The 131,614-nt window shown below is 40.7% G+C and overlaps 1 protein-coding gene across 1 annotated transcript; it reads right to left on the bottom strand.

Annotated features, from left to right (window-relative positions):
- Nucleotides 1-2,451: 2,451 nt before the first annotated feature.
- cachd1 (cache domain containing 1) lies at nucleotides 2,452-104,293 on the bottom strand. Its single transcript, XM_085436323.1, has 27 exons — nucleotides 103,754-104,293; nucleotides 67,566-67,628; nucleotides 58,104-58,252; nucleotides 48,009-48,115; nucleotides 36,692-36,818; nucleotides 34,086-34,230; nucleotides 33,779-33,992; nucleotides 33,541-33,690; nucleotides 30,531-30,800; nucleotides 29,499-29,648; nucleotides 26,399-26,522; nucleotides 26,190-26,307; nucleotides 24,077-24,245; nucleotides 23,842-23,984; nucleotides 22,894-23,075; nucleotides 22,002-22,112; nucleotides 20,903-21,025; nucleotides 20,191-20,290; nucleotides 19,968-20,084; nucleotides 19,355-19,515; nucleotides 18,983-19,069; nucleotides 16,632-16,748; nucleotides 13,323-13,474; nucleotides 12,635-12,796; nucleotides 11,876-11,953; nucleotides 10,607-10,708; nucleotides 2,452-5,790 (listed from the first exon to the last, which is right to left on the bottom strand). The coding sequence occupies exons 1-27, from the start codon at nucleotides 104,000-104,002 to the stop codon at nucleotides 5,540-5,542; spliced, it is 3,921 nt and encodes a 1,306-aa protein (XP_085292449.1). The 5' UTR covers nucleotides 104,003-104,293; the 3' UTR covers nucleotides 2,452-5,539.
- Nucleotides 104,294-131,614: the final 27,321 nt, after the last annotated feature.

Consider the following 131,614-nt stretch of genomic DNA (forward strand, 5'->3'; position numbering starts at 1 on the left):
CAGTAATCTCACTCATTTCTTTGTACTGACTAGGTTCTGTATTTAAATATCAAGTGTCTCGTGTTCAATGCACTGTAATTGTTCAATGACAAAGTAAGACCTGACATCTTTGCTTCATACATTGTTTTCCAGCACCTCTACTCTATGACCACATACACTTCAGCTCAGCATGACTAGCTCTAATCAGTAAGTCAGGGAGAAATTAGCTTCCTCTCCTCATGGCAACATGCAATGTTAGCCATGCAGGAATGGCTTCATCAGTTTAGAGTCAGGGTAAAATGGCTAAACGGTTAGTTTTATGACCAGACCCTTTAAAATCTAAAAGCACAGGTTTACTTAGAAATGACAATAACGACACTTTCATTACAGTTTCCTAAACGATGTCAGCAATTTGTCCCAAAAACTAGGCCACCGAAATCAAATAGAGCCCGTGCTTTTTAATGGTGTCATACACGTCAGAATACCTGCTAAGACAACACTTCTGCACAGCTTTCTGGCTTCACTTCATGACTTCACCAAACAGTGATGACACAGCAGGTGTTTAAGCAGCTGCTAAATCACTTTCCTTCAGGACTTCAAAAGACTGCACTGTTCTCCCATTCACCATTAGCAACAAAAAAAAAAGAAAAAGCACTAACCCAAGAACAATGATGAGGCAAGTTAAAAGGAGTAAGTATCCGAGCGCTGATTGAAACTGCACCTCCAAGTGAATCCACCATCTTTCTTCCTGTGAATGCCAGCCAGTTGTTTCCTAATAACTTTTATTTGATAGTGCAGTATTGAAGGGTGGATAGGAGGGAGTGGAGAGAGACTTGGAGAGGACATGCCGCTAAGGAACACAGGTTGTTAATGTATATGGTCACCTTCTCAGGGAGTTTCGCAGTGAGGTAAACTGGCGCCCCACTGACTCCTTTTTTGTGTATGTAGGAAATGTTTTTTTGTGTACTTTGTTTATTGTATGTGAGATCTACAGCAATGACCGCTTCTATAATATTTTCCCAGGGGTAGGGAAGATTTCTTAAAGTTGACGTTTGGACTTATTTACTCTGCTTTGTTTCCTCTGTCAATGAGCATTGTAAATAATTTGTCTTTAATTGGAAATATGTGTTGTGATACTGAGGCATGAAGTGCAGGCAGAGTGCCTTTTCCAGGGAACTCCATCAGTTTATTTTCCACTCATCAAAGTCTGTCCCGAGTGGAGAGCTCCTGAGTGAAAGTGCTAAAGGCTACAGTACAAACTCCATCCTCCCATGCCCAGCTTTACAGCAGCAGTGCAACATCTACAACATACAGTACAGCACTTTGTTAACCAGGCTTGCCAGAAATAGGTGATAACTTAATTAGCACTCCACTATATCGTACACTACCTCATGTTATCAAATGCACTTGATTAATTGACCATAAGTGTGAGCAGAAGTTTGCAGTTTTATCTATTATCAACTGTTGAGCACGGTAGTGGTGTTGATTTTGGCTCATTGGCAATCACAGAACGTGCAAATTTGAGACATTTAAGCAAACTATTTACTCATATAAAGAATTCTAGACTGAAATGTGAGCTAACCTGACATCTAAAGCTCGTCTGAAACTGGGTCATGCAACAGGACAATGATACAAAACACAGCAGCAAATCTACAGCGACACGGTTAGAAAAGAAAAGAATCAAGATGTTGCAATGGCCCCGTCAAAGCCTGGACCTCAGTCTGATATAAAGGCGATGGCAGGAGCTGTGTGTAAACTCATTTCAAACTGGGCCATGTGAGAGACTCATAAAATGATTTACTTTCAAGCTGCTGCTGCTAAATGTTGCTGTACAAGCTATTGAATTATGCTTAGTTTTTCACAGCACTGCATGCTAGTAGTTTTTTTGTAGCTGTACAAAGAGCTGCATGAAATCTAATAAAACGACACAAGTTTGACTGAATGTGGATCTGTGTGCGACAGATGTGCCGCCATTCTCTTTTTTCTGACGAGAAATATCAATCTCATCTTTTCCCCCTTTCTTTTGAACCTCCAGCGAGCAGTGCAGCAGCAGCAGATGCAGTTTCACTCTATTCACCCATTGAAGAGCATCATAAACACTGAGCAGGAATCAGAATGCCACAAAGTGTAGGTGTAAAATGGACTTTATCACATTCACATTGCAATAAATCTCAATTTGATAACTTTATATGATACATGAGGTGAAGGGGGGGGGGGGGGGGGGGGGGGGGGGTGACATACACATGTTCCTTCAGTACATTATTTGCATTTTAGAGTGTTCTGTATATATACTTGTTTACAACAGCTGCTAAATACTGATTAAAACTCTCCTGGAAAATAAGCTTTTAATGGTGCACTCACTTTTCAGGAAAAAAAAAAAAAACCCCCGTTTAAAAGAAAATACTGTTGAGACTGCATTTGTTCTAATAACTGAATTAACGTACCGTAGAGTGGTTTATTTATTTTGGGGGGTGGGGGGGGGGGGGGGAGGACAATTTGGAATATCAGTCAGTGTTTGTGATCTGAATTCCTTGCAGGTGGGTAAATCCGGCGTCATTACGAGCTGGCAAACGTCTCCTGTGATGCCGGTCATGAGCGGGAACCCTAAACACGAACACGCACCGAGACAAAACGGGCACACGGTAATGTGTCAACTCTGTCAGAGCCGTCGAATTATTTAGCACTTGTGCAGATGAAAGTGTAATGGGCTCACACTGAATGTGCAAATGTAAATATTCTCCTCAAGTGTCAAATGCGCCAAAACGACTGTAAATGAATACAGGCGAAAGTCTTAAGTAGCGCGGCGTAAACTCTAACCCACTACAAGGCAGCTGGATCGGTCATTAGTGAGTGACAAGCTGTGTAGTACTGCTGTGACGAACCTACACGAGCGCACGAGAGAGAAGTTTTCTTTAGCATTTCCAAGACACAAAACACGATAAAACTTTTAAAAACTAGAAGTCTTTTAAACATAAAAAGTGTGTATTAATATCACCAAGTACTGACTTCCATCCAATATGGACCTAAAGAAAAATAAATCTCCCAAAAGAACCCAAACAAAACACATCCGAGGCATCCAAAAAAAATAAAAATGAGACACCATAAACAGAACATATCAACCCAAATATCTGAGCATCATTTGAAGCATACATCATGTCTTAACAACATAAAACGATGGAGTGTACAGGTTATTAATAGCTATTTGTGACTCCGTATTTACACTTCATAGTGAATCTCTGAAGAACAATAAACATTTCGGCACCTGAAAAGGCGGAAGGGAAAAAAACAAGACACGGATGCCGCACTGACGTGATTCGATCAGCTGAACAAACCCACAAAAGCACAGATCGGGTCATGTGACTCTTCATCTCAATAAAAATAAGTGGATTTCTTGATCAATCATTTTCACCTATAATTCTCTAATACTATGTTGAAAAATAATGCATTCAATGAAAATGCTCCTGGTGGATAGTCATCCTTTCATCACACACACACACACACACACACACACACACACACACACACACACACACTCTGTAAAAAATACATTTTTGAGTGGTTAACCACAGAGGAGCCAACTGATGGGGTGTAACCTCTGTAAAACAGCAGCAGCATCTCCTTTTCCCTCTTTGACGAGGAGACTTCCATCTTGGTTATCTTGGGTGGAAATTTAATTCCGTTTTGTATAAAAATCCGCACAACCCTAACAGACACACACCCAGAGCATTAGCTTAGCCTCAAAAGTGAAAGGTTGTGATAAAACAAGAAGCACTCTGTACTGGTTTTTCTTATTCAGGCAGACAGAGTGGACAGCACTCATTCTCTGTGAGGGTCTCTGCTAATCCTCACACACCAAATTCCCAGCAGTGATGAAAGCCAGGGATTGTCTATTCTTCTGTTTTTCTTTTGGTTATGGTTTCTTTTTTATGCGCTGGTGTCGTCCTCGCCCAGTCCCCAGGAGGCTCAAAAAAAGGGCAGCGAATACAGAAGTTCTACCTCTCGAAAACATGACGAGATCACAAAGAGGATGTTTTCCAGCAAGTCTGAACAGGAGCAGATCTCCCTACTGGGAGGCCGCTTTAAGGTACGCCAGAACAAGATGGTGCAATTCAACACAACAGCCCTGCTTTAACACTGATCTTTAAAAAGCTGTAAATATTGGTGATGCTTTCATAAAGAAAATACTTTCATCATAAAAGGTAAGGCTCTAGAGTAAGAAGTGTTTTCCTACTTGTGTACATGAGGGGGGAAATGTCACCTTTGACCTCAGCATGGAGAAACAGAATCAAATGAACAGTGAAATGAAGTGTCATAAAAGTCGAATTTACAGCAGGACTGTTGTGCCTGGACCAGTGTACCTCATGGACTGACCGCTGAGTGCACTTAGAAATGGGGATCCAAAGGAGATTATTCAATTATGCTCCTGCTGAAAGAAAGTAAACAGAACATTTAAAAGAAAATGCAAACGAGCTGCACTGGAATCCCTCGGTCTGGTAAAAAAAGAAATGAGAATAATCCCTGTTATAGTACTGATATTCTTAAAATTCAAAAATAAATTCACAGATATTTTAAGAAAGGAAAAAAAAAAAAAAAAAAAAACAGAAAAATAATGAGTCCCAAAAATTAATGCACTGGTTGCAGGAAGTGGGCCGGTGTGTCTGATGCACCCCGACTGCTGTCATATTTGCGCTGCTTTCCTCTCTTGAAAATCTACCTTTAATAAATAGTAGAAAAATAATATTTTCCTCTTTAAAGTGTTTCTTCTTGCGTTTCTGTGAATATTGAAGCCTTTTCTTCCTACTTTGAAGTTCACAAACATTCATGGAAAAGTCCAGATATCGTGCCACACTGCTGTGTGTCAGACCAGCAGCCACTGCTTTGGATAAAGGCAGCTGCTTTTCAGAGAAAACAAAGAAAAAAAGAATAAAACAAACTCCAGAGCTTCTTCATGGAGAGTAAAGTTGAAATAGAGGCTGTTTTAGAATCTCACTAGATCCAGTTCACTTTTCAAAAATGCAGTATTTTCACTCCCCTTCAGAGATGTCCCACAGTTTCCATAAATGTTCCAACCTGTGTGGAGTTCGGGATTTAGCCCTGTTTTAAAAAGGGGTCCGACATGAGTGCTTGTACTGTAAAAATCCACTGGTCCTGGAGAATAATAACAATCTTTGACCTCCCCCAAGAAGGCTTTTAGCTTCCAGTTGTGTCCCGTCCTCAGTGAAAGCCAAAAAATGGGCTCATGCAGCTTTTCTGTTTGCGTCTGAAGGCTGTTACGTGCTCTTAATCTCGAGTCCTTCAGAAAAATAACAGGAAGTCCCACTTGGTTACATCCACTGGCCCAAGTGCGGCCGCGTACACGTGTCCGCTTTTAAATGTGGTTAAATGAAAGAGGGCTCAAGACTGAGATGATGGCACAATGAGATCTTGAAGCGTCACTAAGTCTACCTGTGGCGTCTCCCTCCAACTGTGTGTGCTCTCTACTTACACACCACTGTCTTTTTTTATGTTTAATAAAAAACAAAAACAAAACAAAAGAACAGTTCCGGTCCTTTCAGGAGGATCAGCACTCTGCGTCCACGCTGTGCACCGTCACCGCTGCTTGCAGGTGATGCGTATGGGTGTGCAGCGGGTGGTGGTGCGCGTGCGAGTGCCGGTAGGGGTGGAACTTGTGGCTGAGCAATGCCGCCGTCTGCGGGGGAGTGTCCAGGTCCAGGTCGTCATCGTGGTTGCCAACGTCAACGCCGGCCGAAAGCGGGTCGTTGTTTCCAGGCGGATTCTCGCTGTCCTCCTGCGGGCTCATGGTGCTGTAGCCTGGACACAAAAAGAAGTGCAGAGGATGGAGTTATTTCACAATTCTTTCCCTCAAAACTACTGGGCAATTTTAAAATCTTAAGCAAAAAATTCTTAAATATATGTTTCAAAGTTTGAAACTAAATGAAGAAGGCAGCGTGGCAAAGCAAAACTAAACAGTCCCTGCACATGTGGACCTGTCGGTAATGACGCCTGCGCTCCGCTTTAATAGAAATGGGAAGGCACCATAAAATGTAACAACTCAGCTAACTAATGACGCTCTCCGATCGTGAATATTCAGCACAGAAACGTTCCCGTGAGCACACGGCAGCTCATAATGTTTCTGAGTGCAGTACAAGCTATTTGACGGCACTATTTGGTGGCATTTGATGGCACATTAACAAGTAAACATTCCCCAGGGGCTTTTTTTTTTTACTCCTTATGTTTTCAGCTCAGTTTGAAATAATAACAATTTAAAAAAAAAACATGCATATTTATGATCTCATTCTTACACATCTCGCACACACGTTTAGCCCGAGGAGGCAGAAAAATGGGCCGACATGGCTCCTGGTGCACAATGCTAACTGAACTTAGTAACAGGGAAGTGCAGTCACTGAGAAACCATATGAGAAGTACATGACAGGCCGAAATGCACCGACTCCAGAGGTCACTTGTTGACTGCTTTAAGCTACCATATACTGTAGCTTTGGGTTTATTCATAAAGGGTCGTCACAGCAGGCAGCTCTTCATGTTTGATTGGGCAGATTGTTTAGACCAGTTGCCCCAAAGATGATTTGCGTCTCCTCCCTGGGATCAAACCGGGGACCTTTTGGTTGTTAGGTCAATGTGTAATGATTCTCACAGATTGTGGACTGCAATTATTTGCATCCTGCCCAGCAAAGCTTCTACTTTGGGCAATTTCTATAAAATAAATTCTCTTTAGTAATTATTTCTGATTTTTCACCTAAATGGAAACGTTAGATTATAAATGGGATCTGCACCACCACCCTGAAGCCCATAAAAAAGCATCTAAAAACACAGTGTGTGACTAAAAATGCTTTTTTAGAGTCTATGTGAAAATAAATCCACATTCCTTAGTCCTTTATCTCCATCTTTTTCAGCTTCTGAAAAGACACCAGCCGTGCTGCTCTGTGGAACACCAATCTGTTATTACTGTTTGAGTAAATAACCCTGTAAGCCTGAGAGCCTCTATGATTATATTTATAGAAAAATCACTGTCATTTTGGATGATGAAACATTAAACCTCCAGAGACACGCGAACGCATCTGTGGCACGCGGGCTGCAGGCAGTGGGGTTAGAAGTATGTGTGTTTACGGGTCTGGCCCTGCGTTAAATTTATGTCAGAATAACCATTTTCTATCTGAAAAACATCTGACACTTGAACATCTAAACCATCAGAGAGCGATCAGTTTTGCAGGGCTGCTGGGTTCATATTTTCCAGCAGCAATCCAGCTTAATATTTGCTATACCAAAGCCCAGGTCCAAGCCTACAATTACTGCTGCTCACAACAGTAATGGTAACCTACTGATGCTAAAAAGCCCTTCACTCAAAACAATAAACCAGTCATGTTAGAACTCTACTAATGCAGTTTTAAAAAGTTTTTTTCATAATTTAATGTAAACGTTCATATCTTCTTATCATTACATCATTATCATTACAAATAAAGTGAAATATTTCAAGCTGTCTTTTGTTTAATGATTTTGGATTATAGCTCATGAAAACCAGATATCCTGAAATAACACCTGTTATCATTACTATTATAATTATTATATCTTCTTTAAAACAAATTTCAGCATCAATCCAGTGTGGCATTAAGGTGATGTTTCTCATCTTCCTCTTAACAATAACCAACAACTGGTTCAGGTAAGGGAATGACTTGTATGTAAGTTTATTTATACTGTTCTTTTCCTGATCCTCCAAAGATTAGCTGGCCTAAGACAACAGACAAAGAAGTTCCAGACATGGAAGGTGCCAACTTTGTCACAATTTTTCCCAGTTTTCCCAAAAGCAATAACCCAGTGCTTCAGGTAAATCTACCACCAACTGTGCACTGCTGACCATTTACAGCTGCACCAGGTAGAGGATATCAAATCCTACTTAATGTCATGAGATGAAGGGAGGCCGAGCTAAACTACCATGTTATTATGCCTTGAAGATAGAACTGCAATTTTTCCTCTAACAACTTTAAACAGGTGAAAAACTTGGCAAACCTGTTTGCTTTCTTGGTGAGAATTAGACAAACACATTGATACCACTCTCATATGGATGTTAAGAATAAAGCTCTAATAACCAATTAGCTTAGCGTCAATATAGAGTAAAGCAACTAGCCTTCGTGTCGTCCAAAGTTTATAAAAAATAAAAATAAAAAATCCATTATGGCTGTCCTTTTTTGGTCACTGCTTCTTATAAAGCTAGTTGCAAAAATAAAATCAGATTTGTCTTATGGGGAGTTTGGTGCCAGACTTCTGTATGCAGTGATTAGCTAACTTAAGCTAAGCTACTAGCTGCTAGCTATATAATCAAAAGTTAAATTTTAGATCTTAGCTAGAAAGCAAATTCAAAATTTCAAACTATTACAAAACAATACTTTTTAATAGTTTAATCCTTACTTAAAATGCTCTATTATTATTATTAATAGTAATGTTAAGTGAAGTGTCTGACCTGTACCAACATTTTAAAACTCATGCCCTTCCCTCTTTCAGTGACCAGGTAAACATGTACTTTTAAACACTGTTCAAAATCATATTTAGTCGTAATTCATTAGTAATTACGCTTTTTTGTCTTATAATTTATAGGTAGATTATACATAAATATCAATGTAAACAGCCGACAATTATATACGCGATACCTACTACAGGATGGGGCCACTGCCATTCTGTCTTTTCTTAAAGGTTAAACATTCCTATTCTAGTTCTAAAGGTTTGTTGGGTTACATAGCATTCAAATGTTTGAAGTACAAACAGACTGAAAATTGCCAGGTGTGTGGATTAAACTTGGAGATTATATGGCTATATGCAGCACACGTTCCTTAATGGCTGGTTTGAACTGTTGCCTGGAAGCTTATCCTTAAAGCGGACCACACAGCAAACAGAGTTTGTGCGTCATTCAGCAGATTTAATGGTCTGTTTTTGGTGATCTGTATATAGGCTTGTGTGCAAGTCTGAGTGACTGAATAATGGTGGGAAGGAACCTTTGACTGATGAGAGACAAGCAGCAACTTTGAAGCTAATAATGCTTGTGTATGTGTAAAGTTATATTCGCTAATGGACTAACACCCACTCTTTCCATTATTTCTTACTCATCTTCCTCTCTCTTCCTGTCCTCTTGCCCTTGCTTTTTACTTATTTCATCATTTTTGCATCTCCCCATTTGTTCTCCATGTTTCATTTTACAAACCCTCCCCATCTTCAGCTGCACAAAATATTAAGACTGCTTGTGGTATTAGCCAGTTTACATCATTGCATTACACTCTAATCTTTACGGCAAGAGTATGATAATCAAATGTTGTATCAAATAAATACATCTAATCCTTGAAAAACTGCACGAAAGAGAGGTGGAAGTAGAGAAAAAGAACCACATTCCACTGTTCCTACAATCAATACTGTATGCAGCACACAGCAGACAAGCTCGTTCTGTTACATTTTAGCCCACTCTCCTCTCTTCATATTCATCCCTCTTCTCTCTGGCATCATCAGTTATGCAACATCTAACCGAGACACTCACTGCCAGGAAGTGGAGTGATGCTACATGTAGGTGGTAAGTGCCCATGTGGGTGAAACTGTCCATCCACATTGAGCGTCAGACTTGCGAGTTCTACAAACGTTAACAGTGAACATGAGCAGCTCTTCCAGAGCTAAAGATAAGAGAAAACACGGTTCAGAACTGTGATATAACAAAAAGAACAAGCCAGGAGATGCTCCAAAGCGCAGGAACTGAGAGCTAACTGCAGATCTGTTATGACACCATGTAGTTAAATGAATCATTTTAAGGTTTTATATTCAATAAAGTACAAACTTGATTTCATGTTGCGTCGCTGCTTTTAGCCCAGGCCACTGTGACAGACTTTTAATGGGCAATATTTATCCAACATCTTCAAACTCTTGAGCTTTTTCCAAGTCAGCAGAGATACTGTGATCCTCTGTGACCCTGGGGGTCTTTCTCCTAGACGATTATGTTCAGCAAACCTCCTGATCGTTCCCTTAAACTCTAACCTCCTCCTTTAAGCACAAAGGAGAAGCAGCTTTAGTGGCAGATTACTCTGAAGCAGAGCTTGCATGCAGTCTGCCCTTCACTTCCTGGACAATTCATGCAAATGAATATTTATATGTTATAGCAATATTCAAAATGTACATCTATAGCAATATAAATATAATCTTTGCTGGAGGCAAACTCATGTGAGTAACACTTTATAAAGTACAGTATGGTCCACTTTTGTAACCAGTGGATGATTCATTTTCCGTAAACAACATTCATTTAGGCTGAGCTGTTATACAAGACTTACACAGAATTAAGGCAACTATTACTTAAATTATCAACACCCACTCATTACAGGCTTCCTCAGCCACCATAATGACTTGACTGGGATCGATTTAGGCTTTTTTGCGCCAACCTTCTTGAAACTGCAACTATCAATAAGAATCAGGAACTCTCGAAATAGTTAAATCAGTGGTTTTGTTTTGACACAGCATTGCTGACATTTCAGGTATGACTGACTCAGTTCCGCTTTCCATCAGCACTGACATACAGCGCTGTCACAGCTGCACACAGCTTCATCGTAAATATCCAGGTTTCTGCGTGCCCAAATGGTTCTCTTACCATGGTCACTCTCTGTCCCGGACCGCCCCCAGTACCTCCGTCTCCGCTCGGGAGTGTGAGTGTGTCTCTCGATCACTGCAGCTATGAATCGAGTATTGCTGACTGAAAATAAAAGAGAGCAAATGGGTCAAGAAGATGTGCACCTGTGCTGTCAAAAAGTAAGGTTCTACATAAATGTACAAAATGTTCATGATACAATACACTAAGTAGCAAAAAGTATTTGCTCATCTGCTTTCACATGCATGTGAACCTCCCATCCCTAATTCATTGGGTTTAATATGATGATGGCCCACCCTTAACAGCTTCAACTCTTCTGGGAAGGCTTTTTACAAGGTTTAGGAATCTTTCTGAGAATTTTGACTATTCTTCCAGAAGCCCATTTGTGAGGTCAAAAAGACAGACGAGAAGGCCTGGCTCAGAGTCTCCCTTTAAATTCAACCCAAAGGTGTTCTGTTGGGTTAAGATCAGGACTCTGTGCAGGCCAGTCAAGTTCTTCCACACCAAACCCGCTCATCCATGTCTTTATGGACCTTGCTTTGTGCACTGGTGCACAGTCATGTGGGCCATCTCCATATTGGGAGCAGAGTTGGGAGCATGAAATTATCCAAAATGTGTTGGCATGTTGAAGCATTAAGAGTTCTTTTCACTAGATAATAATCCCACACCAGACGAAGAAGAGTGATTTGTCACTCCAGAGAACAAATCCTCTGGCAGTCCTGTGGTGGCGTGCTTTATACCATTTCATCTGACACTTTGCATTACGCTTGGTGATGTGAAGCTTGGATGCAGCTCCATCATGGAAGTCCATTCAATGAAGCTCTCTATGAACTAACCTTGAGCTAATCACATGAAGTTTGGAGGTCTGTAGTACCAGACTTTGCAGAAGGTTGGTGACCTCTGTGCACTATGCACCTTAGCATCTGAGGCTCTGTGATTCCACCATTTTGTGGCTGACTGTGGCTGTTGTTCCCAGCTGCTTCCGCTGTGTTATAATACCACTAACAGCTGACTGTGGAATATTTACTAGTGAGGACTGGATTTATCAAACATGTGGCATCCTATCAGTGGCACACTGGAATTCACTGAACTGCTGAGAGCAACCCATTCTTTCACTAATGTTTGTAGAAGCAGTCTGTGTGCCTAGGTGCTTAATTTTATACACCTGTGGCCATGGAAGTGACTGGAACACCTCTATTAGATGATTTGGATGGATGAGTGAATACTTTTGGCAATATAGCGTAGATCAGTACGACATCAGACAACACTCACTGATTCCTCTGTCCTCGTGACTGTCTTCATCCCTCTCATCTCTTTCATTATCAAGGTTGGACATTCTCACCGACATTTCTGAAGCGACGTGGAGAAAAAGAAGAAGAGTAAGAATGATGAAAACAAACACATGAATGTGTGTGCATGTGGGAACTGTAGATATTCAGTAGGCATTAGGCTGCACCCCCAAAAGCTGCAGCTTAAATTGCCATGTATATGTGGTTTGGTGAAAGCACTGACACCTAAGTACACAAAGCTGAGTAACTCTGAATCTATGAGCCAAATGCTCAGACTAATACCCCGTGATAACGTAGCCACACTCTCCACTATTCCAGGTTGTTTACCAAACTTCCAGACTGAAAGTGACTTGGACTGAGGAGCTTTAATGAGGTTGTAATCTTGTTTGATGTTTTTGTCAATATTTCTGTGTAATTACACAAATCATACAGAAGCAGCAGCTGCTGCTGTGCTGATGCTAATGTCAGCTGTTTAGCTCCAGCGGCACTCGCCAGTTGCTGTAGCGCTTGTTAATCACATTCCTTTAAGGCTGTGTTTTTGTCTGTTCTTTTTTTTTTTTTTTAAAGAAATGACATCATTTAAACTAAAATAAACATAACAAACATTGTAGTTCTTGTAACTTTTTTTTCCAGTGTTACAAATACAGGCCAACCAGATGCACTTTCACAGCTCTGAGATTCTCCACAGCTTCACAAAAGGTGTGTGACAAAACAAATATGGGAATTTATGCATTAGTCCTACCCTGCGCAGCTAGCGGAGACATGTGCTGGTGCGAGCGCCTGTGAATCTGGTGTCTGTATGCATACACAGCCAGCACCAGCACCATGATGCATCCCATAATGCCCCCAGCCACTGGACCCACAGGGGCGCTCTTGATCATGTTCAAAGAGGCTACCTCCTCATCTGCAGAAGAGAGAACAGACAGAAGGTTTTCTTTTAAAGAAGTCACAAAGGATTTCAGATGGCTCAAGTAGAGACAATACAACAAGCCAGTATCAAACAGCTCGGGCTCAGATCCTCACTCCTGCTGAGATGCTGGTACATTTTCTCCCTCGCTTCTATTCTCTCGTCAGTGTGAAGTACCACTGAAAAAGCCTTCAACTGCAGGAAGACGGCCAATTCTCTTTCCAAAGAAAATTACCAGGCAACGGAAAAGTTTCAGGGAAAAATATAAATCTAAATAAAACTGTTGTCTTAAGGACCTGAAAGAAATGATTTAACTTTGACTTCTTGTGCTGTTGCTTTTTTCATCACTATGAAGGTGCCCTACAGAGTATTCAATAAAAAGGCCTCATAATGGTTCATAATGGTGGGCTCAATCTACAACTCTAAAACATTTAATAAATATGTTGATGAAGCCAAGGGTCCAAAGAGGACATATATAATAAATTGGAAAAAAAATCTCAATTTCTTTGGGTAAAGAACTCACCCATAAGCCCCAAGCCATCTGCATAGGGACTTTTGGCACCAACAATGCCGCCAAAACACTCCTTCTGCAGGGCACAGTAAGGCTTGTCGAGGTGAGTCTTCCCATCACTGTCCACCATGCACCACTCGCAGTCCAGCACACCGAAACAGTCACTGAGGACGCAGAACGTAGATATCAAGCAGTTGATACATTATATTACAGTTTGGCAATAACATGGAAATAACAGGGACTGACAATAATGAGGTAATAAAGTAATATACACATTAGGCTACCTGATTCTGCAAGCCCTTGTGAATAAGGGAGCAGCTGAAAGTACAGTCGGTACTTGTCTGACTGCGATTCATAAAAAGCATTAATCAGATTCATGAATCTAATATAAGGCTGAAATTTTTTTGCAATAGTGTAGTGCGAGATAAAAAGAAAAAGTAATACTGACGAAAGATACTTAAGTAGCAATGAAGCAAAACTGTTCAGCAATAGTAGAGTAATCGATATGGTAAAACTCAGTGCTTCAGTTGTAATAAGGTTATTTTGGTGCAATAATGTATTTATTTTATATATATATAACTATTATTACCTAATAACCTGATAGTAGGTTGATTAGACCGTATTATACAACGCAAAAAAACAAAAGAATCAAACTGGTTACTACCTTCAAAATAAGATTTCTCGAAAGGCAAAATAAACAATTACTATATGACAGCCCTCAAAAGCATTCTTCCGGTTGTTTCCAAGTGAAATAAAAACAAAAGTTACAATTTATTAATTTCATCTGTTATCTGGAAAGTCATTTAATCATGTAAAAACCAGGTGCAATACCCGTTACTACTGCAGTTTTTCCATAATGCTCCAAAACAGATGACGACATAAAGTGTCATTACAAATAATTACACATAAACTGCTCACAATTTAAGGAACACTTAAAAACAAAAACAAAAACAAAAAAACCCAAAAAAAACACATCAGATCTTACTGGGGGGAAGAAAATTATGCAGCAAGCTGGGCCATTTTGCTAAAATGATACCGCAGCAACTCAAAATGATACTCTGTGGTTCGCCTGACCCTTATGTGCTGGTATTCATGCCTGACAATGTAACCAATTACACCGGTGCAGGGTCTGACAATCTAGGGTTTCATTCTGATACCTAATGGCAGTCAGGGTGTCATTGTCTAGCCTGTAGAGGTCTGTGCGTCCCTCCATGGATATGCCTCCTCAGACCATCACTGACCCACCACCAAACTAGTCATGCTGAACGATGTTACAAGCATCACAACGTTCGCTGCAGTTTTTCTTCTTCACAAGTTGCCAGTGGTGGACCTGCCAATTCATGTTTTCTATGACAAACACCAATCTGGCTCCACAGTGCTGGGCAGTGAGCACAGGGCCTTCCACAGGGTTAAAGGTCTTCCACCTCCCTGTCCAGCTCTCCTGGAGTAACTCCCTGTCCAAGTCAGGAGGTTTCCACCTGTAAAACCATTCCTTCTTTTGGGGGTTGTCTCTTGTTGCCACTCTAGTGAATCTTTTGTCTATTGTATCAACACCAAAACAACTGGAACTTATTAACCCCTCTGCTACTTAAAAGTTTAACTGACTTTACGCTGAACTCTTATTAAAAGTGTTCCTTTAATTTTTTGAGCACTATAAATTGCAACCTAATGTCCACTATTACCATGGTTTTTATTTTCCTTTCAGTTGTTCTGATAGCTCCCCAATTAGACTCCTGCTTGATTGCCTTAGCGATGTTAAGTCATGAATGGCTCTAAACTTTTACAATTTTAATGAACGTAAAACGGAAGCTATTCTGTTTGGCCCGAATCGTTCCTCTGATATCCCTGATGTTGGCCTTGCTGCTCTGACCCCTCACCTGAAGAGCTCGATTACCAATCTTGGGTTAAAAATCGACTGCACTTATTTTTGAGGGCCACGTGAATGGGGTGGTGAAATCATCATTTGATCAACTCAGGCGTCTGTCGAAGGTTAAGCCGTTTCTTTCAAGGCGTGATTTGGAGACTGTTATCCACGCTTTTATAACCTCACGCTTGGATTATTGCAACTACCTTTTAATAGGGGTTGGACTGGGCACTCTGACACGCCTGCAACTAGTACAGAATGCTGCAGCACGGTTTTTATCTGGTAGAAGGAAATTTGAGCACACTACTCCGGTCCTGGCCTCCCTGCACTGGCTTCCAATTGAATTTAGGATTCATTTTAAAGTTCTTTTATTGGTTTTTAAATCCTTAAATGGTCTGGCACCTGCATATTTGTCTGATTTGCTGAAGCCCTATGTCCCCACTCGTTCACTCCGGTCAGCGCCGGTCTTCACATTAGGCAATCGACATCAGTGCTGGTTTTTGTCAGGTTTTGTATTGTTTATTGTCATTTATGCTTAGAAATATTTAACCATATATGCTTAGAGGTGTATAATCGATTGTGTAGCGATAGGATGTGTGATCCTTAATAGTCTGCAGAGACGTTGTGTGCATTCCACAGTGCTCTGGCATTAAGACCCACACTCTGGGAGCATGGGAGAGGTCGTACCTTCTCTTATTGTTTTATGGTAGGATAAACGTATCTATATCTGTTTTAGTCTAAGTGCCTTTTGTTTAGATGAACTGCTGGACTTCCAGACCAGCAGGTTTAGGGAAGACACACACACACACACACACACACACACACACACACACACACACAGGCAAGGTACTCTTTGTTTGTATGTAGACGTCATATGTTAATGAACCTATGTATATTCATGTAACCTCAATAAAAGAGCAGTGTTATGGGGGAGCGGACGAGAGCGACTGGGGTCAAGCGAAGGAACGGCGTTTGTCCGGTTCTCTCCCGTGCACGAGAAACATGAAGAACTTTGCCTACTCGTGTCTTGTTTTGCTGTGTAGCAAATTGTCCTTAACGTTTCAGCGAATAGGTTTACACTACAAACCTATCAGTTTTTAAATCCAGATTGAAAATGCATTTTTATTCGCTGGCTTTGGATTCAGTGGTTAACTGACTTGTATTTACTTATATTTTATTGTTTTTGCTATGTTTATTATTTTTATCGTATTTATTATTCTTATTGTGTCTCTTATATTTCTATTGTTCAGCACTTTGGTCACCCTTGTGTGTGTTTTTCTATGTTGTCTATGTTTGGTTTATTCATTTTAGTAACATTTGACCACAATTAATAAGCATATTAGTGATATTATAAAAGCATGTCATTTTAAAATGCTCTTTATTTATTCATCAGCTCTCTATCACTGTGCTGTTACACCTGTCAAAGTGTACCAAATGTGCAAAGTTGGTGTACGTACCTGCTGGTGTATCTCTGGCTACAGCGGGTGTTGATACACTGGGGCAGTGTGTCGTGCAGGCTGGGATCAATCACATTCAGACTGACAGGCTCTTGATGCACCTCACAGCTGGGATTCCTAAGAAAAATACACCAAAAAAAAGACACATTTTCTTGGTCAAAACACAAATCAATTACATTAACTAGACAACCCGAATCCTACCATTAAATATGATTAAACTGGGGAAAAAAAGATCATAAAAAAATAAAAATCAAAGCACGAGCACACAAAGAAATGTCTTCAACATGTCAATCAGCTCTAAAGAGACACGTCGATGCTGCCAGACAAATACAGAGGGAAAAAAAACTGACAGTGAAAAAAATTTAATTGCACGTCTTCCTGAAATAAAGGAGAAATTGGCATTTTAAACATTGACATGCTGTCAAAGACTGCTGATGGCTGATGAAAGGAGGTCAGTGTAATAAGGGAGAGAAATGTGAGAGGCACTGTGAATGATGGATTGGATGCAGAATGGCTCAAACAGTAAAGGAAAAGACCTGGAACAGACAGAGTGATGCAGCAGGAAAGCAAGAGATATAAAAGTGAGAAACACCCACAAACATTTGCACGGGAAGCTTTCAAAAAGTTTGAAGCGTCACGCGCGCACGTCTGCAAAACACGTTGAGGGAAATATGACAGGAACTCTTAACTTAGAAATGAAGAAAGCAGGTTGCCTTTAAAACACCACATGCAAGCAGGAAGGCTGGAGAAATGAATTTTACAGTCAAGAACCCTTTTGTCCCATTCCTTTAAATCTAAGATCAAAGCAGTGTGATTTTCATCTGGGCTTTTAAAGACCGTTTTGAAGCACTTCTGGCATAAAGGGAACTGAGGGCTATGTCTTACACCAAGCTGCATCACTATTTGACCAAGAAGAAGAACAAAAGAGGCATCATCTGAAAGTTAAGAACCAATAAAAAAAAAAACAAGTTCGGCCTCAAGAGTGACTGAACTTAATCCTGATAAGATGTGGGAGGATTTTCTCAACTACCTTGCAAATAGTGTGGCATAGCTCCCTCTAGAATGACTAATGCGCTCTCTGGTGGGTATCTCACTGCTCTGCAGTCACTGGGTAGTTCAGTATGCAAGCCAAGCATGTTTTCCTAATACGGTCATATAAAGGCATCTTTTGTAAACCATTGACTGTTTTCTATGACATTATTTTCAGATTCTGTAAGCGCTGAGGTCAGCTGTAATTTCTTTCTGCTGTCATTTGTAGCTCATCTTCGGTGATTATAACTTGGGACAGTATTATCGCAGATGTATGATATACCTGCAGTAATGCAAACTCGCCGGCTGCTTCATTACGTAGATCCATTGAACTGCAGTATAACACAACTATCTAATCTGCCAGTCATGTGACAGCAATTCAGTGGATTTAGCCATGTAGTCATGGTCACGATGATGGTCAAACTGAGCATCAGGATGGAGAAGAAAGGTGGTTTAAATGACTTTGAATGCAACATGGTTGTTGGTCCCAGACAGGCTAATCTACCATCTCTCTGTTTACAGAGATGATCCGAAATAAAGAGAATATCCAGCGAGTGGCAGTTCTCTGGGAGAAAAAGTCTTGTTGAGGTCAGAGGAGAATGGCCAGAAGACTTCTTCAAGCTTGTAGGAATGGAACAGTTTACTCAAATAAGGACTTGTTACAACCGAGGTATGCAGAAGAGCATCTCTGAGTTGGGCTACAGCTGCAAAAGACCACACTGAGTGCAGCTCCTGTCAGCTAGGAACAGGAAGCTGGGGATGCAATTCACACATGATCACCAAGATTGGGCAACAGAAGGTTGGAAAAATCTTTGGTGGTCTGAGGAGTCTCCATTTCTGCTGCGACATTTATGCTTGATCCATCCTCCACACCCTATCTGAATATTGTTGCTGACCAAATCGCTTTATGACTACAGTCTAAGGATCTTGGAAAACTTGGAAACTACGATAACCTGGATGACTGAGAAGCTTCACAGACATATTTATGACTACAGTGTACCAGTCGTCTAATGGCTACTTCTAGCAGGTCAACACAACATGTCACAAAGCTCAAATCATGTTGAACATGACAGTGAGTTTATTGTACACAAATGGCTTCCCAGTCACAAGATTTCAATCTTTCCAAACCCTTTCAGATATGGCCGCACGAGGGATTCACGATTCTGCATCAACCATGTGATACCATCATGTCCAAATGGACCAAAATGTCTGAAAAATATTTCCAGATTTCCAGAATATTTCCAGAACCTTGTTGTGTAGTGGCATGAGCAGTTCTGAAGGCAGAAGGGGTAAAGTGTATGTGCTTTAGACAATGTACCCACCTGTTCTCAGCATTGGTGAGGTTGCCTGTACACTCATTGACCTCCAGAGGGCACTCACAGGGACACTCGCACTCATTCTGCTCCATTCTGAACAGCAAACAGTTAAACAGCAGATCAGTGAGAAACTTGTATTCACAGTTTGATTCAGACTTAATGTTTGCTTAATCTTTAAGCAAATTCCTTGACTGAAAAAGTCACTGTGTGACTCCTGAACCTGTGCAAGCTGCAGCATCACTGCTGCATCAAACTATCAAACTCTGGGTGTTGGATTCGTGCAAAATCAGACCCATTCTTATTTTTCAACCATTACTTTATGTTAACAAAGCATTAATGTGTCAGAGAGCTAAACGGTAAAGAGAATTCGGTACTGACCTGTGGCAGTTGAGACACAGCCGGTCTACCGTGCTGCAGGCACAGAACGCCAAGGAGTCGCACGTCTCGTTCACAATGCCGGCAAAGGCGTTGGTGCCGGGGATTCTGGTAAGGCGGTATTTAGAACAATGGCTACCATGGACCAGGTTGGTGAGGTCCCCCTAAAGGAGAAAGAGTTGGAGAGGTCACTCTAACCTCTACATCGCTACACAAATCCATGGAAAATCAATATGCTTTTTAATCTTCTTTAAAAAAAAAAAAAAGGTGAGAGAAACTTCAAAACTGCACACACTAAACAGAAACTTTGAAACAGAAAGAGCTGCAGAAGTTTCTAACACCAGCCTCAAAGTGCTTTTTACCCATGTAAGGATGGGCAAGATGAAGACAGAGACTGTTTCATTTCCAACCACACACAGACTCAACAGAGTCACAAATAGCAAACAGAAGTTTGCAACAGCACGTATGACCACGAGATGGCAGTGTTACACTACAAGATTTTTCCATATTGCTATGCGGGGCCCAGAGGAGTGTGTCTGTTTTTGCTACTACAGTATGAATGCTATGAAAGTACACATTCATACCTCTAGTTATGCTACATTTTTATGCGACTCACCACAATGCTGGTGTTGAATTTGTAGAAGCGCTGGACTGTGCGGTCACTGAAGCTGTTGCAGAGGTTTTTCTTGACAAAGTTGGGGTGGTTTAGGATGTCATTGGCCACCAGTGGCTCCTACCAAAGGAAAGAAAATAGATTTCATTAGAATTATGACAATATCATACTCCTAAAGGTTTCTATCCATTCCTATTTCCATGTTAACTTGTGTTTGTGCATTTACCTTGTGTGTGATGTGCTGTTGCTCTGCTGGGGCATGACCTTTGGGGTCAATGAGAGTCGGGTGAGCAACCAGGTACCCTCTGTCCTCCATTATGAAGCACCTAAAATAAAAATGAATAAAACTGGCAGTCAGGATCAACTTAATGAATTCATCAATTTAGTCGGTACTTCGTCAGAACATTGCCATTACTGAGGTTTTCATTCAGAACATTTAATTGCTATTTCTATATTGTATTCCTAGTCTATATAACACAGCTCTGTTCTTCTCCCCACTGTCCCTTGTGTGTTTTTCCAAATCATGCCCTCTTGGTTCCAGGGGCTGATCCTGTTTTTTATGACCCATAAACACCAACAGAGTGAGCATGACAGAAGAAGCAAGAGAAAGTGGAGAAAGACAGAACGAAGAAGTGAGGGTTGGTGGGGGAGGCAGGTGTGGAAGAAGATAGATGAAGAAAAGAACAGACATAAAAGCTGGGGAAAGTATGTAGAACAGAGGCAGGAGCAACACTACAACTCCAGCAGGAATGTTGTGATAATCAGCTTATGTCTTCCTCTGGCTTTCTTTATTCTTCACGCACAGCCGGCGAGTTTAATTCTTGCTCAGCCGAACAGAAATTTAGCTCCCTCACACAGAAACTGACACTGAAAAGAGAAAGGAAAACTTGCATAGAGAAGAGAAAAGAAGGGAGCCGCACAATCCATCCTCTTTTTACCTGATCTTATTGCCTTTGTCCTGGTTGCAGATGGGCACCAGGTCCAGGAGGACCTTGTAGAAGTAGCGAAGGGTGAAGTCTATACCCATCACTGCAACAGCGTAGCCAGGTGCCATTTGAGAGCTACGAATAGACAAAAATACACAGAGAAAAAAGGCATTTAGTGGGGTTTGAAATTCTGTGGAAAGGGAAAACAAAATCTGGAAAAAGTCCGTCTTCAGGATACTTGGCTTCCTACTAAGGATCCCTACTTTTCTATAGACCTTTTAAACACACAAAACAAGAAAAAAACATAACGCACTGCTTGATCTCCTGAAATCAGTGTTTACTGTAGACTGTATATTATGCTTACTGAGGCGAGAGTACAACAGCACTAATCCGGCCTTATCTCGCACACACTGACGAGGAATGTTTGTGTATGCACGGACTGTGGTAAACAGCTCTTTTACTGCTGCAAGCGGCACTGTGGCTATCGCGGTGATTTGCATTTGAAGCTCACTGAACTCGAAACAAATACTTTGAGTTCAACCACCGCTGCAGCCCTTTGAAGTCTCTAAGCCTAGGCCTGATTCTACAAAATATTCTGCAGTCAGTTCTGTGATAACTGGCCAAAGGAAATGGTGGAACACTCGATATATTATTTGGCTTTTCCTTTTTTTGTACCACCGGAAGTTGGTTGCACTATGCTGACTTGGCTGAGGGCACTCTGAAAGAAAAGACACTTGAAGACAATTGTGACTAAGCCCAGACCATTTGGTTACAGGATGTCATCTCGCTTGGAAAACAACCCTATAGCACAGAATGGTCAATGGGCTCCTTAAGTTTCCCTCAGATTACTTCCTGCCTTCAGAGATAGTGCAGTCTGGCTAAGCTGACTTCTGGGCCGAGAGCCTAGCTGCCCACAATGATTGTTCTGACTCATACCAACAGTGAGTCTGCTCTCCAATATCTAATAAAAAGAGCTGGCAATTTTTACTTGACTTTTGCTCTGGTGCAGTAAAATATAACACATTCTGCGTTTAACCCCCCACCCAACCACACCCCTGAAAAAAAACAAACAAACAAACAAAAAAACCCCAAACATAACCAGTGCTCCCACCTGGAGGCATGGATGGTGTGGCTGATTGTGACAACGTATCCGGCCCCGCCCACATCCAGGTACGGCCCCGTGAAGGTGATGAGGCCAGGGTTAGCCACAGCATGCTGGTACCTACGCAAAACAGCACACAGTCATTGGGATAAAACATGAAGTGATTCTTTTGCAGTTACCAACGATAACTCAACTCAACTGTGGCCATTGAAGGAAATGCTACAGGAAACACTGTTCTTATGGGTTCTAAGGGGAAAAGTCATCAACACAAGATCTGCTGCAGTGATTGTGAGATTCAAATAGCTTCAGAATCCCTAAACTTACATCATCTGGGAGCTGGGAGAGACATTTGCAGTCTCTTTGGTCTCTCAGTCAGATGCAAGCAAGTACATTTTGTTTTAGGCCTGTTTTTCACTAATGGAGAACCAATTAACATCACTGTTGACAGGAAATGCACCTTTCTAATAGCAAAACCTAATCTTTCAATGTCCAAACTAACTGAATAAAAAACAAAAAAGGTTAAGACACGAAAAGACAATACTCAAGACTTCAAAAAGAAAATCCAAACAAAAAAAACAAAAAACAAGGACATCAACACAGGGAATGTCCATCTTTTATGTACAGTCTGATACATAAATGGCCTGATTTGGGGAAAAGAAAACACTTGACCTTTTTTTTCATAGATCTTACTTTAATGTTTCAATAATGAAAAAAAACCCTAAAATTCTACATTTTGTAAACGTACTAGGCTTATTAATATTGGAAAACATTATCTGACACACACACACACACACACACAAACTTCTATCTCATACTTCCTTTCTGCTCCCTAAAAACACATGCACACACATGCCTTAAGCTCTTTTCTCCTCCTCTTCACACCCTCCAAAGTAACCCTCACCATTGTCTGCGGGTTGGGTCGAAGGCTTTGTCCATCAGAGATCCTGGGTAAATCCGGAGCACCCCACTGGGCGTTGCTATGTAACGGCGCACAATGTAGCAGTTGAGGCTACTCATTTCCATTAGTGTCATCCACTCATCCGTAACATGACTAGTTGCCATAACCTCGTTCCTGACAGAGGACTATAGAGAGGAAAGTATAAAGGAAGAGAGAGATGGACAGTGAGGGGCAGGCAAGGAGAGGAGGAAAAAGTGCTGGACTGGTGAAAATTTCATTTGGATTCGTCTTGAATGCAAAGTGAATAAAAACTCTTGGCAATTTGGATTTCAGTCAGCCCATAAGGAAAACAGAACTACAGCTAATTTTAAAGGCACCCTCCTATGATGTGCCTAAACCTGAAAATATTCATCCCATCTCTGCTCAGGAGTGTTAGAATAGTGGTCACAAGGCCAGAACAAAGCTTAGAAAACCACCATTTAGTGATTAATGCAACTTGATTAGGCCTGAAGCCCTGAAAAATCACATCCCACTTTCAGACAAGCTTCTAAGTTTGAAAGGGGTGATGAGGTCACTGGAGGGGGTCTTTAAGACTAGCCTGGGAATCAGCGTTGGGACTGGGGCCTGGGAGTTCAAACTCCCCCCAGGACAGGAATGCACACAGAATGCCAAAATCCATGCGGGAGTTTTGTCCCCTGTTTTAAAGATGCAGCACATCGATTTACATGTTTTAGTTATAGTCCCAGTGTAAGAAGCCTGACAATATGTTTAAGAGTGTGCGTACTGGCAGGTATGGCACTTTGTGAATGCGTGTCACTCGACTGCAAGGCTGGCTGTTTGTAACAGTAAATGACCGACTGAGAACCTTCACAGACACAGCGGTAAATGACATTCAGTCCGTCCTTCAGTATGAACTGTCTGTGTGTTCTCAGGCTTTTTGTCCTCAGGTACCTTGAGGCCTGGGTTGGCTATGAGCCTGGTGTTATCACTCAGGTAGGCAGTGTAGTGCTCCACCATACGTTTTGTTTCTGGCTGACTGAGATGCTCATAGGGTGAAGAAAAACTACCAGCTGCCAACATCACAGTTGGGGACTCTGAGAAAGAAACAGAAAGAGGGACAATCAGAGATGATAATCAGTGTTTTTACTTGAATTATCACATTAGTCCAGCTCTGTGCTCTTCCTACCAACGGTGGCAAGCTGTTTAAAGTGCAGACAGGAGCTGGGCTGACCCAACAGGTCCAAACGATGATAGAGCAGCTTGGAGCTGGGAGCTGTGTTCAGGTTTTTCAGCTGCTTCACTGGAATCTCGGGCTGAATGTACACAATGCACAGGATGAACGACGTGTCCTGAACCTAGAGAACAAGCCAAGGAGAGAAGGGAGCTTAACTTTAAATTAAAAAAAAAAAAACAGATTAAGGCAACAGTATTCCAAATAATTCTTTTAAAATCATATTTTCAAACTTCCCTAAGCTTTCTCTGGCTTTCAGTCCTAAGCTTCTTCATCCCGCCCAAGAATTAAATTGTCATTGTTCCCAAATATGAAGTTTAAAGCAATGCAGTTTTAATAAGTACTAAATAAATAGGAGTAAATAGGAAATGTGTCTGCTACTACTGTCAGCCTTTAATTAAAATTAATACTAACTGGAAGTGCTTATTTTTGTTAAACTGTGCAACAAGTGCTCGCTAATGTGTTGGTAAGAGTGGGCAAAAAAATGAATGCCTGATTGCACTTAAGATGGTCCATTCACTGTTGTTTTTCATGGGGCTGAAAGGAAAATCCGGAGTATTTGATGCTCCAAGCTCCAAACAATGCCACAGACTGCAGAGAGAAGGATGTACTCACTGCACTTTCTCGAATCGGACATAATATCCGACGCTCGTCTTTTGCGGCCTCGTGAGCTGACCAAAGGGAATATGGTGTCACATCTTTAATAGACTGAAGTCTAGCAGTGGTTGAGATTCTGACAGCACCCATATATACCAGCTCTGTTTTCTGTGTTTCCCATCAGTTGCCACTGCCAGAGATTTATGGGCAGCACACAAACAAATGCGCCCGCTTTAGCAACCGGCTCTAAAGGAATCCCACACAAGGCTAAGCCTGCTCTCATGATCCCCTCCCCTCCCTCCCAAATAAATGATGCAGCACACTCAAATGTACAGTAGACAGTTTTCAGAACCACCCAGGAGATTTATGATTCAAATTAGAGCAAACATGAATAATGATACAATCCAAAAAGGGGCCCTCGTGGACATATTATTTGCACAGCAAAAAACAGATTGTTTGGAGGGAAGAGACAAAAATAAATATATTAAAAAAATATTTTCTGTTTTCCTTTTTTCTGCCTCTGGAAAGCTCGTTTAGAAGAAAATGGAGACTGCTGCCAAACTCATGGCAAAGGTGACGTGTTGGAGCTCTAATGCCTGAAGAAAAATAAATAAATGTCAAAACCTTTTTAAAAAGCCTAAAGTGAAATGTCTAAAATTAAGTGTGATATTTCTGCTCCTGCCAAAAAAATAATAATAAACAAATTGACATGTCAAAAAGCAAAAAGACTCGCGTGAGGCATGATATTATTGCTGTGCAGTTCCCCATCTGTTCTTTTAACATGACACTTAAGGGCCTTGTGGGAAACGTGGATCCGAGGGGACAAACGAATTTCCCAGAGGAACCCACCCGAGGGATTAATAAAGTTCTATCTAATCTAATCTAATCTAATCTAAACAGTTTCTGAGAGCTCTTGGTTTCATTCAGACGAGCTCGTTTAAGGTGGGGCCGGTGGAGGTTTGGTGAAGACATAAAGGCTGGGAGCATAATTTCTATGCTGCTTTAACACAATGAGAATGATAAAGAGCTTTGGACCGCAACGGGAGAGACGGGGAGAAAGTAAATGAAATCTTCAGTGCACCAACCATAATAATGGCTCATTGGCCCAGAGCACTGACTGACTGTGTAAGCTTCCCTTTTGGGAGGCACAATCATTTTGCCTACACTCACTCTGTCCTACTGCCATTGCTCTGAAAGTACTATCCTCTTGTTCAATGTTGCATTTACATATTTCTTTCCCCTCTGGCAAGGTTCGAATATACACAGAGAGTAAAATGAAAGGGTCTGAAAAATAACAAGACTTCTTCTATATTTGGATGAAATAGCATTTAAACATAAACACGTCTTTTTTTGGGTGTGTGGTTGCAGATGTAAAAGAGTGAGCTGAAGTTTATTGTGGAAACTAAATGTCACCAGTGACCAGGGGGCATTTGTTTAGCGTTTTTTTTACCTTATCCTTTGGGGAACCTACCAGTTTCCAGGCATAGCTGACATTGTACGCATCCTTGCTGTTATCCCTGAGACGGTTGGTGTGCCAGGACAGAGAGGAGTTAAGGGGCACTTCAATGATCTGACTGCCCAAAGGGAGACTGCAAAAACAAAAAGCCACATAGTATAGTGCATATCTATCCACCCATGGCTTTGTTTTGTTTTTAAATTCATGCAATTGTCCTTTCTTACCTGAGGATGTTCTGCCGGACGGCAGGGAACCCTGGGATGTTCTCATAATGGATAATATCTGTGTGCAGAGGAGGCTCTGTCATCAGGTAGGGCCGTGTCAGAGAGGGGTGCATGAGGGTGTAGCCTGAGAAATTAAACAACCAGTTTGCAGTTACATTACACAAAAGCACAGACCAACACAGTAAAGCAGGATCTGAATATATAATTAGAAATAAATACTGCAGCGTTAGTAACGATACTGTTATTACTCAGCGTTAAGTCATACTTTTTGCCAAATTAATGTGCAAATCATAGCCTAGATTTTCTTTCCATTTCACAAAACAATGGATGCTTAGACTTTACAGCAGGGATCAAACCAGGGTTGATTCTAAAGATGCGGCCTTCCTGGAAGTAGCTATGTTAATTTCCTTGACTAATAATTTTTATCACAGATGTCGTCAACAACCAATTTTCTCCTGATGAAAACAAGACGACAGCTAAATAAAAACTCATGCACGAGCACAAAAACGATGACGCAATGGACTGACACGGTCTTCAAGGAATAAAATCTAGATGAAAATGTTCTGGAGCGACGAGATCCAATCAGAATTAATTAAGCTGTGTAAAGAGGCAGGACAGGTTTGGATGCGATCCAATCAGAAGTTATCTCTTTCTGCAGCAAGGTCAGACGCACATAATTTAATCAGATGCTGACAAACGGACTGGGTGAAGGGGACACTCCCATGCTCCCAGTTTCTCATGAAAATGTGACAAAATGTGAACGCTTGAGAGAAAGAGAAAAGTCCACATATGGACACATTTTGCATTTGATGTCAAGGAAAATAAGATGCTTTGCAAACCGTGTGGTACAACTTTCACAGGTAAAAACACGTCAAACCTCAACTAGAATTAAAAGAATTTTGATGTCTAAATTATGACTAAACTAAATGACATTTTAGTCAAAAGTTTGCTGTCAACATTAACACTGGTAGTTAGCTGTCAATGCATGAGGGAAACATGATTTATAAAAGGCTATTAAATGCCAGGAAGACTGAAGTCCTCGCCTGTGCCCCTGATATTTATAAACCAGTAAAAATGCTACAGTTTGGGATTCCAGGTGAATCTGGAAACTTGTTTCCATTTATAAAGTAAACACACTCTGAATAAATAAATTATGATATCAAGTAAACTATAGTAAGGCCACCTCCTCCGAGGCTTAATAGAGGAACAATCCAAGACTTTAAAGTTAGGAAAGGATCATTTCTGCTGGTTAGGAGAAGGAGACGTCTTTAGTTACTTGTCACACTTTAAAACTTGAAGCACAGCCTTTACCAACATCTTAAATTTCCCTTGTGCAAAATTACAGCATCTAGCCTTGAAAATTGCCCTAGTGGCAAACAGTACTTTGTGGTACTGTGATAAACGGCTCTTAAGAAGCAGTAATCATTCTGGGAGAGACAATAAGCCGTTTTATATGTGCTGGTGCGAAAGGCCTAAAAAAACAAAATCTTGGAGTTTTGTGTTTGTGAGTATTGTATATTTACTGAAAGAGAGTGCAGTGCGTAATTTTAAGATTCACAATTGTGCACTGCGACAACTACAGTGCATACAGTATATACGCACTTCTATTAAATCCATTTTAGAAGCAGACTTGTATACTGGTAAACACATTCTCCCATATGAGAACGTGTAGCAATATTTTAAATGTACTAATCTGTTTTCAGCTCTGTACTCCTGGAGCTTTTTGTCAGCTGCATGTTTACTTTAAACATATTTACCTAAACTCTAATTGGCAGCAGATGATTTGAATGCCAGCTAATAACTTTAATGGGACTCATTTGTCAGCGTTTACAGAGTTGGAGCACTAATAACCACGGCACAGTAATAACTTGTAATTTGATGGCATATTTATTACAATAACAGACATTTTAGATGAGGGGGGCAAAAAAGAGACTCACTGAAAAGCACTCAATTCCCAGAACTGCCAAAAAGCTAATTATTGCTAGCTAATTAATAGTAATAGTAAGAAATATGCTGAACATGTTCACATGCTTTCCCTCAGCTCTCTCGAATTATTACTCTGCCTACGACTCACTCTTTTTAAGCTCCTGAAGCAAAAAAACAAACAAAAAAACCACACAAAAAACAACACTTAAGCTATTGTTATTTCTAATAAAAGTGCCTCCACACCCACTTCTATAGGTTAAGAGTTTAGGTTAAATTCAGTTGTACTTGGGCATATTCATGTTATTTATTTATTGCCACCAACATATTTAAAACATATTAAAAACAAATTTTTCTAAAGCCTGATTTTTATTCTTCATGTTTTCAGCTTGTCAGGAAGACAAACTCTTCATCAAATATTCCTTGGTGTAAGTAAAAGGTATCACTTCTAATGCCATTTTGCCATCTAGCAAAACGGTGACTGTTAAATGTCATTTCTGTCCAGGCCCACAGAGCACAACCTAGCCATTTCACAGCACCAGTAATTGAGTCAGAACCCCCTCAGCCAAGGCCAAGACAAACCAAGACCGGACATGAGCGCTATTTGTAATGTGGCGTGGCAATCCACTGAGGCATGGTTCGACAAAGTGAAATGCCAAAGGAATGCCAGTGCTACCTACAAGACGCCAGCTAGCCTAATAAAGCGTAATGCCTGTGGAGGAAGCTGAGACACAAAATGAAGTGTAATTCCATTTAGAAGCAAATAAACAACAAAGTGTGCTTATTTAAAAAACTGACTAGTTTCCTGATTGATATTTGCTGTGCAGGCGAGGCCAAGCAAAAGTGGCAATGTGACACTTGGATTTGCTCCGCTGCGTTTAGCACTACCTGGGAAAACTGTTATTACTGCACACGAAGAGAAAACGAGTCGAGAAGAGATTTGAGGCGGACCACAACAAAAAAGTCTGGCTGTAGGTAATCCTGCCGATTCTTCTGCGATCATGAAAAGACGTGTGTGTGTGTGTGTGTGTGTGTGTGTGTGTGTGTGTGTGTGTGTGAGTGAGTGAGTGAGTGAGTGAGTGAGTGAGTGAGTGAGTGAGAGAGTGAGTGACAGAAAGAGACTGGTTTCTGATGAAAAGGTTTGCACTAAGCTGATTACCACCTCTGTGTGACTCACCTTTGTTGTCAATAAGGAAGGTGTATGACGCGAGCGAGTCTTGATAGTATGTAACATCCTCCAAGATGTACGCCAAGTTCACATCCACCCCAACCACTCCCAGGAGCTGGTTACCAAAATAACACGGCCGGCTCACAGTCATAATAAACCCTGTGGAAAGTACAGGCAACTATGTAAGGTTCACTTCAGGTTTAAGCTTGCCACACTAAGCGCTTTTATGAATGGGTGTAAATAGGTGAATGAGGCGTGTTGTATAAAGCACCTATAAAGTCCTCCAGGAGAGCAGAAAAGCTCTGTATAAGAACCAGTCCACTTATCATTTATATAGTGTGTCAAATCACAGCTGCCTCAAGGCGCTTTATATTGTACTTTATATAGTAAATAACATTAAATAATACAGAGCGTACAATAATACAAGATGATCAACGTCTGTAGAGTTTAGCTAGCTGCTCGGCACTGTATTGGCACACGGCACTGAATTGGATAACAACTTAAACTTAGTTATAGCACTTACAGAAAGACATCTACTGCATTTGCATTTTTTACCCACTGCTTTTTAATCCATTATTGCACATTTAAATATGCCATATGACAGAACAAAATCTAGAGTGTGATTAAAGTGGTGGCTGGACTGTTTTACATTTTGAGAAGTTGAGGCTAATAAAAGATTAAATGTGGTGTTGATGCCGTCAAAAAGGTCTCAACTGACCTAAATGTGAGGATTTCAAAGCTAATCAGGAATTAGAGTAACTCAACATGATATTACTTCCTCGTGATAAGTATGGTATCACAATGCAGGGATTTTGTAATAATCCGCACAATGCATTTATCTTTTAATTATATTTACTCACTGCACTGTCATATTAATTTTGTTGCAATAGTGTGTGCCCATATAATGACGTGTTCCTTTTTTTGCCTTATTTACTTATTTACCACTACCATGAGGGTTGACAAAGCAATGGCTGCCAGTTGTGGTTCAGCATCAGTTCAGTATGAAGTTTCCTTTGGTGCAGTTCGGGCCACACTACTCACCATCTCCCATCGGGTCGGTGTAGGGTAGGCTGAAGCGAGCCAGGTCAATCATGCGATTGGGCAGATTGATGTAAAAACGCCCCACTGTCGTTTCCAGGTTGCTCAGTTGGTTCAGCACCATCATGCTGCCCTTCACCACCGGCATTACTGAAGCTCCTGCTGACCCAGACGAGCGGTCTCGGTCAGATGTTCGGTCAACGCCGTACTTCAATGAGTTCTGCTCGGCGAGGTCCCTCAGGAAGGCCAGCTCCTTCAGGCCTGTAATTCCCTCTGCAAGAGGAGGGAGCGGTGTAGAATATGAGCGTAAAAAAAAAGAAAGAGTAGACTCGATGAAGGAATTTGTTTGATTTAATCAAGCAGGGATATTAGGAACAAATCCATAGCAGATGGTTTGGCTACAGGACTGTTGGACAGGGTAATTGTGCAAATCAAAAGAGCAGGGAGTGGTTGAAGCGGAGCTAAAAAGAGTAAATAGTTCTTCACTAAAGAGTGCATGACTCAAATTCCTATTATAAAAAGGCAACCCACTCTTCTTCATGTCCCTACGAGCAACAAGACAATTCCTTGAAGGAGTAGGAGAAGAAGTCACATCCTTTCCACCAAACGGTCAGTTAATTCAAAACAATTTCAAGTTCAATTTTTAGCGCAATGAATCTTCTGGTCATCAGCAATGAGCTTGCGTCATCTGGATCATAACTAACACTGCCATCAAAATTTCAAACTGATTTGCCATCACCAGCGAGCCCCAACTTGTGATCCTGCATCATGATCTCTATAAGCTTTTACCTGTACAGTCCCATGCATCTGCCAAGCCCAGCTGTCATCTGTCAAGCTCAGAGATTGTGACATAAACGAATCCCTCATCGCTTTAAAGAAAATATACAATTGAGACCTTAATGCACACTTCAGACCATCTTTCCAAGCCTCATAAGGTCATTTAGACGAGGACGAATAACTGTGGCTGGCCCTGACAGCTGTGACATGGAACATTTGGCATCTGACAACCTATTGGGAAGGATAGAGCAAGTATCCAATCGCTGAATGGATTACAGCAGAATTCCTTTTTAATGCCAGGGCTCTGCTCCTGTGATCATTACACTGGGCCTGATAAGGGAGCCAATGCAGCCACGGGTGGCAGTTTCAACCAGAGTGGATTTTTTATCCACTTGTATCTGTTCACTTTAACCTGTGAGGGAAAAATGTTTGCAATCCATCATTCTTTTCACCTCCTTTGTTTGGTGTGACTGCTATGACCTGACATTAACAAGCTTTTTCATTCAATCTGACACAGGCCTGCACGAGAAAAAAAAAATGAAATGGTAGATGTGCACCATATACCAACTTGCAAAATCAATGCTCCTTTATGTTTCTACCACTACCAAGAGTACCTTTAAACAGCCTAATATTAGAAGAAATTGAGTTTACTGCAAGATAATTCTGTGAAATCAACACTAATGTGCAACAGTAATGTCCCCCTCAGTTCCCATTTCTTTATAGCTTGGTTTCTTGTAATAATCCTTTGAAAGTTATCTTGACCAATAGTTCCAGTAGGTTTCCAGGCCAGATTCCCTTGTTTTGTTTTTTTTAAATGCCAAAGATACCACATTTTGACAAGCATAAAATAATACTTTTGAAGAGCAAAGTGACTCCTGACTACAACTCAAGAACTGTCATATCATATGGAAAGCATCTGAATGGGAATGGCTTCATTTTTTTAGTATGACAATGATCCATAACAGCAATAAAAGCATACTGGGATAGAAAAAAAAAGAAAAAAAAAAGAATGGAACCAGTAATAGTAATATCAGTAATCAGTCATGGGTTGGCCTCTCCAGACTCCAAAGAGCAATAAATGTCCTTCAAAAAGCCTGGAGAACTTCTCCTGAAGAGTACTTCTCAGGAATAGAACAATAATAAATGATTATATGATGTATTTTCATGTATGTTTGCACGTGTCAATGAACTGGTTTTCACAGCAAAACAAACAAATGAGGGGTGACTCAAGACTTGCATGGTACTGTACTGTGAACTCACTTGTGGGTCTAAAATCAGGTAATGGCTAAAAATATCTCATATATCAGTGTATTAGTTGGTTAGTAAAGAAGAAAAAGAAGTGTATTCTCTGTTTTGCATGACTAAGGTTTACTTCCCCCCCCCCGATCAGAAAATATGGCGAGCGGTTTATTTTTAAATAGTGCAACTGTTAGATAGCATCAACATGTCCAGTGGAGATTCGAAACCATATTCTAGCTGACAAGACAGTGTTTTGGACAGAGTATCAGACATTGTTTTGGTAACAGAGGTGGACAACAGAGACAAACACAGGAGACTGCTGATCTCCTTGAACAATCAGCACTTCACATTTGGCAGGGGATGCAGGGAATCAGACTCCCACAGCAGGCCTTTCAGCTGTGTGCAGCAGCATCAGCAACAATACAAATGTTTTTTCTGAATATGCAATGCTAATAAACTCAGAGGAGGATAGATTTCTGCATCCTTTTCATCATCTCCCTTTAAAGAGCCAAGGTCCTCTGTCAGTCACACAGAGGGTGAGCAGCACGCTCTTTGAAGTCTCACTCTCTCTGCTCTTAGATGTACCTCATTTCCATTTCTCGATGCAAAAATAATTTGTATTAATGGTGGACTAAAGCAAGCGCAGCAGACACGGGTGTACGTGTGATGCAGAGGGAGACGGGAATTAGGAGGCAGATGGAAGGACAAGGACAAATTTAGAGGAAAAGGAAGCGTACTTACTGCACAGGCAGGCACAAACACAGAAAACAAAAAGCCTTTGAGGTTTTAAAAGCACCTCTCTAACCTTCAGTCCCAGCAGAGCCAAAAGGAATGAAGCACCAGATCAAGAAGTGTAGAGAAAAAAAATACACGTCCAGAGGTACGGTAAATAGAAAAACTGAATTTCATTAACTGTGTCGAATAGTTCCTTATAACAGAAAACCTGACTAAATTAAATGTAAACATTCAGGTGAAAAATAATAAAGTTTTCACCCACCATTCATGAGAGCGTACGTGAGGATCATGACAGAGTTGTTGAGGTGCCGGTTCTCCTGCCGGACCACACTGAGCGTGGCTCTCTTCACCAGCTCCGATGATTCTCGAGACGTGACGCCAGATGACAGGTAAATGATCACCATGTCTGTGGCTGATACACAAACGCACGTTTGCTACTATCAAACTCAGTGATGAAAACATGCTAAATCTACATTAGTGTCTTCTTATCTGAGACTTACTGCTCTGTTTGTTGTGACTGGTGGTGTTTCGAAGCAGCTGGAAGGCCTTCTCGAAGCCAGCTGCATGCTGCGTGGCTCCATCAGACGCCTTGACGTTCGACACAAAGGTGCTCATCTTCCTTTTCGTCTCGCTGGTGGCTGGAGACAGCAGACTTTTGTAACACTGGTCTAGAGAGCAGGAGCGAACGGTCTCTGCCACCGAAAGTACGGAGATCTGGGAAGGAGCAAAAGGGCCATCAAACCAAGAATGATAAGAGATGTAAATACAGATGCCTGATAATGAAGAAAAGCGTCCCCTTTCACAAACCTTGTCATGCTCATCTATGGCATTCAGGATAACAAGCGCTGAGTCCTTGGCGATCTGAAGCTGGGTGTCAGTTATGGAGGCTCCGTGGTCGATCATAACCACAATGTGTTTAGACTGTGGACGCACTGCAGAAACGTACACAGGCCTGCGCAGGTACACACACAGATACACAAACGGGATATGGACAGATATATGTTTTAAATTATAAACATACTCTGTTGCCTAGCAGTTTCATAGTTTTAGAGGAAGTCTGGCACCTTCTTCACTATGCTGTCATTACAGAGTTGGTAACACTTTATAATACAGTCTGCAACTGTGACATAACTCCCCTGTAATTAAATGAAATTTCAATGAATTTTATTCAAAATTACAATTTAATGATATTCACCTACAAATAGTTAAAGGTAGATACACAGAAATAATAATACTGTAAGTAAATTTAGGCAGTACATAATTAATTGTAAGTAATGTGTAAGTAATTTTACATAGTGCATAACCTCTGGGTGCTTTACAGGAAAAGATACTGCAAGTAATTTTAAGTACTACGTTACTTTTGGGTAATTTTGCAGAAATGCAATAAGACATCCATCATACACATCACAGAATGAATAGTTTATGAAGATGTTAAAAAAATTAATGCCATAATACAGCCTGCAAGCCAAAATGCACATTGTATTAACATGTGAAATGGGATAATATTTATTTTCCTTCAAAATTAGGATGAAATTGCACAGTACTTGTATCATTTCTGTGTCCTTGCCTGTAAAATACCTAAACTTAGGCAACATTCTATATTACTCATGTACTATATGAAATTACTTATACATTACATACAAATTATGAAAACTAATTATAGTATAATTATTTTTTGTTTCTTGCACACACCTGATTCGTTACCCTCTTACTCTAGTGTACATATTTTTAAGTATTTGTAAGTAAATATAATTAATTTGCAATTTAAAATAAAATGCATCGAAAGTCTATTTAAATATAGGTGACTCACACTGTTAGTTGTGGACCATATTATTCAATTTTCAATTTTGTTATTTATATAGCACCAAATCACAACAACAGTTGCCTCAAAGCACTCTATAAGACCCTTCGATAATACAAAGCAAACAGAGAAAAGCCCAACAATCATGACCCCCTATGAGCAAGCCCTTTGGCAACAGTGGGAAAGAAAAACTCCCTTTTAACAGGAAGAAACCTCCAGCTGAACCAGGCTCAGGGAGGGGCGGCCATCCTCTGCGAGCGGTTGGAGATGAGGGGATTACACAGTGTTACCCAACCTGCAGCTATATAAAAAAGAATCATCCAAAAGTAAGGATGTTTGGTTAATAATGCTTGATTGTGGTTGGGGTTTGAAGAAATATGACAATATTTTGAAATCCAGCAATATGACCTGTCATCAACCTTCTCAAAACAAAAACACTTCATGTTTTTAAACTCAGTGAATAAGGACTAAGAGTCTAAGTCTCAACAAAACAAAACAGGATTTATTGTTTACATCTTACTTCCCCCCCTCTCCACACACCAACTGAATTTGTTTTGGAAAAGTGAGGCTACAGTTGTCTGACGACCTGCAGCATTTGCTATGGAAAATTGCACCTCTAAAGAACAACTACCACCGTGTGTGGCTGTTGTCGAGTAATGACATGTTTCTTTCAGAAGCAACTCAAGCAACATAGCGTGAAAGCATTGGTTTGGTCTTAAAATACTGCTTACTGCAGCTAAGTTTCCTAAAAAGTTGGGATACTGTGTCAAGTAAAGAAAAGAAAAGAAAAAGAAAGAAAAAAAGAACTAAATGTTTAATTAAAAATAGTACAAACACAGTATATCAAATGTTGAAGATTCGGCTGCATACCGCTCATTGATTTGGTGAGACTTGTCATTTGAGGTATCACTGTATGTATTATGCTTGTATTATAAGCAGGTGGAGCTGCAGAACGGTGCAGACTGTAGGGGGTCAGTGGCTCTTTGTGTGTGGTCTGCTGGACAAAGCGACACTAACACGAGTGATGTACTCACAAAGCCTCATTCATACTTGAAGCAAGCCAAGCAACGTCATTTCTCCCATGGCTGCACGCCAAACTCACTGACTTGAACAGCAATGGGAGAAATAAACAACAACAACTCAAAAGGAATATTAAAAAGAAAACAGAGGCCAATGCGAAATGCACAAGGGAGCATGAGAGAGATGGCTTTCAGCAATGGGGTGGGGTGGGGGGCGGGGAGAAGGAGAAAAAAACCCCATAACATTGGAGGTGTGAAATTCCAGTAGGCTTTAGTGGTAAAGAGCCACATTCCTACCAATGGCATGTGTGGTCGGGGTGTATGAGGGCAGGATGCCATCAACATGCCCTCTAGGCCACCCCACAGCAACTGGCAGAGGAGGAGGGACGGAAGGCGGGGAGGGGGGTGGAAGAGGGTGAGGAAGATGAAGGCAGGAATGAGCTGCCGAAGCATCACACTTGAACAATCTTTTCCATTATTATGTGTGACATTTGCTGACAAAGTGCAAGTTGTACCTATAATCTTATTTATTTACATTGAAAACAGCTGAAGTACAACAACACGTGTTATAAGCGACAGTGGCTGTTCTATACCTGCTGCGGTGCTCGTAGTTTCCTTTACAGTGGAACTTGTGGGCGGGGAAGACTGTGAAAATGCCCTCCTCCGAGCTGAAGTACTGCCACTTTATACCCGGGTTGGACTTCAGGTTGTCTGCCAACACTGCAATAGGGAGAGAGCGAGTGAGAACAAGGAAAAAGAAAAATACATTACTAAAGCTGAATGGGGCAAATGGGAAAATATGTAGTCAGAAAGTTCAGCATACTTGGAAGCTTTTCTTGTTTGGATTTGGCGTGCAAGTTGTGAGAAACACTACATATTTCAGGAGTGAGACTGCAAGTGAGTGACAAAGCATCTACATGAGAGATCAGCCCTAAAGAAATATGCTACATGATATGTTCATGCATCATTGCAGTGATGTTTTACATTTCAATAACACCTCAACGCCTGATGGCGATGATCATAAAGTGTTGCTGGTCATATTGTCCTGTCCATAGAGTTAAGACTGTATAGCTCTTCCAGGCACTACATTAAAAACTGAGCATTAAAAATACATCTGACCTGATTTGACCTATAGTATCTCGCATGTTTAACACAATGAGACAGACATGTGCAGCTGCTACAACACAGGACAACATATCTAACAATGCCAGCGCTGTACAGGAGGGAGAGTAGACAGGAAATACTCTCCAGAGAACAACCCTGGATAATCTAAACCGCTGTTGCACGCCACTACCTCTCTCTCTCTCTCTCTATTACAGGCCTCATTAGATATATACATAACAGACAGAGAAATTCATAACAGATCAATAGGCAGGCTTGCTTACATCTTAACATATGACAAGGACAAATACATCTGTTTAGGCCTGGCTATACCATACACAACTGTGCCAGCATAAATTAATGAAGAACAATTTCAAATTGTTAAACTACTGGTTAAATTTCTTGTATTTGAACTCTGGCTTTTGTCTGAAATTAGAACTCTACTTATGTGATACAGTCTGCTAAACATAACCAAGAATCCTGGGACCGGTCACGTCAGATGGCTCCGCCCCTCCCTGAGCCTGGTTCTGCCGGAGGTTTCTTCCTGTTAAAAGGGAGTTTTTCCTTGTCACTGTCGCCAAAGTGCTTGCTCATAGGGGGTCATATGATTGTCGGGTTTTTCTCTGTATGTATTATTGTAGGGTGTACATTACAATATAAAGCACCTTGAGGCGACTGTTGTTGTGATTTGGCGCTGTATAAATAAAACTGATTTGAATTGAATAGAAAAACAGCTAAATTTGCCCCCTTTAGTCACGATTATACTCAATTATACTTACAGGGACAGCTGGAGTCATAATGTTCAAGGAGTCAATCCTGTTATGCTTCTTTTATACTTCTTGGGCACATGTGTACTCGATTCATTGTAATGTAAATTCTCAAAGGACGAGCCCGCGTTGTCAGGCAGACATGTGGACGCCTACAATTCCAATCGCACTCACTGTCGAACAGCAAACATTTATGCCACCCTGACCCAAGCGGAGCCTCACAGGCCTGTAAAGCATAGCTAAGGCTTCAGAGGCACTACTGACCTATTCACCAGCCTACTGTGATAACACTGTGTGAACTGTGATTATATTTTTAATCAGAAGAAATTAATACAAAATACTTTTTTTTTTTAAGAACATGCTAAAATTGGCTATTTGCATCATTACTAACCCACAATAATTATAAGGTTTTGGGGGGTGGGGGTGGGGGAAGTAAAAAGATACACATACTATTTTATATATTTTATGTGAGCATATAAATAATATTAGCTGTTATTATACGTTAGCGGATATATTGTTAGCAAAATATTTTACTTCCTTAATGTCCTCACCAACCCTGAGAACTCCAGTATTGGACAGACTCTAGAAATAACAGCCAAATACAACCTCTGCAGAGGCCTGAAGCCTATTTGCTTAAAACTAACAGAGTGATTTTTTTTAAACTGGGTCACAAAGTCAACAGTATCTTCACAGAGACCCCATCACAAAGCCAACAACTTCCTTTCCACTGACTGCAACACAAAACGGCCTTTCACAATGAGGCGTGGGGTGGGGGGTGGGATGAAGCTAGTGAGACACAAATAGAAACTTTGGGTCCTTCGCAAGGCAAAAAACAGAGACAGAGAAGAAATAGACCGTAACCATCAAAGTAGGCTTCATTAAAATAATACAATGCAGCTGTTAAAACAGCCTTTGATTGATTAAAATACAGGAATGCAGACCAGCCGTGGTGAATCCAATCAGCCTCAGTGTGCCAAAGGAACTAACAATACTATTATAAATGAACAGTCCTCCTAGTGTACATCTACATTTGGCAGCAGACTGAAGGAAGTAAGTAACACAAATGGCCATTTTGAACAACTACTTTGGTTTTATTAGCCACGCAAGACTACAATCCTTTTTTTCTTTGTAAAGACTTTAGTCTTACTGGAGTGTTTACTTTTTTAGCAAGAAATAAAAAAAAATGATTGTGGTTTTGTTAGCAGCTCTACTTTCTCACCAGCCATTTTGCCATTTCGCTGACTAATTCTTGTTATTTGTAAGATTTTTTCCATTACCTCAAATTGGATTTAAAATTACTTGTTAATTATAGCTACAGTCTTTCCCAGACATGCTAACTACCAGCCATTGCATGTCAGCTGGGTTTCTATGATCCCCAAAATGTGGTTCTTGGCTTGTGATCACATTAAATTAATCACCTGCTAAAGAGAACCTGTTTTGACCTTCTCCAACCTTCCAGATACATTACAAACCACAGTTGTTTTCCCTCCTCTAAGGGTGGGACGGAAAAAAAACCCCAAGCCAAATGTTCAACTAACGCTTAAACAAGTTACAGAAAACAGATAAATCAGAGAGCTGCTGTGAAACTGTCCAAGGGTCAAACATTATAAACTTCAACGCAAGGCTACATTTACTTTGCGAGGAACGTCTTTTTGGAGACATAGCAGGTTTGCCAATCATACATCATCCCTGCCCAGCCACTCCATCCGTCTCTCCGGGCTTCACATAAACAGGAACCACTCAGTTGTGTTGACAGTGGAAGAAGGGTTCTGTATACATCTGTCAGGCTACAGTACTCCATTCTGCCACAAATGTTTAGATCTTCCTATTGAGACAAGCTAAGAAACTGGAACTAAATGAAAGCCATTTCCTCCAATCTTAAGATAAGATAAGATAAGATAACCTTTATTAGTCCCACACGTGGGAAATTTGTTTTGTCACAGCAGGAAGTGGACAGTGCAAAAGTTATGACGCTTACTACTCTTGACTATCAGCAAATGACCACACTTACTATGATCCAGATATTACACTTCCAGTGGCACTCTCCAAAGTGTATCCTCATTCTAGCCCCACTTTAATATATTTCTTTTTGAGGAGATTGTAGGAGAACTTTTTAAAATGCTTTCACAGCAGCATTTATTTCCTGTGAATTTCTGTTTTCTTTACTTACTTTTCTACCAAATAACTTTTGTATGTAAGAATGCAAATGTTTGCCTATAGCACACATTAAATGGTCTGTAGCCTGCCAGTTTGAGTCAATGAGGTCTGAGTGCAAAATCAGCTCCAGCTAATCCAGAAGTCAAGTGATTTCACAACTAGTGACTGCTCCTGCTCAGCTTCCTGTGCTTTTCTCAGGCAGCACACTCCCCTTAACCACACAGACACTTTCTCATTATTGTATATACTAGAACGCAAACCATGCAAACTATGGAAAATGTTTAGATTTCTCCTGTTTAGTAAATATTATATGTACTATGTGTTTTGTGTGAGAATTAAAGTATTTCCTAAAGGTGGGAACAATGACATACAACTGCTGCAAGCAGAGGTGGGTAGTAACGAGTTACATTTACTTACGTTTTAGAAGAACATATTGTTTTACCTTCATTGCACCATACTTTTTACTTTTACTTGAGTACATTTGTGAAGAACAAACACTACTTTTACTAAGTTATATTTGACAATATTTGACTTACTACTTTTTAAAAATAATTAATTTCACACATTGGATAATACTACTAATAATGGATCATGCCGCCTGGAGGCTACCTGTAACTCTTTCACCAATCAGACGTAGCCATGTAGTCTCATGACCAGATATAAAAGGCAGGCCGAGCAGCCCAAGCCTTTCAAACTAGTGGACACAGACTGAAGAAACACATCAAGAAATGGCAGAGGCAACTGTCTGCACCAAAACTGAAGAGGATAAACACCCTTGGCCACATATACAAAGCATGTTTCGCTTTAAAGGAGTACAAAAGAACAGCTATATAATGCGATGTCTTCTGTGTGAGCCAAAACAAACAGACATTTCAGTGTACAAAAACTCAACATCTAACCTGAGGAAACATGTCGCGGTAAGTTTGGTCTAAATGTCTTTTTAGCTATGCTTAAGTGGTTAACACATGAATTAAATGGCTAAATTTAATGACCTAATAATTTCATTCTGGTGTGTTGCGGTGAGGACACTGGTCCCCGAGGACTGGAGCTTTGCACCCATGGGTTATAGGATCACAGTCTTAGGCCTTGTCCACATTAAAAATTAAATTTTAAAAATTGTGCATATCCAGAATCACTCCCTTTCTCTCCTAGAAAAACATTAGAATAGTAATTAAGCTGGTTTAATATTTTTCTTTTCTCCACAAGTGACTTTTGTCTTGACTCTTTCTTCAAAGAACTACAGTTATTAAGGTGTAGAAGTTTATAAAGATTATAAAGGTTCTAAACATTTTTTGAAGCAGAATCTATTGACTTGCACTGCTTAGCCTTGCATATGTTCTTATTTTTAACTTAAACTGGAATTATTTGTGTGTGTGTGTGTGTGTGTGTGTGTGTGTGTGTGTGTGTGTGTGTGTGTGTGTGTGTGTGTGTGTGTGGAAACTCACTTAATGTAGGCACGACTTTGGTTTCTCTTCCCTTTCTGTCGTGTTTGGATCAAATCTGACTGATTTACAACTTAAAACACACAAATATTGTGTTTTACATCTGATTGCCTCATGATACCTTCCACACTATGCACTTGAACATATAAAAGTGATGATCACCTCTTTGAATTTTGAGTGTTTTAATGAACATCTGTTAGGACTTCTATTAGCACACGTAGTGTTCCCGTTCAAAAGTGACCAACATAGAAAATGAATGGGAATCCACCCACTGAACTGAATTTGGTGGTGAAAAATGGTTTTTATGCTAGTTGAACTCTCCAGTTTCATTCATCCCCCACCCCTTACTGTAGCACTCCCAGACAAAATTGAGTGGTCTGTTTTAACAGCTCTTAAATTAGCATAACAAACATTTTTCACCACCAAATTCAGTTCAGTGGGTCGTTAGTGGGCCATTCAGTAGGTCGTTCAGTGTGTCTTTCATTTGGTCATTCAGTGGGCCGTTCAGTCAATGGCGGTGGGGAGGTGAACACGACAGGAGGGTTAAAAATATGGGAACATTGTTTTTTAAAAAGTGTATAGAAATTGCTTAGTCACATGTAGTTTCATGGTCTATTTTTTCTGCCAACAGAGGGTTCACGCCACCAAAATGAAGATGTATACAGAATTAATGGACCACCACAGAAAACGAAAGTCGTCCTCTTCCACCGAGCCACCTATGAAGAATGCAAAACTTACAGATTCTTTCACTGGCTCTAGGCGGGTAACACAAGCAACGTTTGACAAGCTTCTGCTTACGTTTGTATGTGAAGCCAACCAACCATTTTCTATAGTTGAGACATCGTCCTTCAAGACTATGATGGAAACCTTGCAAACTCAGTGTACAGTAATGACAAGGAAAACATTGTGCTCAAAAATACAAGAAGCTGCGAAGAACATGAAAAGCATAATCATCAAAAAACTGAGCACTGTGAACTATGTTGCTACCGCAACAGACTGCTGGTCTGCCAGACAGCATAGCTACTTGGGAGTGACTTGTCACTGGATAGATGACATCTCTTTTGAAAGGCATTCTGCTGCACTAGCTTGTAGACCTCTTAAAGGTTTGCATACATTTGATGTTCTTGCTGCAGCATTAGAAGAAATCCATTCAGAGTATCACATCAGAGAAAAAGTGACCAGGACGACAGTGGTTCAAATTTCTTGAAGGCCTTTCAATTATATGGTGAGGAGAAAGAGGAAGAAACAACCAAATGGCAGGAGGATGGTGGGTCTATCCTTGATGATGCAGAAGACAGTGAGTTAGAGGTGGAGTGTCAAGATGTCTTTGCTGTTTTGAATGACAACACAGGTCTGGAGTACCAGCTTCCAAGGCACCAAAAGTGTGCGTGTCATCTACTCAATCTTATATCAACAGTTGATGCCACTGCTGCAGAAGCTACCAATAATACATACAAGAGGCTGTCTCAGAAGAAGCTGAGGAGGCTGGAGTCATCTTGCAAAATGTGTAGACCTCTTGTTGATGCGCTGCGGGACGGGATCCAGAAACGTTTTGGAGAAATAATGAAAGACCCTGAGATGACTGCAGCTGCAATACTTCTACCAAGATTCAGAACATCCTGGTCCACAGAGGGAAGCATCTTAAAAGCTGGTATATTTATCCATTAAATTGTGAGCCACTAGATATTGACTTATAATGACTTTCCTTGTTACTGTAACTTGGGATTATAGTGTTAGTTAGAAACAAACATCTCCGGTGTGATAAAAATCTTTCACCAGTAGCTCGGCAGTCTATACAGCACAGTAATGCACAGACCTAACCATACATCTTTCCACAGGTCTGAACTTTATCAGAAATCAACTAGACACAGAGCTGGATGAGGCCAGCACAAACAGCAGCCTATCTGACGAAGATGTCTTCTTTGGATCCATGGGGTCAGGAAAGCCAGAAGCAGGGGAGCTGGAGAGGTACCTTTCATGTCCATTCACTGGAGTGGATCTATTGCAGAGCTTTCCTCACATCAAGAAGCTGTCAATCAAAGTCAATACAGCTCTTCCTGCATCTGCAGCCTGTGAGAGACTTTTTAGTCAGGCAGGACTCCTGTTCACTGCCAAACAGTCACAGCTTCACAGCAAGAACCTTGAGAGCCAACTGCTGCTGAAGCTTAACCATCATTTCACTGAGTGAAGAAACTATTTATGGGAAAGTGAGCCCTCTTTTATGTACATCACATCGTGGAAGTTTGTATTTGTCTTTTATAATTGGTTTTAATCTGATTTTAGTGTAGTTTTTATTTGCATAATTTTATTCTGTTTGTATTGCATGTTTTTAGTGTTGTTATATGACATTGTGTTAATCCACTGTGTATATTGAGGTATTTTAGTATACAAAGAACATTTTATAGTTTTGTTAGAATTGCGTTTATCTATTCCTGGTGAATTTTACTGCAGATGTTTGTTTTGTTTCTTGTTTTTAGAATTATTGTTTTATTCCTGCTGTCCACATTGGGGAATAAACTTTTCCTGATTATACCTGTCGCATCTCTGTGCTCTGTGTTTCTGATTCGCTTGCTCCCTCTTTGTATTTAAAAGAACCACCCCTAGTCTGACATTCTTTAGCTTTAGTGTCTACACACATATGTTGAAGTTGCCTCGTTCTAATGTTTTCTGTAGGTACTGGTTAAAAAAGCTTTGTTGTTAAAAACTAATCTGGAAATTAGAATTGTTGTGCCTTATTTTGTTAATGGTTTTACATATATTCTATTTGAAAATACTAAAAATTTGTGCATTTCTTTAAACAAACTAAAAAAAAACAGACATTACAACCAGTTACTCAGTACTTGAGTAGTCTTTTCCGATCCAATCAGCTTTAGATGGCGACTTTTCACTTTTACTTGAGTATCATACTACATGCCGTAATTAGTGTCATAATTAGTTTAGCTAAAGTCATATGAATGCTGTGTAAGTAGAAGAAAACTGTTATTTGCCAGCTTGTCAAAGATGGCAGATTGCCTCTGGCATGCTAAATATGAGTCAGTATATACAGTGGCACTTAAGTTTAAAGAGAGTTAAAGGTGCTGAAAGAATATCGGTATGTACAAGTGTGCATATACTTCAGATTGATGGATGAATTGTTGTCACATAGCATCTTTAACCTAGACAGTGGCTATAACTTCTTAAAAGACAGCCTACAAAAAAACAATTCAGACAAAGGGCCGAAAATGGATTACTCCAACTTGTTGGTACTGATATCTCCAAATCCATCCACCATCTTTCCCTTCAATTCAACAGAAAATGGAAGGTAGGAGGAGAGAGAATGGACAAAATACAATAAACTCTCCAATCAGCCCTCACTCCTCCTTCCTCTAACTTCATTTATCATTCTCTCCCTCTCAATTATCCCTTGCTCTCACCCACACGGGCCCTCCCTCCCCTCTGTGGCTGCTTGTTTAGACTGGGCCGAGACAAATGGAAGGGAATGAATACACTGAGAGTGTGGGGGTCAATGAGGGCTGAATGTGGTGGTGGTGGGGGGGAGGGGTAACATGAACTTGTCGTGACTGACTCGTAAGGAAAATAAAACCCTGACGATGGTGACGTGTTATGAATGGCAGTCATTATGAATGGTTTACAGAAAAAGTACCAGGGTGGGATATTTGGGGAGGGAAAAAGCAATTGGGTGAAGGCAGCAATGAGATGACGGAGATGGGTTATATCCATGGTTTGACTCAGATATGTGGCTAAGTAAGTTAAGAAGTCCTCAGAAAATTTTTGGGATTTTGCAGCAAACATTAGATTAGAAAATATCAATTTGTAGAGCCAAATCTAGGAAGCTTTGAGTAGTAATAATTATTACTCTCAATTCCGCACGATACTGGCTCCACAGAGTTGTTGCTAACACAGTCGCCTAACAAATAAAAGATCTCTGCTTCAGTTAGGGGAGGAGACCCAAAGCCTTTTGGGGTTGTGTCAGGAAGGACTAGCTACTAGGGCAACCCGTGACTAAGGGGCATTATGTGGACATAATAAATGAATGCATTTTTAATTGTTTTTTTTTTTTAAATTGGAAGTTAAATTGATCATTACAACTGGTCAACACAACGTTGGATGGCAATATTTTTAAAATACTTGTAAAAATGTCTCTCACTGATCAGTGAGATTTACCTCTAAGGCCAGCAAAAAATGAAAGTGCAGCTCACTGAATAGCTGGAAGTGATTTTAACAAGTGACTGAGTAAAACTGTAAAGTTAATAGACATCAGGAAACAGGTTCAATATTCTGGAGTCTGTGCATATACTTCTTTTCTGGAAATAGAGAGCGCATGCTAGGGAGCAGAACTGGGGAAAACAAAGCAGCAGGAGGAAAGTTGCCTTTGCCTGCCTTTCGTCAATTTTGTCCATTTTATTCTTAATCAAATACAGAAAGACATGCAGTGCAGACACATATGGGAGTTTTATGTGGTAGTATTCTGCAATGTGCTTATGCAATTTGGAACAAGGCAGGGAGAACGCCATAAAACTACTTTCCATCACTTCTAATAGCTACAAGGGGAGTTTCGAGGTTGCGTACAGCATGTGTGCAATTGCATACGATTGCACCCGATTTATGTGAGCTGATGAAAACAAAACTGAGAAGCCTTTTTTCAACAGGATGATAACACATAAAGTGCGAGTACAACTGCAGATGAGAGATCAAAGTCGAACAGAGTACTTTGGACACAGACAGCTTATTATTTTAATCTGACATCAATTATATATTTTTTAAAAACACTGCAGAGGCAAAGAACACACATTCTTAATTTAAAAACTGGGTGCCATGGCAACTGCTGGCAAATGATTGCCTGCTTCAAATAAAGTCAAAAAATGGCTTTTAAAAGTTTGAATGCTTTAAAAGTTGTGTGTGTCTGTGTGTAATTTGTAGAGATGGCACGATACCACTTTTTTATGTCCGATACCGATACCGATATCATAAATTTGGATATCTGCCGATACCGATATGAATCCGATATAGTGTTTTTTAATCAACAAAACTGGTTTTTTTTTTAAATATCTTGCTGCATTTTGTATAAGTTCATACTCAAGTTTAAAACAACAACTACACTAAAGCTATTCTGTTATACCTATATGCAAAAAAAAAAAAATTTCATAGTTCAGCAATACTGATCAATCTAATAAACTTAAACCTACACCATCCTCCCTATTCTGGTATTTTAAAGAGTACTTAGCGTAAATATTAAGCAACCTAACTAATAGGGTTCCAACTCCCAGCAACAACAAAAATAAATAAATAAAAAATAGGGAACCACCCCTCACGCTCCACCTCATGATGCTTAATTGACGTAATCAACCTTAATTTGATGCAGTGTGAAAAAAAATGCACAGAAATCAATTATTTTTCAAGAAATATTAAATAGATTCAACATCTTTCTTCAACAAAATTGCAGACTGCACAGATGGTACCTTCCCAAAGGAAAAAGTACTATAGCTTACTAGGGTATATATATTAGACTTAATAGTTACTATATACAGTAATTGACTTCTATTCATTTTACATCAAATTAAAACTTTGGGTGTAAGATTCGGATAATTATTTATTAAAAGCTCGACATTTTAAATGAGAATAAGAAAGAAAAGTATGTCTTTGTGCCCCCTTTTCCCTGTTAATGCCCTATCAGCCCCCCTGGCTAAACTTTGCTAGATCCGCCCCTGCACAGTTACCAGCCGTCAGCTACGTAGAAAAAGATCCTCGAGTAGAAAGTAATAATAAATAAATTCTAACAACAGCTGATCAAGCTTAAACGTGCTTCTGTTGTTCAGCCGCTGGTTTCCTCTTTCTGGTGCAAAGTGGGCCAAAAACAAACCAGAGACACGGACTCGCGACAGAAAAGCCGATCAGCTGATCATTAAGCAGTTTCATGATTGAAGTAGCAGCCAGAAGAGGCAGTCGCTCCATATATCGTTTGGTAAGCTTAACGCAGGAATGCTTTACAAACATTCAGAGATGGACTTACACACTTGCTTTACTTCTCTCGGGGATAACTTTGTCGGAGATGAAATGCCGGGTTGCCATCGAAGCTCCACATGCTATCCAGACCACCGACAGGTCCCGCATGCCACAGCCGCTCTATCACGTGATGCATACGGCTCCGACGTGCTAACGTTCTGAGGCGAGTTACGGCGTGTTGCAAGTTTTGTGAGGTGCTTTCGTGATATTTAATGGATCGGATTACATTTTTTATTTTTCTCCGATATCCGATCCAGTAATTTAGGTCAGTATCGGACCGATACCGATACGTAATATCGGATCGGTCCATCTCTAGTAATTTGTTAAAGCAGGCCAGCTCATGGACTACCAAATGATAGTTCCCTCATTGGATCTGTATGTACCGTGTGTGTGTGTGTGTGTGTGTGTGTGTGTGTGTGTGTGTGTGTGTGTCAACAGACCTGAGTTGAGGTCCCGTCCGGGGTTGAAAGCTCGGTTGTTGACGGTGGGGGAAAGTCTGTCACAGCAGATGGTCTTGGAGACATTGATATTGAAGTTTCCATCAAACCTAAATGCACACAAACAGGCAACATTTGAGAATTTATAGAGCGTGTGTCCAACTCATTTGTTGTTGGAGCTGCTCTGGCTTTTCTCTCAGCACAGATTTACAACTGCTCCACCACTTTACTTCCTATAAAACGAAAACCTGCAGATGTGCACACAGAGCTCATCAGACTTTAGAGAATTGCTTGTCGGCCTGCTAAATATTGATATTTACCAAGATCTACATAAATTGCACAATTAATAAAAGATATATGGCATGTGGAGACATAAGATCAATGAACATGAAACGTCAGCTGAAACTAATAGATTATGCTTTCTTATATTTGAGCTACACTACATCACTAACTGAATCATTTGTTGCTCAGACCTCTAAAGCTGAAGTTTCAGCTAGTGAACAATACTTTCCATGGAAAACTGCTTGATTCCCGCTTTTTCCTCTAACAAAGCTAATGCCCAGTTCCCTGAATACATATGAATGTGATTCTAAGAAGGGCCGCTTTTGGATGATTCAAAGCATCTGTTAAAGCGCCCCAACGTCTGCTGTTTGTCTCCATGTCAGACGTTTCATTTTTCCCCTCATTCCCCCCCCAGTGTCATTTTGAACAAAACACTACAGTGACCACAGTGAAAATGCAGCTTTTCTGTGGTTGTGGAATACACACTTACCAGCCACTTTGTTAGTTACACCTGTTCAACTGCTTGTTACTGCAAACATCTAATTAGCCAATCACACAGCAGCAACTCAACATGTTTAGGCAAGTAGACATGGTCAAGGCGACTTAATGAAGTCCAAATCAACCATCAGAATGGAGAAGAAAGGTGATTTAAGTAACTACAAAAAAAGACATGGTTGTTGGTGCCAGACCCACTGTCCTGGGTATTTTAGAAACTGCTGATCCACTGGGATTTTCCCCACACTGCCACCCTACGGTTTACAGAGAATAATCTGAATAAGAGAAAAAAATCCAGAGTGTGCCAGTTTGCTGAGCGAAAATGCCATGGTGACATCAGAGTAGAATGGTCAGACTACTTTGAGCTGATAGGAAGCCAAAAGCAAGCTACAACTTAAGCTGCACGCTGAACCTTGAAGCAGATGAGCTACGGCTGCAGAAGACCACACAGATTGCTACTCCTGTCAGCTAAGAACAGGAAACTGACGCTGCAGCTTGCATAAGCTCACAAAAATTGGACAGAAAAGTGTGAAAACATTGCCTGTTCGGATGAGTCTCGCTTTCTACTGTGACATTCAGATGGCAGGGTCAGAATTTGACATAAACCACACAAAAACACGAATCTATGCTGCCAGGCTAATGATAGTGGTCGTGTAATTGTGTGGGGGATATTTTCTTGGCACACTTTGAAGCACTGAGCACCAACTGAGCATCATTTAAACACCACATTCTACCTACATATTGTTCCTGACCGTCAAACCCCTTATGAGCACAGTGTACCCATCATCTGATGGTTACTGCACTTAAACATGCCAAGTCACAGAGCTCAAAGCATCTCAGTCTGGTTTCTTGAACACATGAGCGCCGTTGGGATGTGGCATAAAGGGAGATTCACAATATGGATGTGCAGCCAACAACTCCGCAGCAACTGTGTGATTCTATCGACTCAATATGGATCAAAATCCATGAGGAATGTTTCCAGCATTGTGTGGCATCTGTGTGAAGAAGAAAGGAAGGCAGTTCTGAAAGCAAAAAATGTGTGAATGGGGGGGGGGGGGGGGGGGGGGGGTGTCTAACAGTACTAGCCAGGGGTATCTAATAAAATGTCTATGGGAGCACAGTTGGTAAATTTATGTGCATGTACAATGATAAGGTTGGAGCAAAGTAGAGTTTTTACAGCCTGACAGGGTACAACGTTGACTGCTCAAGCAACATGTTTGTTTAAGTCAAATACTACCTAAGATGAAGTAACACTATGCAGAAATTGAGAAATGAACAGGAATCACTTCTTTTCTTTTTTTTGGCAGAGTTAGTTATCGCTATGCATCAGTGCAGTTTAACAAAAACACAAATATGACACAAATGTGAAAATTCAAATGTAAATAGGCTTTAAACATATATATACACAATTACAATGGGTGCACGCTAACAAAACAGTAACGACAGTCGAGCCAATTAATACCAGTGTCTGACATTCCGAGTTCAGCTTAAGGTTATGCTCAACATGTGAAGAGATTAAAGTGGAAAAGAATGGTGGGTGGGCTCAGAGAAGAAATGCTGACAATAACCGCCTCCATCATTTACATCAACAAAGCAAACTTCCAAACAAACAGAACCGCAGAAATGTTTGGTCACCGTATTGTTCTCAAGCCCTTGTGACACTTTGTGATACATGTCAACATTTAATGAGGCCACAGATTTGAACTTTCTCCGCCCAAACCAGACCAAGTAGCCGATAAAGAAGGATGCAATTAACCAGGAAATGTAAGCAGATATGTGGGCCAGACCATCTTCAGTATTTATAGTGTCTGCTCCTTATCTTTTTTGAGGGCCTTAAAAAAAAGAAAGCGCTCTAGATGGTGGTGGTGGTGAAAACGGAGCAAGGCTTCGGGGTCTGACTGATCTAACACAGTGGAAAAATGAGTGGGAAAAGGGGAAATTTTGGCAAAATTGTGATAAGAGTGCACTAGTGTTCCCAAAATGCAGATTCTTGACTGTTAGCAATTAGGGATAAGACTGATGTCATCAGTCCAAAAAAGGATAAGCAGCATTCTTTTATCTCAAATCACAATGAGCTTTTAAAAAGCCAATTAAAAATAAAAACTCTTGGAATTCATCATTTCCTACACAGCTGCTTGCTTTTTCTTCCTCATTAGGCCTAGCTCTTTAACAAGTCCCCACTGGAACCTGGTGTGATGCGGCTCTACGACGGCACTGTCCTTGAGCGCACAAAAGCCCAAAAGTATTAAAGATGTCAAAAAATGAAACGTCGCACATGACCTATCAGTTCTTTCTCACCTGTTTCAGCGCCCAGCGACAGCCTAAAATGAGCTACATGTACTGTTCACTCTAAATGCTGGTTTCTGCCATACCCACAAAACGGGGGGTGGGGGGTATGCAGAGTAGCAGGCTGTTCTGCACCGCACCAAGCTTTGGTGCTTTGATCCATGCCTCCAAGTGGACCTTGCCAACCCCCCCACCCTCATCTGGGTTAGCAACATACAACCACACGTGTGCACACTTTTTGGCTCCCTCTGCTTGCAGACCTGGCACTGGCCGTTGCTGATTGACGGGTCCTGTGATGTACAGGCTGCATTTGAACTCCGCTCATTTAGAGTCCCACAAGGCCAAAGTCATTACTATTCTCCTTCAACGCACTCTGCATAGAAGGGGTGGGCAGAGACGCTCGGCGAAATGTGTGCCAGATAAAAAATACATTTGCAGCTGCTTTGAATTCCACATCAAAAAACATGCGAAAAAGAGAGAGGGAGAGCTGGGAGGAGAGCTCCGAGTCTGATCAGACATCTTAATGAGGGCAGAGAAATCCGTTTTCCAAAAAGGTCGGACACGCACACACATTTTTTATATTTCATATATATTTTAATATGCATGTATACATATACACACACAAAAACCGACAGTGATAATCTATCAAACTATCACCCAATATTGTTACAAGGCCTCTGCACAATCCTTTACATTATTCTTACATTTAATAAGCTTATTAACAAATGCAGAGGTGTGTTCTACAGTTACAAAATCATCAGTAACAATCACCTTTTTTCTTACTGGGGCTGAGTTTGTACCAAAACCAACCCTCCCATTTCCCTCCTTCACAGACTAAAATGGGCAGACTCTTCTAAATAAGGCAGCACCTGCCGTTTTCCAGCCATTTTTAAAACCTATTATATTAAGTTGCCCCCTGCTGCAAGAGCCACGTATATCCGCAAAGCAGGCAGTCCCAAGCCATTCAAAACGCCCAGTGAGAATAATTACCTTGAAGGGGCTTGCTGTTGCGCGAGCCCCAACGTCAAGAGTAATACCACTCCTAATGTGTTTGCAGTCCCTCGGCGGTAGCAGCGGTAAAGCTGGCAACATGCTAGCAGGAGAATTGAGAGCGCTTGAAGACACGTTCGTGTATCTGGCTCTCAATGGCAGCTCTACCGAAACGGATTCAAATGAAATATCAATAGACAGAATTGATTTTGGAGGAAAGTGTGGTGTATAGAAACTACTCTACAACAGGGGACACAGCCTGAAGTGAATTTTTGATGCTATGCATTTGCATTGCATAGACTGCACTAAAGCAAGATGTGTCTCTGGTGTCCCCCGTGTATGAAAATGAGTGTGGACAAGTATTACCAACACCTCAAAACACACGTGCCTTTACCAAGAACTTCAAAAATAAAAAAATCCCTAAAGCAATGACAAGAAAAACATGAATCTTTTACTACAAAAACTTTGATTTACTGTAGGGTACTACACTGAACTGTATTAGTCTATACAGCTGTATATGATCAATTCATAATTCGGTACAAAAAACTATGAATGTGGGAGAAATGTTGCTTGCAATAATGCCAAAATAGCAGGTTGCTACTAAGTGTAGGCTTATAAAAAGCAGAGATCACTTTTTCAGTCCAGGGAAATTCTGTGTCCAAATGTGGCCTGTTCAGTAAGTAATAGGGTATGACTCGATGAATCCGTTGCCAGTTTGTAATGATTGTCATGCTCCTCTGCTATGCTGCTCACAAGAGCAACTGCTGAGAAATGTAAGCGCAGGGTTATTGTCAATCAGAGCTACATCAGAATTCACATGTTTACAGTTTGCAGCCACCAAGTGAGTCACATCACATACAGGAAGAACCAAAGAGTGGCAGGGGTAAAAAAAGAAATAAAATAAAGTTTCATTTTGCTCATGAATAAGTTAAATACACTCACCAGCTTACAAGCTTATTTTCCAGCGTGTACTGCGGAACAAGTCAGGACAACTGCCAGACTTAGATGTACTAATATTTATCATGTATACAGGGGTGTGTCCCACAGACTACATACGATCAAAATAGGGATGGGCCGAATAACTGGGATACTGGGGTGTTGATTTAGACACACAGAATTGGATAACTGAATTTGTTGTCAAAGACTTTTCCTTACACTTCACAAGTGCTTCTAGTAAAATCCTCAAAGCCCAAACGCTCTATTCAACATTTAACGGGAGTGTTTTTTAGGCTGACTGCATAGCTGTGCACCTTCACGCATAGTAACTGTTTTTTGTTTGTTTGGTGAAGAGAAAAAAATCTAACCACCACGCCTCTAGTTATTATATGCAGTGATAACAAGGGAAACAGGGTTGTGTCTTTTAGTCATATTAGTTGCCAATTTTCAGTCAACTTGCACGCTAATTGGCTTCAAGGTGGACATGGAAAGCTTTACTAGGCTGTTTGATTTGCTATTGTAAATGAGCTGCTGGCTACAGCTTGGCGCACTACTCCAAAAATGATGTCACATGTGGTCTTTAATAAGCACCAACGTTTAGGAGATTTCACTGCACTACTTTTCAAGTGCTCGGGAATAGCAACACTGACTAAAAACACATTCATATTAGGGATCTAATGGAAAAAGTACTTTAATGATGAAAATATGCACACACACAACACACACAAATTGGGGGGTTCTATTCTAGTTCTTGGATTATTCTTTTGGTTGGGAGACTTGACGAGAAATGTGAGATCTTGGAGAAAAAGAAGAAAACGATTGCATCTAAGTAGTTTGTCCATAACACCTTTTAATGGTTTAAATCAGGTTTGTCAAACATGGGGTCCAGGGGACAGAAATCAGCCAGGCAAAGACTCAAATATGGGCCACTGGACATCTTTGGAAAATGTGAAGGAGTACATAGATTTTAAATTTTAACTGTAGTTTCATGGGTTTTACAGTTTTTATTATCAATAAAGACACAAAACACACACGCATCAGGTTTTCATATCTTATGGGGACATCTAATTGACATGCTTTCCCTAGCCACTTACCCTAACCATCAAAAATGTATGCCTAACCTTAACCCTTAGCATAAGCCTAACCATAACCAATTGTAACCCTGACACTAAAAATACATTTTGAGTCTCAAAAATGTCTTCAAACTCGTGGGGACCGGGATTTTGGTCCCCACAAATATAGTAAACCCCCCACAAAGATATGAAACCCCCCCATTAACCGGGCGGGGTGGTGGAGATAGAAGAAAGTTATGACAGCGGCCCAGCATTTACACCTGTTAGGGTCACTTAAACAACCCCCTCCTCCTAACCTGCCTGGTGTTTAGCCCTCTCCTTCTCTAACGTGCAAAGAGATATTATGATCTCAGTGAAACCACGAGACTACAAGATAAGCTTGATGTCATGTCCCAGTAGCTGATCACCGGCGCAATGTATCCTCTTGAACTGAACTGTAAATCTGCCGACAGCTCGGATAGTGAGAATTCTCCTTCAGAAAGAGGAGCTCGGTATTAACACCATGCTACCATTGATCCGTATGTTTAATTTATGAGTGCAGGTATTAGAAATTCTGCAGGATCCCCACCCAGCCCCACATGATACGACTACACAGTGTAAAGCTATCCTGCGGAGTGGCCTTAAGAAAGACTTTTGGCATCGTTTTCAGCAATTCTGCAACACAAGAAAAATAAATAGTAAATAAATATTAAATAGTAGTGATTCTGCCCTCCAATTTAGACACAATCAGTTGCATATGCCAGTAGAATTAAATATTAAGTCATCATTAATGAAAATGGAGCACCCTCAGCGTTGAAGGTAACAATAGCCTTCATAAAACAGCACCATGAGGGTTACGGAGAAAACTGTCTCCTCTAGAAATTAAATTTGTTACAATCTTTGTTTCCATCAAGTGTCATCATCACCTCAGAGTTTTACTTCTCCGAATACTTTGGTGTATACCAAAAAGTGACAGCTTTGTGTTGTTATACTACAGGCGCTGCTTAAGCTCTGCTCACTGATGTTTGACACACTGCTGTGATGTGGGCATGCCTGAAGGCAGCAGCAGTCTTTAGGGACACACTGCCAATTTTTTTATTTATTTATTTTTCATTGTTTTACCTCATAAAAGTACGTTTGAGGATCACATCCGTGGCATTTTCTTTGAACGGCTCACTTGCAGCTCATCTTTTCAAGGACTACTGGTGAAATGACACCATTAAGTGCCATGCATGAGATGCTCCCGTGCACACTTCTCACTTTTACATCTGCATAGCAGTGAAACTGTTGAAATGAGCACCTGGAGATTGGATGTTAAAAATACAAACATACAGGGGCTCATGCGCACCATTCCAAACAAGCAACATACATTTGCTATTTTCAGGCCGGGCTCGTCGCTGAGACCCAGCGGTGATTAAAGCATACCACTGGCTGCTAAGCGCTGCCCTTGGTGGCCTCCCTCCGCAAAACGATAGCCTGCCTGCCTGATGACTAGCAGACACCCTGTGAACCACCTGATCCCCCACTACTAAACTGGCTGACCTGACTGGAACCCCGAGAAGCAGCTGATGCCCAAGACTAGTGAAGGACACACTGAACTGGACCAATTCTGGGCTAACTCCTCTCCGCACATATTCCACAATGTATTTTTGGCAGCAATACGTGTTTTTTGTGTGTTTTGTTTTGTTTGTTCTTTTACATTCAAGATAAACAAGTTTGAGAGTTTGGGAAGTACATTTATCTGTGGCAACGTAACGCAAACAGGACGGTCAGGAATAACAGGAAACTCCTAGCCTGGATTTCTCAACATAAAGGAATCACACGAAGGGTACCTTTAAGGAGTAAAAACGGCTTCACTCTGCTCATCCAAGAGGCTTCATCAGTTCTAAAAACAAAAGCTGGAGAGCTCCAGGTATTTAACCCCTATTCGGTATCGTTCCCTTTGGAGGTGGTCGTTGACCCACTTGTAGGTCATGTGTGTCATCACATGAGCCAAGGTGTGAAAAAAGGTGTGGGTCATTATCATGTTATCAACTCAGGTCACCCTAGGCAAGTTGTGACAGGGGTTTGACGTGCCTGGGAAAGGATATAAAACTGCACTGTAGGCGGCTGAAATACCCAGGTTTAGAGGAAGTAGATGTTTTTGTCAAGAAACGGTTACACCAAAAACTTTGAAGTGAAACTGCACAGTGTTGCTTTTTCCTCCCAGTTTGCGCTTGTATCAGATACGACATGTTATGCTGCATAAAAAGAGCCAGTCTAGGCCGTGGCCATTTCCAGCGTTGAGCTATTTGCCTGCAGGCTTTTGCCGTAACGCTCAATATATCAGGAAATGCACAACATTGTATCGCAGAGACTTCAGTGAGAAGATTGTTAGATCCACGAGCGAGCACCCAGTTAGGTTAGATAAGCATAAAGTCTGTAAACAGACATAAGCAGCTATCTGCTACTGGTATGACTGAAGCCTATTAAAGTACACATACGCTGTTTGTTGAGCAAGTACACAAAGGGAATTGTAGACGAGCCGCAGTTTCGCTGGAGGTCATAAGCCAAGACGCTTTTCCTCGCAACCAAGCAGAGAAACCAGATTTCCCCAAACCTCTTAATTCTTTCTAGAAGTTTTTAAAGAAAACTTTCATCAGCGAATAATTATTTTCCCCGCATTCAACAAACAGAGCACCCGCTATCTTTTAGAAGATAAGGCATAAGCCGTTTTAGATATTTTATTAAACTGCGAGCGCTCAAATATATGAAAGCAAAACAGCTCTCTGCTTCCCCCCCCCTCCCCCGAGGAAGAGGCTTTGAAGTTAGGGATCCATCAGATTCGGCTTCAGTTTGGTATGTCCACAACCAACACCACAACCCCCCCTTGCGAACTCCCGCTGCATCATTCTATTATTCTCGTCCAGGTCTTGCATAATAATTTTTCCTCAGCATTTTTTTCTTTCCTGTGTCCACAGTTTTAGAGCTGCATTTTAAGCACGCATAATGGGCTGATAATGCAGCACATTTGCGTGAACGACGGTTACATGTAAGTACAACATGTTACACACATGTTTCATCCTGAATTCAGCTACAGGTGGCAAATGGCCCTGAGCCAGGTACAACCCGCCTCCCCTCCCTCTGCATCACAGGTGGACAGACAGGTGACCTTGCAGTCTGTGGAGTCTGCGGTGCAAAGACTTCAGAGAGCAGTAACCTGTAGCGTCGGCTGATAAAGGGGAGGGAGGCGGACAAAAATGGAGAAAGGAGGGCGGACGGGAAGAGACAGCTGCTGCTCTGTAGATTAGAACTGAAAGCGGCACTTTCTCCCTTTTTCTCCGAGCTCGGCTTTGAACAGTGTTTTCCCCCTGCTCGAGCCGATGATTGGCCAAAAATCTGATTCTACTGTACGCTGGGCCAATTTGAACCCGTCTCAGTATAGGACTTAACTCTGACAGATTTAATCCAAAGCTCAGCTTTAAATATATATGTAGGCATTTTCCCCCAAAAACTTCTCTTATTTGTGCTATATATATTATATTAACCCAGTAGAGCCCGACTGGATTTTTTTGGTCATTACTGCTGTTATCATCAAAGCGATTTAAAAAAACAAAAAAAAAAACAAGCAAAAATTGAAATTGCCATTCAACCTCCACGTTTTTTTCTATAGATAACTCCATGCCGTCCTTGGCTCCAGGTCCCATAAAACTTGTAGTTGGGGTGCAGTGCAGAAGAGGTAAAACCAACCTTTTAATTTGTTCCATCTTATGGTTAGAGTTTTAAAAAGCTCCCATGTAATCAGAGCATGACGCTAGCTCAAGGCAGCAAATGATGCGATTTAAATACGGCTATAACTAATCCAAGGATGATCAAAACAAGGGAGAAATGGGGATTTGTGTGTAGCTGGCCCATAAAACAATGCATAGAGAGCTTGAGTGCAGGTGCTAACAGTGGGAGGTGAGTTTACAGGCACAGAGTGAACCCTCCTGCAGAGACTTTGGTGTGCGTGTTACGAGAGACACACAAAGGAAACGAGGAAAAGTGGTAAAGTGATTGTAAAGAGAAAGCTACTCACTCCATCATTGATGCTGGTATGGCGCAGCAGTCCTGTATGGCAGTAAGCGGAGAGGTGAGGTGGGCGGTGTACGAGGCTTCCACCACCTGCTTGTTCCTGTTCACCACATCCAGGTATCTGTTAAACTTCTCCCGAATCTTCTTGGCCAGCTGCACAAAGGAAAAATGAAAACTGTGTCAATAAGACAAAAACTAATGGTGACACATAAATAACCCCCGCCCCATTCCCACATGCCTAATCCAACAGACAACTTTGCATTTAAAACTACCAGCTACTTGGTCTGCGTGATTCCAAGTGGCAGTGCAAGGAGAGGCGAATTCATATTAACAGCATGTTTGTGTGGCTCAAGTTTCCCACTTAGATCTAAATCAGGGGCCAAATATGGCGCCAAAGACGGGAATGTAGTTCAGGAGTATGGTGGGATCCCATTTGCTAAAAATTCAGTCACACATTTCCTCCCCCTGGGATTACAACCCACAGATGTGAGACAATGACATAAGTTTTGATAGCACTCTTTTTGCTGATAGTTGAAAGAATTCCTTATTTAAAAAGAGCTGCTCCACAAGGTAGAACCACATGTTTGATTAGGGAGACTTTTTACACCAGGCGCCCTTCCTGATCCCCAAAGGGGATCTTTGGCTTGTGTAAACCACTACATTTTTGTTGATAGTACGAAACATGATTAATGGTGCTAGTTCTCGGATCGCACACATTTGTTTCTTATAACCACTTCACTTTGCAACAACAGAGTGAAAATTGATTGGTCAGAAAAGCTATTCATCAGCCTGATAACAACAATTCACCATTGCAGCAAATGTGTGGTTTCATACTGCAATGCAAAAGTGTACTTCAAACAGTTTGTACACCTGTGAACGTTTACCTGAAATTGTTCACATTCTCAAGTGAAACAGTCAAACAGAACTTTGCAGTCAATAACACAGATTGCGGAGCTTTTACAAAGACACAAATACAAGCATACACGCAATGCCTTTTAATATTTTAAATAGTTTATCCGTGTTTAACAGTTTGTGGGAGGTCCAAACAGTTTACTTCCATGTGTGTTTACTTCCATGACTGATTGACTATTTCCTTTTCCCCCTGCAGTGGCATATGCAAGTAAATGCTGCTAATCAAAAGGAGCCATGAGTTTTTGTGGCTTCTTTCTCACTGAATCTTGTTATCTTTTCTCTCTCTTTGTCTTTTTGCTGCTTTGTCCTTAAAGAAGTTTGTTTGACAATCACCTCAGCTTTCCTCTCAGCCTTCTTTTAATATAAATGGATAACGTCTATGTTTGGCGCTCCTACAATTTATATATTATAAAAATAAAAGAAACATCAGAAAAAGGACTGTTCTAAGGCACAAGAAAAGTACTACAAACAATGTCACCCATGTCCTCAGCTTGACACAGCTCATTTGCTTCATTCAGCCCTATTTTTACGAAACTCCAAATATGTCGGTTGGGGGTGTGGCTGTACGCTGTTGTATAAACGTGTAAACAGGGAATGACACCTCCAAGAATCCTGACATAAAGTGAGCCCCTAAATACACATGCGCGCAGACGTACACAACTTAATATTCATAAAAGGAAGCTGAGTGATATCAAAGCAGCACAGATCTGGAGCTGCTTAAACCATAGCAGAATGATGGGGATTTAAGAACTCAAACGCACTCCACTTCCACTAATCACATCTTGCATAATTTAAGAAAATCCACCTAAAAATACAACAGGTGTGCAACTAGAGTGAAACGTAGGAGCTTGTGGCAGCTGCATGCAAGTATTTGTGGTAAAGAACAACTGCAACATGCATGCATTTTATTGCAACACATTTTACGTAGCACGTTTTTTTTCTCTCTCTCATCTCCTTATGCTGACAACTTTGCACAATCAAAATCAAATGTTTTACCATATTAAATGTTTTTGAAATATGCATATAAAGATCCCCACAAATTTCCAGTCAGTTGGAATTCTGTTTTAGGGTATAATTTACTTTTAAACCAATGCACAGAAACTGAGAAGCAGAGGAGAAACATGGGGTTTCCAGACAAAGGCAGCAACAACAGCTAATTCAGCTGTGTTTACTGGAGCCCTTCATGCTGCCCCCCTGAACAAGCATACATTATACTTTTTCTTTGAAGGACTAGGCTCTGGTTGAGCACACAAATCACAGTGCTCTTTCAAAACAGGGATCCAGCTCTTTGGGGAAACTAATAACCAGCTCTGTAGCAGCCTCCTGGGGGACATTAATAACCAGCACACCAGCAGCTCTTCACCAGTCACTCCTATTCTTGCTTTTGTTTGCCCCAAAAAAAAAAAAAAAAAAAAAACCTTGAAAAGATGGGGAATTGTTTGGAACTTCCATCTAACTAATGTGAGGCAAGACATGTATGTAATCTGTTATAAATTGCCCTGTTAACAAGCCTTTTTCTTTTCCTCACTCCCCCTTCAGATCGTCCATAAACCTTTTTCCCTATTCTGATTGGCTGAATTTGAATGATTGTACATTTATAAACAGTAACTGCGGCTTTTAGTCCCAGGCCAAGGTGAACTGATAGTCTTATGATGCTGGTGGTCATAATTTGGCATAGGATAATTTGGAATCATGTTATTAAAGAGGAACTATTGTGCTTTGTTATTGTTTTTACAGCATTTCTAGTGCACTGGTAGGTGTGGATGTTGAACCTGGTGAAACTTTCCAAAAAATAATGTCAGAGTATGTGCAAGCAATTTCTGTGAGCCAAAAGCTCAGGTTTAAGACCAATCTAATTCCTCATTTTCAGTTTCTTGGGTCCATATGATGCTGAAGGAAGGGGATATCCTGAATGTTTCATCTAAGACACAGAGCCTTGGCTAAGAGAGCACAAACCTGACATTCAAACCTTTCGTTAATCAGGAGCAGCCAATCAGAAGAAAGCTGTCTTGTGGCTCAGTCACAGTAAAGTAAAAGTAGGATGGCAATCCCCTTGTGACTAGGAGAGAAAAATTAAATTCGGTGATCAATTGCAAATAGCTGTAAGAACCAACTAGTCACCCAAAGGTTTACCAGGCAACAACCTCAACCTCTCAGTGAGCACTTTTGTTCACAAACAGTTTGGCTGGCGGTTGGCAACCCGTCTCCAAACATTTGTGTTTGGTTAAGGTTTACAAATAATTGCCGTCTACTCAAATTTACAAGAAGAGAGAGATTTCCAACACTCTGCAGTAGGTCTGCACAAATTCAATTGCAACACTTCTCTCTACAATAGGTGACTCGACTCAATGGGTCCTCAACTCCTTGTGGTTATATTTTTCTATACTATTGTTTTATATATGTTACAGTAAGGTTGTTAAGCACTCATATTGCAGTCACTGTCTTGTAGCAACTATGTCAGTATTTGGCAACAGATTTACGCTTTTCCCTATTTGTCAGAGTAAACCACCCTATTATCACAAAGCACTTCACCCCATTAAGTTGCAAACGTATAGCAGACTGACTTCCAAAGTCACTTCTGAGAGCAGTTGCAGGGCTGGTCAGAGTCTTCACATGCAACAAGTTGATTGTATACGCCATAATATTTCTGATTGTACCGAAGTCTCCAACCACTGTTTGCTCCAAGTGTTACGGAAGCATTAAAGGACGGCAGAGAGGGATCTACTTAATCGAATTCTTTCATCAATGGCTTGCTGCACAAAGGCCGAGCATGGGATAAATAAGGATCATTTTTAACAGTTTTGGAGAATGCCATGCAAAGTTATAAATAAAAATAATTTTACAATTACTTTCAAATCTTTTGGCTTGTCAAAAGATTTCCTTCAAAATATGAGCTTTTTAAATCTTAAAAGCTTAACATTTTAAATTATGGTGATATACTGGTGCAAAATTGATATCAAAAAGAAAAAAGTCTAACTGTCCAAAACCTTATAGATCGAACTAATCCACAAGTGGCATCTAATTATTTTAGAGAAAATAAAGATAAAATAAAGTAACAAAATCTTCAGATAATGTATAGTTTTCTATTATATGTAAATTTTAAGAATGAAAAACAAATCAGTAAATACTTTCCAAAGTCACTTTGAGTCACCTCAGCCTTGTTAAAAACAGAAAAAGGCTTATTCCCCACAGTACGTGGATCCCTTTGTTCCCGTAATTACAGCTGCCTGAAAAATGGCTGAGATTGAATCCAGGAAAAGGGAAATACACCACGACCCACTGACCGCTTGTATGCCTAATCAGCTGGCCGCTATTCCAAGGGTTTTAGGAGGGGCCTGAGGCACAGCCCGCAATTATTGACCTTCCACCGCAAGGAACACGAACACCAGCGTGACCACTCATACAGGGGCAAGAATTTAAATGCACACATGGACACACTCACAGTGAAAATCAGTTGAAGTGAACTTTGCAAGAAAAGGAAAAATAGGCCAGTGTTCCGCTAAGAAGTGTTTCCATAGCTGGAGGAGGGAAAGTCACACAGAAACCAAAGCTCGAGTTTTAACAGAGCGACTTAAAAGAAACCAGAACCTTCTAGCTGTGCAAGTTCAAGCTCATGTTACAGTCTGCCCGGTTCAGCCAAAACCAACCTGTGCTCTGCAGATTAACCACTCTCCCCAAAACATACAACTCCTCTCTCCCATCTCTGACCCATCCAACCAGCATATGGAGGGTTTGCAGCACCCAGTGGGGCTGGTTGCGCCACAAAAGCAGACTGAGTGGAACGGATGTTCGTTGAAGTCTCGTGTTGGACCTAATGAGGTTTGCCAGTCAGCCTTCAACCACAGTCGCTGGCAGCGGCATTTGTGGCAAACCAAAACTTACTTCGGAATGTTGGGGTAAAGGACTTGGTAAAAGCGGGATGCAGGTCTATTCTGCAAACCTCAGCCATTATATAGAAAGTTAACAGTGCATGGGTCGCCTCTGCTTGGATAAACGAACCTCTCATAAAGGACTTGTTGCTTATAATGAGGGTGAGAAGTTTTCCAAGGCTATTAGAGTGCTGACTCGTTCCTTCTGGACATAATGATGTAGGTATTCAGCATGACTGGAGAAAGTACATTTTAATGTGTGGTTAACAGGTCGATTGTAAAAACGTTAAAGTCGCAGCACGTTTCAGAGATGAAGTACAAAACATTTGACGGCTCAAATCTGTTAACGTGGCGGCGTGGGTGTGGTTCAGTTTTATGCTAATGTTCCGCTCAGCTTCACTCATACATTTCCATAACACTAAAACCAGCCACACACAACATGTGCAATAATATGTACTAATATGCACTGCAATAGCCCTGCCATAATCTGGACTTTAGCATAGACTGAGATGCCGTGTGACAGATCACCTGTCTTAGAGAAGTACACAATGTTAGGGTTGTTAGAACCTGACCGATCTTGTCTGGGATAAATTACATTGAAAAAGGTCATGGATGGGTTTTGCTGCTGATTCATCAGACTAAAAAGAAGCTTTGAGGCTTCTGCCAGATTAGGTTAGGCATAGTGAGACAGTGAAACAGAAACTGAAAGGGAAGATTTACATTTTTAAAAAAATCTTATTGACATTTAAGGCATTCTCCAAAGCAATCATCTTTTAGTAAGCTGGGCACAACTAAAGATATTGAAGATGTGCATTACAGTCATAGTAAACTTGCCCTGATGACTTTTAAAGAACAATCACCAACACAGTTAGCGTGAAATTAACCAATAGGGTTGCACATTAGGAACGGGTTCACAACAGTATTGCAGACTATAACTATGTACTATAAATACCATCTGATGTCAAGCTAAAGTTGTTTACATTTATCCTTATATGCCAACAGAAACCCAATCTAACTTTTCTTCTCAGTGTAGGACTATAGTGGCAAGCCAATAAAATGTTAGCAGTTCGCACCTGAAATGAGGGAATAATCCAAACCTAATTTCTCGACTTGAACAGAACCATTTTTAGCTGTCCTTTTACTTTCATTTCTTAAATGTCACATCGCGAAAAGGGCTCTGCCTGGGCTGAGTGACAGCTCCAATGCGTTCCCGAAGCCAGAGTGGCTCACTGAACGGCAATAACATTGGAAAATGTAGTGTGCACACACACTACCCATTTGAGTTCAGATATGCAGATTTAAGGTCATGAATATAGGATAAAGTACTGATCACATACTTTAAGGGATCTGGTACAATTTCATTTTTCTCATTTTCAGAAAATCCAACAGACTTTTGAGCCTTTACTTACTTAAGCCAACAGCTACAATCTGAATCATGATCACAAAAAAACTGATTAAAGAAATTGAGGAAAACAGAAAAGGCTATGAGACACCCCACCTCAAACTTCTGCTGGTCCCCTTTTGACTGCCAAAAAGCCCTGACCTGTCGAGGCATGGACTCCACTACACGTCTGAAGGTGTACTGTGGTATCTACGTCCTCGGGTCAAAAATGACCCGTAGGTGTATGGCAAACAAGTGTATGGGAATCCCGAGGATATTACAAGGGTTAAGACCTGCAAGTTATAGGGCGGGACCTCCCTGGATCTGAATTGTCTACCCAGCACATCCAACAGATGCTCGCCAGGTGTTCCCCAGGTAAGCAAGACACACATCACAGCCATCCACATTATGTTTAAAAGAAAAAGTGACCCATTATTGCAGGCCACCTGATGCTCATATGCACGTTGTTGGCACTTTATGCAGTGGACAAGGATCAGCATGGGCTGATGGGCAGCTCACGACCCTGTCGCTGGTACACTACTGTTCCTTTCTCGGATCTCTTTTGATAGTGGTTCAGGGGGTTGGGAAGCTCATCTGTAACCGGAAGGTCGCCGGTTCGATCCCCGGGTTCTCTGTCCTGGTTGTTGTGTCCTTGGGCAAGACACTTTACCCTACCGCCTACTGGTGATGGCCAGAGGGGCCGATGGCACAATATGGCAGCCTCGCTTCTGTCAGTCTGCCCCAGGGCAGCTGTGGCTGCAACCGTAGCTGCCTCCACCAGTGTGTGAATGTGAGAGTGAATGAATAGTGGTATTGTAAAGCACTTTGGGTGCCTTGAAAAGTGCTAATAAATGCAATCCATTATTATTACTGAGCACTGTTGACCAGGAACACCCCACAAAAGATGCAGGTTTGGAGATGCTTGGACACAGTTGTGTAGCCATCACAATTCAGTCGCTGTCAAACTCGCTCAAATTCTTACGCATGCCCATTTTTCCTGCTTTGAGGACTAAATTTGCACTTGCTCCCCAATATGTCCCCCCCACGACCACGTGCCATGATGCAGAGATAATAAGTGTTATTCACTGTGTATTTTGTAGTTTGTATTGTGTGTGCTGTACTTATTAGTATACCACAATGTTTCAGCCCTGACCTCACCACTCACTGCTGTGACGTCATCAAGGGAGGGAAAAGCAAATATGAATGAGATTTTTTTTCCTTAGGGAATCTCACGAATGAGCCCTACAGCATAAACAGCTTCCCTCAGTGAAATTTACAAGCACAGACAATAAGCTAAATATAATATAATATGAACTCGATGGTAGTGGTTAATCTGCTACCTCATCAATGCGTTCTTATTCTATAGTATAACATATTTATAGACATTTTTTTAATTTTAGAGCCAGCATTAGACAATGTTACATTTTATAGCAAATTTCAGACAACATAATTTTTATACCACGTTTTATATTAACAACTTTTTGTGTGTGATGGGCATTTTTTCTGTTTTTCTTTTTTTGTTGTTTAAAGAAACACATAAAATAAGCACATAAATAAGCAAACAAACAGAGAATAAACATGTATTCATATAAAACAAACAAGGGACCTCTTTGTTTTACTCAGGTTGCCCTGCTGTATATTAAAAAGTAAGAATGAGAGCTCTCTGGAGGAGAAAAATCGCTTTGGGGTTGTGTGAGGAAGGGCATCCAGCATACATAAAAATCTGCCAAATCAAACACGCAGTACAACCCACTGCTGTGACCCACTGTGAATAAGACCAAAATCAACTTTTTAGGGCAACTAGAAAAATGTGTCATTTCTTTTGTTAAGGAAAAAAAACAAACATTTAGCCTCCTTTTTAGGCAGCATCTGCCACATCTGGCATAGGATAAAACATTAATGGTTGCCAGCATTTTTAATTATTGACAACCACTCTGACAGCATGTGTTCAACATGGAGAACACACTCACAGGAAAGACTGAAAGAAAGCCAGACAGGAAGAGGGAGAACCTGTGTCATCAGAAAGGGACAGACATCTGTGTGCCTGTCTAAATAATACATTTCCAGAGGAGAAACTCGAAGCTGTTAGAGGGGACCCCTTTGCAGCTCCTTGCCTTCTGTCTTTCTTCTTGCTCTCTTCCTCTGTAGATACCATCCTAATTGAGCCCTAGCTTGGCTCGGGGACACGGACACACACAGCTATGCCAGAGCTGTCATCTGGATTAGCTGGGGCCCGACTCAAAAGGGTTTCAGTGAGAATTTTTGCCCACTCTCTTAGCCAGACACAGACATACAGCAGCTACAAATGAGCCCACATTGAGGACCTTTTGTTCTGCGATCACTTCTTGTTATAGCACACCACACGCAACGCAAGTTGGAAAGCTAAGATTTATTGTTTTTTGTTGGACTTTCTGGAAACACAGAGGTTGGAATTGTTCAACTGAAATTAGCGAGACATGTGTTAAAGATCATAATCGCGACTATCCTTAGCAAGAGGCACTCAAAGATGAGAGACTGCCGTTGGCTTGCAAGCTGTTCAGAAAGGCGGCTTTTCTATGGAGACGAAGGACGAAGAGCGCTTTAAAGCCAGTTTTAGCTGCCTGTGGAATCGTAAATACCTGCAAGGTGAGATAGTATATATTTCGCAAACACATGCATGAGATGACACACTGGAGCACAGACAGAAATAGTCGCGGGAGAAATGCAAACAAACATCAACCTGTCTGTTCTTGCTGGTGGCTGTTTACCAGTCTGGTGTTTACTGTCACTCTTCCAAGATCCCTCGTGCAGTAGTAAAATACGCACACACACACACAAAATCAAATCGTGCCTGATGTGACATAGGATGCCAGGGATTCTGTGCATACTGTTTTTTTTAATTCACGACCAAAAAAAAGCTCTTGGATTGGGGGATGGTGGGTTCTTTTTTTTTTTTTTTAAACAAATCATTCATTTTCTTTTTTTATTATTCTGTCTGACTGAAAGCTATGTGCTCACATTGTGAGCAGAGGGAGATGGGAAGACAGAGAGGGGGGGGGGGGGGAATGAGAGAGGGAGCACAGACAAGTGGAAAAACAGGCAGAGAACTTCAAAGCCAATGAGACAGCAGCCACAGAATTTTAATACACCCCCTTTTTCCTCTGATGGCTGGTGCATGTGTTCAGCGCTGCTGGGCTCAACTCTGCACATGACAGGCACCGTCCATGGCGCGCACAGGCACGCCACGCATGGCCAGGAAGGCACGCACGCACACACACACGCACGCACGCACGCACGCACGACAGAGGAAGCTTTTGTTACTCACCTGCTGAACTTCTGTCTCTCCGTTTGATGTCTTCTCGGTGTAAACGAACGAGCTGAAAATCCTCTGTAAAGAGAGGGAACCAAGCAGAGAGAGTGACGTTAGATCACGAGGAACGCTGATCGAGATCCAATAACTCAAATCCATCACTTTAAAGGAAACCTTTTTCATTAACAAACTGTAAAACTCAGTCAAACCAGGACCTGTTCCTGCGTACATGGCATTAAAGCTAATTAAGTTCTCTAGCTCTAATAAAGCCATCACCGCGGCTGGGTGAACAACTACAGGGAGTGCAGAATTATTAGGCAAGTTGTATTTTTGAGGAATAATTTTATTATAGAACAACAACCATGTTCTCAATGAACCCAAAAAACTCATTAATATCAAAGCTGAATGTTTTTGGAAGTAGTTTTTAGTTTGTTTTTAGTTTTAGCTATTTTAGGGGGGTATCTGTGTGTGCAGGTGACTATTACTGTGCATAATTATTAGGCAACTTAACAAAAAACAAATATAAACCCATTTCAATTATTTATTTTTACCAGTGACACCAATATAACATCTCCACATTCACAAATATACATTTCTGACATTCAAAAACAAAACAAAAACAAATCAGCGACCAATATAGCCACCTTTCTTTGCAAGGACACTCAAAAGCCTGCCATCCATGGATTCTGTCAGTGTTTTGATCTGTTCACCATCAACATTGCGTGCAGCAGCAACCACAGCCTCCCAGACACTGTTCAGAGAGGTGTACTGTTTTCCCTCCTTGTAAATCTCACATTTGATGATGGACCACAGGTTCTCAATGGGGTTCAGATCAGGTGAACAAGGAGGCCATGTCATTAGTTTTTCTTCTTTTATACCCTTTCTTGCCAGCCACGCTGTGGAGTACTTGGACGCGTGTGATGGAGCATTGTCCTGCATGAAAATCATGTTTTTCTTGAAGGATGCAGACTTCTTCCTGTACCACTGCTTGAAGAAGGTGTCTTCCAGAAACTGGCAGTAGGACTGGGAGTTGAGCTTGACTCCATCCTCAACCCGAAAAGGCCCCACAAGCTCATCTTTGATGATACCAGCCCAAACCAGTACTCCACCTCCACCTTGCTGGCGTCTGAGTCGGACTGGAGCTCTCTGCCCTTTACCAATCCAGCCACGGGCCCATCCATCTGGCCCATCAAGACTCACTCTCATTTCATCAGTCCATAAAACCTTAGAAAAACCAGTCTTGAGATATTTCTTGGCCCAGTCTTGACGTTTCAGCTTGTGTGTCTTGTTCAGTGGTGGTCGTCTTTCAGCCTTTCTTACCTTGGCCATGTCTCTGAGTATTGCACACCTTGTGCTTTTGGGCACTCCAGTGATGTTGCAGCTCTGAAATATGGCCAAACTGGTGGCAAGTGGCATCTTGGCAGCTGCACGCTTGACTTTTCTCAGTTCATGGGCAGTTATTTGGCGCCTTGGTTTTTCCACACGCTTCTTGCGACCCTGTTGACTATTTTGAATGAAACACTTGATTGTTCGATGATCACGCTTCAGAAGCTTTGCAATTTTGAGACTGCTGCATCCCTCTGCAAGATATCTCACTATTTTTGACTTTTCTGAGCCTGTCAAGTCCTTCTTTTGACCCATTTTGCCAAAGGAAAGGAAGTTGCCTAATAATTATGCACACCTGATATAGGGTGTTGATGTTATTAGACCACACCCCTTCTCATTACAGAGATGCACATCACCTAATATGCTTAATTGGTAGTAGGCTTTCAAGCCTATACAGCTTGGAGTAAGACAACATGCATGAAGAGGATGATGTGGACAAAATACTCATTTGCCTAATAATTCTGCACTCCCTGTAAATGTGTCCGCTGCAGCCAGAACTGGAAAAAGTCTCAAAAGAATTTGAGGCCAATTCTTCAATCGGAACCTCATTCCCTTTATTTTTTATAATACTTTAAATTACAGTGAGGTGAATGTTAGTCTGCATTTTCTTGCCGCCTGTATTTAGTGCTCCTTGATTGGCTGTTTGTGTTTAAAACTGAAATCAAGAAAGTACACTCTAGAGCAGAATATGCTAGCACAATTACAAAACAAAAAAAAGCCACGTGAGAAGATTTTTCTAAGACCAGATATTTGGATTTGTCAAACAGTGTCAGCTAAGAATAGTTACATTCCATCCAGCGTTTAGTTGCAGGGCTCAGGCAGCCTGTTGCATATTTTGGCTCCTTGGCTCGTGTGAATATAGTGAAAGCATCATTAATGTTACTTCTCTGAGTTTTGAAACACCTACAAGTTGGATGAAGAAGAAGTTATATGGGGGGGTTCCCGTTGTTGCATGATGATGCTGTGAGACTACACTGAATTAATAGCATCCAGCTATCTTCATCAATCAAGAGATGAGGAGGAAAGAGAAAAAAAAAAGACAAGGTAAACACCGGCTGTAGTGCTGTTGCATTACTCTGTTGAGACGAGTGCGTCTGGATCCATTTTATTAGCGGCCCAGAGAGAATGATAAACCTGACTACCTGCCAAAACATAGTCCTGTCAACTGCATCAGTTTCTCAGTTGGGAGGGGAAACGCCTGCCCGAGTCTAGAAGTCAGCCGTAGCATAAAAATGAAGGTTTTTATGAGCTCGAATTGCAAGATGATGTTAAATTTCCCTCCCTTCGCCTTCTAGGCTGAAACATTTTTAACAGTTCCTGATTTATATTGTTGAGCAGAGAGGATGTGGAGTGGTGCATTAAGGCATGGAGAAAATGAGTCCGGCTGTGACCTCAGCACTCAGAGAGCCCCAGAAAAACATTATATGAGCCGCCTAAATACGGACCTGCTCTGACACACAGAAACATGCAGACATTTATTCAGATGGTCTCTCGAGTCTTGTATATTTGCTCTCTCTCTCTTTTTCTCCTACTTATTTACACATACACACTTGTTAAACACAGACACCGGTGCCATGTGTCAGCTACAAACACAGTACAACTAATGTTTGTGTTGAGGCAGCAGGCGGGCAGGTGTTTCACGGTAAGCTGCCCCACCGTACACAAAGCCTTAAATTGTCTGGTTTCTACACTCCAACCATTTCCTGATGCCTGTCCACACCTTTTGTCAGACACATTCCAGAGGACACCAATTACCCAGATTGCAACTTAAATAAACTAAACCTGGATTTGTGTTACTATGGACTTATGCCATAGTTAGACATGTCTCTGTTTCAGGGTATATCTGGTGACAAAGTGAGCTCAGTTGTCAAGCAGTTTACGCTTTAAGACATTTTATTATTGGAGATATTGTGCCTCAGCATCAGAGGAACCTTTCCTTTAACACTTGGAACATACAGTACAACAAGAAAAGTATTGGGCCACCTACACACAACACCCGCATTAGCTTTTTCTAAAATTCACCCACCCTTTTGTACCTATAACAGCATTTGTTCTTCTGCTAAGGCTTTCCATAAGATTTTAGAGAGCGTGTCTATGGAAAAAATTTTGGCATTGTGACATTGAATACTCCCATTCTCCATTCTAGTTCATCCAAAAGGTGTTTGACGGGGTTGAGGTCGGGGCTTTGTGGGGGTCAGTTAAGTTCTTCCACACCAAACTCATCCAACCGTGCCTTCATGGACCATGTTTTATGCACTGGGGCAAAATCATGCTGAGACAGAACTGTTCCCACAACATTGGAAGCAGAAAATCATCCAAAAATGTCTTGGGAGGCACAAAGATTTCTTTTCACTGCAACTACAAGGCCCAGGCCAAAGTCCAGAAAGAAAATGATTACGCGGTACGGCCAAACACTTTTGCCTATATAATCTATGCATGCTTTCCTCCCTTTCTTCCCATTGTAATTGGAACTGTGCTGGAAGTTTCAAGTTAGAAACACAACAAAGGATGATTACAGGATGGGGGGAGGGCTCCAATGCTTATGTACTAATAAAGGGTGTTGGACAGAAGAAGACCAAGAGACTTGTTTTGGGATGGGGGGATTAAAGTAATAGAAAGCAGAAAATCAGCAAATATTTGCCACTCTAACTAGGAAATAATGTAATCTAATAAAAAGGACAAATATTGTCAGCCAGTGATAGAGACACACAAACAGATACAACTGTTCGCTGAAACCTCTGCACAATGCTCTCTTCTGATTCATAATGAGTCTTTTCAGCTTATACTGGTAGATTAAGTATGAAATGACATTTCTGACAATTCAATTATTTCCAATATGGCTTATAAACACTGGCTGGAATAAACACACAATTTTGAGTTTTGAGTGTGTAAATGGGAGTCAGTGGTCCTCGTTACTAGTGATTGCTTTTGTGCATATTCATTTCATTTTACAGAGCAAGTCACTAACACACAAAACACTTTAATTGTGTTATTACAAACACACGAGCACATTTCACTACTGAGTTATTTGCAAAGTGCAACACCAAGCCCAGACAGTCTACAGTTCCACGCCCTTCTTGGGTGGGTGGGGGACGAAGGTCCAATACATGGAACTGTCAAATAAACACGACCAAAGTACACTCAAACAGAGCTTCCGCCACTTAGCAGCAATCACTTTTAAAACTTAAAGACTGCAATAACAAAAGAGAAGGAGAAAGGGGGAGGAGTAGGCACTGTGAAGGGGAAATATGTGTTTTTCCATTTAGCAAGCAATCTTGAGAAATTGCGAACAAATCCTGAAGAGAGCAGAGCGGTTGTTGCTGATTAGCCACAGGTTAGCCGGCTTTCCCCCCAGTGCCTAGAGTGTTTGTTGTTAGAGCTGCTTTGCGGTTTTCACAGCTATGGAGCAGCTGGAGAGGAATGCTCAGCTCTGAAACCTGAGACGCCTGAGGCTGCTCGGGCCACCACGGTCCTGTGGCCTCCTGTGACCCACAATCACACATGCACAAAACTGGAGTACCAGGGGACACTCAGACTTCCCTACACACCTTGTAGCTTACTCTGTTGGGTAAACCTCAGCATCATGAAAGAAGACAAATTACAAATACCAGAAAATGACACAAATGTTCATTTTAGATGTCTGATGCACAAGGGGAAGGTTAAACAAGACCTTTTTCAAACAAAGAGCATTCTAGTGGAAACTTTGGAACTGTGTTAATGTTTAACCGTGTGTGTGTGTTTTTTATTTTAATACTTTCATTCAATTGAGTTTTATTTATAGAGTGTTAAATCACAAAAACAGATCCCTGTGTTTTAAATTGTAAGGTGAAGACACTATCATAATAGAGAGAAAAGACCAATGAAAAGATGACCCCTATGAGCAGGCACTTGGCAACAGTGGGAAGGAAAAACTCCCATTTAACAGGAAGAAACCTCTGACAGAACCAGGCTCAGGGAGGACCACCTTTTCCAAACATCCTCGTTTTATTTTGAATGCTTACACTCTTTTTTTAAATTTGCTTCAAAATTATTAGCTCCCCTGATGCCAATTTTCAGTTGGGTATCTTTTTTGCTTGATAAGTTGTTTTAAGTTTCATTCACATATCCTGACAAATTCTATCTCTATGCTTCCTTTCACCTTGAGGAGATTGATAGTTCTACACACACTAAGGCTTTCCCACAGCATAATGCTCCCACCCTTGTGTTTCACTGTTTTTTGGGCTGTACACTCCTCCATTCTTTCGCTATATCATCTCTTAGGTCAAAGAGCTCTAATTTTGTCACATTGGACCAAAGGATGTGCTTCCATTAAGTATAATCTCTCACCAGGCTGTCTTTAACATTCCTCAGTCTAACTTAAAGGGGCATCTTTTGTAGGAGTGGAGCTTTTCTTGGTCTGCAACCTCACGGTCCATTCCTGCATAGGGGTCTAATGATTTTCATCATTGAGACTACAATTCCTGACATGGCAAGTCATTCAGTAGTGTCTTGGCAGTTGTTCTGAGGTCTTTAGACACATCTCTCACTACTTCTACTTTCTTCCTCTGTCAGGCTTGTTCCGCGCTGTGTGGCTCTCTTTGATACTTCTTGATATTTCTCACTCCAGTTTGTGACACTTGGATATGCTGTGATAACTTTGTATATCAATCTCATGTTTTGTGAGCAAGCCTTAACTGATTTATCTTGTTTTTCCATGGGTTGCCTTTTTCAAGTGACAGCTCAAACCTTTGCTGAAGTTTGTCTGTGTGTAAATAACATACGCCTCAGGTTCAGCTTCATTTCACAAGCTGTGAGCACTACAAAATTAAAGCACATCATTGCACAGCAATGGTCTGTGCTATAGCTCAATAACAGTCAGTTTTGCAGGGGGCTAATATACTTCTCCTGGTCCTTTTTGGCGTTTTGTTTTCACAAAATAATTCTAATTCAAAACACTTTTTTGAATTATCCCTTGGTTAAAGTTCACACAACAGTAAATGTTTTCCCTTGCCACTAACATACCAAATTGTCTTACGTTTAAAATTTGTGATAAAAGAGTTTTTTTAAATAACATTTGCCTTTAGTGACAAAATGTCATCCATACATAACATTTAGATTTTATTGCACTGCTGCAAGGTCCAAAACGCATGTCTCTAACGACACATCAAAAAGGCTAACCCTGGCTCTACATGGGAAGCATTGCATTCAGATGACTTGTGCATTGATTGCAGAGCTCCAGCCTTCGACTCATTAGGCCAGATTTTAAAGCCATTCACCATGGGGTTAATCCTAGACACAGATGAGTGGTTCCCAGGAATGCCCAAACCTTAGTGGAAGCTCAAACTGTAAGCTTCCACTAACTAAATATAGGGACTTGGTAGCTTTTCAGAGCTATGGTACATTTACTGTGGATAATTCATGTAGGCTGAGACATACAGGGAAATACTGCCCTCACTTATGAGAATATCTGACTCCTTTAAACTTTTTCACTGCTTTATTTATTTTCTCAGTTGCAGGAAGAGAAAATGATTAACACGTCACAGCCTTTTGCAGTTCTAAAGCAGACTCCCTTAGGTTTCTCCTTAACTTTTGCATCCTCTTTGCACCCATCTCATATCAACACTGGAACCATATGTATCCATTTAATTAGCTCTACCACTTCATCTCCTCAGTCAGGCCCTCTTGGGGATGTCAAACTACCATAAGAGGCTCTTCTTACTTAAAGTGAGTCTTCTGTTCCCAGGGATGTAGGGAAGAAAATCCAGACAGAAGACTGATGACACCAACCACATGATGGAGACTTAGAGAGTCATTCGTGTAGGTTTTTTTTTTTTTCAAAAAGGAAAAACTAGTAGTAAAGAAAAAGACTGCGGAGAATAAAAATTACAGAAAGGCAAAAAATAAGGAAGATAAGAAGCAGAAGTCGTCAGATTGGGAATGAACATATTAGCAATTCATCGATCTTCAAAGAGTGGGTCTCTCTCTCTCTCTCTCTCTCTCTCTCTCTCTCTCTCTCTCTCTCATCCTGTCTTCAGGGCTGTCTTTAGTGGTCCGTGGTTCATCGGTGAACACACTACAGGGCAAACTGGGAGCCTCACTGAGACACAAATTCATATTCACCATGTGCCAGCTGAATCAAATAGGTATGACTGCTATAAAAAAATAGAAACTGCAGAGTGCCTTTGTACATGTGTGTTGCTCAATCTACTGTAAGAAATCTCCATGAAGGTGAAGGTCACATTCATCCACAGACAATTTAAATCCAGCCTGTGTAGATGTGTTGGAGCTGTAGGGCCAGAGAGACTGGTTTCCATATAGCTGACAGATAAAGGCTTAATATTAAAGCCCAAGGGACAGTAACGGCTTCTTCCTCCATGCTGCTGGTACACAGCTTCTCTCCTTTTTTTACCCTCCCCCTTGCTTCCTCCCTGCTTCCCAGCCAACTCCCAGCTCATGGCACTACAGAGGGCTGGGGGCCGAGGATGCAGCATTAGAGTTCCTCCTCTGATGTGTGTGCACGTGTGTTTGTTTTCCCCCAGACCCTTGCCATGTGTTTATCCCCATCCTCGCCTCCCAGGAAAGGCAAGGAAGAGAGAGCAGGAGCCCAATTTTTGTATTTTCCCAAGGCAGCCAAAAAGGGCTGAAATAATTATACCTGCAGTTTGCAGCTCCACAACACACAGGTCAGAAGAAGAGAAGTAGAAAGCCTAAGGACGTATGCATTTCCTTTGGGGGTAAACCTGGTGCACTAACAGCAATGTTTTACAAAATATGACGAAGCTCCTTTTAATTCTAACTATCTGCAGCTCAGTGAGAAGCCAAATATTAAAAGCACTTCTCTAGTCAGAGCCAAATGCCGCATATTAACGAAATAAAAGCACTTTTATTATTATTCAAATCAGTAAAATAAATGTGATTAGATGGGAATTAAAAATAAAATTACACCAAAAATGATCGAACCATGCTGCAAGGAATTCACACCATTTACACAATCACCATCTCACCACACCGGTCTGTTAATTCACAGCCAGATCAGACCAATCCAAGTCCTATAAGTAGCTCCTGACTGATAATGTCACAGCTATGGCTATCCAATCTTCTCAGGTTAAACTTTTACAAGCTGTTTACAAGGCTTGGGGTTTTTTTTTTTGGTTTTTTTTTTGTTTAAAAGTATGTTAAGCCTGTCAAAGACCCAGTCTTACTTTTTTGATTCATTTCTATGCATCAATGTAAAAAAAAAAAAAAAAAAAAAAAAAAAATGCCTTCAACCATGAAAGAGGAGGAGAAGAGGGAGGGAGTACAGTAAGAAAAGGCATGTCAAAGATGGATCTCTAAATGCCAGTATAATGGCCATAGAGAAACCAAACCCTCACTAATTAAGTGCGTCTCCATTTCAACCCAGTGGAGCAGGTCGGTTAATTAAATGACCGTCCGTCAGTGTCTGCCAACTGCTTGTTGCTGCATTGGGGTGGGGTTAGGGCCAAATTAATTTGTGTGAATCTAACTAACAGACAACCTGAGGCGATAGCCCCAAAGCCCAAGCCCACACACTGTGTTAGTGTGGGGAGTGCAAGCGTGCACTTTAGCTGCTTTTCAAAGGCTTCTTTGCAGTTCAGCATTTTCGGATTGACTGGGGTAGCATTTTCAATTTTCTCAACATGTAGTTATGTCCTCTGAATGTTTATGTTAGAAAAGTGTGTGTGTGTGCTGGGAGGACTGCATACACCTAGATTTTATATCTCCATAAAACAGCTTTTTTTAAGGAAAGCTTTCATTCCCAGGATGCACTTGGAACAGTCCTGATGTCCATTCTAAATTCTTCACATTTATTCAGCCCGGCAGCTCTCCAGGCCCAAGCACTGAAGGTTTATCTCAAGACCAAAGCTTCAGAAGTTAAGTTATCCTTATTAGCCCACTGTTCCTGCTATGACGAAGAGCAAAGGAGAGTGCAGAAACAAAGTTAATGTGGCTTTACCTGCAGAAATCCATAAATCTGGATTGCAGTAGAGATTAACTGTGATCTAGTTCTGTACTGATGAAAGTTCTTTGGAAATGGCCAAATTTTTAACTTTTAATTTTTTTTTTTTTTTTTTTTTGGGGGGGGGGGGGGGGGGGGGTAATTATTGTTGATATTTTGGTAAATTATATGTAGGATTTCTGAGAAACTGAGAAAAATGCCACTTTTTTGCATTAGTGAAAACTGAAACCAAAAAGTAAAACCAGAGGTATATAAAAAAACAAATTTGTCTAAAATAAAATAAAAAAATAAATAAAAACATTATGCACTCACAAAAATAAGAAATAAGATCATTTTCTCATTTTCAGTGTTTATTTAGACTTGGAGTGTCTACATGACAATTTTAATGCTAAGCATCTGACATGTGAGTCACCCGCTTTTGCCCCGTTATTGATAACATTCAAAGAAAAACTGAAACTGACACTCAACTCATAAAAAAGGCAAAACTAAACATTTTCCATCTATAAAATCTAAGACGAAATGAGCAAATCCACAAAAATGAAAATAAAAACTACTTGGGAAACAAAAGTGTAATAAATCTGCTCTGATCTATTCCAAGAAAGGAAACAAAGGAGACATATTTTCAGCTTGAATCTTTACATATAATTCACCTGACATATGCTGGGGTGTGTGAGGGGAGCCGGTGCCTGTACTGATAAATTCTGACTGGACTTTCTCCAGTGTGTCCTCCAGTCTAATGCACTGGGAGGGTGAAGCCTGTCAGCTATAGGGTGCTGTGGTGCATTGAAAAAACAAACCCCCCTTTTTTTTATCCAAACAGCATGAGGCCTGAGAGAAAGAGAGCGAGAGTCACCACCGTATAAACCCTAACACTACCCACCACCCCTGGGCCTCCCCAAGAAGCTCTCAGTCTCAGACTGGGAAGTTTGCGCTCTCTCCCTCTCTCCACCAGACAGGATATAATGCTTTCCACATGTGAGAGAAAACAAGGGAGGGAACGGAGGGCGGAGGAGTAGAGGAGGGGGAACAAGAAAAGCTAGGAAAAAGTGGGGCTGGGTCAGACTAGAGCAGTAAAGAGAGGAGAAAGATAGAAGGGAAAGAAATGCAGATTGGCATGAGGACTTGTTTGTGGAACGAAATAGTTTTGCCCTCATTTAAAAACAATAGCTAAGCTGCATTTCAGTTTCATTATTTTATCCTCTCTTTCATCAACTTAATGTTGTGCTTCCCCACAAAATCTAGAGGTTGCTATTTCAACAGAACAAACTGGGAGAGTTAAATAAACAGAAAACACAACTGCGGTGCAGCCATGTGGTGGACATTGTCTTTGCTATTTCACAAAATGCTTGTAAGTACAGTAGACAAAACATGGCACGGTAAAAGGTGGAAATGTGGCCTAGCACTAGTCCACACTCAAGAACACTGACATAACCTAGCTACATTCAATTCAATGTGACTCATTTTTATTTATACAGCACCAAATCACAACAGCAGTCGCCTCAAGACTCTTTATATTGTAAGGTGAGACCCTACAATAATAGAGAGAAAACCCCAACAATCATATGACCCCCTTTGAGCAAGCGCTTTGGCAACAGTGGGAAGGAAAAATTCCCTTTTAACAGGAAGAAACCTCCAGCAGATCCAGGCTCAGGGAGGGGCGGCCATCTGCCCCGACCGGTTGAGGGTGAGGGAAAGAAGACAGGACAAAGACAATTATAATCTACATTATCTTAAAGGCAAGATCGGCTGTATCCATGTTTGTGGTATTCCAGGATCATTAATGTTGGTGGACACTGGCAGGTTTTTTTCCCCCCTACAAATTTTCCAACATTATGACAATATCACAATAACCAGTCACATATAACAATGTGATTGGTCACTTTCAGCTTTGAATATCTGGGACCAACATTAATTATGATTGCCCAGAAACAACACCAACACAGGGATATTGGAAACACCTATCTTAGGTCTGGCAAACAGTGTTAAAAAATTAGGACTCAGTTGTCAAGTGTATTGTGCACTAACCGCTGGCAGAAATGAGAAGGTCTCAGATACAAAAATAAATAATAATAATACTTTTTTTTTTAAAAAAAAAGAAAGAAACAGTTTAAGAAACTGATGCAACTACATCCTAGCACACATCACTCAAAGGTTGCAGTTTTGTCCCATTATCCGGCTTCTTCCTCGTAGCACAAACTGTGGGGTGTGCCTGTCAAAGTACATGTGGTATGAGGCTTTGGTCACAAGTCATTACCTTATGGTTTTCACCACACGAGGTCTTTGAAGTCAAGGCAATCGAGTCATTAAAACAAGGCCTCAGGCCACAGCAACCACACACTAACAGCTGACTAATTGGATATACTGAAACCTTGTGAAAAATTAATTCTTAATAAGGACGTTGCTAACTGTTAATAAAAGATTACATAGTTTTAAGGATGGTGCAAAATGTACAATCTTAGAGATTGTACATTTTGCACCCCCCACACAAACTATATTTTATTTTATATAAATATAATACGTGTCTGCAGTGGCATCGGGCCTGCAGCGGGTTATGGGAATAACATCTTGCTGCTAAAATGGAGCCAATGTGAAAATGTTCCAAAGGCTGATCAGAGCTGCATACCTGAGCACCCCCATTAAGCTGATAAAATCTATGGACTAAAAGAGGGCGAAGACAAAACCACACACACACTGTGGTCAAATTAGTTTGAACAAAGGAACACGTGATAATGAGAAAATACTGTTTTTAGAAGTGCTTTGATTTTTTTTCTTTATATCAAGACATTCAGAAATGACTTTTGTTTTTTGTTAAAACACCACTGCAGGGCTGCACAGTGCTTGTTTGTTTGTTTGAATGAACAGGCACCACGTTAAGAAGTATACTTCATGACAAAAACACTTGTCAGTTACTGTATTAATCAGGTTATTAAAGGGTTATCTGATCAATACCTTCAAATAATAGTAACGGTAGGGCTGCTCAATTAATCGAATTTTAATCACGATTACGATCTGGGCTTTCAACGATCATTAAAAATGACTGAGCCGATTATTAGCCCCTCCCTCATTTATCCGCGACACCTTAAAGGCCGGTCCGTGAAAATATTGTCGGGCATAAACCGGTCCGTGGCGCAAAAAAGGTTGGAGACCGCTGATTAAGAGGACCCGAGGGAAGCTCGGAAAGCTAAGCAGAAGTTATTTGGAGAGTGACTGCCGTTGGTTGAAAAGAGAGTTTAAAAAAAAAAAAAACTTCAGTGGTGTTGCACACTATTTTATATTATTTTTTTAAAGTCATTGTTAACCCTTTAAAGCCGGTCAGAGCAGTAAGCTCCGTTTTGCGTAACTATTGTTAAATCCCTGTAGAACCTGAACTGTGTAAGCTAGCGCAATAATTTGTTTTGCATATGAAACCGGAGGAGTTGTACTTACATCTTATGCCATCAGCTTGTCCTCGGTCACGGTTTCGTTCCACATATAGCTTTGCAAAAACTGCATAAAAAGCGCTTGCAGGAACAAAAACATAATATTCCAGAAACACGCTTTGCCGTTCCTATCAGCTGTTCGTAACACTTCCCACAGTGAAATGATGCACATGCTGTTTTCTTTGCAAATTTGCATCATAGGATTGTTTTTTGTTTTTCCTGCAGTATATAAAAATTGCTGTATCTCCAAAATAAAACTATGAAGACACTCAAAATAAATTTCCTGTTGTTGTAAACTATTTTTTGCAACTTTATTGTATTTAAAGTTTTGAGGGATAAACCTCTTAAATTTCTCCAAGTAGAAATATATGTAAACAAAACAAAAGCGATTTTCAATTTTTTTTGTAGTTTATTGCACTTTTTTGCAATTAATGTACTTACTATGGACTTAATGCATACATATTATTAAAATATGGGCTATAACAGTTGTATTGATGTATAGCAACTTGAAATGCTCCCACAAATGGCACTACAGCATGTAAAAATATAATATAAGCTCTGGTGGACTTGGTTCTATGGTAGGTCTTAAAGGGTTAAATAAATATCGTCAAATAATCGTGATCTCAATTTCAGTGAAAATAATCGTGATTATCATTTTTGCCATAATCGAGCAGCCCTAAGTAACGGAGCTGAAAAGTGAGGGAAAGGGCGAGTCCTTTCCTGTTAAGCATCAGCCACACTTACATTGTACTACATGTCAAGTATTTTTTTTTTTTTTTTTTTTTTAAGAAGTTCTTCATAAGTCAAAAATAAGGTCTTGTAGATTATCCCTTTCAGAAACTACAGCTCCCAGCGAAATGACAAATGACCCACCTGGAGCCAAGAGGCGGCACAGAAACCAAGCAGCGTCTCCAAAACACTTCACCTGTGGACCGGGCTTCAACCACCTCAGCTTGCCAGTCTGGCACCACAAGTCCCAGTCACACCCTAGTGGTAACCCTGGCAGGGCGAAAACTTCATACCGACTCTTGAGCTGAACTTGGAGATCTCAAAAGAGTGTGTGAAAATGCTGAGATTGACAAAATGTAAGCCGCTGACCCGCATGGCTCAAAGGCCTCATCACGCAGCACTAATAAAATTTAAAACTTGGGTTTCCCACTAAGAACCATCCCCCCCATCCACCTCCCTTACAAAAAAGTGAAGGGACAATCAGATGGGGCGCCTGCGCTGTCTGCACAAACTATCTTGGATCATCTTCACATTCCTATGCTGTTCACTCATCTGCAGGCGCTTTCACTTGCAGTTTTTCAGGCATTGATGAATGCATTATTAAGGCACAAACGAGCCACAAACGTCGACTGAAATTGTCAACATCATTTGAACCAGTGCTAACTGACTCCCTAGTCACTGTACAATATAAAAAAAAAAACTAAAAAAAAAACATGAATAAACTATAGAGAGGAAATCAAATTATGCAACAGCCCTCACTTATGAGAGTGATACAGAGATTCATACGAATAAAGATACATTTCTAGATCATCATGCGTACCGTAGGCAGGTAAATGTGAGTGGGTAGGAGAGATGGTAAAGAGATAAAGAATAATAAGGGACGACTCCTTCTCCTGGGGTGGTCTCCTTCTCAGGTTTCTGAGCCTGATGTGAGATCATGTCTGGACACTGTTAGAGGGTCATGGGGCTTTGTTCTAAATCATGTACTCTAAAGGCAGTTACATGGACTGATTAACCAAAGCGAGGATCGCTCTAAAGGGAAGGTTAAACAACACGACACTGGATTTGACTTTGCAAAGCAAAACTAGCACAGCTCACTGCTGCTGACTAGGGCTGCCACGATTTGTCGACTAGTCACGATTACGTCGACTATCAAAATCGTCGACGACTGATTTAATAGTCGACGCGTCGTTTGAAGCTTTGTAAGATCACAAAAGGCGCAGGAATAAGTGGCAGGATTTAAGAGTGTAATAACGGACTGAAACAGAAGATGGCAGCATTGCATGTACAAGGATGTCAGCTACCGTTAAACCCCGAAGAAGAAGAAGAAGAAGCAGCTGTGTCCCAGAATTCATAGCGCGGCCCAGCGCAGTTTCCAACAATGGCGGCAGCTAGTTAGTTTTAATGTTACTCTTATTATTCTTTCTGGGTCACAAAATAAACGTTTAACATATTTTCAGGCGAGAATGTAGCTGTGTAAACCTCAAATATCTGCTCAGTTTATCAGGACACCACATATTTTCAAAAGCGCTCCGACGTTTTCGGAGACGTCTGTTACCCACTAGCTCGATAGCTAGCCGGGGGCTAGGCTCACTAGCGCCGTGAGAACACCGGACTCCCCGCAAATCGTTTTCAAACCCACCGCCGTCTTTCGCTACTCAGGTTAAATATATATGAGTCACTTAGATAACTTAAAATGTTATTGTTTGGCTTTTTTTTTTTTAGTATTTTATTTGTTCCTGAGTAAATCAGTTTGTCTGAGATTAAAGTTATAGTTTTTACACAGCTGAATAAACGTCAAGCAGACAGCTGATTATCAGAAGTGTGAGATGCTCCAGAATATACTCCAGTGTCCTGTTATATTTTAGATAGCAAGGAGTTTATTAAACTTCACCGAAACAATCTGCAAATTTCATTAAAATTCAATAAACTATCATCTTGTCTTTATTTTTAGTTAGCACAGACCTTAAACACTTAAAGCTGTAAGCTAATGATAGTTATATAAGAGCAGATGCTGCTGGTGCAATAAGCTGTAGTTTTACATCTAATGGATGATGATCTGATTAGTCGACTAATCGCAAAAATAATCGGTGACTAGTCGACTATCAAAATAATCGTTTGTGGCAGCCCTACTGCTGACACTTGCTGGCATGACTGAAAGTACTGATTAACCCCAACCCGTTTGACAAAAAGCAAACAAGATGTCAAATGCACAACTTTTTGCAAAAGGTATTCATGAAATTGTAGATGCAAAGCTTGATATTGTGTTAATATGGATTTTCCTGGTAACAGCAGTGTTTTAAAGTGGATCTATGTCATACCTGATGTTAAAAGAGAATACACCAAATCGCAACGACAATTGCATCAGGGTGCTTTATATTCTATGGCAAAATTCCTACAATATTAGAAACCCGAGAAATCACACAAACCACTATGAGCAAGGGAGGAAAAAAGAAATCCCTTTAAACAGGACGAAACAGTAGCATAACTAAGGGAGGTTTCAGGGTCACCTGATCTAGCCCTAACTAGAAGTTTGTTTGTTTTTAAAAAAAGTAAACATAATGTTACAATATGACTGTACTGTAAATTTAAACATATCACGACTCACCCAATTTGCAATGCGGGCCCCAGCTGTGCATGCAGGGAGCTGAGCCTGAACAGTAAAAATGTGTCATTTCAAATATAGATCCAGAAAGCCGCCACTAGCTACCACTTTCCGCACATTTTGAACCACAAAATGTTTTCAATCTTTGCCTACATAAAGCTTCATAACATGTAAGAGGTCTCTGTTCTGTCAATGCATTGATCTTAAATTGAATGTCGTCTGTGTTAAGCAGACTTGGACAAAATAAATCACCACACACACCTTCCTAAAGATTCAGTGCATGTTAAACTAAATGTACAAAACACATTTTCCTGATAAAGCAACAGGTATCAACCATAACATACAAATGACAACGCGGCGAATGGATTTTTCATAAATGCACTGTTATTAAGACTGGAGGTCATTACAGCCTGAATAATGAGTGCTGCAGTGTAACACAACATTCGTCTTTATGGCATGAGATGATTAACTGGATGCAGGATTTGTGTTGGCTACTTTTGCGTGCCAAGGGAGGTAACCTGGGAGCTGTGGTGAGGAAGAAAAACAGCGAACCCATGCTTGGCCAAATTACAGAAATATATAAGGACATTTATGCACAGTCATATAGACGTACACATGAGGATGGAACAAATAACACAGCTTGAGACATCACACGTTGAGAAGTTTGTTCATTCTTGTTTGACACCTGAACGGTTTAAATTGGCAAACGCTCTGTGTCTGTACACGAGCGGATTATATAAAAAGGAGGACAGTTTTTGAGTTGTGACCCTCATTTGCGGCAGGAAACCTCACTGCCAAAGTACACACATAAAATGCACAAACACACAAATTTCCTCTTTTACCTGTTCAATTTGTAGGAAAACTATCTCACAGGATAGCGACCCTGCCTGACAGAAAACGGTGAAGATTAGTCTAGGCCAGGGGTTGGCAACCTGCGGCTCTTTAGTCGTTATAGTGCGGCTCCGTGTGGTTTGGGAAAATAAATTTGTCTGTTTTTTTAAGTAATTAGCTGAAGTGTATTTTATTTATGTTAATTCTTTTTTTTAACTTGTACTTCTAAATTGGAAGATTATTGTGATATTGAAACACAAACATAAAATGATATTCTATTATTTTTTGATCGTTCAAAATAAGCGTCGCACTTGCGGAAGCCGGTATACCCGCCGAAACGCCGTGCCTTTATCGAGACTTTCAACCCCAGGTAGGCCAATTATGGATCTTCGGATCCACATTATGTCGGCAGCTGTTCTCCACCGTGAACTATGTTAAAAACAAACACCGCTCACGCCTCACAGATGACAGCTTACAGTCCTGCATAAAGATGAAAGTGACTTCGTACAGCCCCGATTTCCAGACGCTGTGCGCAGAGGTTCAGGAGCAGAAGTCCCATTGTAAACATATCACGGCAGACCCGACGATGTTTGCATGAACAGGCTTTTCAGCATCTCTTTATTGACCACTTTTCACACACGGTTGCTGTACAGCTGGCTGTAGCTTTTCAGCTCACAGCCGCACAGACGTTAAAGCGGCGAGGCGTGATTGCGGGTGCCACTCAGGTGCGTCCGCCTCCACTGCAGCGCCTCTTCTTTAAGAGTTCAAAATGTGTTAATTACATAAATAAAATTTTATTTATGTCATGATAGAGAAATATAGAGAAAATTTAATTTTCTCTATAGCAGTTCATGAATTTCATAAGCAACACACCTTAGTTGTTCACACAAAGCATAAAGGTAAAAAAAAACAATATATACAGTGTTATCTTCATTTTAGATGTCAAAAAGTATTTGCGGCTCCCAGTGTTTTCTTTTGCGTGGAAATTGCTTCCAAATGGCTCTTTGGGTGCTAAAGGTTGCTGACCCCTGGTCTAGGCAGAGGAGGAAGAGAGACATAGAGAAAGAAAAAAAATGGAAAGGAAGAGAGGATTAAAGTAGGAAGAGGAAGAAATGAACAGTGATCAAGCAGATGACGACACAAAAGTGACCCATGATAAAAGCAGGGAGAGCTGGTGTTTGAGGTTGAGAGTCTGAAGAGATCAAAGGCCGAGAAGGAAAAAGACAGAGGCAGAAAAAGAAATGCAAACAAAGAGAGATTAGACATGTGCACCTGTTGGTTTTGGCACGCGTGGAGTGCAGTCGATAGGCCCAGAAACTCTTATGTAGACCTTTGGTTAGGGAAAGAAATACGACTTACAGCGAGCCCAGTGATTATCTTGGACCTAACATAGACCTTGGACTTAAGATGTGATCAAGTGGTTGGCACATTGGCTTCAAATCAAACCCAAACATGCTGCAAATACTTGTATGTCATATGTTTTCACATCCATTACTCATGAGTAATTAGCAATGTTACTCACCCTTGTTTCTTCAAGTTTGTCTGCTTTTAACCAAAGTTATGTTTGTAGAGTCACTGTGTCGAAATGATTCTACCTTCATAATCACGCCTTTGAGATGCAAGCTCCTTAACTTAACACTTGCACCAACCTTAGCTAAATCAAGGCAGGTGGAAGAAAGGCTTCAAATGCAACATGAGGAGCTGCTGACGGCAGAATTAAAACAGACAAGGGGAACAAATGAGAGCCAAACCGTTTTGTTTTTCTAAAACACAATAAAATATATTTATTAGTGAAAACAAATAGTAGTAGTCAGACTTTAACAATCCTCTCTCAAACATGTCTGACTCTTCTGATTAGAGTGTATGCAGCTCCCATTTATGTCACATAGCTCAATCTAAAGGTAGCTTAGCTAGATGGCAGGCTAACTAATAAAATAAATAAAAGAAACTGATGACGGTCCATTCCACTTATTCATCTGTGGTGAATAAATGCATTATTTGGCATTTGAGCATACATTTATTTAACTAGCACAAGTGGAATTATGCTTACAAGCTAACTAGTGCTACATGGTTACGTTAAAATGTGCTGAGTAATATTAAAGTACATTCAGGTTTATGTTTAAGTTCTGAAAGAACTTTTTCCTTTATGAAATTTCCATTACAAACGCCGCCTCTATAAGTCTGTACACACTGGTGGGAATAACAGCCATAAATTACAGTAGAAAAAACACTATTATATGAGTCATTTCATCTACAATCATAATCTATTTCACAATCTCTTATTTGCCTGAAAACCTGGATGGATGGATGGTTTGAAAGACTGCTTAAGGGCAGTAGGTCTCAAAAATGGTAGGTGGTGAAAATCTTTGAAATGAAAAATATGCATCTGTTTAACTAAACTGTTTTCTCGGTTGGAAATTTGGATTAGATTACCTACTGATATTTTTGTTTTTGTTGTACTTGTCATGTTGTTTCAATCCAACATGCAAGCTGAATAAAAATAGAACATTCTTAATTTTTTGTCTACAAAAATACTCAACATATTTTATTCAGAAATTGTCGGTACTAGTTTTTGCCAGGTCAGGTTTTTTTGTTTTTGTTTTTTTAGTGTGGGCTCAAATGTGGGACTTTACAGGGCCGATTATCTAGGTAATAAGATTTGAGATGCAGCTTCATGAGAAGAAAGGGCAGTGATATGTACTATTTATTTTTCTCCCTATAGCACTTCTTACCAGCAGCCAACTATGTGTTTTGTTTTGAATAGACACACATATGAGATTCTCTTTAGCTCAGAATTGAAACAACTAAATTCCCGGAGGATAGGCAGAATGAGTGAGCACAGATGTCGGAAAGGGCTAATACAAAAAAAAAAAAAAAAAAAAGGAAAACAAAGCAAGCCATCTCCCTTATTAGCCATAAATGAATGAATGAATGAATCATCTGGAACTGGCTGAATAAAGAGAAAATTTAGCCTCTGGCAGATTCTCCTGTCTTTTGTCAAGTCTGTGAAGCAAAGTGTTCTCACCCCAGCAAGTACAGGCCTATTTCCTGTATGGTAATTTAAAGAAACATGACTGCCAAGGTGTTTATTTGTATTTTTTAAATACCTGCAGATACAGATTACTCACATTAAATTGAGGAAAAGGAATTAAACCAATGCATCAATGTCAGTTTCAACATCATAGGACCTACAAGCCTGCAGCAACTTAAAGTACTATTAAGTAAGGGTCCAACCTAGTTCACCTGAAATTTGTGCAAATACAGAATTTGAGTTAAAAACCAATATGAACTCTCCTATATGCAAAGGATATAGATATTATAGTAAATCCAAGGCGCGCGCGCACACACACACACACACACACACACACACACACAGTTTCATCAACATGTCAACTGTTGGGGGGGTGTCAGGGTTTTTTTTGTTTTGTTTTTTTCCCTGAGCTGTCTAAACATCGAAAACCTCTCCTATTCAGATTCATGAGTCGATCGCTGGTGTGTGCAGAAGCTTGAGCATGAGTGCTTTCAAAAGGGAGAGAGAGGGAGAGAGTTCCCCAAGGACATTCACAAGTTTCTAGTATGTAAATGGAAAATGGCTTTGCTGCTGTAAAAGCCAGGAGGGGGAGAGACGTGCTTCTTTGATGATGTATGCAGGAGACATATGACGACTCCTCTCGAAGAAGATTCACCCATTTGGCATTCCTGCTGCGGCGGTCAACGTGCTCGGTTTGGCACCTCATTAAACACCGAAATAATATTCACATTCTAAGAATGGGTAGGTAGATTATATGAGTCCATGATTTTACACTTACTATAAAAGTCGGTCTCATTTTTTATTTGAGTGCCTTACTTTTTTTTTTTTTTTTTTTAAGTCAAAATTAGATCCACTGAGTAAGTTAATCATTTTATTTGTTCCTTCATTATCTCATACTTTACAATATACAGTCACATCACTAAAACTAACCCAGTGCAGAGGAGTGTAAATCAGCACGCCACTACAAATGTGGGCACAAACGCACGCAGACGCAGACTACACCACCAGTGAACACAGATACCTGTTCCCACAGAGCTCAGTATCAGCCTAACAGTGCTTTCACACATAGACCAGGTAACGCAGACAGACTAACGTTTCCGGGAAAGGTAAGAGGTGTTGGCTGCACTCCTGTGACTGGGAGCCATGAAAACAGAGCAGGATTAAAACTCCTACTTGCTTCAGATCAAGGACAAAACACCATCAAAGACTTTCTTTATTTTGCATTTGTGTGTGTGGTTAGTGTTGCATTTGTGTGTGTGGTTAGTGTTACAATTATTCTTCAATTTTGCTAAACTCGAGCTTTGCAACGGACTATTTCCATCTTTTATATACAGCCTATGTTTTGACTCTAAAACAGGAAGTTCCATGTGGGAAAATGGCTAAAGGAACTCGCATTTGGCAGAGAGCCGTGAAAATGCAAGCCAAAGACAGACGCCTGTATGCAAATTAGTCATGACGCTCTCAATTCAGCTTCACTGAAATCATCAATGGGAGCACGCGGGCACATTTGCATAGACTTGCAAGCATTCGAAAGCAGCAAAACCTGTGAAAAATCTCACGTTTTTGATTGGGGTAGCACGGGCAAGGCTATTTGTAAATCTGAAAGGGATGAACCTCAGACACATTCTGCCAGAGCAAATGAAACATGAGCTCTCAGCTTTGTCCAATTCCCAGGCTACACAGCCTGAGCACTTTTTCTGAAAACATGCATTATTATATCACAATTGTTTAAAAAAAAACTAAGTCCATAACAAGTGAAGAAAAGCTGCACATTGTCACCCTGTTCGCTTGCCAGCAAGATACCAGCAGAAAACCTGGCCAGCTGACGTACTGATGCCTGGGCTGGAGTATTTGAGAATAATTGGCATGACACCAGCCAACCAAGCCTAAAACAAACCTGGTCTACTGAAAAGTAAAGATCTGGGAAACAGAAGTGTGGAAGTCAAGAGAGGATGAGGAGGAGTGGATGAGACCGGATAAAATGAGACTGTAGTGTTCTTATAGAAAGCGTTATAACTGGGCTTCTGCCAGAAAAAAACAAAAACTTTAAAAAGAAAGAAATAAAGGAGACAGACCAGCTTGCTTGGCTATTGACTCAACATTAAGACCTCTCAGCTAGAATGCCAGGACTGATTTCAAAAACACGCCGTCTGTCTGTTGGATGAGAGAAGTTTTCTTTGTGAACCACAGATTTTCTAAATTCAGGAAGTAACGGGGGACACGATCTATACTGAAAAGCAGTAAAATCATTTAAAGGGATTCTCCACAGGTTACGTCACAGAAAGGATCATGACATTAAGGACTGGCTTGCGGGTTTTGGGTGAGTACATATAAGTGACGGTATAGTCAGAAGAGATTCAGGCTGTAAATTGTACAGAAAAACATGTCAGAAACCTAAAAACAGTCTATTCATACTACACCAATACACATCAACAGTAACAGGTTTGTTGAGCCTGACCACAAGTTGACACACTCAGAAAGCAGGACATGCCAACTGTTTGTTACAACCAAGTCAAACAGGAGGAGATCACATAGAGAACCTGGACAGACGCACTTAAGACAGTGTAAACAAGCATAGGATAACTGGTAAGTTTCTTAAACTCAACGCCTACAAGTGAAATGTGCTGCAAGAACATCTTAAGATGGTCCCCGTGCAACAAGAGCAATATGACTTTATGAGTCAGACCTCATGTGAGACATTATTGGTCATCAAATCCCGACTTGACTAAAAAAACCATTATATTGTACTGGCGCAATCTATGCGAAGTGTACACAGTACGCCTGGATTTTTCATTGTTTATCCAGGGAACAAATATCATTTTGCAGTCTTTATTTCAGAGAGCTGCACTGTTTGGCGATCTTGAGTAAAGCTGGCCATCTCCGTGTCAAACACTGAGGCCTGTTTGGCCTAATGCTCATGTTCCATTACTTTTGAGTCAGCCTAAACCAAATAAACCACTCGTTTAGTAGACACATATCTGAGCTCAGAGACACTGATAGCTAAACACAGTTGTGCATGTAGCTTTTTATGAGTCTCCATGTTTATAAGACTTGTGTATGTGTGTGTATAGGCAGACATAAAGATATGGATAGCACCAGAGCGCGACAGTAGGGATTCACACGCATTTGGAACAGTTAAAGTGGTGTTTCGGAGTCTACCAGCATTTCATCTCATGCTCAAAGCTGTGACACTCCTCCTTGCCTCCTAATTAGCGAGCTGTAGCACATTTTCCCCCTTTGCCATTTTCTGTGCAAGAAAAACAACAACGCATTTCTTTTCATCTTCCAACCAGCCTTGTCTTACAGAGACAGACGGAGGCAGAGAGTCCAGAGTTCAACTCATTAGTCCAGGTCACTTCCTGATTCATCTTCAAAGCCAGCAAGCCAGCAGCGTACAAAAGGCAAAGGACATGGTTTCACATGCCACCACCCACAGACACAATTACACCATGAATCAAGAGAAGATGAAGATGTTCGAGAAGATAGGCAAAGAAGAAAGTAGAAACAGTGAAAGCATTTTTAATCCACTGAAACCTGAAGGCATAAAGATCATACTTTTCTTTTTTTTCCTGAGGTATTCCAGCAATGCTGAAACCAGTGCCACAAAAACCCAAATGTCAAAGTATCTCTAGCATTTACAGCATTATAACCATGGACTTTACTGTCTTTTAGCTCATTATTTTTGCTTTAAAGACCAATTGTTTTCATGTTTAAAGGTCAGTCATTGAAACAAAAGGGTGTTGAGACCAAAACAGAGCCAGAGGCCCAACGTTGCTAATATTGCTCTGTGTTTGATGTATGGGGATGGATTGCAGACAGACTCCAATGACAAATATTTGTGTTCTATGATCGTACTACATATTACTAGATATGTACCACATTTTAGTTCACGTTGAGGCATTGTAGTGCAATGGCTTAAGTGGACAAAACTGTGTGGTTACTACCTGGACATCTTTAAATGGAGCTGGAGGCTTGTTGCCTCCAATTGCCCAAAAATGTAATCACTGCTGCTTTTCACAAAATAAAATCAAAGGTTTACTCGGCTACAGTACACCTTCTTCATATTGTGTTTTAGTCAAATTTAAGGTTGCTTACCTGTGAATTCACACATGCACACACTATACACGCTACCACAGCTTTACATCGGTGCACTGATGGGCCTTGGGCCTGTAAATTTACACAAGGTTTCCATGTTTTACTGTCTCGCAGTATGTGAATAAAGAAGTTAGACCACCTCCATGACCCTGCGACCCTAGAGTTTGGGAGGCGTCTTACAAATCCTCAGAAACTGAGAGAAGACTGCTGCCACTGTGCTTTTGTGTGTTTGTGAGTGTGTGTGAGACTCCACAATATGAAAGCCTGCCATTTCTTGGCTGCGACCGATTCACACGATCTTTTCTACTCTAGTTTTCATTCCAACCCCCAGCACCTACTTTAGCATTTTCTGTCTATGCTCTGAACTGCACGCTGCCTTAAAGCCTGCTGTTACTTATGCGCAGTCAGATCTCCACCCCCCCCCCTCCCAAAGAAAATGCACTTACCATATACAAAAAAACCCCAACAAAAACAAAAAACTGCAACTAGGCATAAAAACATGGGTGAAAATTTGAGACACCCTCGGAATAAGCGCTCCTTAACAAAAGTAAAAGTTGGGCGATTATATATGCGACTCAGAGCACCGAGAAAGAGGCGTAAGCAGAGAAAGAGAAACGAGGGAAAAAAGGCATGCAAAACAGTCTGATCTGCTTCTCCACAGTTGGAGCTCCAACTCTCCTCATCAAGAATGTAAAGCCTCTTCTGCAGGAGTGTGCGCATGCATCCGTGAGAGTGTGTGTGTGTGTGTGTGTGTGTGTGTGTGTGTGCGTGCGCATTTTGAGGGGGATGGGGACCATGTTGTCTGGGGGGCAGGGGGAGTGGGAGCTGGTCCCCGTATTCTCTTTGCCCTCCCAAATGGGCATTTTGTTCACTGCCCCCCTTTGCCTTCACCACAACCCCCGCCCCTTTCCTTTCCCCTCTCTCTCTCTTATTCAGGCGGAGTTCATTTTGAGTCTCGCCCATTGTGGCGAATGAAGGGACTGACTTGCTAAAGGGTGGCCTGGGGTCCCCTGGCTCACACTGCCAGGTCATCTCCTGTTGGAGCTAACTAAGTAACACTGGCTGGAATCTAGAAAAAGAAAACACAAAGCTTGGATCACCAATAAAGATCCTCTCTCTCTTTCACACATGCACACACATTCATTGTGGCTTATGTGTGTGTGAGAGAATTAGTGTGTAGAAAAGAGAGGGCAGAGGGAGGGTGACGGCGAATGGGACATGAAGAGTGAGAGGGGTAACAGAGAAAGAGAGAATCATTAAGAAAAAGTGAGAATGAGCTGATTAAGCACAGCCTGTTAATTAGTTCTTATCACTAATAAGCAGAGGGCCGAGTTAGCTACTTTTGCTAAAAACCTGGAGCGCTGCGCAACGACAGGATTGAGCTCAACACACAGGAGATAACTGCGTGGATAATTTCAGTTGTCAGGAAAGTTGATGATGAAACTATACAAATATTATATACATTTGGACCAAAAGTTACTGCTGGATTATTGTGGTCTCAATATCTTATGTATATCTCAGTGTTTTGTCACACGTACTGTGGTTAAATCAGAATAAAAGGTTACGCAATATTGTTACTATTTTCACTCAGTTTGGGAAAGCTCAGCTTTTTTAAGTGTTGCTTTAAAAAAAATATAAGCCCAGTCGATGCGTTTCCTACAGTAGATGTCAGTCTGCAATCCCTCCTAACAGAAAAAAGCGCTGACTGGCACAGAAGCCAAGCACTATAGACAGGATCAGCTCCAACAATTGAATCTTAGCCAACCAAAAGAAATACAGATTGAGTGCGTTCTCTGCTTAGAGATCCTTCTTTCTAACATGGGCCCAAAGCCGTTGCAAACTTGTGTACGCTAGAAAGCTTCGCTGACGAAAATAGTAGTTTTATCTTGCACAACACATGAGTTTCTGGTCTACCGCTGCCTCGACTGAGTGGTACATTTGTGTTATTGTGTGCCTCAGATGTTTAGTGGGTTAGCTAGGATCCAAACTTACATTTGAAAAACACAAAAGTATGTAGCTTTAGACCTACGAGGTAAAAATTGCGAGTGCGATGGATTTGAAAAGAGTTCTTTGTTTGTTTGTAGTTTGCACAAATCAACAAAGTGTGTTAACTGTTGCCACGTGACATTGTAGCACTAAGTTCACGTATACCCTAGGGTTGTCATGACACTAGAATTGCAAAATCCGTGCTAATACCCAGTAAAGCAGTCCATACCATCTGATACCACGGGATAGAGTTTGAACCCATCCTCCAACAACAGAAGGAACGGCAAAGAAGTTGTTTCTTGAAAAAGCCAAGTTGTTCATTTTTAACAAATTTTCCCAAATTATAAGATAGATTTAACAAAATACGCACTTAAGATCAAGTTTAAAGGTTTTATTCATTTCTATAATTTTTTTTGATAAATTCACTTTAGATCATGAAGGTCAAATGTAGGTCAAATGATAGAACTTATTAATAAACAGAGTACAACAAACAAGACCATACCTAACATCACTGTGAAAGATTGAACTGGTCACTCCCTGCACTTTAAAACAGACCTCACAGCAAAAGAAGAAACAGATTTTAAGAAATTATTGTAAACGTAGAAAAGTTAAAGTTCATCATCTTGTCCACATCTGCCGGCAGCCTCTCTCTCATCCACTGGTCACACTGCTCTGCCTCAGTCTGCAGCTCTTTAGGTGTGAAAACCCCATCTGATTTGGCTGCTCTGCTCCGGACAAGTTTTCAAAACTCAGGACCATCTTCTCGGTTCAGCAACGTTCCTTCGCTGCTCTGCACAGCCAGTAACATGTCCAGTTGTCCCCATGTCCATAATCTGCTCCGTCACAGCTCAATATTCCACCTGTTATTCATGTTTTATCCATCTACACTGAGCTCAGCTGCTATATTAATGGTAACAGATGGCTATTGTGTCCAATGTGACTATTGGGCAATTGCTAATAGATAAATAGTGAAACTAGTTGACATTCATATTTCAGGGCTATACTTCTTTATTTAAGAACATTTAGTTCATTGTTCTGTGAATAATGCCAGATGCTAGCTCTACCTGCAAGTGGCCCACTTAGCTTTATATCAGGTTAAACCGATAAGGACAGTATGTTTACAGCTTCCTAATCTAACTGCTTAACTTCAAAGCACTGCGACAGCAGCCAAGGAAACATTCCATCGAGATTCTTAACAGGAGCTTGGCATTTTAGGAGCAGGTCAGGAGGAAAAAGGAAAAAAAAAAAAAAAGTGTGCAACCAAAACAGTTACAAAAATGTACAGGCTTAAGAGGCTGTGGGGGAAAAAAAACAAAACAAAACAAAAAAAACACAGCAAAACCAATTTCAGTCAAAGCCAAACTGAGAGGCCCTCCTTTAACTAAGAAATGTGGAAAACGGATCAAAAAGCGGTGAGTTAAATGATCTGGCCACGACAGTACAGACAGATTTAAACCACAACAGCTGGTGCAGAAGGAGAAGAACATCAGTTTCATGCTTTGTCCTGACCGCTGTCCAACGGGAGCCAAGAGGCAGTGCAGCAGGCTGTACTTAAACTGGCTGAAAATGTAAAGGGATCTGACCGAAATGATGGAAAGCTGTATCATGTAAACGCTCTGGAAAAAAATATATTTCTTTCCATAAAGCTCTTCCAACAGCCTTGCAGTCCAAAACGACTCAAACACAAAACAATCTACAATTTGTATTTACAAGTCAAATTTTACAACCTGACATGGATAACTTAGAAAATGTCACTTAAAACATGTGGAAATTTTCTCTTTTATCTGCTGAAGGAAGAAAGTTTTCTATGCTCAACTTTTTGATACGCCAAGTACTCTGGTAGCCAATCATTGTCTAGTATGCAACTTACGCAAGTGTGATGTGGAAATGTGATGTACTAAAGCCTTTAGTGCATACACACTGAGAACAGACAGAAGATAAACTTTTGAAACCAAGAAATGTGCAAATCAGACTGTGGACACCTTTTTTTCTTTTGAGAAAAAAAAAGTGTGAATGGGAGTTTGTATGAATCTCAAGTTTCATCAGTGATCTTTCAGCCTGGTGCTGTTATGAAGACATTTTCTTAAAACTACCACACAGTCAAATTAGCACTGATCCAAAACCACAGGCTTTCATATTTGAGCACCATGCATATCTGCACAAATGTAACAACAGTCCACCCAACAATAGCTAGACAATAGGCATTAATTTAAAAGTCTGAACTAATAAAGTAAAGTCAACATTCCCACCTCTGGAGCCACGTCAAAAAATAAAAATAAAAGAAGATGGCCTCCTTGGTCATAATCATATTAAACAGTAGACTCTAATAAGACCAATAGATGCCCTACCCAAGCTAAGAAACAATAAGAAAAAAAAAAAAAAAGAGACAAAATTATTAAAAATGACCTCCTTAAATCCAGACAGCTTCTATCTGACAGTAATACCCAACTCCTAGTTTGATCCAAGAATTCTAGGGACCTCGCAGCGTTTGGTGTGTGCTCGGTTTAGAAGCCAGACACACTGTTCTCAAAGGCAGTTTGGTTATAAAGGGTGCCTGAACCCCTCAGTGGCTGGAATTAGGCCCAAACACACAAGCAGCCATTGATTTAATAAAAACTCTTTACTCTATTCTCTCCTGCATTGTAACAGAAGTAACAATCGACAGAGCTGGGCTGCTTCCCAGGATTTTGGACAGCCCAAGAATTTTGAAGACCAATGTGAAAGTCATCCCAAGTTTAAAACACTACAGACGTTGCTGTGGGACCTTGCAGCTGTTGGCAGAGAGCCCTGTTTTTTTCCAGCAAAATGAACAAAGGAAAACAAATTCTCAGTTTCGACTGAACAGTGCAACTTTCAAATTATAGAAGAAAAAAAAAAAACTCTTGCCAATAAATGTAGACAGCGTATAGCCTCGAATGTGCACGATGCTCATTTGCAATTCAGCAAGGATAAAAACAATAAAGAACAAAAAAAGAAAACATTAAAGCTGCACACACTGCAAAACATTGCAGCTTGAAGTTATGAAGTATTCATGCATCTTCAGCAACTTGGGAGCAAGAATCTAACAACTATGTTTTAAAAGCAGGTAGTTTTAAAGCAACAGAAACTTTTCTGTGCAATAAAAGCTGGGGGGGAAAAAAGACACTGTTAAAATGGAAAAAGAACAGACAGTCCAGCACAGCCTCAGGGGGCTCATATACCAATGAGATGCATCACAATTTATGGTCAGAATGAAAAAAGAAGAAAAACTTCTGGCCTTGCTATTCAATTCAAGGTCGACTAATTCACAGCACTCCTGGTTCTATTAACCAAACACATAAAAAGAGATCGGAGGGAAAGGCAAACAGTGCATACTAGGGCTGAACGATATATCGCATTTGCGATAATATCGCGACATGATCAAGTGCAATTTTCTAACCGCAAAGGCTGCGATTATACTGCGATTATATTATACAATTCATGGGCTGCATCCTCCTGAGGCCGCATTTGTAGACCGATTACGTCACAGCGACGCGCCGAAGGCTGTCCAAATTACTACCATATCCCAGAATTCATAGCGCGGCCCAGCCAAACTCCAGTTTCCAGCAATGGCGGCCGCTACTAAGTTTTAAAATTACTCATACTAATCTTTCTGGGTCACAAAATAAACTTTTAACATATTTTCAGGCGAGAAAGTAGTTGTGTAAACATCAAATATCTGCTCGGTTTATCAAGATATCCTATATTTGCAAAAGTGCTTCGACGTTTTCAGAGGCGTCTGCTACCCACCAGCTCGACAGCTAGCCGGGAGCTCGAGGGTTACTGATGCGGCCGAGAACGGCACAACTCCCGGCACATCATTTTCAGATCACCGCGGAGTTTCGCTGCTCGGGTTAAACGTAATATATAAGTCACTTAGACAACCTAAAAATGTTATTGTTGGGCTTTTTTCAGTGTTTTGTTTGTTCGTGAGTAAATCGGTTTGGCTGAGATTAAAGTTATTAGATTAGATAAAATAAAACTTTATTAATCCCCCGGGTGGGTTCCTCCTTGGTTTTCACACAGCTGACTAAACGTCAAACAGAAAACTTATTAAACAGAAGTATGAGACAGTCGAGAATTTACACCAGTGTCTGGTTATATTTTAGATAGCAAGAAGCAGACGGCCGAGTTTATTAAACTCCACCGAGACAGCGGTGACGCTAATCAGAACTAGACCGTCCAATTTCACGCCTTTAAACTTTAAAGGCATGTTTGTGTGTGTGTTTATACAATTGCTATTATGTTTGCACTTTATGTGTAATGTTACTGACTGCAGAGATCAGTAAGATGTGTGTATTTTTTATTTATTAGTTTTATTTATTTAATATTATTTTTTAATTGAATGACTGTCTAGTAGTTCACAGATGTCGAAAAACTGAGTGTGGTAAAGCCACTGATTTTGTTTATGTATATTTCTGCAATCTGCACATTGTACTGACTTTCATTTTAATGTTTACACCAGGGTTCCTTGTCAGCACTTTATGCTCAGATGTTTGTAAGCTAAAAATAAACTATTGTGTATGTTCAAATATACTGTTGTGATTGAAGAAGTTAAATAAAAATGTCAGTCATCAATTCATGCATCACCTCATGTCATCATAACAGAGGTCTGTCTTCCAGGAAAGAACAGTTTAAAATTAATGTAATATAGTATTGGCCATACTATATGATGTATTGCTTGTCTTTGTTTAATAATACAGAAGACAAAGACCTTAAAAAATAATCGCATATCGCATCGCAATCTTGGGGCAAAAAAAATCGCAATTAGATTATTTTCCATAATCGTTCAGCCCTAGTGCATACCATTAATGGGATGAGGTTAGAATCCAATCAAGGTTAAACAAAGTAACCACATGTCACATTAACAGAGATCGTTAAAAACCAGACAGGAAGACTTTTAACCCATTCCCCCATAAATCCTATGGTTGAGCCGCAAACACCCAAGAATTTTACTTTGCTTTTAACATTTGATCTTGTGCTTGTTGTTTCAATGTGGATACTTTCTTTCTGTAAAGTGTGGGAAAGCTTAAAGTTGTGGTCTTTAGATAATAAGGATATAGAACAATCTGAAGATTAGGCTGCAACAGTCCATCAATTCTTCTGAGCACTTTTCCAGTTCCACGGCCACAGGGGGACTGCAACTTATCCCAGTTGTCATGGGGCAAAAGGCAAAGCCCATCACTAGGCTAACACAAAATGACAACCATTCAAATTTACTCTGCTTCCACTACTTGAAATTCTGTCATTCGTATTTAGACCTTGGCCTACTAGGGTAGCAACAAGGCAAGACTCAATCCAAATTAGTATTCACTGTCTAGGAACCAAGAATGTACGTACCAACTCACGAGCCAGTCTACATACAAGGTTAGAGCTGAGCCAACGAAAGATTTTCCTAGTTGTTCCTAGTAAAATTAATTCGTTTATACATTGGTTCACCTCTGCTGGCACAAAATAAAATATTAATTACAGAATATCGGTTTAAATATGTGAACTGCATTTTAATTAAGTGAGACAACTGGGTTAGTTCACATTTGCTGTGACGACTTTACGATCTAACCCTGCTCGGACTCACTCATTTAAATGCCAGATAGAAAGAACAACAAGAATGCTCAAGAGTTCATCAGAATAAAATTTTACTGCAACATCATGCAGAGCTTCTGTTTGAATACTTGCATAATAAACATAGTAAAGATGGAGGAATGAATGAGACTGTTTCCATCAGTGAAACAGTCTCATATTTTGTCATTTGCAGAAGTACACTTACTGAAAGAGAAAACTTGGTCGCATTACATAACCTCTGTGCCCCGAAGAAAGGGAACTAAAAACAGCCCCATTATAGCTGGAACAAGGCAAGAGCAGAGACGTGCTGAAAAGACACTGAAAAGCTCATATTCCCATTAGATGAGGACTATTGAAAATAAAAAGTTCTATAAGACACCTCTTCTTTCATATAATCTGGGTTATAATCAGCTGAAAATGCTCTCAGACTACCAGGTTCCAATCTGAGCAGACAGGCTGCACAGTGGCTCACAAATAAATCGTAATCATGTTGTTAATTGAATGAACTGCTTCAACATGCACACTTAGAGAAGGCTCAAAGTCAAAAGAGAGAGAGTGTGGATGGGGAATAGTAACAGTCCCAGATGAAGCGGTGGGCCTGTGAGGCTCATAGTAACCTTGACTGAGCACAGAGCCATGCAGGCAACGCAGTAAGAGGCAAGAAGGCTTTGAAGCTGTACTGCAGAGAGCCTAGCAGGAATTCTGATGTCCTGCTGTATATCCTCAAACCTTCCTCCTCCCCCACCCTGTCTCTGCAACTGATTCAATATAAAGTGAGGGAACGGGAACACAGGCCAATAAAAGAGAAAGAAGAGAAATGGGAGCAAGAAGATTAGAATAAAGGTAGATGGAGACCGAGAGAGACAGAGGAGTGCATGTTAAATCAAATCAAGCCAAGTCTAGGTTAAAGAAACCAACAAAGTGTCAATCTCAGCTCTGTTACCATTGGACTGATCCCAAACCAGAAAATAGCAGAGTGAAGACATTGTCAGAGCTACCCCAACACAAACCTTCACTACGCTATCAATATTCAATTAGGGGGCCAGGGATAAATGGACGAGCCAGCCTCAGGGGTTCAGCCTCAAACCATACTGTTGTATGAGGATTGAGGCCCTTGAAACTAACACAGTGAAACTTTCTTTATAAATAAGCAGCCAATAGTGCATACATGCTTCTCAACGTTAAAAGCAATCAGGCTATGTACGTTTAACATCTCTCTTTACTGCATGTTTACAAGTGATCAAGCCTGTTGCTCCACTTACTGGTCAGTTTCTTCCCCTCTGCTGTTGGACACATGAACAATAACCGTATGACTGTTCCCACCACTAACACATGACCCTACGCTGTGTTCACTGCATCACCCCATGTTTGGCACTGATCACCACCTGCACTCATGTATATATCATGTATATATCTATCTACTTAGCACTTTTAATTCTTATTCTTATATTTTTTTATGACAGTATGTTTGCACTGAAGCACCGCAGCAATTTCCTAATGTTGTAAACCTGCTCAACATTTGGCAATAAACCCCTTTCTGATTCTGATTCTGAAAAGTAGCTGCAGTCGTGTGTTTTGTAAGAAAAGAGATTGAATTTCCTATCGAGATCCAAAACTAAACTTGCCATCTTCAGCCTTCTGCTTAAGCCTGCAGGAAATCGAACATGAAAAGCTCTATGGGTATCTAAGACCTTCTCCTTTCACAATAAGCAGTCGTAATGTAGAAATCTTCATCATAAATTATTCAGGAAGATATGAAACGTCTCAAAAGGGAAAACTGTCATCAAGTTTCTGATTGATACGTCGCAAACCTGCAAAGTCTGACCCTACCTACAGTAGGGTTTCACCACTAAATCAAATACATATATATTTATATTTATATTAAGAGCAGACCTGTCAGCGTAAAAGCATCAGCTGTAAGCCCTCAAGTCCCCTGATGACTAAGTCAATGACAGAGTGAACAAGGCTAACCCAGTGACTCAGAAACACCGATGAGAGGCGAGCCTCAAATTACACATCTGCCAGAGAATGAGGGGTGGGGTGCAGAGGGGTACAATTACATTTTAAATGGGCATGCTGGGATGCTCACTTGATGGCAAAATCCTCAGATCTCATCTGAAAAGGCAGCGCGTGAACTCGGCACATAGCTCAGTGGACAAAGAAACCTGAAGAACTCCTTTAAGAGATAATGAGGGCCAGCTGTGACTCAAGAAATTAAAGACTTTTAATGAAAATCAGTGATTCTGTTTGGATACAAACATATGTGGAAAAGATTGTTTTTCTTTTAAAGAGAGAAAGGGACAAAAAAAATTAGCTGAACTGGCACATCTCTGAATTTCAATCAGGCACGATATGAGCACCACAGCCGATGTCCTTTCGTGGCCTGAAACAGACCCTTGCAGTTGTGTTTTCACTGGAAAACCACTCTGGCAAATCTGTGAAATGTGCCACTTCAATTGAAGTAAGTAAAAAAACAAAAAAAAGCTTCACGCCAAGTCAGATTTTCAGAGCTCTGCAACATCTTCATAGCTCAAAACCGTTTTCCCCTGACACGGGGGAAGGATGCCGACTGCTGAACACTTCATTTTGTACGCTGCTGTATGAATGCGAAATTAGTCACGAGAATCTAAGTGAGGCCGACAATAAGCGGAGATCATTTCGTATTAATTACATCTTTGTCACTGATGGAGGCGTTTTACTCTCGTTTGAGGGGAAAACAGCTATTAATTCAAAGTATTCACACCAACAGGAGCTGAAAACAAGAATTGCACAGGGAGAGGGAAAAAAGTCAGAGAAAGGGAGAGCGATAATGATGGAAAGAACCAGAAACGGGGCGGCGAGAGCACAAACTGGAGCTCAGGGAGGGGATGAGCGGTGACAACAGCAGATCCGGTGGGATCAGAGGAAGCCCTCAAAGCCGACTCCCAAAGCTGGGATGAAGGCGGCTCAGTGTGGAAGCAGAGAAGATGAAACACCATTTGGGGCCGAGGCCCCCCCGCTGCTGCGCCTCTGTGTTCGGGGCCTGCGAGCTCCTCTGCCTCTGAAGTGCTAAACACCTCCTTCACACCCCTGGCACTGCACCCTCCTGCCATTTGGTGATTTAATGCAGCACTGCACGGATGGATGATTATCATATAGTGCATTTACTCGTCTACTGGGGCTGCAACAATGCAGTCATTCTCACTGATGACTCTGGCTTCTTTTTAGAGTCGAAGCATTTTTTGTTTGGTCACTACAATACTAAGAATGAGTCCCCAAAAATGCTCACTTCAGTATCACACAAGATGAACACAAATCTGCTTGCAAGATGGAGTGATTGAGTTTGGAATTTTTGAATGAAATGACTTCCACTCTCCAAAGAAAGATCTGTCTCTCATGTCCACCGACTCGCTGTTGAATGGGTTCATTTCGGCTGGTATCTCATGAGATCAAAACTCCAAAACATCTGCATCTTTATTTTGACTGTGACGCTTGCTTGGCGGACAACAAACACTGATCACGACCAAACTAATCCCTTATCTTGAAAGCAGTCGGCGGGGTGTCTTTAGAAGGCAATGAAGCACACAGCTAGAAGCACAAAATTGTGACAATTGCAGATTTCCTCCTTTTGGACCTGAATATTTTTGGTGTTTTGGGGCTTTTAAATAGACAGAAGGACTAAGAAGATGTGACCACAGAAATTTCAATTTTGTGGAGTTTTATTAATTAAATTATTAGACAAATCTACAAAAACAAATTCTAAAATTGCTAAAAACATTGCTCATGAAGAAAACATGTATCAGTGGCAGCTTTAGGTGCAATCATTTGTGCTAGAACTGATGCTGAGAGAGTGTGTTTCTATCCACGTGAAATCCAGGCTGTTTGCGTTTAATCATAAACCATCACCAGCTCTTTCTGGGGGAAATATGATTTTCTGGATGAGCCCATATGCTGCAGCAGATTGACTTGCGGGAGATTATTTATCAACCAGGTAAAAGATAAACTCGAGTATGTGCACAATGACATGTGCTCAGGAGCACACAGCGGGACAGAGGGCACTCATTTTTAAGAAATTATGACGTGCATTATGAAGGACACTTTGTCCCGCTTTTTGTTGGCATTTTCAGGTAGCGCGCACAAAAAACAAACACACACAGAGAGTGTAGTAATAACTGAAGGTATTGGAATTTAAATAAATTTCATTATTACTGGGACTACTTAAGAGCTTAAAAAAAGAATAAAAGGGTAAAACGCCAGCCTTTCAGAACCTCAAACCTCCGGCGTGTTCATGTCCCAGATAAACGCGTCCCAACTTCAAAGAGCCTGTTGTTACACTGCAACATAGAAGCTTATTGTTTCGCAACACTTTTAACATCTCTGTCGACAAACTATCTTTTCTGCGGTTATGAGAGTATTGTTGTTATTATTTTAGTTTTGCGCTGTGCAGGCCTGTTTTAGAGCTCCTGTTTGCGCCAGAAAAAACCCCATTAAAACCCGCTCCAACTCGCTCGACGTGACACGAGAGGAGGTTATCTGCTTTGCACCCAAACACATTCAGCGGTTCTTCAAACAACTTGGTGTCTTTTATTTGTTTTATTTAATTACCTGCATAGTGAAGACTCCCAGCTCCTGAGAGGACAGCTTTTTCATCTGTTCGGCCAAGACTTGCGCTTCTTCCAGGATGGAAAACTCCGTCTCGGCTCCGCAATATCCACTAGAAAGAGCCAAGCAGATTAACACGAAGCTCCGCGAAAAAGCCATGAAGCCTCCGCGCGAGCCAATGTGTTTATCCCGAAAAGCAGCGCGCGCGTTCAGTCTCAAAAACAGAGGTTTCTCCGCTGACCGCCTCGCCATGATGGTTGAGGGGGTTTACAAACTGGAGAAGCACGGAGTCAGAACGGGTGGTTTTGAGGGGGGGAACTTCAAGGGAAACTACTTTTACAACTTTGCAGCGTAGAGTACGTGTGCCCTTTCTCTCCGGTACAAGTCTCCAGAATTCCCAGCGACACAAATCATTGCACCTCCTTGAAATCCCTCCAGAGAAGAAAGCAAATCCATGCGGGGCAGGGAATATGTTTATTCTTTCTTTTCTTCCCCCTTACGTTGTCGGTGTTCCCTCTTCGATCAGTGGCTCCAACTCCTGGAAGTCTGGCAAAGTGTGTGTGAGCCGGAGAGTCACCACAAAGGGGGTGAAAGTAGTAGGCGTGGAAACACCGAGGAGTCCTGCCGGCGCCTGGATCTGACGATCAATGGATCAGGCTTTCGCGATGCCTTCAGTAGCTCCGTGAAAAAGAACACCGCCGATATGAAATAACCCTGTTTTATAGATAAATACGATGGGAAGAGTTTTTATTTCTCAGTCCCAATTCTTCAACGTGTGACAAAACAGGTTTATATTCATATATGAGTGGTGCATATAAATTACTGCTCAAAAACAGAGAAATCTCTTTAATTCGAGGTTCATCGAAAGCACCATCACGCCTTCAAAGATTTCTTACCAGTCACCAAAAAGGGAAGCGCCTCTGGGGAGTTTCACAATGATTTATTATTTTTAACTCTGTATTTTATTTATAGACTTGAAAAAATAATTAATCTTTTAATGGTTTAATTTCAGCTAAAAGCTAATTTTATCGAAATAACCCAAATCACTGATTTAGGTTGAAAGGCCCTGCAGTGCAGTGTGAGACAGCGACCTTGTATCCATAGGGATGAAGCAGTTTGGATAACGTGCGTTTCTCTCTCTCTCTCTCTCTCTCTCTCTCTCTCTCTCTCGTGTGTGTGTGTGTGTGTGTGTGTGTGTGTGTGTGTGTGTTATTGAGAGTTTAAACTGTCAAAATCTGCAATGCAGGTTTGAGTTAATAAGATACTGTCTGACCAATAATCCCTCAAATTGTAGGTATTATGTATTTACTTTTATCTTCAGTCTAATATCCACCACAATAGTTTTTTTAAAAGGTTAATATTCTTATTATCTTGCATTTAAAACACGATAATCGGGATGAATTAATAAAACTCATGGACTGTTTGTCTTGCTCAGATTTGCTCCTTTGTGAAACAGGGTCTTGTGATAATTTTGAAACAAAGGTACCATTAATGCAATATATATACTATCATAGGGAGGCTGAGACCTGCTTCCAAATGAGTGTTAACCTCTTGAGCAAGCAAACATAGTAAATTGGTTCCATATAATGGATTGTGCTTTTACATCTCTGTGAATGAACTGGGTACTATAACCCCGGGAGCCTCCACTCCTACAAGAATCCAGTTCCTGTTTTCAGCACAGCTTCAACTGTACTTGGAGCTGAGTTGAATTGAGAAAAAGCAGAAGCCTGGTGTATTTGGGCAATTCATATTTTGATTGCTGACTGCAAAATAAAGTGTGACAGATAGATCATTCGTTAAAGAATGTTGTGGTCGGGTCTGATAATTTGAGGCTTTTGAAGTATAACAGCGCTCCGACTCGTTCAACAGCTGACCTCTAATCATTGCTCTCTCCCTCTTTCTCTGTCTGTCTGCCTGCCGCTCAGCTTCCTTGGACTGCAGAGCCTATTTGATTTGCAGCTGCACAACTGGCCTTTTCCCAGCCATCTCATGGCTGCTTGTAACTTTTCAGAGATTTTCTGGTTAACCAGCATTGCACTCAGGCACAAAATGCCTGCTACATGTCTTTTTGATGAAAAACAACTTCGGCTTACATTGGCTTAATCTCATTTATGGGCTTATTCCAAAGGTCAGTTTATATATTTTCCCATGTAAATTTGAATTCAGGGGTGTTAGTGATATTTTTAAAAAAAATGGCCTCAGTGTGACATTTCACTTAAGCATGCCTTTCTGTGAGGTGTTTGCATGTTCTCCCTGTGCCTGTATGGTTTCTCTATGCCCCTCTCTGTCTTGGCTCATGCAACATGTCCAGGGTGTACTCTGCCTCTCACCCTATGAGAGCTGGGATAGGCTCAAGCCTCACTGCAACCCTAAATTGGATAAGCGGTTAAGAAAATGCATGCTTTTTACATCAGTTTAAGTGTAATGTCGCTCTGGTAACACTGGCTTGGCAGCCTCTTACTGAACAGGCCTGCTGTAAGACAATAAAGTCCAGGAATCACTTCAAAGTGATCACTAGCCCTGTAATATTAGCAATTGCTGTGTGTCATTTTCAGTTAGACAACTGACTGAGGTTTTGGGTGGGTGAGATGTTCATTGGTGTTTGATGGGATTATTTGATGAAGGAAGATTGCGTGTGTAGATACAACATGTTCATTTTTATATTTCCTCCAGGAACAATTAGGCACTTTCTGTCAAATCAGTCCATAATTTTTAGACTGGGTGCAGAGTAAGCTCGGACAGCATAAAAACATTACATCCAGCTCTCGTGGTCACGTAATAAGGTCCTCAGTGGCAGTGTACCACTTTATAACTCATTCACAAAAAGATTTTTAAAAAATCATCTCTTCTGCCTTTTTTCCTATACAGACTCCATTTTTCATTACTGTGTGTTATGACCTAACAAGAAAAAGGGGTTACAAGAATAAGCAATGACATCAGTTCTGTTACCCAAGAGTATTGAATAGAGGTGTGCAGATTGCTATGGGACTGATACTAGCACAATAGGATCGTTACTTTGTTTCTATCTTCTAAGTTTAGTATACAAGGACACTTTTACATTCCAGCACTCCAAAAAACCCAGTTTCAAAATATATTAGAAGCTGAAAGGCTTGTTTTGCTGTATTAACTAAATATTTTAAAAAGAGAAAATCATAGTGATTTAGTAGTCATTAAAGTGTGTTCAGAATTTGCAAATTAATGATGATTCAGCTGCTCTTCCCAATATAAGCTTGCTTTTATAGGTTAAAAGTATCGATATTGGTGTGGCCAATACTGGTCCTGTTTTCATCACTGGCGAGAGTTTAGTTCTTTCTTTAGTGTTTTTTTTTAGATGCGTCACTTTCTAGACAGCTGGCATCTTTAGGTGTGTGCATGCATTTTAGGTTTCAGTCACTCACTCAAACGTGTTTAGTCATGGTTTTGATCACAGTGTAGAATAGACGCGCTGCCAGATGATTTCACAGGGAAGCCAAAATAACTTCAGCGCCTGTCCGCATCTGTCAAGCTAAGAAGTATTTTTAGTTTGGGCTTATTTGAAGAAGCAAAATCAAGACACATTCTTACACCAAATGAAGCGAATGAAAAAGTAAAATTACTTAGGGGGTTAAAGGCAAAATGTTGACACTGTGGTTACTGATGATGCTTCTGTTTGATGACTTAAGTCAAATGGGTTGCACTGCTTATCAGATGCAAGTGTGATTGATTCATTGGCTGAACACACAGCTTTGCAGGCTGTAGTCTGCGTTAGAAAGGTCCTCGACTCCGGACTCGGTTGCCGTGCTCCTGAATAGGTCGTCTGTCTGTATCTTTGGCTGAGGACTCCGTCAGATGTTTGTGTGGCTGTCGGATGCTTTTGGATACTTACAAACACAAGGAAGTTTGTTGAGAGGTTGTAGTGTGTGCATCGCATACATTATCACTTCCCCAGAAAATCCCAGTGTTCCAGGCTCTGTGTTTTTTCACCTTCATCAGGCAAGAGTTTTAGTTGTTCTTTGCTAGGGAGAAAATATTTAAAGATCCTTGCACAAATACTGGAAAGAATGTCAAAATTAACATAATTTGAAGCAGAACTCAGTGGCTCAGGGTAAAATAAAAAAAATGCCCAAACTATTTAAAATTATTTGGTCAGTGTCACAGGCTGGGTCTCTGACCCAGCGCTCTGAGTTCATGTTTGTATTTGTCTCATTTTGTTATGTGATTCGTTTTGTGTCATTTCCTCTCTGTCTTTAGTTTGGGCAGCTTTTGTTTATTGTTCCTCTGGTTTTCTATGTTTTGGGTTCTTGTATTTATTCATTATGTATTAGGTCTGTTAGTTTGTGCTGTCATGTCTAGTTTTAGTGTTTCCTGTTTTATTCTGACAGTGTCATGTGTTCTTTGTTTATTGTATTTAGCTTTCCTCTCCTGGGCCCTGTTTCAGGAAGCCGGTTTAGTGGAAAAACTGAGTAAGTATACCCTGAGTTAACGAAAACTCTGGGTTTTCGGTTTCACAAAGCGAGTTCAGCTGCAGCCTGAGTGAGTCACTATGACGACACACGCCGTGAAGCTAACCTGCCCCCTAGCAGGTTTACTACAACTAACCCTGACTGTCTCCGCCCCTTTGTCGGAAACCTGACAGTAGGAAGTGTCGGACATGGCGTGCCACTTCCTTGAAGAGCCAGTAGATGTTGAAGCCCAAATTCTCCGCAGAGCTCTCCGCCGGGAGAGAGTGATTAGAGCGCGTTTGGACATTTTATCATTTCCTGATGATTTCCTGTGTGAACGTCACCGTTTTTCAGCACAATCTATAAGTTATTTGAATAACATCCTCAGGCCATATATTACGCATGTGACACATCGCGGACATGCTCTCAGTTCATTGCATATTATTTGTATTGCACTTCGGTTTTTTGCAAACGGGAGCTTTCTGTATAATATTGGTGACGCTGAGCACGTTTCCAAGGCTACCGTCTGTCGGGCAGTCAGGAATGTTACAGTTGCACTGAAACGTCTCCTGTACTCGTCTGTGGTGTTCCCCGGTCATAGACCCACAAGATTCATCAAAGAGGGATGCCACAAAATTGCAGGTATCAGGATGAACAAAACTTAATTTATGATGTGGTGATACTTGAACTACTACTTAAATTTTACATTTATTTTCAGGGTTCCCAGGCGTGATTGGCTGTATAGATGGCACTCACATTCCAATCATTGCTCCTTCAGTAAATGAAGGAGACTATGTGAACAGGAAGTCTTTCCACAGCATTAATGTACAGGTACATAGTTCCCTGTAGCATTTCAAACTAACAAATTATTTCATTATAGTAATAGATGCTAATTTGTGTTCTCTGCACTGTGAAGATCATATGTGATGCTGCCAACATTATCACAAATGTGGAAGCCAAGTGGCCAGGCTCTGTCCATGACTCACAAATATTCCGTGAATGTACACTGAGCACAAAATTTGGACATGGTGAGTTGAGAATACTTTAAAATATATAAAGACCAATTGCTTCAGGGACATTTGAACTGAAGTGTATCCTTCTGTCTTAGGAGAGTTCACTGGCTACTTGCTTGGTGATAGGGGGTATCCATGTTTACCCTATTTGCTTACCCCTTACCCTGACCCTGAACCGGGCCCACAGCAGCGATATAATCTGGCTAATTGCAGGACAAGAGCCAGAATTGAAATGACTATCGGAATGCTTAAGGCCCGGTTCCAGTGCCTGCAAAGACTCAGGGTCACCCCAGAAAGGGCATGTGACATTATTGTGGCATGTGTGATTCTTCACAACATTGCCACAATTAGAGGAGAACACTGTCCTTCTGAACCAAACATCAGCAGTGATCCAAACCATGAACATCCTGACCCTCCCACGGACATACAAGATGGAAGCGCAGTCAGAGACACCATATGTCACAATCATTTCTTTTGACCCATCACCTCAACATGTTGAAAGAAGAATAAACAGATTTTTTGTTCAACTGGCTTTATTGGTCACCTGTGTTTCCTGTACACAAAGTATTAAAAGATGTAAACCTCATAAAGTGTCTCTGTTGCTTCCTCCTCTGTAACAGCTGTCAATGTTTCTTCATTATTTTCCTGCAGTAAAGAAATTAACAACATTGCTGTTCTACTGTAAACTCATATAATCTGTGGAGTATTACACACAACTGCATGTTGGTCTGGCTCAACAGGAGGCTGCACCAGATGCAGTACACCATCACCATCAACTGATAGAATATGAGGTTCATACAGGTCACTTATAACTTACAAGGGACCAAATGGCAATTAACAAACATACCTATCACCTTACACTTCATTGTCATTATGCTCTCAAAGACAACCAAGCCTGAGGGAAGGCAAAATCAGTAGGAAAATAACTTCACTACAAAATAATCCATTATGGTAAAGAGTTTATCAAATGAATGAGCAGCACTGCAAAGGTGACTGTGAAGAAAGGATGTATGCACATCATGTATTATTTTGAATTTACCCCTTATGTAGGCACTTGTGTCTTGCGGGGTTATTGCCTCAGAGGATGTCCCCGCAGAGATGCCTTCGGCCACAGGGCGCCCACTGTTTTGGCTGAGGGCCAACTGCTCAGCCTCTGTGAGTGGTGGTGGTGGAGGACCCCCACCTGTTTTTCGGGCCTCCGCTTTTTTTCTGTTGGCTATAACGGGCCACATTTGAGCATACAGAGTAAGCAAATATGTACTTGTAATGTGCTCAGATAATTTCAATAAGTGCTTACAGAAAGAAAATTAATGTAGCCTCTAACTGAAATTGATTTACATCGGACAAACAGACCAAGCACTATGGCTCATAATACAATTACACCTTACCTGTTTGGACTATATTTTTATATTTCATTTTTACTTGCTGCCAGGAACGTTTGGGGCCTGTTGGGTTGCACCTGCGCTCACATCACGTCACAAAATAAAATGTATATAATAACAAATAAAATAACATATGATAAAATAACGTGTTAAATGGGTGGAAATCCCTCGATCAATGTTTAAATTAACACTCACGCATTGACTCTGTCGGCTATGTTTTGCCATGCATGCTCACTTTCTTTTGCAGCTGAGGCTGTGTTACTTTTTTCCGCGGAATTTGCATGTTATCGGCATATGCTGCCATCAGAATTTCGGCCTCAAGCGCTGTGAAATACATTGACCGCGCCTTCTTTCCCTCCGTCTCCATGGTGACTCGCTTAATCTGTGCTCCGCTTATCAGGGCTTTATGTATCCTCGTCCGCGCGCTTCACTTGGGGTTAAAGCAACTCCGCGTTGATTGAACTAATTGTTATCAGCCTTTCTGAAACGGAATATTCCGAGTTGGACAGTTCGGGGTTACTCAACCGTGAGTGTCGTTTTTCACTCTGAGTTTTCCAAACCGGCTTCCTGAAACAGGGCCCTGGTCCTGTCATTAGGTTTATGTTAGTCAGCTGTTCCCCTCATGTGTCTCTACTTCCCCTGATCACCTCTTGTATGTATTTAAGCCCTTTGTTTTCTGCATGCCATTGTCGGTTCGTCTGTTTACCTCACCTCAGTCATAGGTCTAGTTTTCGTCTGTTATGTCCACGTTAGTCATAGTCTTAGCCTGTTTATTTCCACCTCAGTCATAGTTATAGTTTAGGTTTTGGTCTCAGTACCGTTTAGTATTTTGTTTCTTAGTGTCTTGTCAGTTTACTTTGGTTTCCTGGTTTACTCCTGCAATCATCCAAATAAAGGATCGCTTTCTGTTTAAACCTGCAACACCTCGTCCACATCTGCTTTTGGGTCCTGTTTCAAAAACACACCGGCGCACCCCGCCGTGACAGTCAGTTCTGTGCTTCTTCTTCTTCTTCTTTTTTAAAGCCACCAGCAGGGCTAACCTCATCAAAGCTCTAGCGGTGGTGAGAGAAGTGTTTGAACTGCATGTGTGTGCGTGCGTGTGCGCGCATGTTTTCATGTATGTACATAAGTGCACTGCTGTGGCAGGCGCATTTACTGCAGTGATGTAGAAATGAAGTTTGTTTGACAACTTGACTTTTATTTTTTCTTAAAAAAAAGGAAGTGATGTCAGGTGTCTGAGCCAGCAGTTATTCAGTTGTACTGATCAGTCCTGTCACAGATTGTACACATTGTCTAGGAAGAATGCTGCAGTTTGTAGTTTGGTAGTGTGGTAATGCACTAGCTGTGTGCAGAGGTCACTCAAACAGCAATATTTTATATTATCAAACAATTTTGGTCTGCTGCACAGGATTCAGTAGCAGACAAGTTTAGCAAACATTCATAGGAGGAAAGAGCAATATGACCACATTTTAGTAGTTAATCTTTAATACAACATAGACAGTGAACATCTCGTCACCTGCCAGATAACAAAGTTCCATCTTGAAGCCTTAAGTGGACCATTTTGGCCATCATCATTTTGGTGCTTTGAAGCTGGCCATGATCAGTGAAAGGTGGATCTGACTGATGCTACGTCCACACTAGCCCGGATAAATTTGAAAACGGCGTTTTCATCTGAAAACGCTCTGCGTCCACACTATTGTTTTCAGTCGTTTTTACAGAGTTGTACGCAGTGGCGGTCCTAACCTGTTTGGCGCCCTGGGCGAACACACCCTCTGGCACCCACCACCACACACACACACACACACACACACACACACACACACACACACACACACACACACATATGAAGAGAGAGAGAGAGGCATAGTATGCAAATAGCTACCAAACAGCCATCATAATTCGTCATACAATGAGAACAGAACAAATCAACAATTGACAATGACTAATTAATATTAAAATCTGTAACATAATGTATTGTTTGGAGTTTAGTCTGTTACTGTTGCTATTTTTACCATTTCTTCTTGGAGCAACTGTAACCCACATAATTTCTTTAGGCATTAATAAAGTATTCTGATTCTGATTGTTTCAGGATGACCTGCCATTATCCAATGACACATTTGCTTACCTGCATCTTCTCCTCCTCTTCTTTTCTATTTTTTCTAAACTGAGCACCTGATGGATTTGAACTTTTCTTATCCATCTTCCATTGGTTTTAATTTTGCACTCCAGTATGAACACAAATCCCCCATATCGAGGATCACCACAACATAACCTAGCACACCTACACCTTAGTTCACAGATTCACTTTGTCTAAGGTTTATTTCTGGGATTTCAGACAACCCAGGATTCAGATCATGAATACATAATGGGCTTGGATTTACATCATTATGAATGAAATGTGCTCTATTTGGAAACAGCAGGGCCCCTCCCCTTTCGACGGGCTGTGTGTGAGACTTTAAATCATCAAACTGTAAAATATAAATTTTAAATTGTTATTGATCCCTTTATCCCTGGTCCTAAAGTGCATATTTATTTTCTTACTCTTCTTATATATATTGTTTGTTTACTTGCACTGCTGTAACTGGAGCCTCGTCGTCTCGTCTCTCTATATTCTGTACTGTAGCGGAGTTGACAATAAAGTTTTACTTTGACTTCAGCAGCGAGCAGGCGCACCGAGGGCTCTCGCGCTCACTTTTCGCGTACAGAATTTCGAAAAACATCGGTGCAAATTATAAGTCTGTATCATAATGTCTGGTGTTTTCGTGTTTGTTGGTTTGTTTTTATTTTGTGAGTTGGTTATTGGATGCTGCTCCAGCCAGCCAGAGAATCCCCCGCCGCCCCGCCCTCTCCTCCCTGTGCTGCAAGCAACAGGCGCACCTCGCAAATGGAGGGCGCCCTTACTCCCAGCAAATGGGCGATAGAAAACCAATCAGTGCCTATGCCATTCCCAATATGCGCTGGCATGACGTCGGGGCAGCATGAATACGAGCTATTTTTATTTATTTATTTATTTTTGCCGAGGCCCGTGATGCCGCCCCCCACCACGAAAATTTGAGAGCAAAGAAAACAACTGCTGTTTAATGCCCTCCGCTACCTTAGTTTAATTGGTCACATGACTGCATCACATGACTAAAATGTGTCATCGTTTTCAAGGCTCCGGTTCGATGTCCACAATGTGACACAAAAACTGTGTTTTCAAATCTATCCGCTTTGGAGAGCGTTTTCAAAACGCTGCGTTTTCCTTGACCGAAAACACCATCTCAGCGTGGACGGGAGGCCAAAACGGAGAGAAAACGATGTGTTTTCAAACAAAAAAAAATGTATTAGTGTGGACATGGCCTGACTCTGACTCAGGCATCCTTTCCTTTAATGTTGGTTTAATGGCCAACATGAACAATAATGATGTTGCCAATGAGATAGCATGAACTCATTAAAAAAGCATGTACTGAGGTCACAGTGTAGGTCAAGTGAGAAGTATGGTCATTTTCCTGCGAGACAATCAAACTTCTTTTTGAATCCAGAGGAGGCACCAATGCTCTCCTTGGCTTGAGTTCAATAAAGACTAAATATCAAAAGGGCCACAAATGCAGTGTCTACTGTGGAGCAGTTGCACTGGATTGCACGAGCTGTAGTTACAGGTGTGGAATGAATCGGCAATGCATTGTCAAAAGAAGAAGCCTAAGGGGATGGATCACTCTGAATCTATTTAATCTGGGTTTTGTCAAGCCTATCCCAAGCCCTTTCACCAACCACAACATTTTTCAATTAAAGCAAGGAAAGAAAGTTTGTATGTAACTGTAGCTGTGTCCATTTTGATGGGATGGGACACTTAACAAATATTTGTTTTCTCTTGATTCTGGTCGCTGGGGTTTGGATCTTTTATGTCTCTAATGGTCAGTGTTTGATTTTTCAACAGGTAAAATTAAATATATGTTACAGATAGTTTTCTGCCTTTAAATATGGCAGCATTTTGGAGCTATTACAACAAATTGCAACCACAACTCCAGCTTGACATACTTACATTGTTTCTCTTTTTTTTAAACATTTATCTCTTGGATCGTTTTCAGACTGCAGCTCAGCCAAAAGTGGCCCAGTCTGTCCGTGAAACTGCTAATCCCGACTGGCTGTCTGACTGGCATGTCTCTTTGGAGAGAGCAATGCTGGTTTACTCACAGACAAATATTTCATTACACAAAAAAGCAGTTAGGGGGTCTTCATTAACAGAGACAGAAGGATTTGTTTTACAGGATTACCCCATTTGCATTTTTTTAATTACAGCACAGGCCCACAGAACCACCTGGTTTGGGATGATAAAGGAGGCGAAGAGGAGAAACTGAGGCTGATTAGACCAGGATTCAGGATTTGTGAATATATTAAATTACATTTGGGGTGAGATCCAGCAAAGTCCTAATCACAACAGGAAGACTGTAGGGTTCCACATCTGGCTTCAAAGACTTTGACTGAAATTTCTGTTGGCATATAAACAGAAGGAAACATGGCTATTACCCGTGGAAGGGTTAAACCAAAACCATCTTTGAATCCTTCTTCTGTGAGGTTACACAGCTACATATATACAGAATGGTGTTCTGGTAGAGTAGGTGCCTCGGTGCGTGGGAACTAGAAAATACAACAAATGGATTTTGTCATGCTGTGTAAATAAAGCCAAAGCCAGATTCAGTTAATGGAGCATACACTGCAATCACTAAGCACGGGTGTTGGTAACACAAAGATATTTACAGTGAAAGACTGAAAACAATAAAAGCTTCATATAACACTGGAGTCGTGGTCCACCAGTACAGGACGACAGCTGGACATATAAACAGATCCTTCCTCAAGCGATACTCAGGCTTCCATAAGGTTATAAGGAAATCTGCTCATGTATGATGCAGAATGATTGTAGTTCATTCTTTAAGTGTAGGATGTGGATACAAGTAGAAAGGACTTGTTTGCTGGGTGACAGATGAAAGGGGAAAAGCTTTGACAGCATGGCAAAGAGTTAAGGTTGCTCCTTTTTCCCACTGAAAAACAACACCGAGCGCCTCACCCTTCGAAGGAGACTGATTTCAGCTGCTTGGATCTGTGACGTGACACTAACTAGAGCTCGTGACCATAGTTGAGAGTAGGAATGTTGATAACTTTTATCCTTTCTATCTAACATTGTAATCCTGGCCGGAGTATTCTCTTTCAGGATGGGACTGACCCCAAATACAGGACGCAGGGTGTTGCTGGATGATTTGATGAGTATTAAAAAAATGATCTGAATAAAATGCTCTTTAAAGTCACCAGATCTGAACCCATTTGAAAACACAGCTCAACCAGAGATACATATCAGATGCTGGGCTGACATGTCAGTTGGTGCAAGGGCAAAGCAAAAGGATCAGCAGGCAAGAAGATTACACATCGATGCTGGTCTCCTGTAATCTGTGAGTTTCCTGGCAAATCACAGACAACTCTAGAAATCCACAAACTGCATTTTGTACTTTGTTTTTTTTGTATAATCTACTTTAGCGTTCCTGTTTTTGAAGATTTTTACTTTAAAAGAGGCAAATATGTCTCTTCTGCTTGCAGTACATCTGCTTAGTAAAGCCAACCCGCTTCTATCTGTGGGTTAAGTGGTGTTAATCTTTTCATCTTATTCTCCATAGTAAAGCTAATATGTATTTCCTAATATACTCCAATATTTTTGCCAGTGTTGCAGTTTTTGTTCATCTGAAGGCGGAGTCCCATTAAACTAACCAAATGACTGAAACGCAGAAGACATTAGGTCATTAGGTAATAAATTGAATAAAATGAATTTGCATCACGATTTTCCATTTTTGCTCCGGATGGAGCAGCAGGAGACGCCTCCACAAAGATCTCTTTGATGAAGAAAGTCTAATTTAATTTTGACAGTAATTTGGCTGTAATAACAATCAGTCACTGCTGTAAGATATTAAAAAAAAATGTAATCATGAAATATGTAAATTAACACTGATGCAGCATCAACCTTAGTTTACTAGTCATGGTAAGGTGACTTATGGGAGGTATGAGGCTGCATGTCAGTGGTTGTGTTACATTGCATGAGTGTCCTTACCGCAGCACTCTTCCCAGCTGGCCCTGGGTCGCCTCAAACCACTTGGAGGGAATGTTTTGGGTACAGCTGCTCCTCATACTCCTCTTTGCCTCAGACAACAGCATCATCGTGTTAAGGAAAAAAGAAATCATCATTTATCTGATGTTTAGGTCTCATCAGAAAGATGAAGGGAGCAGCAATGTTTCAGGGTTGGTGCTAACTTCCAGTTCAACTTATGACACACTGTGGCTCATATTTAGGCTCATAATTTAACTGTGGAAACAGTAATTAGCACAACAGGACCATTGTAAGACAAAATGTGACACTTGATACCACTTTCTCAAGAACTCTAAGCACCAATTACATTTGATAACATGGAAGTGCAGAGGAGAGATCCTCCACGACTAACCTGATTTTCTGTCTCGATGACCATGGCGCCGAGGTGATTACTCAATTGTAAAAACAGAAGGAATTTTAGACATAAATAACCTCTGAGTTCCAGCTGACATGAACTCATTGGCAGCTTCTGAGCTTGAGCCTCGGAGTCTCTGGGCAGCCATCCATCAGCAGACAGGAAACGCTCCAGGGACAAACTAGCTGGACCCAGTTCTTTTTTAATGCATGACAGACCCCTGCACTTCGCGAGGCCACGAAAGGAGGCCGGAGCAGAGAGAAACGAGTCAAACAAGCAGAAAGGATCACATTGTTCTGGGGGGTCTCAGAAAGACATTATGTTTGTATGACCTCGAAACCTGGGTGTATTATAACCATCGACCTTTATGATAGAAACGCTGATCCCCCCCTCACCTTTAAGATATCTATTTAGAAAAACCCTCTGACAAGACAACAAGAACCACAGAACAAAAAAAGAAAAGAAAAAAAGAGAAATTGTCACGGTCTGGAGGGCAGACCGTGGGGATGTGGGGAAAGGAGGACCCAAAACGCAGACTCTGCGATGCAAACAGTGCTCTTTATTTACAGTGGAAAGCTGTAAACACAATAACTCCCCGTTGCTCCCTCGAACCCCATGTGCGTGCTTCCCTCCGACGTCTGTGCTCGTGCTCGTGCTCCCCGCTGTTGTGTTACTGCACACCCTGTGCGTGCTGCACTTCTGGTCCCTCGTTTCACCTGCAGGACAATACAGAAGCAGCCGTTAAACACTGAACCCGCGCGCGCACACACACACACACACACACACACACACACGATCCGCACTTCCTAATGCTACACACTGACTTGGAGTCTTAGCTTAATGATCCCACGCCGGTGGGAGCTCCAACTCTCTCCTAAGTAGCTCCCCCGACGAGCCCTGATCACCAACAGGTGTGGCATGAACTTCAGGTGTGGCCAGTCCTTCCGCAGGGCCACACCCCTCAGGCCTGCAGGTGGCTGAGCTCCATCCTCCAGCCACACCCGCAGACATACACACCCATACCCTACCTATACATATGAGTGGGACACAGACTAACACAGCACAGTGCAGAAAAACACACACATCACCAAAATAATAATAACAACAATATCAACGGGAGGTGAGTCAAAACTGCTCACGGACCCCGAGTCCTCCAGAGCTGGGTCCGTGACAGAAATCGCTACTGTTGGATAATTTTCATATTGAACTGAGAATATAAACAGCAAGTGAAACATGATTAAAAGCTCATATGAACAATGCCTGGCACACCTTTTTTTTTTCCTCAAAAAAAAGACCCAATGTAAATGTCTAGCTCAGGAAATCTTTATTTGATTGTAGTTTATAGCTCTTGACAGATGGATTCAAACAAGTTTTGGTTTGCACAATCTAGGGTCATAACTTTGATTAAACTGCAATAAAACTGCAGTTTAAAGTGATCAACAATCACTATTTCTAAACATTCCAAAATTTAAAAACAAAAGTGGAACTACTGAAGACCTGAATGAAGGTTGTGGGTTTGAATCCACTGGCTTCCAGGGGCTTTTTTTGTGTGAAGGTGAGCATGACTGGTTGCCTGTCCCTCTGAGTTAGACTGGTGGACCGCCTCTCGCCCCATGAAAGCTGGGATGGGCTCCAGCCACCATGTGATCCTCAGTTGGATAAGTGGAAGCAAACTGACAGATGGCCAAGTCTGCTTTTACCTTGAGCCTTACATCTTTGATCGACTGCACCAGAGCTGGCCAGAGGTGGTTAGATGGTTAGATTTGCACAAAGATATGAAAAGTTGTTGCCATAGTACTTGTTTTTAGGTACCACAAATACTATTGATAAAGGAAATACTGGACAATAACTACAATATTAGGTATGTGCGGGTGAAAACAGCCTGCTGTGACTTGTGAAAATAAAAAGTAAATGTAGATATTCTTTGTGCTTGAGTCAGAGAAGCAGGGAAAAGTTGGAAGACAACAAAAACACCCATTTAAATGGGACATTTAGAGGTGAGCAAGTTTTCACTTCATACCAACAATATCATGACGAAATCCCAAGATAGCAATAATATTACCATTATTGTAATATGTTACTTACTGTTGCAAAGCTGTATATTAGTTGGGTGGGGGGTTAGTTGTATATTACTGCAGTTGCTTTGATAAAAGGTGTATTTGATTAAAAGCTAAATTACTGGAGAAATCAAGTGCTTGTGACTGCTTTGCAAGAAAATTCATGGCAGTTTAATCCGTTCAAATATTGCTATCTGAATCAATAAGTCGGACCAACTATTTCACAGAGCAACAAATAAAAATCCAGATAGTACAAATTTATAAAACACTAGTATGTGAAAATAACATCATCAAAGCAGATCACATAAACAGAAATTAAAATGGAAGGTCTCGTAGCGCTTTATCCGTGAAAGGATGAAGATGTAGCCTGTGCCTAAAAACTGCCTGACAGTCGATGGAAAACCAGCAAGACCACAAAACTTCATCTGACAAACACGAAAAAGGAAAACAGCCCGACTGGGAGATGGATCTGATTATGAATGGAATTTAAGATCCAGCGGCTATGAAGTGATGGCACGTCAAATTATAGGGAACAAGCCCCAAACATCAATCCAGAGAGACATGAAGAGGCCAACTCCACTACCATCAGATAAGACTAAACCAATCATTTCACACAGGGAAACTGAAGCGTTGGCTGCTAACCCTATCGGGTTTTAATTAGCTGCAGTGGTGCCCGTCACTGAACACGTCAATGTGATCTCGGCCGGACAGCAGCAGCGTCCACGGAAGAAAAGTGAGGGATGGAGCAGAAAGAGGAATGATTAGGATGTGAGTCTGCACCCACTCCTCCTCGGCTGACATCAATTTTTATGAATACATTTATTACATTTCTCTGTGTGTATGTATGTGTGTGTGTGTTTGAGGATGGGGGCGCTGGGTGGGTGGGGTGGGGCTTTAAAGCAGGCACCATGCTGTTACCATGGCAACATGAGTCTTTGAAGTTTTTGCCCCCCCTCTTTTTTTTCTTTTTTTTTTCTTTTTTTTTTACAGCTGGATATAACAACCAGATCTGCTCTGTTCTCCTCTCAGCTTCTATCCCCTCGCTCACCCCTCTCCCACCGTCACTCCTATTGCAGCATCAAAATTTTTTCTCTTTGAAGACTTAAGCCGATTCCAAGTCAAACCCAATGCTATTTCTGGCTCTATTCAAGACTGAGGCTGTGGCTTTGTGCAGTGCAGTTTTTGACATGTGAGTGCGCGAAAGATGGCAAAAAAAAGGAAAAGGAAAAAAAAGAAAAGAAAGACAAACATGACTCGGTGTGCTGGTGTAAGAGAGAAAATCCTGAAGAGAGAGACGTATGAATGTGTGCAGAACAACAAACTAAAACAAATAGTTTAATTACAAAGCTGCCAGCTGGTCGGGACCGATAATGAGACATGTTGTTTCACTGAATGTATGACTGTGAGTGTGCGTGCTGCATGCGAGTACAGACACAGACCTTTAAAAAAAGATATCAAAAGAAAAGGAGGGGAGAGAGAGAGCAGGGAATGGAAAGAAGACGGCGGGAGCAGAGGGAGAGGAGAAGAGATGAAAGGAGGACAGGAAGAGGCGAGAGACAGGAAGAGGAAGACAGGAGGAGGCAGTAAAAACATGGCATGTTGCCTCATCATTATTTCAGATCTGTGTCGTACATAGGTAAGGATAAAATATTAATTATAACTTTTACTTTCTACTTATACCAAACTCCATGCATGCAAGTCAGTATTCACTCCTGGATCAGTTTTATGCTAAAAACAGCTTTTTGTGGGTTTTGAGGCTTGAGTGGCCAGTGAGAAAAAAAGCCCATATGGCTTTGATTTAACAGACTTTGTTCCATTTTTTTTTTCAAAACATGCTCTTATGTAGATTATTACACAAGAATTTTTGTTAAATATAAACGCTGACATCAGTGGATATCAGTGCAGATGTACAGTGTATAACAAATTTATTAGATCACCTGTTACAAGAACAGGAAAACAAATATTTTTGAAATATGTCAAAAGCTTGTTTAAAATTACAAAAATATGTTGTGAGGGAATACATAATAATACATTTAGCACAAGCAAAAAGTATTTTAAGGACATAAAATTTGGGCAAACAGCTGGGGTGCAGGGTATCTCCCGCAAAAAAGCAAGTCCCAAATAAATTCAGCAAATAAACTGCAGTCTTGTTTTCATACCTATACTTGAGCTGGCACACTCGACCTGTCTGTTAGAAATTAATATTCAAATTAACATTTGAAATAACATCAAATGCCATTGATAATAAAATATCATTCAACCAATGAAATTAATTTATCTGTTAATGAATGCATGTAAATAGCTAATTTGGCATATTCATGGAAAAATAATAATTTGTGTTATTATTTAGTTTTAATGTTTTTTTAAAATAGCAAATTAATAACAGAAATCTATCTATCTATCTATCTATCTATCTATCTATCTATCTATCTATCTATCTATCTATCTATCTATCTATCTATCTATCTATCTATCTATCTATCTATCTATCTATCTATCTATCTATCTAATCCGTGGATTAACTATTAAAGAAACATGATTTCTAAAAAAAAATGATTTAAACATGAATGGATGGGGATTGGGTAGAAGTCTTTAAATTTGTTAGGCTCTGTGGTTTTCATATATTTATTTAAACATTCAAAAATTAATTAAAATTAATAAAAAAAAATACATGTAAAATTTCCTTGTAATTTTGTTACACAAGTACATATACAAGATTAAGTCTGCTCAAATCACATTTACTTGTTTTTTCTTTTGTACATTCAGTTCATAGCAAGCACATTGTAAGTAAAAATGAATTACTTGAATTAATCAGCCTTTGATTTTATATATATTAGTTGCATTTTACTCAAAATAATTTCTTTATTTTTTGAGGGGACAGGAATCTTTTTTAAATGACATTGTATGAAACAAAAACATGGAAACAATTTCTGTTTTCACTGCTGCCTGCATCTACATGATAAATTTACAGATTGGTGGCCAGCTTACAAAATGCATTAACGATGTTAATGATAAATATATATTTCACTGTGATGCAGTGGTTAGAACTGTCACACCACAGCAAGAAAATCCTGGGTTTGAATCTAGTGGCCGCCTGTGGTCCCTCTGTGTGAAGCGTGCATGTTCTCCCTGTGTCTGCACAGCCTCTCACTGGATTCAAACACTTGTATGTTCGATTAACTGGTGATTCAGGATGAAACCTGCCTCTTATCCTATGCTAGATTTTAATTTTTACCTTTTAATGTTAAGTTTATCATAGCTTTTTTCAGGCTTCATGAACTGTAGGTCTAAGTAAACTGCATATATTTACTTACAGAATTACACTATGACTTTATGGTCGCTGCCAAATATGATCATATCCAGTTTAAAAGACAAATCCCCCCCAAAATTGTTTCGCATTTTGACCAAAATGCCAAACTAGAGGATTTAAACTTCCATCATTTATATACAGTATGCGGTACAGCCATCCCATCACTTACATAACTCGGGTTGCGGGGGAGCCTATTCCCCTATTCATCGCTAACAGGCCCCTACTGTGCAGACACAATTTCCCAAAATGTCAAACTGTTTCTTTTAGAATCAAGAAAAAAAGAGGACAGACATCCATTCAAGCCTTTATCTCCAGGAAAAGGGAGACCTATCATAATCACACATCTGATCTCCACGGTGATCCTGCACATTCGGCTCAAGGTCCCTTTCAAGTCCATGTACCCAAAACGCACTCGTTGCTTTTAATCCAAACCAAGGCTTTTCCACAAAAGCGGTTTTGTTGGGACTGCAGTAATGCGTTTGTCACTCATGCAAGAACAGATAACTGAGCTGTACAGTTGTATCACACCCAGACATGCTAACCATACAAACATGCATATTTTTTGTTGCCACACATTTTCACCTGACATAAAAACACCTGCTGCCCACTGTTTGTCTTTTGAAATGAAGGCTAATGTTGCAGCCCAGACAATGGTGTTGCAAATAACACATTTACAGTCTCTGACTGAAGTTTTGCTACACAGCTAGAAATCTGAGGAACAGCTAAAACTGCTTTGAGTATTATGGTGAGTGTTCCCTTTTATGGCACTTGCATTGCTCCACCATGATTACATGCTGCTGAAGCATTAACTATCCCCACAGAGAGTGGGTTGATTTCTGTGCAATCAGACTTTAAGAAAAATACTGGGTGGTCTATCCCATGGTCAAATGATTCATTGCACATGTCAGGGGTATCACACATAAGAATCGGAATCAGCCTGGCAAAGACTCTAATCCGGCTCACTGGTTGGCTTTGGAAAATAGGAAGGAAGACATGAATTTTGGACATTTAACTGTATTTTCAAAACAGGTTTTACAGTTTTTCTTACTGATAAAGACCTCCTCTATAGCCATCTTTACTACACCAAAGTAATTAAAGTAATAGATACACAATTAACGACAGAACTGTTCATGGCTATTAATTGTATACTATAGAAATTTCTGTTTTGTTTAGTTTTTTTACAAAGTAGTATATTTTCTGTGAATATAATCAAAACTTTGTGTTGTGTAGGATTTCTTTATCATGTTGACAAACTGAAATGTACTGCAGAAATTGTGCTCCTTTATCGCCGAGATAACATGCGTAGTTAAACTTCTTTGTGCCGACAAAAATTGGAAATTTCACTGGTCCAGCCCACTAGAGATCAAAGTGCGCGGTGTCTGGACCTACGATGTCAAACGGGTTTTACATCCCTGGTATGTGTCAATTTAGTCCAGATATAAATGAACATTAAAAAGTGGTTTTCAGCTGGTCCCTGTGATAGATGGCTCACCCATGCAGGGCTTAACCTGCTTTTTTTCTTTGAATGACAGCGGGATGAGTCGATGAGGAAACAATGGTGGAATGGGTTTTCAGATGCTGTTCATTGTATTATAAATCATTCATTTTTTTATTCTAACATTATGGCTAACTGAGGGACTATTTAATCAGTAAAACGTCATATAATAGAAGAAAGAAATCTCATCACATCTCTCAAAGTCTATGCTGACATCTTCAAATTGTCTAACCAAAATGTCAGAGGTCCTATAGTGAAAACTCATGACTATGATACAAAATGGCAGCAGATCAGTACCTTTTGAAGTGCTGGAAATAGAGTTTGTTTAAAATTTGTACTTTTTACAGTAAACCCTTTCATGCATGAATTATGACAACCTCAATCAAGATTTTCTCGTACTCATACTCAAGTATTCGTACTCATCTTTAGGCATGAAAAAAAGATTTCTGAACTTCATTTTTTTAAACATGTGCTTTTCAAAGAGTTTGTTACAACAGACATTTTAACTTATGAATTTGACACACAAATAAATAATATACGCAGTGTAAAAACTATAAAATAACAAAAATATATATATATTTAAATATGACAATATAATAGTCTCTGACTATATAAACTATCACACACTGATGTTATAGTTTAACATCAGTCACTGCCACCCACTGGCTGTCCAGTGGGTGGCAGTACAACAACTGATTAATTATTTTGTTCATGCACGTTTGTAAAAATATTCTGAGAACACAACATTCTGTTCCCTCAATAAGAGCACAGTCAAAATAACATCTGACACATTCACAATCACAGAGACACGAAGCCCCAGAAGAAGACAGAAAAAGTGTGATTTAGACAAAAAACGCTGTCATTTCTTCCTGTAGACATACAGCACCTGTGGACAGTATTGTTTTTGGATCATCTGTTTTACACATTTTACATATATGTATAAAATCCGTTTTATATATAGAATTTTATGCCCAACAAAATGCATTTTTTCTTTTCCTATTAGGGTGATTTAAAACAAGTTGGAAAATCTCTTTACCAAATTAACCTCTATGCCTTTGCCTTATGTAAATATGTAAATATTTAAATATGTAAATGTTATTTTGTTTTTTTTTTCCAGTCTGCAAAAGCAGAAAAGGTGCAGCATTAAGTTGAATATGTAGCTTGTGCTCTACAGATAGTTTTTTTTTTTTTTTAAAAAGCTCTTATTTTGCTTCTCATCAGCATATTAATAGTCGTGTATGTTTATGCATGTTTGGAAAGAAATGAATCGTTTCACAGTGACTCAGAATCTGCAGGATCCAGGGGCCCGACCAGCCTCCCCCTGCTGCCTCAGGCCAGGAGGGGCCCCAGCGTGGAGTGGGATCTTAGACTTCAGGGCTGAGTGGAACCAGACAGGGTTTTGTCAGAAAGGAGTTGAAGTGGAGATGGGAGGGGTGGGCGGGGTGAATAGGCAAAGAGTGGCAGGCCTTGCCCTTGGAGCCCCACAACTGATACACACAGATGGAAAGCATTAGCCCTCCATTCGAGCACAAAGATGGATGGATTATTAGATAGAAAGTCTGAGTGGAGTTGGAGAGGAGAGAAGGAGAAGAAGGAGGAAAAGGGGTGTGAGTGTAGGCCAAGAGACTGAGAGGAGATGAGACGTGCATTCACATGTAAAAATGTCGAAGAACTCTGACATGTAAACAGTACATGATAATTAAAAAAAACCCAACACATATGAGGAGGAAGGAGGAAGACCATATAGAGACCGGATCTTAGTAGAAACGGTTTGTGCTGATTCAGTTTAGACATGCTTTGATCAAGTCAACATATACATATACATATACATTTGTCCAGGATATTTATTCAGTAATCAAAGTCCACATATGTAACACAGGTGATGGAGTGCTTTTCCACTGATACTGAATTTTTATAGGTGAGGCGTCTTTCCCCACCAAAGTGGATCAGTTTTATTCCAGCCTTTCTTGCAGTGTCACCTACAATCTGGAATCTGTATCACTGTTTTCCAACTTTTTATTAAAGCTACGGCCAGCTACGAGATATTCAAGACTGATGATTTTTTTATATGAACGTAACTTTCTAAAATATCTCTTAGTTATAAATGCTTTGTTGATTGAAGTCTTTACCATCACTTTCATCACTGAGGACTTACAGCCAGATCTTCTAAGCAGGTACAGTATGTGGCTTAAAAAAGATCTTTCACAGAAACATGCATGCATGAATCTGTCTTTGTGTGCATTTGTATACATTATAAGTGAGTCACTCGCTAAAGGCTGTGACCTTAATCCCAGAGCTATTTATGCACGCTGTCTCTGCACATAAACATAAGCGTTCTCTTTACTTTTACATGCTGTGTGTGTGAAGATACCTATCTCTTAACCTCTAACAGATGTTTCTTCACTAAATCTAAGCGTAGCATTTAATACACACCTAGTTTAATTATCCACTTGGTCTACCTTAGTCATTTAAATCTCATTATTTATTTATTTTTATTTTTTATTTTTGGTTTGACCAAACAATCATACTTACTCAAAACATTTTAAGTGTAAACTAAAGGTGTAGAGATGATTATCATGTCATTACTAGAACAAATAAGTGGAAAAACAGCATGAATTTTTTTTTGCTACAATAAATAAATAAATAACCTGGGAAAGGTAATTGCATGCTCTCAAAGTCCTGTGCCGTAAGTCCTGCCTCAATCATTGTCTTGATTACCAAGGAGGGACATAGCAAGATTGTGTGATTAAAACTAAATAACATTACATTTTAAGGGGCACCACGGTGGCACGGTGGTTAGCACTGTTGCCGCACAGCAAGAAGGTCCTGAGTTCTGTGTGGAGTTTGCATGTTCTCCCCGTGTTTGCGTGGGTTCACTCCGGCTTCCTCCCACCGTCCAAAGACATGCAACTTGTGGGGATAGGTTAATTGGATAATCCAAATTGCCACTAGGTTTGAATGTGCGAGTGAATGTGTGCGCGAATGGTTGTCTGTCCCTGTGTGTTGGCCCTGCGACAGACTGGTGACCTGTCCAGGGTGTACCCCGCCCCTCGCCCTATGACAGCTGGGATAGGCTCCAGCGCCCCCCGCGACCCTGAAAAGGATAAGCGGAAGCGAATGAATGGATGGAACATTACATTTGGACTGTGAACAATCAATGATATAAGTACACACGATGGGGAGGACCCAAGCCCTAAAATGCTAAGGCAGGCGAGGTAATAAACTTTAAACAGGAATCCAGAAACCAAGCATGAGGAACAACACACAGGGAGCACAAACAAAAAAACAGCTTGGAGCAGGGCAAAGGTGACGAGACAACAAAGATTGAATAAAAAGGAGGGGTAAAAACCAGAAGTGAAACTAAAACAAGGCACAGGAGGAAAAAGTAAAGCGGGACTAGTACGCCAAGACTAGTACTAAACCGGACAGGGGAACATGGATTGACAAATCTACTTATGCACAGAGGAACTCAAGACAGGGAATAACCAGGAGAGCAGAAACACCAGAAGCATCATCAGAAGAGGAACCAACATTTAAAAAAGGAAAACACACTTTAAAGCAGAAAACAGTATCTGGAGACTGGCTGATTTATTTAAGTGCCCAGTCACCCAGACTGCATCAATGACCAGACTATTATGTTTATAACTCAAGATACAGTTAGTTGTTTCTTGAGATTATATGAGAGATGAAAGGGTGTTGTACCTACAGATATACTTCATCCTACAGATTGATTAGTGTGTAATTATATTATATAACAAAATATTAATTATATATTCTCATAAACTTAGAGTTAAACCAATAAAAATACATAGCGGGAGGTTTCTGTAAGCTCCCACATTGCTCCCATCTTTGTCCCAACTGACAAAGATGGACTTCTCCATTCTGCCTAATCACACTTTATGTATGTGGCTAAAGATCAAACACAGACATAGCACGCCCAAGGCGGAGGATATAAAAAGTCTTTGGCATTCATGTGCAGCAGAGGCAAATTTTAATTAATGCCTGCACCTTCAATCTCAAGATACAGTCCTGATCAAAATGTTTTGTCTCACTCCCATTTCTTCTTGTGGCATGTTGAAGCTCTACTTGGAACCTTGTTAAGATCCAACAATGCAAAATATGATTTTTTTTTTACCATTTTTCAAGTGGTCTTAAACTTTTGATCGGGACTGTATATGAGTATCTGTATCACAATAAGGACTGTTTATTTTTAAAATGACTGAATCATTTTAACCTGAACAGTGAGTGCTTCAGATGATGTTACTAACAGCAAGGTAGATAGCTTCATGGACATACAATTGCAGTGGTGGTTAAATGAGTAGTTTGAACACACCTATCCCTTTACTCTCTCATCTTGACCCTCCCAGTGCGATGAGATGATGCTAGATTCCATCCTGGAAAACCAAAAGAAAACCAAAAGGCCCTCTTGACTCACTGTTTACATGCTGTCTCCATAGGAATCTTATGGTAAAGCAGATACACCTTGATCTCTCTGCTCAAATGCTGTTAAGCCAGACATTACCTCAAGAGCCATTCACTGCACTTTGCCTGTATCCCTTGCTTCCCTACCCCTTCTATTCATCTTGCTTTTCTTCTAAGACTAATACACACCTCTGCTCTTCTTTATCTTCAAAGCCCATTGCAGCCCATTTCATTCTGAAATAAAGGGGCTAAATGAGGCTTCTTTAGCAGAAAACACCCTCAGGGCTCACCTTTCTTTGGTAACGAAGGGAGTGGTCATCCTTAGTTATGCAGGAAGCTGCTTCTCTGGCTTTGAACCAAAGAGATTTAAGCATCAGGGCGAGTCGCACGCATCAGCTAGACTTGTTTGTGTTTATTTAGACATGTTCTTGTCTGCATAGCTGTGGCAGATAATAGCTATAAGTACTGTTTTTTTTAACTGAATTATTTCGGTTGCACTTCTACTCTGCTACATGTCAGATAAAAATATTATACTCTTTATATTGTCTTTTAGATCTATCGCCATACTGGATTTACTTGTCGCTTTTAAGATTCTGATTACATTAAACTATGGGAAAAAAAGATGTTGAAATAAAATAAAATAAAAGTTTAAAACTATTTCCCTAAACCATTCAAAATATTTTCGTCTTCACTTCAACAGAAACCATAGTTCCTAGAAAAGCCACTTGAGGCTGGCTCCAATCTCACTTCCCAGAGATTCCAAAGGAACCTCCAGAGCTGAAAACTTAAGCCAGTACAGAAGGGCCAAAAATGGCAGTTTCCCTACAGTCGGTGCCATTACAGCAGTTTTGCACCAAATAGGTGTCAGTCCCAGTTCATACAATAGATTAGAGCCCTGCACTGGGACCAGACGGTTAAAATAAGACAGCATGTCCCGAGATTGTCAGCTGGGTGGAGAGTATAACTGATCTTACTAATTATGTGATATTACTATGTGTTAATATGCAAGAGGTCCGCCCCCTAGTGTCAGATCTCTCATATGACTCTGCGGCTCAGTTCATCTTATAGCAGTGTTTTTGCCAAAGCACGCTGCTGTTTGCAATTAAAATGCTTCTTACGTTCACCAAACAGCAGCTTCTTTCTAGAAAAGCTAATGAAGATGTGGAATATTTAGCACCTAAATATCCAGATGTTTTCCTCAAGAATCACAAAGAAGCTTAAAAAATAGTGAATAATAGACTGAATTCAACAGATGGCCAGAAATCTGGCTGCAGATTTCTCATATTTTGATATTGTTTTGCCTTCCCACAAATGGCCAAAATAAAGTTCATTCAGACACAATATTAAACAGCTTTTTAGAATTTAAGGAAAGAAAAGACGGTGAAAAGATTCAAATTGAAGGTTGACTGATTAGGGTTTTTTTTTCCTAATCAGCTTGTGAGGTAAAATTCAACACTCCATAAGAAGGTTACATTTGAGTATTAGGTAGGAAAAGTCTGCCCAATAGAACATTATTTTCATTTTGATATTTTATGTTTCTGAACCATGATTCTAAATCACCCATGAATGTTAGCAAGAACGGTCACATGTCCACATGGTACTCTGCCCTACGGCAAATGTTGATTGAACTTCCTGACAATTAGCTGCAAACTTCCCCAAAAAACTAATGGATGGAAAATAACCATTGCTTGCACCTATAATATAGTCACCCAGAAGCTATTAAACAGGATTTTATTAAAGGACTAGGAATTAAAAAGGGTGCATTTGATAGCAACATCAGTTGCTCAGTCAGCAAGCACATGGTGTACCAGTACTGGATGTACAAATTGGTTTTCTGGATGACACGATGCTGGCATCTCCCATCAGCGCAGATGTTGGTTTCTATCAAATACAGATGCCTCCTTTCTTCTCTTCTGTTTCCTGTGCACTCCTCTCTTTGGTTGCACTTGCATGCGTAGCAAATGGTTTTGGTTGATGCCTTGGGAGAAATTACATTAAATGGTGTCAGAGCGCGGAGTGTCTGATGTAGGAGTCGTGAGGGTTTACTGCTGTGCTACCGCTGCTCACAGAACACAATCACAAAACAAACTGTTCCAGACCGGCAGCAGAAAATGTTTTGAGCAGTCTGAAAGTCTGCATTGCTGCTAATGACCGACTGTCTTCTCTTTTCCCGCGAACACTCGCAGGCTCATGCTTGACAGGGGGAAGAAAGGACACCTGCACTGCAAAATGGAGCTTCAGTTTTGGTTTGTTTTTTGCATGACTAGTTCATTCAAATGACAGAATACTTATTTAGTTTGTTGGTAATTATATTTTATCTCTGCAAAAGGGAAGAAAAACATTACTAAATATTCTGATGGCATTTTCTGGTCCATGAGTTCATTAACCCTTTCAGGCCTTTAAAGGCAATGAAGCAAAACACCTAGATCAGAGCTGAGCTCTCAGGTTGAACCTGGCAGCGTTGAATGGACAGAAACATAACGTCCTAGAGGTGTTCTAGAACATTTAGGTTAGGTAAGTGTGAAGTGTCAATGATATCAATTGATCCTGGTACCTAATGGCATTCAGAGTCCTGTTGTCTAGGTTGAGCCTGTTGAGGTCATGAATATGCCTCCACAGACCATCACTGACCCACCAGCAAACCGGTTATGCTGAACAATGTTACAGGCAGCATAACATCCTCCACAACTTCTCCAAGCTCTTTCATGTATGTCACATGTGCTCAGGGTGAACCTGCTCTCATCTGTAAAAAGCAATAGATGTGGACCTGCTAATTCAGGTATTCTGAGGCAAATGCTAATCAGACTCCTCTGTGCCAGCAGTGAGCAAAGGGCCCACTAGATGATGTCTGGCATTCATAAGTCTGTTTCTGATTATCTGGTCAGAGACATCAACACCAGCGGCCTGCTGGAGGTCAGTTTGTAGCTCTGGCAGATACTGCTCCTGCTGATGGAATAACAATCTTGTGCAGTCGACATAGAGTAGCCTCCTTTCTCCTGGAATGTCCTCCATGCTCGTATGACTTTACTGGCAGACACAGTCTGTATGTCTGTATATGTAGAACATTACATCTGTTATGACATTCATATGCTGGATGACAGTCACTCTGGTTCACTTATTTTTTTTTCCCAATTCAAGGTGAAAGATCTGAATTTGAGTCTGAAAGAAATGAAGTGAAGCAGACAAACACACACCCGGAAAGGCTACACAGGAGCCATTTTTTCATCTTTGACTATTATTTCCAACTGTTTCCAGTTGTGACTACAGTAATCAAACAGCTAAAGGGCCCCACCACTTGGC

This window comes from Copadichromis virginalis, linkage group LG17 (genome assembly GCF_057382275.1).
Source record: "Copadichromis virginalis isolate Kocher_CV1m ecotype Utaka linkage group LG17, C_Virginalis_male_GT1.1, whole genome shotgun sequence".
NCBI classification, from domain to species: Eukaryota; Metazoa; Chordata; class Actinopteri; order Cichliformes; family Cichlidae; genus Copadichromis; species Copadichromis virginalis.

Excerpts from the sequence above, each read along its gene's own strand:
- cachd1 (XM_085436323.1), bottom strand. The coding sequence starts at position 104,002 with ATGGCGAGGCGGTCAGCGGAGAAACCTCTGTTTTTGAGACTGAACGCG. Across the intron at positions 20,291-20,902 it reads GACAAAGGCAATAAGATCAG|GTGCTTCATAATGGAGGACA; the intron begins GTAAAAAGAGGA and ends TTTTTATTTTAG. Across the intron at positions 16,749-18,982 it reads CTCACCAATGCTGAGAACAG|GAATCCCAGCTGTGAGGTGC; the intron begins GTGGGTACATTG and ends TATTTTTCTTAG.